The following is a 144,179-nucleotide window of genomic DNA, read 5'->3' on the forward strand; positions in this document are numbered from 1 at the left end:
GAATGACACTGGGACAGCAGGGGAAGCATGTCTGGGGGCATAAAAGTCACTTTATTTCATGGAAATCCCTGTCAGTTTGCGATTTTCGCAAGCTAACTTTTCCCCATAGAAATGCATTGGCCAGTGCTGATTGGCCAGAGTACGGAACTCGACCAATCAGCGCTGGCTCTGCTGGAGGAGGCGGAGTCTAAGATAGCTCCACACCAGTCTCCATTCAGGTCCGACCTTAGACTCCGCCTCCTCCGGCAGAGCCAGCGCTGATTGGCCGAAGGCTGGCCAATGCATTCCTATGCGAATGCAGACTTAGCAGTGCTGAGTCAGTTTTGCTCAACTACACATCTGATGCACACTCGGCACTGCTACATCAGATGTAGCAATCTGATGTAGCAGAGCCGAGGGTGCACTAGAACCCCTGTGCAAACTCAGTTCACGCTAATAGAATGCATTGGCCAGCGCTGATTGGCCAATGCATTCTATTAGCCCGATGAAGTAGAGCTGAATGTGTGTGCTAAGCAATGTAATGTGTGTGCAATGTAGGAGAGCCGAGGGTGCACTTGAACCCTTGTGCAGCCTCGGCTCTGCTACATCAGAGCCGAGGGTGCGCTTGAACCCTTGTGCACACTCTGCTTCATCAAGCTAATAGAATGCATTGGCCAGCGCTGATTGGCCAATGTATTCTATTAGCCTGATGAAGTAGAGCTGAATGTGTGTGCTAAGCACACACATTCAGCTCTACTTCATCGGGCTAATAGAATGCATTGGCCAGCGCTGATTGGCCAGAGTACGGAACTCGACCAATCAGCGCTGGCTCTGCTGGAGGAGGCGGAGTCTAAGATCGCTCCACACCAGTCTCCATTCAGGTCCGACCTTAGACTCCGCCTCCTCCAGCAGAGCCAGCGCTGATTGGCCGAATTCCGTACTCTGGCCAATCAGCACTGGCTAATGCATTGTATTGGCGTGATGAAGCAGTGCTGAATGTGTGTGCTTAGCACACACATTCAGCTCTACTTCATCGGGCTAATAGAATGCATTGGCCAATCAGCGCTGGCCAATGCATTCTATTAGCGTGAACTGAGTTTGCACAGGGGTTCTAGTGCACCCTCGGCTCTGCTACATCAGATTGCTACATCTGATGTAGCAGTGCCGAGTGTGCATCAGATGTGTAGTTGAGCAAAACTGACTCAGCACTGCTAAGTCTCTGCATTCGCATAGGAATGCATTGGCCAGCCTTCGGCCAATCAGCGCTGGCTCTGCCGGAGGAGGCGGAGTCTAAGGTCGGACCTGAATGGAGACTGGTGTGGAGCGATCTTAGACTCTGCCTCCTCCAGCAGAGCCAGCGCTGATTGGTCGAGTTCCGTACTCTGGCCAATCAGCGCTGGCCAATGCATTCTATTAGCCCGATGAAGTAGAGCTGAATGTGTGTGCTTAGCACACACATTCAGCTCTACTTCATCAGGCTAATAGAATACATTGGCCAATCAGCGCTGGCCAATGCATTCTATTAGCTTGATGAAGCAGAGTGTGCACAAGGGTTCAAGCGCACCCTCGGCTCTGATGTAGCAGAGCTGAGGGTGCACAAGGGTTCAAGTGCACCCTCGGCTCTCCTACATCAGAGCCGAGGGTGCGCTTGAACCCTTGTGCAGCCTCGGCTCTGCTACATCAGAGCCGAGGGTGCGCTTGAACCCTTGTGCACACTCTGCTTCATCAAGCTAATAGAATGCATTGGCCAGCACTGATTGGCCAGAGTACGGAATTCGGCCAATCAGCGCTGGCCAATGCATCCCTATGGGAAAAAGTTTATCTCACAAAAATCACAATTACACACCCGATAGAGCCCCAAAAAGTTATTTTTAATAACATTCCCCCCTAAATAAAGGTTATCCCTAGCTATCCCTGCCTGTACAGCTATCCCTGTCTCATAGTCACAAAGTTCACATTCTCATATGACCCGGATTTGAAATCCACTATTCGTCTAAAATGGAGGTCACCTGATTTCGGCAGCCAATGACTTTTTCCAATTTTTTTCAATGCCCCCAGTGTCGTAGTTCCTGTCCCACCTCCCCTGCGCTGTTATTGGTGCAAAAAAGGCGCCAGGGAAGGTGGGAGGGGAATCGAATTTTGGCGCACTTTACCACGTGGTGTTCGATTCGATTCGAACATGGCGAACACCCTGATATCCGATCGAACATGTGTTCGATAGAACACTGTTCGCTCATCTCTAGTCACCACCGTAATGTGCATGCAAATAATACTGACAGCAAACTGAGAGGTATTTTGGAAAGCAGAACATTAAAATACATTGTCTGGCAACTACTATGGCATGTAAAAAATGGATGCAGGATTGTATTGTAGACAAGGGAGAGAGGTGAAAGAGGTGAAAGCTCAGTTATTTTTATAGACTCCACCATTATGATGCTCGTGGGACAGTAATGTACTGTTCTGTGTACAGACCGAACAAAAACATTTACTAAGAGTTACATCCAGAGTATTGTAGTGGGGAAACAGAGCTGCAAATGCTTCTTTCCAGCATTGTAAAATAAGAGACTATCCTGAGAACGGCATCCATCAGATGGATATATTGTGCAGACAAGTAGAATAGCAGCCTCATGCATTATCCTGCAATGACAAAGGACTAGTGATTATCCTTCTATTATCCATATACCTGTAAATTCTGGGATTTCATATTACATCTCTGCTCCCCCGCTAATACACTGATATAGATATAAGAAGTCCATCACAGTCATCTTCTGTTGAGTTAATAATGGATTCCACAATGCTATCAGGGAGTCGAGAAATATACATAGCCAGATGTATTCTTATGAACATGACTATATTTATATGTGTAGACAATAATATGTAAAAATGTTTGCAAATATAAGTCATTAAATTTGTATTTGAAAAAAATGTTTAACTTATAGTTGTCTACAAATGTAGATATGGTTATGTTCCTGGGGCAACCATTAATGTTTTTTTCCATACCCTTGAGCAAATTTTTATACTGATGACCTATCTAAAGTATCGGCCATCAAAGGGTATCTAACGCAAGCTCTGCTCCTTCTGAAGTGAGTAGTAATATATTTGTAGGAGTATAGTTGACATGGGCACTGTACAATGGACAATAGCTTCTGCTTTTGTGCAGTCTCCTGTATAGCTTCTGATGCTGGGGGGGCAACTGGAACACTTGACGTTGGATCTCCATCAAACAAAAAATGGAGGACAGGTCATTATTATGAAAATTGCTTGAAATGCCCCACATGGGAAAAATGTGGTGTTTTACAGTCAATGTAAGGTGGATCCTAGCGATCCCATCTACATCTTGCAGAAAAATACATACAGCGAACAAACTGTGATTTCCAAAACCGTTGCCGTTTTGGAAATCACAGCATGTTAATTATAGATACGGAAACGGTTACGGTTTCCCTATAGGTAAAATGGAAGGAAAAACTTTTTGAAGCGCTCTTTTGCTGTGGCACATTACATGAGGTCTTAGCCTTTGGCTGTTTTCACACAAAAGATCTGTTAGATGGACTCTCCAGCGCCGCCTTCATCTTCTTCTGGAACGGTCTCTCTTCGCGTCTTCTTCTGGCACTGTCTTCAAACTTCTAGGCCTCGGACAGCCAACTGCACATGCCTGCTGGCCACAAGAAAATGGCCGGTTACAATACTGTGTAAGCAGCTATTTTCTTGTGGCCGGCAGGCATGCGCAGTCGGCTTTGACCTAGGCTCAAGGCCTAGAAGTTTGAAGCCAGCGCCAGAAGAAGACGCGAAGAGAGACCGTTCCAGAAGAAAATGGAGCCAGCGCTGGAGAGTTCTCTCGCAGTATTGGGGATGCCCCCAGTGCTGTTTGAGCACCGAGGACCACCCCCAGTGCTGCGAGAGAAATCATTTTCATACCGACCAAAACCAGGATTTATACCAAACGGCGGCCTGGAGTAGACATCTAAAGGTAGGAGACGAATAGCCTCTCTTAAGGCTATTCCGGCGTGGTTCCTAGAAAAAAATTGCATTTTAATGATAGGATCCTTTTTAAAAAAAATGGATATTGTACATACTAGTGTATTTCCCTGCTTAACGTCTTCTCCTTGCCCAATCAGAGTATTATCCTTGTGCCATATGTGTGTCATGGCCGTCTTCTCTTCGGCATTTTCTAACAATGAATTTGTGAGAAATGCATGAAACATGGACACCACATAGGCTTAAATGGCAAGATGAGTACAGAAAAGAGAAAAAAAAAATAGAGAATTTTTTTTATCTCTGTGTCTCTTGTTCCGATTGGCTCTATTCACTAAAATGGGCCGTGTGCTGGCCATGTGCTGTTCTTTCATGGACCATTGTTGGACAGAAAAGGGCCCTAAAGCAGTTGTCTTGCATTTGTACACTCTTGTCCATGGGATTAGTCTGGTTTTGCAGATCATCTCCATTTTACCAAGGCCAAAAACAGGCCACCAATAAACCAGAAGTGAACCGGCGATGTTAGAATATTCAGTATTTCCCTGACTATTCATGCGTACAAATGCTCATTCCCTATCACTGCCCCATGTAAACATGTCACATGATCAGACAACGAAATGTAATTTCCTTGTTTGTCTATAATTGCATCTAAAAATTATTGTTTGTTTTCGGTAATGGGAAGTGTATGGGGGAAAGGAAATGAATGATCATAAAAAGCTATTGTTCATGTAAAAACCTCAGGATCCCCGCACCGCCATACAGTATAAATGACAGTAAACAAGCACCAATCATCTTACGACATGGTCGATCAGCGCTTGTTATGGGCAATTTAACAGCTGGTGTAAAAGTCACCTTCATGGGCTGGCACAGTTATTTATTTGTGAAGCACATACATACATACATACATACATACATACATACATGTAGGATAGGATTGCTGAGAAAATATCTTTGTTGTGTAATGTGATTTTCCTCAACACAAGTTCATAGACACTGATATAGCACCAGATGGAGGTATTATTAGACATATTGGATATGCGATTTTTATATTGTGCCCTTTAAGTTCATGTATGCCGTCCTGAATCTCAGGTAGCCAACATGTTCTAAAAATTAAAAATAATATAAAGAAGTAAATTTATTAAACGGAGTAAAAAAAAAACAAACAGTAAAAACAATAAAAATACCTGACCCTGCCGCCATACACATTTCAATCTCTTCTACTTTATGCCAACACAAATCCAGAAAAAAATCATGTGTTACATGGAAGAGAGACTGACTACAGAATCTGACCAGGGACTGTTTGCAGTCTTACATGTTTCTCTCTCTACTAATTCACAGCCAGTATTTAGCAATGATCGTAATGACTAATAATACATTTACATTACCGTCCTCTTGTTACAATACTACCAAGATGCTGAGAGTTATCTAGAGGATTGCTGTCATTTCTAAAATAGATACAATGTTCTTATGGAAGCCATAAATATATAGAATAAAGCAATGATCGTTTACATAATTAAGGTTATTAGATAGTTAAAGCACAATCATGGGAAACATTATTAGATGTAGTCATGTTTTATTAATGTCATTAGGGCGACTTTATTTTGTATATGATAGTGAAATAATGTCCTCAGAGAACCTGTGGTGAATGTGACCCCAATAGTCATGAGATCCATTGCAACCTGTGCTTAAAGGGAGTCAGTAACCTGGTGATTCTACAAATATGGCTCTTTTATTTAGCTTAGGAGCCCCATTTTCATATCTCCCTGTTATTCTTGGTTGTTGTTATAATAATAATAATAATAATAATAATAATAATAATAATAATAATAATAATTATTATTATTATCATCATTAATTATTTACTGTGTATAGCATAAATTAATTACATGATGCTGTACATTATTATATTAATTCCATGGTGCTTTACGTTATTATATTAATTCCATGGTGCTGTACATTATTATATTATTTCCATGGTGCTGTACATTACTATATTAATCTCATGGTCCTGTACATTATTATATTAATTCCATGGTGCTTTACATTATTATATTAATTCCATGGTGTTGTACATTATTATATTATTTCCATGGTGCTGTACATTACTATATTAATCTCATGGTCCTGTACATTATTATATTAATTTCATGGTGTTATACATTATTATCTTAGTTCCATGCTGCTGTACATTGTTATATTAATTTCATGGTGCTGTACATTATTATATTAACTCCATGGTGCTTTACATTTGAGGGTTTACAAATGGTACACAAAATATACAAACAAATATAATGCGAACAATGACCGACTGGCACAGTGGGATAGAGGACCCTGCCCACGAGAGCTTACAGTCGATGAGGGAAGAGGGGTAGAGACAGTTCAGATGGTGGTGCTGTTTACATACAGATAATTGGTAACCACAGTAGTCAGGTTCTGCATTACTGGCATCATGGCTCCCATCACCGAGCCGCAATGCCATACATGTCATCTATAGGTAACCAAGAGTCCAGGATGACCCTCAGAGAGCCAGTGCCGGATTGGCAGAGAAATGGAGAGGTCAGCACTCATTCTTTTTTATGTTATGCAATTTGCTGATGATTTTAACCCTTTTAAGATGTATTATGGTTTCATAACAGTTAGGCTAGGTTCCCACTTGCACCGTGCTCTCCATTGTTTGTAACCACGTCAGACCCAAACGATGGAGAGCCCACCCCTTAAAACAGCGTTTACCCGTGGACACTCATAAACCCCATAGACTGTAATGGTCCATGCAGGACTTTTATCTCCGCTGGAATCTGCTACAGAGTTTCTTACGGAGACTCCGACTCAGATGCGAAAGCCTTGTATGTTGTTACTAGTCATGAACCTGTTCGTTGTATGACCAGAGTTTTATCAACAATAAAGGTCCCTACTAAATGGTAACAACTAGAAATTATAATCTTTGATTAATAAAATTAATCTGTCAAATGCATATTTTCCCTTTAATTTGTTGATAAAATCTATAGCCGTAGTCTAAAAACTGCAAAGAATCGAAGTCACGGAGATATTTGTAAGAATACTTGCACTGAGTGGAGGATAAACTTATGATGTTATTGTAATTATAGACCAAAGTTCACCATCCTTACATGAAGTACCGATATATCAAAGTGCGATTACCAACTCACTGGGGAACAGCTAATGGATGCCGTTAATAACTTGGAACAATATTTTCTTTACAAAATCTGAAAAAAGATAAACAGATTCAAGAAAAATATGGTATATATTTTATAAATTCTTTCCCCTGGGGAGGAGGGGGATGCAGCTGCAATTTCTCATTCAGGGTTTCAATAAAACAGCCTGAGGGAAAGAGGGGGAAGCAGAAGTGAATATACTACGTGAGATCTTTTGGGAAACTTAGCTCATAGGATTGCCATCACTTGGTCGAGATGATTGGCACATGAAGGATTTCACTCTCACATAGAAGATTTTTTCTTGCTTCTCAAAGGGCTAAAGTATTTCACATCAATATCACTAAGAAATATCTGGCCACTAACTAAATAGCATCCTTTACCGCAAGCTACATAGCCCATACTAGTGTCCGTGGTACTCAAAGGATGACTTCTCCTCTGTCGTTCCTCAGACTGATCCTTGACTGTCTCGTACCTCTACCCAGGATCTTTCCCATCTGCTCCTTGTCATGCTAATCAGATGTACAAATGTATTTATCTATCTTACTTATATGGATATGTTTATCACTTGGTGTCCCATATATGGCCACAATCTAAATTTTCTATCAATATGAGAGGAAACCCATGCAAACATGAAAGCTCCTTCCAGATGTTGTCCTTGGACAGATTCGAACATAGGGCTCCAGCACTGCAAAGCAACAGTATTAAGATTTCTTTGCCACACCCATTACCTGAAATGTTATGTTTTGTAAGAAAAACATTCCACCATGCATCTTATTGGTGCAGTGTATATGGCTCAGCTCTAATATAACACCAGGAGGACATCTCCACCTACTCAACAGCCATAGATTGAAGCTGCATAATACTTGGTCTGATGTGTAAAAAGTCCAAGATATTGATGAGTGTTTATTAGAACTTCATATTTACTTCAGATTTGTATGAATAGGATACAGATGTGTCTAACCTAATTTTCTAAAGCATATTTGGTTCTAGGCTCCAATTCCCATGAAACCCATTTAATGGAACATTGCAACATGTTAGCAGAACCCGTGACAGGCTGCAATTTAGAAATGATCATTTGTTGACCACGCATAGACACAAGCAGAATTTAAAAAATGGTGATAGAACTTTTAATACTTTTAATACTTTTTAAAAACAGAAAAAAAAAAACTTAAGGCCGGGGGCCCCATGGGGCCTTCACCTTTGTGTCCTCCATTGACTAATATTCGTATGGCCCTGCAAAGACACCAGTTTACCTCACCGTACACAATGCTATTCAATGGAGAACACTGATGGATTGCACAAGACATGACCCTCCATCAGCAGCCAGGACCGGACCACAGCTTGGTAGACAAATGTGTATAAAAGGGTTAGTTTATATTCCTTAAAGGGATCCTATCTTTCAAAGACATTTTTTTTTTCTAACTAACACGTCGGAAAAGGCTTAAGAAAGGCTATTCGTCTCCTACCTTTAGATGTCTTCTCTGTGCTGCCGTTCGGTAGACATCCCGGTTTTTGTCTCTATGCAAATAAGTTCTCTTGCAGCACTGGGGGTGGTCCCCAGCGCTCAAACAGCACTGGGGGCAGCCCCAATGCTGCCAGAGAACTCTCCAGCGCCGCCTCCATCTTCTTCTGGAATGAGGTCTTCACGTGTCTTCTTCCGGCAGTGTCTTCTAACTTCTAGGCCTCGGGCCTAGAGCAAGCCGACTGCGCATGCCCGCCAGCCATGAGAAAATGGTTTCTTCCAATACTGTGTAAGTGCCCATTTTTCTTGTGGCCGCGAGCATGCACAGTCGGCTTGCCCTATTCCCGAGGCCTAGAAGTTAGAAGACACTGCTGGAAGAAGACATGTGAAGATCTCATTCCAGAAGAAGATGGAGGCGGTGCTGGAGAGTTCTCTGGCAGCATTGGGGCCGCCCCAAGTGTTGTTTGAGCGCTGGGGGCCGCCTCTAGTGCTGCAAGAAAACTCATTTACATTCCGGGAAAAAAATGGAATTTCAAGTGAACGGTGGCGCGGAGAAGACATCTAAAGGTAGGAGACGAATAGCCTTTCTTAAGCCTATTCCGATGTGTTAGAAAAAAATGTCTTTGAAAGATAGGATCCCTTTAAAAATTTCAAAGTCCATGGCCAATGGAATATAAAGGGTTACATAATTGCGCAGGTAAAGTAAAGGTAAGAAAAGTCATAAAGTATATTATAAGGTCTTTTTTTCTATCAGGAGCTTTCAAGAGAAAATGGAGACCTTTACAAGAAAAACCCAGTACAAGTACAACAAGACTAGTAAATAGGAAATGATTCAATCACAACCAAAGAAAGACATTAACCTGCTCAGCTATACCTGGGGAACATTACCCTCAGCGGGTCCTTAGCTTTACATAATACATTAACTATTATATATGGTGTTATGTTGTTATTGTACAGAAGTTCACCCAGGCTAGAACAGTCGGATTGCGTTGTACTCGACGGCTATTGTATCTCTATACGGTATGCGTGGGCTGAAGTGTCTTTTCTACCAAGAATTCTTCATTTTACAGCCTAAAGTGGTCAACACAGTCTCACGTCATTCAGGTTTAAGGTGGGGGCCCTGGAAATGCAGCTGAAAAAACCCCACAATGTTTTATAGTCACTGCACAATGGAAGGGATTCTAGTGAATTCCATCCACTAGAGAAACGCAGCATGTCAATTAACCTACGGAAACGCAGGTGGTTTTCCTATACGTATATTAGAAGCAGAAAGTCCACAGAGGAAACCTCTGAAGACTTTCTGTGAAAAGCGCTGCAGGAAGAACCGCGATGCGTTACCGCCAAGGATTTGCAGCCTGTTATATAGGGCCTTAGCCTAAGATAGTTTTTAACAAGAACCATTAAACATAAAGTTCTGCTTTGGGGACACATTTTAGGGAACAAAATAAACAGCAAATCAAAAATGAAATGTCCCCAATAATAATTAAAAAGGGTGGGGGGACTTTTTAGGGCCACTGGCAGAACACAGGCACAGTCTACAGATGAACAAATCAGTTTTATAACACGCTGAGTTCATTGCAAATTTACCTGAAATTTCGGTTCAGCTACATGTGACATAACATTGACATATCAGGCCTCAGATATGGTCAGGCCTCAGGTATGGTCAGGCCTCAGATATGGTCAGGCCTCAGGTATGGTCAGGCCTCAGATGTGGTCAGGCCTCAGATGTGGTCAGGCCTCAGGTATGGTCAGGCCTCAGGCATGGTCAGGCCTCAGATATGGTCAGGCCTAAGGTATGGTCAGGCCTCAGGCATGGTCAGGCCTCAGATATGGTCAGGCCTCAGGTATGGTCAGGCCTCAGATGTGGTCAGGCGGTCAGGCCTCAGGTATGGTCAGGCCTCAGATGTGGTCAGGCCTCAGATGTGGTCAGGCCTCAGGTATGGTCAGGCCTCAGGCATGGTCAGGCCTCAGATATGGTCAGGCCTCAGGTATGGTCAGGCCTCAGGTATGGTCAGGCCTCACATATGGTCAGGCTTCAGGTATGGTCAGGCCTCAGATGTGGTCAGGCCTCAGATGTGGTCAGGCCTCAGGTATGGTCAGGCCTCAGGCATGGTCAGGCCTCACGTATGGTCAGGCCTCAGATGTGGTCAGGCCTCAGATGTGGTCAGGCCTCAGATGTGGTCAGGCCTCAGATGTGGTCAGGCCTCAGGTATGGTCAGGCCTCAGGTATGGTCAGGCCTCACGTATGGTCAGGCCTCAGGTATGGTCAGGCCTCAGGTATGGTCAGGCCTCAGGTATGGTCAGGCCTCACATATAGTCAGGCCTCAGATGTCATCAGGCCTCAGATGTGGTCAGGCTTCAGGTATGGTCAGGCCTCAGATATGGTCAGGCCTCAGGTATGGTCAGGCCTCAGGTATGGTCAGGCCTCATGTATGGTCAGGCCTCAGGTATGGTCAGGCCTCAGGTATGGTCAGGCCTCATGTATGGTCAGGCCTCAGGTATGGTCAGACCTCAGGTATGGTCAGGCCTCATGTATGGTCAGGCCTCAGGTATGGTCAGGCCTCAGGTATGGTCAAGTCTCTGGTATGGTCAGGTCTCTGGTATGGTCAGGGTCCAGTGATGTCACAGAGGAGGCCAGAAAAGGCCACAGAGAAGGCCAGGAGACGTCTAGGAATGACTACTGGATGCCACATCAGAGCCCAGTAGAGGTGAGGGAGTCTCCTGCACCTCCTCTAGGCCTCCAGTATTATTCTCTTGCGTTTGAAGACCAATGAGTATAGTAATAGTCTTTTAGATTGAAATTAAACTTGCAAATGTATCTTGCGGATATTCAGAAAAAGAATCTTGCAAGGTTTGCCCTTCTCTAGTACAGTCTATAGCACCGTGCATAAACTCAGTCTACTAGATCCAGGTGTCTGGGATTTGTTGCTGGATCTTACACTAGACAATGAAGCATCAATCACATAAAGTACTCCGGCAGGACAAGGGGGTGAATGAGAAGTCACGCTCAATCCCAAAGGTTATTATTGTCTTCTCCTCATACATAGACACACTTGTGATAAAATACTGAAACAATCTCAATGCTAAATCAGAATCCTGCTAAGCAATCCTAAATTTTGGGTACAGTGTCAACATGAGGGCTGACTATGTGACAGAGGACACTAAATGTGAGTTTTCAAGGCATCAGTTTACTGTAAACCCTATAGGAAATAATTCTATCTAATTCTATCTATCATCTATCTATCTATCTATCTATCTATCTATCTATCTATCTATCTATCTATCTATCTATCTATCATGTATCTATCTATCATGTATCTATCTATCTATCTATCATCTATCTATCTATCTATCTATCTATCTATCTATCCATCTATCTATCAATCATCTATCTATCTATCTATCTATCTATCTATCTATCCATTATCTATCATTTATCTATCTATCTATCTATCTATCTATCTATCTATCTATCTATCTATCTATCTATATCTATAGGTTCATAGGAGAAGTTCTTGGGATTATGTGAACATGTTATGATATTGCCTGGTACTATGGGCACCTCATGTCACATATCCTCTGTTTTATCATCCTTTCCAGGGAATATATGGCACAACTTCAATATACTTCAGTTAATACAACCATCATTTTCCTATGACAATCTAATTTTTCCGACCTCTTCATGTTTCCTCTCCCAGCACTGATCTCCTATCTTGTGAGTATTTTTCTATATTCCTATTTTTCCTATAGAATTGTGTAGATGACAGGTCACACAGCTAACTACGCAACCCCATACAGTCATGCAATAGAGGGAACATGGGATACCAATGATCAGAGAAAATCCCAATGGTGGGACCATAGTCTACTCTCTGGAGAGGTGAGAAATGTTGCTAGTAGGAAAACCCTTTATCTCTACTGTAGCCAAAGAGAAGTCTCAGTGTTTGACCTGAATACAATCCGCAGGAAAACGGTATAATTTCATCATCAATGAAATAAATTAGCGCTACGAAGTTAGATAAAACACGGCATCCTCTCTTTCAAGCTGGAAAAACATAGTGCGTCCTATGTAGAGTGATATCTCCAAGTGTAAGATGAAGCTAGTTGGTTCTGCAGCAATAAATTACTAAACTAATTATCTAGTAGCGGGCGAGCTGAATCATTTAAAGGGGTAATTAGCAATCAGATATAATGAGCACTTCTACTATTTCATGTCATACTGTATTTAGCTTCCACACAGCCTAAAGGAACTAAATTATATCTTCTTCTTCGCGGAGGGCATTCGAGTTATATTGAGTGCATCAGCCCATATTATTATTCTCCAATGTTTAATTCTTCACTGGACTGAACACCAAGATTCTTCTTGTCAAACTTTTCACATGTCTTATGGGCACTTTTAAGCACATAATTATTTAGCAATGCAAATGTAAACTACCCGCTAACAAAATTATGGGCCTATTGTACAAACATTATCGGGATCTTAAACGTTGTGAGAGCAAAATTGCCTGTGTTTAATATACTTCCTAATTGAATATATAAAGGATTAAACACCAACATAAACAAGCCGGATACGGAGTCAGTGGGGGTGGGGTGAACATTATTGAGCGGAAGCAAGCAGTTCAGTGCATACTGTTATGTATGTGTTTGAGTGATAGCTTAAAGGGGTTTTTCCATGAACATCATCATATTCCTATTTGTAGACCATTGAAAGTTAGGGGTATGGGGAACAATGTTAGGGGTGAAAAATGGGGGGGAGTGATTTTTTTAATTTTATTTCCGCATTAGACCATATACACAGGATAGTGCTGCAGACTAAGGCTAGGTTCACATCTGCGTTCGCTTTCCATTCAGGGATAGCCATCCCCATTTCGCTTGAAAAATGGGGATAGGAATCTGGCTACCATAGTAATTAGAGATGAAGTGAAATTCGATATTCGTTTCGAGTAGAGCCTCAATATTCAACTACTCGATCGAATATCGAATCCCATTATAGTCTATGGGAAAAAAATGCTCATTTCAGGGGAAACCACTATTTGACTAAAGAAGAGTCACAAAGTCGACGAGTAGCAGGAAGAGAGTGTTTAGGAGGAGCGCTGTGCAGTTAGAGCGCACAGACCTCATAGACTATAAAGGGTCCATGCACTTTAACTGCACAGTGCTTGCAGTTGCGCAGATATTCAGTTCGGGGGGTCCTCCTGCGGACTCCTTCCGGACGGGAGGCAAGCGCTAATGTGAACTTACTCATCCTGCAGAACCAGCATTGATTGGTCGAATGCTATACAGTGTACAGCATTCGGCAAATCAATGCTGGTTCTGCAGCAGGCTCTTCTTTGCTAGTCGGGAGAGCTGGCAGATTGCGTTATGTGGGAGCTGACTTTTTCTTATAGGAATGCATTGATCAGCGTTGATTGGCCGAATGCTATACAGTGTACAGCATTCGGCCTATCAACGCTGGTTCTGCAGGAGGCTTGTCTGTGAGGAGGTGGAGTCTAAGATCGGACCACAGCAGTCTCCATTGGGTCAAAAAACTGGAACAAAATCTGCAACAAAAAACGTGAGGCCTTGGCCTTAAGGTTGCTTGTAACTGTTTACAGTAGTTAAAGGAACACTCCAGTGATTTTTTTTCCTTTTATTACATACCTAGTTACCCAATTGTCCTAACAAACAGGCTATACAAAACAAAATATTTGTCAGGCTGCTACAGGCTGCAGCAACCACTACCCCTGCCACCTGTATCATTCCCCTTCTCCCATATATATACAGTACAGACCAAAAGTTTGGACACACCTTCTTATTCAAAGAGTTTTCTGTATTTTCATGACTATGAAAATTGTAGATTCACACTGAAGACATCAAAACTATGAAGTAACACATGTGGAATTATATACTTAACTAAAAAGTGTGAAAAAAATGAAAATATGTCTTATATTAGGTTCTTCAAAGTAGCCACCTTTTGCTTTGATTCCTGCTTCTCACACTCTTGGCATTCTCTTGATGAGCTTCAAGAGGTAGTCACCGGAAATGGTTTTCACTTCACAGGTGTGCCTTGTCAGGTTTAATAAGTGGGATTTCTTTCCTTATAAATGGGGTTGGGACTATCAGTTCTGTTGTGCAGAAGTCAGGTGGATACACAGCTGATAGTCCTACTGAATAGACTGTTAGAATTTGTATTATGGCAAGACAAAAGCAGCTAAGTAAAGAAAAACGAGTGGCCATCATTACTTTAAGAAATGAAAGTCAGTCAGTCCAAAAAAATTGGGAAAACTTTGAAAGCGTCCCCAAGTACAGTTGCAAAAACCATCAAGCGCTACAAAGAAACTGGCTGACATGAGGACCGCCCCAGGAAAGGAAGACCAAGAGTCACCTCTGTTGCGGAGGATAAGTTCATCCGAGTCACCAGCCTCAGAAATCGCAGGTTAACAGCAGCTCAGATTAGAGACCAGGTCAATGCCACACAGAGTTCTAGCAGCAGACACATCTCTACAACAACTGTTAAGAGAAGACTTTGTGCAGCAAGAAAACAGAAGAGAGAGCACCGCGCGGCACCTTGTGCATTACCCTTTTAAAGTGATTCCACAAAGTATTATTCAACATATAATCACCTTTAAGCGCTGTGAAGTGATCACAGCACTCAAATATCACTTAATAGACAAAATGGCTAGTAGCTGGCAGATCTTAACCGTGAAAACACGTATGCATGGTACTATAAAGAAAAGGACCTATCCAACCAACTTCTACAGAAGTATCAAATGGATAAAAGGATCCGCGCTTACCAACCGTAGTTCTTGTTGCATTCGTTTATTAAAGCCTCACACACAACGCGTTTCGAAACCGGAAGCTGGTTTCTTCTTCAGGTGCACAAAGGACAAGGACTTTGTGCAGCAGGCCTTCATGGTAATATAACTGCTAGAAAACCACTGCTAAGGACAGGAAACAAGCAGAAGAGACTTGTTTGGGCTAAAGAACACAAGGAATGGACATTAGACCAGTGGAAATCTGTGCTTTGGTCTGATGAGTCCAAATTTGAGATCTTTGGTTTCAACCAATGCCATACAGTGTACAGCATTCGGCCAATCAATGCTGGTTCTGCCAGAGGAGGTGGAGTCTAAGATCGGTCCACAGCAGTCTCTATTGTGATCCGATCTCAGCTGCAGCAGAGTTCAGCGCAGAGATCTGCTACATTTCAGATGTAGCAGAGTTCAGCGCACAGCCAGCTCTGCTACATCTCAGAAGTAGCAGAGTTCAGCGCACAGCTCTGCTACATGTGAGATGTAGCAGAGCTGTGGGCTGAACTCTGCTACATATGAGAGTTACGGCCTACTGGTACTCTCTGGGTTATGGCCTACTGGTGCTCCCTGGGTTAAGACCCACTGGTGCTCCCTGTGTTACGACCTACTAGTGTTCCTTGAGTTAAGTGGGTGGTGTAGTTAATGCATAGCCAGGGGTGTAGCTTTAGGGGGTGCAGTCGCACTGGGGCCCAGGAGTCTTAGGGGGCCCACAAGCCAAGCAGAACCACAGATTACCCTAACCATACTAAGGTTGATTAAACTCCTTAGCACCCATATCCATCACTATGAAGAATTCGCTCTAGGGATAAGGTAGGGGGTCCCTGGACAAAAGATTGCACCGGGGCCCACAAGACTTTATTTACGCCACTGTGCATAGTGTCTCTAATATGTTTGTTAGGGCTGCTATACCGATCTAACATGCATTAGTGTTACTAAGCAGGATATCTGTATTGTAACAAACATATTTTGGGCCACTATACTGTAAATTCAGAACAAATTTATTCCGAACCTTAGAATGAAACAAACTGAACCTGAAATGAAACTTGAGAGGTCCACTCAACATTACTCCCAATCTCCTCATGTATGCTGCCATGGATATATGTGTATATAATGTATAGATCACTACCTGCACTCCTGGTGTTGCTTACCTACCTTGAGAACAAAGGACTGGGCATGCGGAAACTCAACATGATCCTTTGTTACCACTGCCATCTGTCGAATGAGCATCAGCTGAACATTTAATTCACATTAGATGGTCGGCCGCCCCCATTGAAAATGATCAGGTATGCCTAATATTATTCTAATATGTATATCTAGCTGAAACGGAAGTAAAGAAGAAAGCTGACCAATTTATGCGCTCTATTAGAGGCACAAACATTTTAGCACAATATTTTTTGAGATAAAAAGAGAGTCTTATAGTCAGAAAAACACACTATCTCCGGAACATCAGACAAGATGCATTTCATTATACGCAGCCTTGATAACAAAAGGAAAAATCCTCTTTAATATTCTGTTTTTCTTCTCTTTAAACAGCTGCCATCTGAGTCAGATGCCCTAGGAGTATCGCTTTGTGGATAGCAAATTATCATATTACAAAACTCTACATTCTAAATTAAGTCCGTGCTCTTTCAAACCATAGTACTTGCCATGCACGCCGTGTACGCGTCTACGCCGTCAATACAGGATTGGCCAAGTGGAATTTTTGGGCTTCTAATATGTAAACATTAACTGTAGAACAGATGGAAAGATCACTGGTCTAGACCTTTGTGAGTAATAAATTTAGATCCCGGTATAATAATGTAGAGTAATAAACACAACTTCTGGGCACTACATTTAGATAAAACATGCACATTAATTTGCTTTAGTCTTCGGAGCATCATAAAACACAATGCTTAGTGGTTTAATAAAGAAGTTTGAGGTTCTTAAAGCCCATAATGCAGTTGAAAAAGCAATTCCTAAATATATCATAAAATATCTTCAGTAAAACAATGGCAGAATGGGAAAAATACCACATTGAGCTCACCCAACTTTTTCATAGTCCTAAACTGCAAATTTGGCTAGTTAGGTAGTAAGGGTAAGTTCACACGGTGGAATCTTTCTGGTCGAATCCACCAGAAAAAAATCTTCCTCCCATTCTTTTCAAAGGGAAGTAGACCTACCTGAAAAAAATCCCCCATTGGCAGGGGTAAACCTAGCCTTTTTGCTGCCTGAGGCGGACGTCCTCCCAAAACATCACCCGGCGTTTGGGGAGGAGGGGGAGGAGCGGAGGGGGCGGCGTTAGCAGGCAGAGATCAGGCAGGGAGAGGACCTGCTCTCTGTTAAGCTTGAGGGGTAGCTGCTGGAGCAGCGCTGCTAATAGGGAAGTTAAAGCAGTGCTGCGTCCACAGGGCCTACCCAATCCACCGCTCGCTTCCCGTGTCGGGCTGCCGAGACGGTGACGCTAAGCCAGTCCAGGACAGCTTGTCCTGGACTGGCTTAGGTCAGTAAAAATGCTCCCCCCCCCCCGGGGCTCCGGCATAGCGCCACCTGAAGCGGTCGCAGAGGTGTGGCGCTGCCCATTGGAGTGAATTGATAACCTCAAATGTAATTGCATAGGATTAGGAAAACTTTCTGACAATGCAGCAGAATTTGCAGAGCGGATTCAGCTGCAAAATCCGCCAAGTGAACTTAACCTAAGGGTCCAAACAAAGAGCAATGCCACATGTAAGGATCCTAAGGGTGATACTCCACACATGGAAGATTGATGGCAGAATTTTCATGTGACTGAATATCTGTTCCATAGGTCTGAAGCCCACTTCCTGCTACACTGCAGCAAATACTCAGCAGCGAGGGCCATCTACGTCCAAAGACTCTCTGCCCACATCCCAGGCTTCACCTCTGTAGATGAGAAGAGGAAACTCTATATCCTACTGGGAGAAAAGGAGACCACTGTGGAGATTGCTGCCCAATATGTGTCCACCTGCCACCAACTGAGGGGAAGATAAACATTTCCCTGCCATCAACAGGAAGATTTCTTAGGGTCTGTTCACATGGAGGAATTTGCTGTGGATGTCACCCCCAAATCCAGAGCATTGTGTCCATGGCTCAAGACTCCCTCCTGATCAGGCCCATTCATCCAAGCCTAATCAGGAGCAGGATGCTACGACTGCACTGCATCTGCATCCCGTCGCAGATAGCCCTCGCCAAAATGTTGGCGGAGGACAATGAAGAGGAATTTCCCTTGTGTGAATATACCCTTACTCCTATCCAATTACATTGGAGGTTTCCAATTCACTACAATGGGGGATTTTTTCAGGTAGTGGAAAAAGAAGCATCTACTTCCCTTCTAATTAATAGGAGGAAGATTCCACCAGAAACATTCCACTGTGTGAACTTACCCTTGCTGTCTAACTAGGCAAATCTGCAGTTTATGACTGTGAAAAAGTTGGATGGAACTCAATGTGGTGTTTTTACCTGCCGCAACCAAATATATATAACTAAATGGAAATTTTACAATCCTGACATTGCAAAAATTGACTTCAATTCCCAATCATAGCTACACATATAGGATAGCATATCATTTTGTGATACCAGTAAAACCTACTTATCTTATGACATACGTATCTAGTCCAGTCAAAAGGAAAGGTAAGGAAAAATCTCTCACAAAGAGTTTTAAGATTAAATCAAGTCAAGTCAAATCAAAAAAGCTTTATTGGCACATCCAAATATACATTTGGCATGAGGTTGGTGTGGAGGGGGTTTGGGCCGGGGTGTATGGGGATGGATGGGTGATTAGAGGGGGCAGTAATGGGGTATAACAGTCCAGATGAAATCCGCAGCAAATTCCTCCACACCCTAACGCTAGGTTCACACCTAGTTCAGGTCTCCGTTCTGTGGTTTATGTCTTCTGCATGCAAGAAGACGGAAACCACAGACCGGGTTCGGCCGTGAGCGGCGGTGAGCATAAAACGCTCACCGCCGCTCACGGCCGGACAGCTTTCTCACCCATTCAAATGAACGGGTGAGAAAGACTCCTGCAGGTTTCCGTCTCCTGCCTCTGTTTTGTGCAGGAAACGGAAACCTGCAAAATGGAGACCAGGCGCAGATGTGAACGAGCCCCTAGAAATCTTTCTGTTGATGGGAGGAAAAATTTCTGCAGCAATGTTTGTATGGATCCTAAAAGGAGAACCCTTCCCACATGGAGGATTGATGGCAGAATTTTCATGTGACTGAATATCTGTTCCATACATCTGAGAGATGTGTTCTTCCTTACCTTTCCTCTTGACCGGTTTTGTCCATATATGTATATCATGAGATGAACAGAATTTAATGATATGGTATCACAAGATGATATGCTGTCTATTTGTAGCTATCCAGTGATAGTGTTGTGGATTGTAGTCAAGGATTTTTCTAACTTATTTCTATAATGTATTTAATTGGTTTTATGAGAAATTAGAGTTCTTAACCAAATTAGCTGCATTTACTGAAGATTTCTAGAATTTTATTTTTTTTTTTAATTTTTTTTAATCAGTTTTATACAAATAGCCACATATCATTTATACAGATTTGCCACGATATGATTAAGAAAAACTGGGTTATGAAGGAAAAACTGATTTCTAAGTGATTTTTAATCGTAAATGATATTCTACATCCATTTCTGAAATAAACATTGCTTCTAATAGAATAGTTGTCATGGTAGATAGACAACATTATAATTAACAGATTCAGAAATGGAAACTTGACTATTCCAAAAACTCTAATATTTCCATAAAATTGCAAACGTCGTCATGTACCAAATGTCTATTAAAATAAGATAAGTTTATTACGTTCTGTCCATTACATAAATGTTTATTTCTATAAAATACCAAGTTAATTTTAATGGCTAAAATACAATTAAAATAAAACAACTTGCTGAACGCATTACACGTACAGTATATGAAAGGAGCGAATCCGGCTGACTCCGCACTTTATCGTATCAAATATTAAATCCAACCTACTGTACAGACTGATGAGCCATAAAAATAATAATCCCTGACCTACACAAAGTACACATTGAACCGGGCACATTCTCTGCTGAGTCAGACCGGGTGAATGATACATCAGATAAGAAATCTTAGCGATCAATATACCCAACGTCAGCAGCGCAACCGTATATAAAGCAGTCGAAAGACTCAGTAGGATTAAGAACTAATAGTCAGTAGTCAAAACTAATGCAGAACGTACTGGAGCACGGCCAAGGAGCCAAAAATATAAAGAAAATGTTTAGATTTGCCTCGAAACTTAATTCATCAGCTTCTCAGGGGAAGCAAGTCAAGGACTAACTAGAGCAAAACTCCTGTCAGAAGATATTTAAGTCCACCAGAGTTTAGGTCAAGGTTAATAGCTAGTAACATTGTTTTAGATTTCAAGTGACAAACTGCAGAAAGCAGCCATTTGTCACCGTGAAAGAAAGACAAGCACATTACAGACTGACTAAACATCTCTTCAATAACCTTAGGGCCGACAGTCCTTTGCAGACATACAAACGGGGAATATTTATTCCCTATGTGGAGATATATGGAGAACGACTGTGCTTGGGAAAAATAAAGGGAAAGGTTTAATGGGAACCTGCTGGGCAATGCAAAATCTGTACCAGCGTCACCAATCAACATGTGATACATTACTGGTGTCATCACTATATCATATGACTGAAACTACTATAAATGGGTCCTAAATAAAAGATTATAGGTTTTTTTTCAGCATAGCAAGTTATCTCCTTGCTCTAATCTCCACTGGTCAGGAGAACAGCACAGTCAGAAAGAATACATTGCTTTCGCCCCTTGTTCTGAATGGAGCAGTAGTCCGACAGCATGCACCACATTTGTCCCCTGTACTGAAAGGAGCAGTGGTCAGACAGCACGTGCCTGTCCATTCATTTGAATGCCAGTGCTGGGCATAGATGTAGTATAGCAAATGCTATCTCCGGCACACCCACTCTAATGAACAGTGTTACGCTACTGGTGATACAGCTGGAATCCGATAGCCAGGAAGGACTGCAGATGCTGCGGAGTAGGAGACTTGGTCAATGGATAGCCAGAGATCGGTACACAGAGCGGGTAGTCGGAGGTAGCCAGGAGTCGGTACACAGAGCGGGTAGTCGGGGGAAGCCAGGAGTCGGTACACAGAGCGGGTAGTCAGAGGAAGCCAGGAGTCGGTACACGGAGCGGGTAGTCAGATGAAGCCAGGAGTCGGTACACAGAGCGGGTAAGCAGGAGAAGCCAAGGTATACTGAGCAAAAATACCTCAGAGCTAGAGGACTGGGAAGAAACACAATACTCAAGCATTGTTTATAATATGCTCTGGGTATATATAGGGCTAAACAGGAAACAAGATGGCCGCAAACAGGAAACAAGATGGCCATGGTCATGAGACAATACTCGCCATATTAATTGTGGGCAAGAGTCAGGGAACAGCAGCCTCCAGTGGTGGGAGTAGTAATGACATTTGAATAGCGGCCACTAGTGGAGATCCTTGGAACAGTATCTTCACATGATGATGAAACACAGATTCTAACACACAGATTCTGACAAACAGAATGGTGCGCATGCAGCTTGACCATCATTCCAAGAGTACCCTGTTCTCCTTATCAGTGGGGTTCTGAGTGGTCACTGAGGGTATTCTTATTGCCCCAAAGATATAAGCAACAACACCCTCAATGCTCCAAAGGGCTCATTTGCATATGGATTAAAAAAGGCAATATCTCAAAAACGGAGGTACCGCTTCACAAGGGGAAAACACTGATTGAGATGATCTAACCTATCTATGGCCTGGTTCACATCTGCACATTGGTTTCTGTTCAGGGAGTCTGCTTGGGGACCCCCTAAATGAAAATCCAATCATAAAAAAGCGGTTACTTGCCTGTAGGACTTTTCTCTCCACATTTTTCATGCAGAGAAGGGAACGGAATTGCCCGAACGCAGCTGTGAAGTGGGCCTATCTGTAGGGATTGTTGGATTTTGGTGACAGACTCCTTTATATCATAGATTATGTAACATACCTGGATCACGGATTACTGATTTTTACTGTTCTTCTACTGGCGTCTTTAGTAAAGTAATAATAGGTTATTTTTTTATAGTATATTTTTTCTTATTACAGAGGCAGATGGATTTGATAATGGAGCCATAACAGGAGGAAATTTTTAATACCAATTATTAGGATAGAATTCTGTACTCAAATACTATACTACCGACAGAATACAGACACTAAGCTGTGTAACCGTAAGACGTGTTATTTAGGAAAAAATAGCACTGTGACTTTTGTATCAGGCGCTCAAGGATGCAACGAGAAAATAGCTCTGTAATGTTTCCTTTCTTCACCACTTTCATTCACAGCAATTCTACAGAAAGGGTCTAAACAAAAATAACAATAATTACGGCCACACAATTGTGTATTTTGCAAATACACTATAACCTTGTTTCTTTGGCTTTTTCATGTAATCAGCTCAGTCAGAATCTGTTTCAATCCTGCGGATGACCCACAATACATAACACCAACCCCACTGGTTAGGAGGGAAATATCATATTTGCAAACACATTGTAAATCACCACTTAAGACAGCAGCCCGGTCTCCTGGAGTCTAGCGATGGTAGAGACATAGACGGCCTACTCTTCTGTAATACGCAGTGCTCAGATCAAAACCATGACATGTGAGGATTAGTATAAGTATAGATTACACACCATTCATGTGGCAAGACAGAAATATTTTTCATCTCGGTTCGGTTATGCAGCTTCTCGCTGTTTATCGCTGACTAATCCAATTTGTTAACTAAATTTGGATATAGATTTGAGAGTTAAAGAAATATTCATCATTTTGGATGTTAAATTTTATCTTCATCACCCAATGTGTCTGTTGTATTTCGCTATATATTCATCCAATGCTTCCTCTAAGACCTTGTATTTATCGAGCGGGGTAACTTGAGGACATAGGCACTACTGCTTCATCCATGTACAGCACAATAATTACAGATGTAGCAAAATTTATATTGACACTTAACACATTAACAACACCTTGGCACAGAGTGTTCAGGGGCAATATCCTTGGGAGTCTACAGTGGTAAAAGGGTTACTGTTAGAGATGAGCGAGTAGTATTCGATCGAGTAGGTATTCGATCGAATACTACAGTATTCAAAATACTCATACTCGATCGAGTACCACTCGCTATTCGAATGTAAAAGTTTGATGCAGAACCAGCATTGATTGGCTGACTGCTATACAGTCGGCCAATCAACACTGGTTCTTCTCCTACCTTTAGAAGTCTTCTCCGTGCAGCTTCCACGTGGCGTCTTCTGGCTCTGAATTCACTCTGCCACTCATTGGGCCAGGGCAGAGCCGACTGCGCATGCCCGCACTACAAGAAAATGCCCGCTTTGACTGTAAGCGGACATTTTCTTGTAGTGTGGGCATGCGCAGTCGGCTCTGCCCAGGCCTGGCAGAGTGAATTCAGAGCCGGAAGATGCCGCGGGGGCGCTGCACGGAGAAGACTTCTCGGAGGATCCAGCCCGACCCTCACTCATGGACTTGGTAAGTGTAATTTGATTGAATGTTGCCTACCCCTGAAATGAGCATTTTCCCACCATAGACTATAATAGGATTCGATATTCGATTCGAGTAGTCGAATATTGAGGGGCTACTCGAAACGAATATCGAATCTCGAACATTTTACTGTTCGCTCATCTCTAGTTACTGTCAGTCTAAGATTGTGGTGGGGTTATACAGTAGCTAAAATTCTCCAGTCGTCTAAGGCAGTGAAGGAGTTAATGACAGAACCCCTATTAATCTAGAACAGAAAAGAGGTTAACATCAGAATTAAACCCTAATGGCTTGTGACATTGATGAGAGATACTGACATTTATGCCCTGACTGTCCTCAGGGACAATAACCTAGATGCTGTGTGTTAGTGTCATTGGTGGTCTAGGACAGCGAAGGAGTCAATCTCAGTATCTCTGGTGGTCTAGAGAAGTGAAGAGGATAATTCCAGTATTACTGAGGGAGTAGGGTTCGAGAGCAGCTAATATCATCATTCCTAGTTGTCTAAGCCAATAAAAAGTCTTCCTCTGGAGAAGGGTAGTAGAATGGTAAATGCTGCATACTGTATTTGGTGTCCAATGGATACTTCTATCGGCTTCAAATTGCTCTGGTTATAACAGAAAGCTAAACACTCCCTGTTCCACCCTACATTGATGGTAATGATAACTGAAGGAAGTTACTCACTTGGGGAAGTGATAGGACCAACGTGGACGTAAGGCAAGCCAATGAATGTGTTGGGAAGTTCTGGACAACGCTCTGGTGTCAACTTGCTTTCACATTCCCCACATCTCAATCCAATTGCGCATCTATGGCAGCTCAATGAGTGGTCTTCATAGTATCCTGCAGTATCATTGTTCCTCTCCTGGTCTTACAGTGTTCCTTCATTGCTCTGGACTCCTTGGGAACCTCCACAGCCAATAAAATGACAAGGAGCAAAGCCAGTAAGAGTTCAGAGAGAAAGATCTAATGTGGTGCCAGCACATCCACTCCGGGCAGGACAGTTTGTGCTACTGTTGCACAGAGAGAGAAAGCAGTCTGGCTGCAAAGATTTGCTTGTTCCCCCTTAGTAGATGCTGATAAGAGATAGGTCAGAAACCTCATGTGGTTGGTCCAGCCTTTCAGGTCAATGCTATTGCTGATAAATGACTTGTTGTCCACATGACAAATAAAGAAGTCAGTGGAAATAAGGACAGCGTGGAGAATGAAGCAACTATCCCAGATCAACAGCCCGCAGAACCTACTCTAAAACATGTCATGCATTACAAAGTGCTGTTGAATGGTTCCGACTTCTTCATGAGGTTGGATATGCTGGAAAAACAATTCTGATACATGGAGGCCCCATCTTGTTGATAACATTTTCTTGCCAGATCGACACCTTTAGAGATCTTTTGGAGTTTTTGCCTTGATGAGTCAAAGCTGCTCTGACATCTCAAGGAGAACTGAGACAATATTAAGCAGATGGTTGTTATGTTATGTTATAGCTCATTAGTATTGGTGTACATTCATGCACTGTATGGCGCCTTAGGATATTTACTAATCATATGGAAGAAAGCAACCAGTCCCAACAATGCTAACTAGACTCTAGAGCTGGTCAGGCACTAGAACATGGAGACAACTGAAAACAAGGATTTAGATTGAGATTATATTCTTATCACTGCTGGTCTCTTTTTTGTGACTTGAAAGAACATGACAGACACCAACCAAAGACAGAAGGAAAAGATAATCTTGTTTTTCATCTTTTTTGGGTGCAGTTGCTGATGATACATGGAAGGTTATATGTACCAAATGAGAGATATGCAACCCAACAACAGAAGTAGAGATCCATTTATCATCGAGTGCAACCTTTACAGATGAGTTATCTATGGCAACTTAAAGGGATTCTATCATTAGAATTCCCTTTTATAACTAAGTATACATAGGAACCTTAAGAAAGGCTATTCTTCTCTTGCTTTTATTATTCTGATCCGCACCACCGTTTCTGAGAAATATCTTCATTCTTCCTTATGTAAATTAGTTTTTAGACAGCACTGCGGGCATCCCTTGTGCTGTTCAAAACTCTCTAGTGACACCTCCATCTTCTTCTCCGGACCGCCTCCCGCATCACTGTCGTGTCTTCATCCAAAAGCGCCGACTGTGCATGCCATTTTTCTGTCGCTGAATGGCAGAGATCACAGGGAAATGGCCGATGGACATGTGCAGTCGGCGCTTTTGGATGAAGATGTGACAGTGACGTGGGAGAAGATGGGGTCCAGAGAAGAAGACAGATGTCACTAGAGTTTTCGAAAAGAACAGGGGAACGCCCCCAGTGTTGTCTAAAAACTCATTTACATAAGGAAAAAAGAAGATGTTTCTCAGGAACAGCGGCGTGGATCAGAATAATAAAGGTAAGTGAAGAATAGCCTTTCTTAAGGCTATTCCTATGTATACTTAGTTAAATAAGGAATTCTAATGATTGACTCACTTTAACATAAAGGAGTTGGACACAAATATTTTATGCCATGTGCCATAAACGTCTGATTGGTGGGGAGTCGGCAACTCAGTTCGGGGACACTTCCAATGCCTGTGTTATACACAGCATAGAGCCAGACCATTTGGCTCTACTCCCTGTATAGGGCCAGGAAATTGAGAGATAGTGTCCAGCCATAATACAGGGCGCCAATCCAACTGCTTCTGACACGATGTTGTGTATAGTATGGGCGTTAGTAGCATCCCCAATCAGCTGATCCGTGTGTGTGTGATGAGAGGGGGCGACTAGGCTATAAAAAAAACTCCCAGTCAACCCCTTTAAATCTATACTGTATTGCTAATAGGAATAATGGTTGATGAGATCGACAAATTGCTCGCTAAGTGCTTGAAAACCGTCTGCCTCCCCCCCCCCGCCATCAGTGGTACTTTCCGCAAATAGTGCAAATTAACAATTAATGCAAGTGCCTTGAAGTCATAACTCAGTCAACAAGCTATGCCAATCAGCATAATACAATTAGCGATCTATTAAACCGCATATACTCAACTGGGAACACGCTGTTACATTGATGCCAAGGCCCTTCAGACTGGCATTTATATTGGAGAAAGGTTTCAGCCACTACAGTCTATAACAATTTCTTCCAGGAAAAACAACTTTCAAGCACACACTTCACATGAATATTGGATTTGATGGCCTGAGATGCTGCAGCTTTAAAGAATCCAGGTATAATAATAACAGCGGCTGGGAAATCATGCCTAAACAAACAATAGGACAATTTTTAGAAACACTTAACTTCCTCTCTGAGGAAAAACAAATACGCTTTGCTTTGCTAGCAAACACATATTCTATTACTTCCAATGCAAGGTGATTTATTTTTTCAATTACTTTGGAGCATTTTTTTAGTGGAGTTTTTTTTATGCTGTAATTTATTTCGGATCCCATCACAATTTCTGTTTTTATTGATGATTTCAAGGACATCACATTGAAACCTAGCATAAAATCCAGGGATCCTGGAGCTACAGGAACAGGTAACTTTTTGCAAACCCTGATCAACTTGTTGTAGAGAAGATTTGGGTTTGCAATAATGGCAAAATTAAACTCAACATGAAAAGTTATTTTCCCACAGTGGGTTATAGGCTTGATAGATTCTATTTATTCTTCAGGTTAAGGATAAGGATAAGATCTGACAAAGGTGAGAATGAGTCACACCGGTGAAAAATGTAGCAACTCGACTTCAGAAATTTACAAGACCTTTAGAAAATAAAACCAGTACTTATTGGTTGAAATGGGTAATTCATTACTTGTTATAGTCATAGGGCTATCAGAATGGGTGTGCACCTAATCGGTTACAATGGATTTGGTTCAGAGGTTAATCCGAGATCACAATCTAAGACCCCTTGCAGACATCTGTGGCCGAGATCACACTGACCCATTAATTTTAATAGGCCCGTACACATGACCATGACAGTCACATGTGCGGGCCGACCTTCCAGGTGCAAAATATAGAACAGGACCTATTCCTGTCCAATTTTGTGGCCCTTGCTTCTGTGGATCTTATTCATTTAATGAAAGGGGCCATGGAAACAGGGCCAGTGCATATGCCTTTAATTCATGGCAGGCCGGCAGCCTAAGGATGTGTAATGTCTATATTATTCGCAGACTACTTTGGCTTTAATGGGCACGTGCAGACATCTGTTTTTCATGGACCAAAATGGAGAATTAAGATATGCTCTCTTGCTCTGTTTCGCAGATCACAGAACTCCATTACAGTCTATGAGTCCATGATTTGTGTGCTGTCCGTTATTATGAGATAGAGAAAATTATAGAACATGAAAAAAAGAATAGATTATTCCTTTGCACATCCATGAAAAATGAATTAATCATGATCCAGAAATAAGTAGAGTTGTGCACCATCCATTATTTGCACAATTCTAGCACAACTTGAGATTTTGGGGAAATTTGTAACAAAATGGGCTTGTTACAAATCTATCTATCTATCTATCTATCTATCTATCTATCTATCTATCTATCTATCTATCTATCTAGGGAAGTCAGAACAGCTGACAGATGACAGAAAGATATGAGATGTCCTGTGGAAACTCCTCTGAATACATTGGCTGGGAGCTGTTTATGGCGCTGAAAATTTCTCACTACTGTTGTAGATCCACTTTGCAAACAAAAGAGTCATCTTCACTGTTTGCAAATCTATACCATGCAGTATAAGGAAGAAAATGTCTGCATTACCCAGCAACTATATAGTGTAGAGTGTCTGACATCTCATGCAGCCTTTTCTTCAGGGGGATTGGGAGTCTGTGATCTAGGTAGAAGGTCCTAATAATACATAGCTCTCCAAATGATTCATATTGTCTGTATACTTTAGCTTGGCACTAAAATAGCAATTGTATTCTAGGCATCCGCCTTCTATTAAGTATGTGCACACATTGTTATTTTTTCTATATAAGTGTCTTCTGTAAACAGACAATATTACACTGGCATCAAGCATATTATTAAACTGTGGTTTCCTCTTGTTGAAACATTTGCATAACAATATGAGAACCAAATTCTATACACGATCAGTAGGCAATGTTTTATACTCTGTACACAATGCAGTTCTGTTTATTACGTGGTATTATATAGGTTTACAGTACAACTACCAAAGCACCTTTATACTTTAAAGTTGTATATAATGTGACACAAAGACTAAAGTAGTGGAGAGGCCAGGCAGATAAGGGCTATATTGCTCAATTATGCACCAATATTAGTCCTATAAATATATTCCCAATGTAATAAAATAAAGACAGTTGAAAAGGCAAAAATTTTTTACACAAAATCCAGTTCACCTTTTTTAACAGAAAGTTACTGTACTAAAGCACCAGGCACAAATGACAGCTGGGCAATACATGGGTCAAGGCAGGTGGAGTTCAGTCATAAACAACAGACAGGTAGAGATCAGGATGTCTCCAATGCAGTAATATTAAGTCAGATGGTCAGGTTTGCACTTTGTTCAGTTCACATTTTGATTATTATGCAAAGTAATTAAAATATAACCCATTGGGTCAGTTATACATTTTGTATCAATATAAATCTGCTGAAAGTAAGTATTCAGTACACCCATAATACTGTAGCAATGGCCAAGTGGAGATTATTATAGGTACTATACTGTACCCATAATACTGTAGCAATGGCCAAGTGGAGATTAGGATTCACTAGGTCACTAACAGATTTTGCATAAATCTAAACCAGGGAATGGAGTTGAAGGAACTCTAAGTTTCTCATGCTTAACCTTTGCAAGGATGTAGACTTTATAACATGGAATGCCACTATCCCTGGAGTGATCTCCATTAGTAACAGCCAGACCTTAGGAGTACTGAGACTATCTGGTCACTGTACTAAGGCAGTAGGCAGATTGTAGTCAGTGTATGGGTCAAGGCAGGTGGAGTTTGGTCATAAAAAGAAGACAGGAAGAGATCAGGATGGGCAGCAGAATAGAAAACATGATCAGGTAGACAAACCCGGTCAATGGGAAATGTAGAGAAACAAACATGCCTTTGCAGATGTTAGGAACCAAAGGGACCTTTTTGCCCAGCACAGAACACTGCCATTTATTGGGGTCCAGTGTATTTGGAACAAATGGTAGGGAACGAGGTGGCTAGTAAGATTTTATTCATGTGTGTAGATTAGCCAGCAGATGGGTACAATAATTTTTTTTTTCGGATAGGTTGTTGGATTATGGGAGAATAAATACACATTTACATTTTCACATATATTTCGCTTACTTTTTAGATTCTGCTCTTTTCTCTCTTTCATATACTTATGTCCAGTTGAGGAATATGTAGGAACAGACTATCAGTATATCATAGCATATCTCTGGTTCCATCACAGAAATAAGTGCTGTAAACATTGTTGTGGGTCACAATTACGTAACAAGACCATTATACCGCTGGGGTTACATTCAATGTCACTCTTCCATATGGCATGGAGGTCGGCAGCTGTATATGTGCGACAAATGACGGAGCACTGCATACAACTACAGTCAGCAATTCACTTAGAATTCAGAACATTTCCCAATTGTTCCTAACGACAATAAACCCACAAAAACAAATGGTCAAATGTGAATGGTAATAACAATGAATAATTCATAGAGGATCTGCAGACTGAATCAAGATGTAATGTCTACTTCACAATACAAAATAATGGCATGAAAGTGGTTACCAATCCTTTTCAAGCTCATGAAAAGACAGCCGTGTACTGAACAATCACCATTTATTTGCTTTGAACCGACAGAATAGGAAAAAAAAGAAATCTATATAGTATATCGCATATTTATACATAAACAAGCGTGCGGGACAATCCGCCATTAATTATTTATGCCTTCAATATATCCAGCTTGGCAGCTTCTCTTTTATTGGAAAAAATACAATATAGCGGCTTCAGACCTGCTAAAGCTTCTATCATCTGTGGATAAAGAGCCCGTTAAATGGCAAGGAGAGAATAATCTGTTTATTGGCTTAAAGTTATTTGGAATAATAGGCAATTTTAGCTATATGATTGCATTTATCTATGGACGATACTGCTAACACCACATAAGATCAGAGGAGCGCCGGCTGCTCACAGATATGGGAAGTGTGATCTCTATTCCCAATGCAATTGAATTTAAAAACTTGTGGTGATAAAAAGCGTCTAGGGAATCTCAACTGAATACATAGTTACAGATAAGGAAATATCCCAAGAGCCGGGCTTAAACCTGAGCACTTCTCAAGATGTTTAAATATGACTTGTCACCAGCCCATAATGGTCTCAGTCATAGCATTTTCTGATACCAATGGAATATATTCCATGAAGACAGCCAATAAAACTGCTATTGGACCCCTATAAAGGTGAATACTGCCTAGGTTGGCAGGTCAGAACCTGTACAGGTCTTCTAATGTGTATCTATCAATCAAAGCATCAGGTAATGTGGGGCAAGTAAGCACCAACTATTGCAGTCCCAGTGGTTAGTTGTGTAGGATAGAGATGAGTGAGTAGTGTTCGATCGAGTAGGTGTTCGATCGAATACTATGGTATTCGAGATACTCGTACTCGATCGAACACTACTAGCTGTTCGAAGTTTAAGGTTCGATGCAGAACCAGCGTTGATTGGCAGAATGCTATACATTCTGCCAATCAAAGCTGGTTCTTCTCTTATCTTTAGAAGTCTTCTCCGTGCAGCGTCCCCGCGGCGTCTTCCAGATGGAATTCACTCTGCCTAGGCATCCGCAGTGCGCAGTCGGCTCTGCCTAGGCCCCAATGCCTAGGCAGAGTGAATTTCAGCCAGAAGACGCCGCGGGGGCACTGCGCCAGGAGAAGACTTCAAGGGGAATCCAGCCATCACTTACCGTCACTCATGGACTTGGTAAGTATAATTTTATCGAATTTTGCATACCCTGAAACGAGCATTTCCCCCATAGACTATAATGGGGTTCGAAATCCGTTCGAACAGCCGAACAGTGTGCGGCTGTTCGAATTGGATTTCGAACTTCGGACATTTTAGTGTTCGCTCATCTCTAGTGTAGGAGTGTTAGGAGGATAACCTCTATGAACGAGTATAAGGACACCTCATTCACTAGATACATTGACAAGCAAAAGGGTAACAATGTTTAGAACTTGTGACTTTCAGGCTCCATATATCACATCCACTACAGCTTGAATTGTAAGACTACCATCATTTTATAGACAGTCATCTCGGCTATCTCACATAATAAATTTGTCTTACAACTATTTTGCATATAATTAGTTATGCAGATTCTTGTCATGCAACTGCATTGTTACTGTTTTGTACCTGGTGGTGGGAAAATCTTTTTCGTCTTGTATATTACACATTACAACCTGTTCTCACATCCCTTAATAGCTCAGAGTGTTATTAGGTGGATTCCCAATCAAGAGGTCACTGGTCCAAATCAAGAATCAGCCATGAAGAAGATTTCCTAAGCAAAAGAGAAACTGTATCATCCAGATCACTGATGGCAGTCTCTGGGCCAACAATATTACCAAACTGCACCATGTGGGTGCCATGACTGTTGGAAGAATACAAAATGAAGGCCGTTTATCCATTCAAAAGCCAAGAGGTCCAGGCAAAATATCGAAAAATTGTAGCACCTGTTAAGTTTGGTGAAGGAAGCCTGATGATATGGGGGTTTCACAGACAAAGGTGTTGGATACTTCACCAGGATCCATGTTGGTCTCAATGCTGAGCTATATGTGAGTATCCTACAAGATGAGTTACTTCATACACTCAGGTACTATCAAAAGGACGACCTAGCGATCTAGCAGGACAACGAACAGAAGAACATGTTGAAAGTAGTGAAGAAATGGTTCAATGACAAATAGAGGAACTGGATTGACCTCCCAATGGAACACTTGTGAGTGGAGTTGAAGAAAAAATTGTATTTGTACCCAAGTAAGTTGGCCAGTATGTACCAACATTGGGAACATGTAGAAGAGACCAGGGATCAGATTTCAGTCTAGACCTGCTTGAATCTGATTGAGAGCAAGCCCAGAAGGATTCAGGCAGTGTTAAAAGCCAAAGGTGGATTTACAAAACAATCAAAAAATTTAAATTTAGGTTTTTAGGAGCAAAACAGTAACAATGCAGTTAAGTGACAAGAATCTGCATAACTAAACATGTGCAAAATAGTCACAAGTCACATTTATGTATGAGACAGCCAAGATGATTGTCTATAAAATGATGGTAGTCTCATGTTAGAAGATGTAGTACATCCCAAAGAAAGGATGGCTGGAAGAAAACAATGCAGAGGGTGCGGCAGGGAGGCGCGGCTGTAGAAGATATAGGCGGCACTAGAGAGATTTTAAGCAGCACAGGGGATGTCCTTAATGCTGTTTGAGCATGGGGGAATGTCCCCTGTGTTGTCTGAAGACTCATTAGCATACGCAAAGTGGGCAGGAGATTCGTATGAATCCTATCCACTTTGCAGTTACTGTAAAACGCCATGATTTTTCCCGTGGCGTTTTCGCTGGGGGCAAATCTCGGTGTTTCCGGCCCATGGGGCCCCGGCCTTAGGGTGAATTTTATTTAGCAACCCTTTCTGATTTCCAACAGTGTGTGTAGAGAGAAGTCTGTCAATCATTTTGGTAAACAGGACTCCCGCTGACTCTCTCAGGAGTCCTACCAGGATTTACCTTGCGCTTTACTCAGAAATCCAACTCTAAATCATATAAGCCTATGCATCACAGAGCTCAGCTTCACCTTTAGCTTTAACTTCTACACTTCTGACTAAATTATAGTTGGAATCTGAGAATGATATATTACACAGGTGCCGAGCCGTCAATTACCATCCACTGTCATCTACTTAGTAATGCAATCCAATACTTTAATATCAATCCTTAGAACATAATGCTAATTGAAAATCAATGTGTTCCAATGTGAACTACTTTGCATTGTTATAGGATTTCAGCCCAGCACCTGCTTAATAAGCATATTATAGTGTGTGTCAACTCATAATAGCCAACCCAGGAAAAAAAGTTCTGTAGATAGAAAAGCTGAACATACATTTTTTATACAGATATCTTATAATACACAATGAAGTCATTATACAATAGGTTAATGGACTCCAAGCTCCGTCTATGAAGACACTTGACAACAAATCACCACTTACTATGATCAAAAACAATCACTTGCTGCTTACATACTGTCCACTGTCATCTTAGGCCTGGTTCACATCTGCCTTCGGTATGCCATTCAGGGAGTCCGCATGGGGACCCCCCGAACAGAATACCAAACGCATTGGCAACTGGTGTGCAGTGAAAGCAAATGGACCCCATAGACTATAATGGGGTCCATGTGCTTTCCGTGCGGAGTCTGCACGAGTCATGCAGACAGGAAAGTAGTTCATGAAGTACTATTCTGTTCGCATGTTTTGTGCGGACACTGCACGGAAAATACAAGGACCCCATTATAGTCTATGGGGTCCATGTGCTTTCTTGAGATCACCGCTTGTCAATGCACTTGGTAATCTGTTCAGGGGGGTCCCCATGCAGATGTGAGCTAAGCCTTAGTTTTTTCATAAGTTGGTCACATGCTTAGGGTGGTCACTTGTCTATTACATTGATTTTATATCTATTTTCTAATAACTCAGTAGGTAACACTATCACATTTTCAATCACTATATTTGTCGATCACTTACCTTTTAGGAATCCCCACTTGTTACAACTTTTTCACTCGAGAATCCAGTTTAATTCACCAGTGGTTTGACTCTACGTTCCAAATAACCTGCAAAAATGACAATTTGGAATTATTCATGGCTCGGTTCAATACGCTTCTAAATTATATGCAATTCAATGTTATTAAGGTCTTTTCTGGAGATATGATGGACTTCTTATAGCACGCGTCTCACATTTTACCGTGTACAATGAAAGTGAACCAATGAGTATCTCATTGAATGTTTCATCCATTACTATCTCTGTTTGTCATTGAACTTGACCAAATAATCGGGACTGTCCAGCCATTGTGTTGTATTGTTCTTTATATGTTATATATATATATATATATATATATATATATATAAAAAAATCCCCTTCTATACCTTTCTTTTCATGCAGTTATAAACCCAAGTAGGAGAAGAACCAACTATGAATTATGAACCTACATTCCCAGAGGCCTTCTTAGAATACTGACGGTTTGCCTGACGTTGTATGGGCCACTACTTCCCCAAATGGTAATTTGATTGAGGTTCTAGTCATAGAACTTTTTGGTTATTGGTAGAGATGAGCGAGTAGTACTTAATCGAGTAGGTATTTGATCGAATACTACGGTATTTGAAATACTCGTACTCGATCGAGTACTACTAGCTGTTCGAAGTTAAGATTAGATGCAGAACCAGCATTGATTGGCAGAATGTTATACATTGCCAATCAACGCTGGTTCTTCTCTTACCTTTAGAAGTCTTCTCCCTGCGCAGCGTCCCGCGTCCTCTTCCGGCTCTGAATACACTTTGCCAGGCATCGGGCCTAGGCAGAGCCGACTGCGCATGTCTGCTTGTAGTGCGGGCATGCGCAGTCGGCTCTGCCCAGGCCCGATGCCTAGCAGAGGGAATTCAAGGCTGGAAGAGGACGTGGGGACACTGTGCAGGGAGAAGAATCCAGCCCGACCCTCACTCATGGACTTGGTAAGTAGAATTTGACCGAATATTGCATACCCCTGAAAGGAGCATTTCCCCGCATAGACTATAATGGGGTTCAAAACCCGTTCGAACAGCCGAACAGTGTGCGGCTATTCGAATCGGATTCGAACCCCGAACATTTTAGTGTTCACTCATCTCTAGTTATTGGTCTCCCCCAAAGATTCCTCTCTCGTTTGCCAATCCATCAGTAATTTTGAGTCATGGATAGCAAGAATGAACAAGGGGCATATGGACTTACGATTTCCTTGCCCACCAGTTATACTCCTGCTTTTAGCAATATATAGAAAGAACTCGAATCCAGAAGAATTGACCCATAATCAGAATTTTCCAGAATTTACCAAAATCTTAAAAATTGCCCTGGCCCCGTTACATAAAAAGTTCTTATACATCCTCCAGATATTCTTTGTCAGTTTTTCCACCTTTGTGAACTGTATGCAAACTTTTTAGCATATTCTAGTTAACCATATTAAAATATGCAACGAACAGAGTTATTTTGCCCAAATGGAAGAAGCGAGGGATCTATAATACATATTTCTTTGAATGGAAATTTTCTCAAAGCCACTAATTATAGATAAATAAAAATATTGTAGATCCGAACAAGGAATTACCAAGAAATCCAAAAGGGCAGTAAATTTTACATGAAGTTCTACTCAGAATACACAGCAGTACAGTCACAAGATAGCCATACATTACATAATAATCCTTTACATGAGTATGGCCAGTAATAATAGGGAATGGTAAAAAAAAATTTTTTTTACATTGATACCGAATTCCGTTTTTGTCTTTCATACAGCGCCGCATATATATACATAATAAATATCCACTGGGCATTCATTCTAGTTAAATATTTGGTTCTCTACAATGAGAACGCATTTCCTATATTTTCAGTGCAACACGAGGAATGAGAACAATTGTGGTTCCCTGTCGGAACCTGCCGCTGATGAATGCTTCGGAATGGAATGAATTTCCATAATCCTTCTATTTGAAATCTTGCCATAAGAAGGAATATTCGATTTACTGTGCATTATTTTAATTTATTGAATGATGAAATTGTTTTCCTGTGGAGGGGACGGATTGTGTGCAGATTTACACTTCGCTAATTCCTACAAGCTAACTTCCTACAAGAGCTTTCCGTAAGAGACTTAGAGTGGGTCATATTTAGAAAAGATTAATATTGTATTCCTATTGTTGAGGTCATAATACACCTAGGTGACTTGCCGAATAGCTCAAATCGTATCCTAGGTACCTTGAAATTGTAAGCTGGAAAGTGTATGGCTAACATTTCATTTGTTAAAATGTATTTACAAGGCTTAAAACTAAGCTATACTTTTATATATTACGCTAAGCTTCTCTCTGCAACGAGTTTATATCCAAAATGTGCAGTAATAAAAAGATTAACAAGTATACGGTGCCATTTATCTTATTAAAAAAATGTTGTCTGCTTTGTTTTGTTTAGCACAAAAGAGTATTTTCTTTTTGTTAACTAATTGTATTATGTTTGCCGACGGCTAGATCGAACCCCCACACTTAGGTGGCCTTAACCTATCTTTCTGCAGGGCTGGGGTGATATGCTGGTTCTGGTGACACTAACCTATCTATCTGCAGGGCTGGGGTGATATGCTGGTTCTGGTGACACTAACCTATCTATCTGCAGGACTGGGGTGATATGCTGGTTCTGGTAACACTAACCTATCTATCTGCAGGGCTGGGGTGATATGCTGGTTCTGGTGACACTAACCTATCTATCTGCAGGGCTGAGGTGATATGCTGGTTCTGGTAACACTAACCTATCTATCTGTAGGGCTGGGGTGATATGCTGGTTCTGGTGACACTAACCTATCTATCTGCAGGGCTGGGGTGATATCCTGGTTCTGGTGACACTAACCTATCTATCTGCAGGGAGGTGATATGCTGGTTCTGGTGACACTAACCTATCTATCTGCAGGGCTGGAGTGATATGCTGGTTCTGGTGACACTAACCTATCTATCTGCAGGGCTGGGGTGATATGCTGGTTCTGATGACAGTAACCTATCTATCTGCAGGGCTGGGGTGATATGCTGGTTCTGATGACAGTAACCTATCTATCTGCAGGTCTGGGGTGATATGCTGGTATTTGATGACACTAACCTATCTATCTGCAGGGCTGGGGTGATATGCTGGTATTTGATGACACTAACCTATCTATCTGCAAGGCTGGGGTGATATGCTGGTTCTGGTGACACTAACCTATGTATCTGCAGGACTGGGGTGATATGCTGGGTTCTGGTGACCTTAACCTACCTATCTGTGTGGCTGGGTTAGTATGCTGGGTTGATACCCCAATCAGTTAGCTGTTCTTAGAATCTGATACACAGTGAATGGAGCAGAAATCAGACAGTGCCTTTTTCTGTGTAGTGGCTGATCTGAGTCACTGCATCTTAGGTCACAATGAATGGGAGCTATTGGCAATACTCCTGTATGGCCACTATAATGAGAACAGTGCTGTCTGCTTCCTGTCTAATTCTTGTGTAAGTTGATAGCTAACCAGTGTGGGTTCCAGGTCTCAGACCCTCACAAATCTGATATTAGTGACCTCACTTTAGGGCATTTTTGTCCATAAAAACCCTTTATCTGTATATATTTGTATATCCCTATAAAACTTTAGGCTTAAAGAACTTACAAAGCATTTCTTGCATTCTGATACAATATAATATCTGCAGTGCTATCCTAAAAGCTGGTGAAATATGGCAGAAAGTTTTCCTTAAAAAAAAAAAAAAAAAAAAAAAAAAAAAATTACAAGAAAAAAAATGCAAATCTAAACTTATTGTCCCTAATAGATATACAACAAATCCCCGTAACGTAGTTCCTATACAAATATTGAAGCATAATATTTCCGAGGACATATTTGCAATCAGAAGGACTTGACACCGAGGTTGCCAAGCAACAGCATTCCAGCCAGAAAATAAAGGAAGCGATTATCACTGAGGTTTCGGGGGCAAGAAAAAACTACAAGGCTTCATGTATGTGACAGAGCCATGTGCACAGTCTGTATGGAGCCACACAGAGTAATATGGGCCATACCAATGTGTGTCACCGTATGGTGCTTCTGTAAGCCAAAGTATCACATTGAGGTTCTTTCCTAGGAGTACTTTCTTCTTCTAACTGATTTTTTTTTTATGAATCCATCTTCTATGACTCCATATAAATGACTCCTCTGCAGATCCATGATATAGCCATGTGGGTAAGGGCTTCGCTATACAGATGTGTCCTTCCTTACTTTTCCTCTTGGCTGGACATGTCCTGATATCTGCGTCATGAAATGAGAAGCCTTTTTGTGATAAGACATCACAAAGCGATATTCTGTCTATCCTACATGTGTACTTTTGGTCACCCAGGAATTGCAGTCTTTTGAGGGTTTTGGTATTACGTTGCTAAAATTTATGGAATTGGTTTTATAAGAAACTGGAGTCATGAGCCAAATTAGAGGAAAATAAAGTGTGAGCATATCTGTACCTATGTTCCAGATATCCAAAAAGCCCATACAACTGCCTTAGCTTCCAAGACAATTGTAGAACGTGACAACTAATAGTTCTCATATATCTCTAGTACTTGTTCAGCAGATAGAGGCTCCTGACTATCCTCTACACAGAAACACTTGGCTCAGGCTAAGTTCACACTAGTGCTTACTTTCCATTTGGCGTTACTGTCCCTGAACCAGCTTTAAAAATTCTTGCAGCTCTTTTCGCTCCACATTTTTTTGCATTTTTCAAATAGAAACATGGTGAACCCCATAATAGTCTAACGGATAACCGGGTAACCACTTATAAAGGTGTTAGCTTTGCATTTTTTCAGGTCCCTAAGTAGACCCAAAGAATTGAAAGCCAAATGCTAGTGTGAACCTAGCATTAGCTAAGTGCGTATGTGTTTTTAGGGAGAATGGAGTAAGCCACTGTCTGACACCTCTAGTGGAAACTTATCCTAGTCCTTCAATCCCATCATCTGAAATGGGGAGTTTCAATGGCACCATAAACACAGTCTACCAATAAGTATTAGGACACCTGTGGTAGAATAGAAAAACAACATTTCTTCATATTCAATAGTTGGTAGACCCCAGCAGATGCTTCCTTACGGATGGTATCGATCGATACAATACTCCCGGGTGCCTGGTGACACTCCTGGTGTATGTGAGCCATCGGTTGGGTGCGGTTTCTCTGGCCAGCACTCGTTGGTCTTTTTCTCCCAGTTTCGGGGATCTGCCGACTCGGGCACATTCCGACAATCACCAGTCACCTTCCACTTTGTAATCACATAGGCCACTGTCGATTTTGGTTAATTCAGTTTGCTTGCTCTGTCCCTTAAGGATCGGCCATTTCTGGGGTACCCCACAATTACCCCTTTCTCGAAATCAGACAACTGTGCACTTCGTGGCATCTTGCATGCTGTTTCCTATTTAACGGTGGAAGGCGTGACGCACATCATGACCGAAGGTATTTTCATTTGCATGGGTGTCCAAATACTTATTGGTAGACAGTGTATAATAGATAGACAGTCAGTCCTAGTAAAATAAACCAACGTTTTTCTATTGAATACAGTATGGGGACATAATTGTAGTGTTGCCACTATGTATGAACCTCTTTGTCTAGGTAGTAATTTCGGGGAATAGTAACTAGCATAGTGTAACTCTACAGCTTATTGTATTATTTGAATATTTTAGTATAACTTTTAATATTATTTTCTTTGATGTATTTAGTGCAGATTGTTGCTCTTTAATCCATCCGTTTCCCTTCTGAATCCTTTACTGCAGTGCACCTGACAATGATTCAAAAATCCCCGGTGTGACACAGATATCAGCTATTTCATGCATATCTTTGGAATTTTTTATAGCGTTTCCCATCTGTGAGGTTTACTCATAAAGTCACAGCTCGTAACTAAAAAAAAAAAAAAAAATCGCTGTTGTGTCAGGAGCTTGATTTAAAAGTCAGGACAAAACTGTCAGACTGCACCGCTCCTTCCCATAGACAGCTGACATTGTAAGATTAACTGACTCCTGTTGTGCTTGCTTCTGACATGCGCCCGAGGCAGAGAAATTTCACTGTGATATCAGTTAGAACAGGGACTTATGTATCTCAATAGCATCTCAGTGTACGTTGGTGCTATGTTAAAAAGGAGACCATCAAACAAAGGGAAAGAAGTGTTTATAATAGATTCATACTGACATGAAGTTCTTGGTCCCCAGTGCAAAATCGGTAACAAAGCCCCCTCCTACCGTGTGGTTTTTACAATAGTGGTGTGTTCTTATGTGGCAAAGAGGGCCCTTAAAGACTTCATTTAACAGGACTTGAGTATGACTACAACCCCCCTATAGCTACACCCCTGCAGAGTAATGAACATACAAGAGTGAATAAATGTTGTAGGGAGCTGTAGAAAAAATGCGGCAAAGTAAGAATTCTTACATAAGAGGTGTTAATATATTTTTAGCGATTAACAAAATGAAATGAATGAACATAAGAGAAATCTAAATCCCATCAATTTTTAAAATTCATCAATTCCTCTTCATTTGGTCTAGCCACGACGGGATGCTGACGTAGTGTATCAGTGTTCCATTGCGGCATCCCCCTGCTGAATGAATTGGCCTAATCTACAGGGAGTCTGGAGCCGTGGACTCCATGGCTAGATCAGCCACGGTGTCTGCGACAAAATCTAGCAGCACACTTATTTTTTCCGTGTCCTGCTTTGATCTCTGCCTCCCATTGTAAACAGTTTAATCCTCAGTAAATTCCTCCATGTGAACATACTGTGGTGTGGGAAGACAGGTATGTCCCAGCCAGGCAGCTAAAGGGTGTTTGGTAGAGATGAGCGAACAGTGTTCTATCGAACACGTGTTCGATCAGATATCAGGCTGTTCGATGTGTTCGATTCGAATCGAACATCACGTGGCAAACTCCAAAAAAATTTGATTCCCCTCCCACCTTCCCTGGCGCCTTTTTTGCACCAATAACAGCGCAGGGGAGGTGGGACAGGAACTACGACAACGGGGGCATTGAAAAAAATCAGAAAAAGTCATTGGCTGCCGAAATCAGGTGACCTCCATTTTAGACGAATAGTGGATTTCAAATCCGGGTCATATGAGAATGTGAACTTTGTGACTATGAGACAGGGATAGCTGTACAGGCAGGGATAGCTAGGGATAACCTTTATTTAGGTAGGAATGTTATTAAAAATAACTTTTTGGGGCTCTATCGGGTGTGTAATTGTGATTTTTGTGAGATAAACTTTTTCCCATAGGAATGCATTGGACAGTGCTGATTGGCCACAGTACGGAATTTGACCAATCAGCGCTGGCTCTGCTGGAGGAGGCGGAGTCTAAGATCGCTCCACACCAGTCTCCATTCTGGTCCGACCTTAGACTCCGCCTCCTCCAGCAGAGCCAGCGCTGATTGGTCGAATTCCGTACTCTGGCCAATCAGCGCTGGCCAATGCATTCTATTAGCATGATGAAGTAGAGCTAAATGTGTGTGCTTAGCTCAACTACGCCAGTGGAGTAGTTGAGCTAAGCACACACATTCAGCTCTGCTTCATCAGGCTAATAGAATGCATTGGCCAATCAGCGCTGGCCAATGCATTCTATTAGCGCGAGCTGAGTGTGCACAAGGGTTCCAGTGCACCCTCGGCTCTGATGTAGCAGAGCCGAGTGTGCACAAGGGTTCTAGTGCACCCTCGGCTCTGATGTAGCAGAGCCGAGTGTGCACAAGGGTTCTAGTGCACCCTCGGCTCTGATATAGCAGAGCCGAGTGTGCACAAGGGTTCTAGTGCACCCTCGGCTCTGATGTAGCAGAGCCGAGTGTGCACAAGGGTTCTACTACACCCTCGGCTCTGCTACATCTGATGGGCTGACCGGCACACTGTGTAGTTGAGCAGAACTGGCTCAACACTGCTGAGTCTCTGCATACCCATAGGAATTAGAGATGAGCGAACACTAAAATGTTCGAGGTTCGAAATTCGATTCGAACAGCCGCTCACTGTTCGAGTGTTCGAATGGGTTTCGAACCCCATTATAGTCTATGGGGAACATAAACTCGTTAAGGGGGAAACCCAAATTCGTGTCTGGAGGGTCACCAAGTCCACTATGACACCCCAGGAAATGATACCAACACCCTGGAATGACACTGGGACAGCAGGGGAAGCATGTCTGGGGGCATAAAAGTCACTTTATTTCATGGAAATCCCTGTCAGTTTGCGATTTTCGCAAGCTAACTTTTCCCCATAGAAATGCATTGGCCAGTGCTGATTGGCCAGAGTACGGAACTCGACCAATCAGCGCTGGCTCTGCTGGAGGAGGCGGAGTCTAAGATCGCTCCACACCAGTCTCCATTCAGGTCCGACCTTAGACTCCGCCTCCTCCGGCAGAGCCAGCGCTGATTGGCCGAAGGCTGGCCAATGCATTCCTATGCGAATGCAGAGACTTAGCAGTGCTGAGTCAGTTTTGCTGAACTACACATCTGATGCACACTCGGCACTGCTACATCAGATGTACTAATCTGATGTAGCAGAGCCGAGGGTGCACTAGAACCCCTGTGCAAACTCAGTTCACGCTAATAGAATGCATTGGCCAGCGCTGATTGGACAGAGTACGGAACTCGACCAATCAGCGCTGGCTCTGCTGGAGGAGGCAGAGTCTAAGATCGCTCCACACCAGTCTCCATTGGTGTGACCAGGTCCGCCTCCTCCAGCAGAGCCAGCGCTGATTGGCCGAATTCCGTACTCTGGCCAATCAGCACTGGCTAATGCATTGTATTGGCGTGATGAAGCAGTGCTGAATGTGTGTGCTTAGCACACACATTCAGCTCTACTTCATCGGGCTAATAGAATGCTTTGGCCAATCAGCGCTGGCCAATGCATTCTATTAGCTTGATGAAGCAGAGTGTGCACAAGGGTTCAAGCACACCCTCGGCTCTGATGTAGCAGAGCCGAGGGTGCACAAGGTGTAGTTGAGCTAAACACACACATTTAGCTCTACTTCATCATGCTAATAGAATGCATTGGCCAGCGCTGATTGGCCAGAGTACGGAATTCGACCAATCAGCGCTGGCTCTGCTGGAGGAGGCGGAGTCTAAGGTCGGACCAGAATGGAGACTGGTGTGGAGCGATCTTAGACTCCGCCTCCTCCAGCAGAGCCAGCGCTGATTGGTCAAATTCCGTACTGTGGCCAATCAGCACTGTCCAATGCATTCCTATGGGAAAAAGTTTATCTCACAAAAATCACAATTACACACCCGATAGAGCCCCAAAAAGTTATTTTTAATAACATTCCCCCCTAAATAAAGATTATCCCTAGCTATCCCTGCCTGTACAGCTATCCCTGTCTCATAGTCACAAAGTTCACATTCTCATATGACCCGGATTTGAAATCCACTATTCGTCTAAAATGGAGGTCACCTGATTTCGGAAGCCAATGACTTTTTCCAATTTTTTTCAATGCCCCCGGTGTCGTAGTTCCTGTCCCACCTCCCCTGCGCTGTTATTGGTGCAAAAAAGGCACCAGGGAAGGTGGGAGGGGAATCGAATTTTGGCGCACTTTACCACGCGGTGTTCGATTCGATTCGAACATGGCAAACACCCTGATATCCGATCGAACATGTGTTCGATAGAACACTGTTCGCTCATCTCTAATAGAAATGCATTGTCCAGCCTTCGGCCAATCAGCGCTGGCTCTGCCGGAGGAGGCGGAGTCTAAGGTCGGACCTGAATGGAGACTGGTGTGGAGCGATCTTAGACTCCGCCTCATCCAGCAGAGCCAGCGCTGATTGGTCGAATTCCGTACTCTGGCCAATCAGCACTGGCCAATGCATTCCTATGGGAAAAAGTTAGCTTGCGAAAATTGCAAGCTGACAGGGATTTCCATGAAATAAAGTGACTTTTATGCCTCCAGACATGCTTCCCCTGCTGTCCCAGTGTCATTCCAGAGGTGTTGGCATCATTTCCTGTGGTGTCATAGTGGACTTGGTGACCCTCCTGAGACGGATTTGGGTTTCCCCCTTAACGAGTATATGTTCCCCATAGACTATAATGGGGTTCGAAACCCGTTCGAACACTCGAACAGTGAGTGGCTGTTCGAATCGGATTTCAAACCTCGAACATTTTAGTGTTCGCTCATCTCTAGTGTTTGGTAAAGACCCACACCAGGGAGGTCAGCTGGGTAATTAAGACTTGATATAGTCTGTGTGTGAGGACTAGAAGCGGTGGCACCACACTGACAGAGTTGACCTGTCCAGACCGAACCTACAAAGCAGGTACTGTGCCACCCGTTGTTGTTGCCAAGGCGGGAGTCTGGTAGCCAGGTTCTTGTATAGTCAGGGAAAAGTTTCCTTATGTTTAGTTAGTTCTCATCTGAGAAGTTTTTTGTTTTACTTGCATGTGACTCTGCAAAGGCAGTTTATGCACAAAAAGTGAATAAATACTGAACTTAAGTGCAACCCAGTCTCTGTGTCCCTGTTTCCTGCACTGCTACCGAGCATCTACCTGAGCGATTCCCCACAATACCCTTACATCGATGCTAATGAGGAAATTTTATTATTGACAGAATAGGTACCACTTTTAACCAAGAGTCATTTTTTTGCAAATCAGTTCATAGTAACAAAGTCATTGGCAAGTTGAAGGAAATAAGCTCCAGTAGCTCCAAGTATTGTAATTTATGGCACAACAATTACAGCCAAATTAACAGCTCATTAAGACTATTAAATAAACAGTGGAAGACTGCGAGACAATGCGTCAATGTTTTCACCGCGGGGAAGCAATTATAGTTACATTAGCGGATAAGGATGAATAATTAAGAAAACATCGCCTTTAAAAATCAGAAGCGCGGGTGCCTTATATCTTGTAATCGATGTCTACAGTCTGCGCTTATGTGTCCGCTATACATCCCATGCAAGTGCAAAAAATCTAACTACTCTGTATATATAGATGCATATAGAAACGCCACACCATTATTGGTCTCTCTAATACCCCTCATCAGTGCTCCGATAATTGTGAGACATGGGTGGAAATGGGGGTAATCCAATATGTGTAATTTGTTATTTTATAAGATCATAGTGTATTCCCAAACCTACATGGCTCCTGCACAGTTGCATAGCTTATAGAGAACCTGTCATCAGGTCTCTAAAGCCCTATGACATACATCATCTGGTAGGCGCTGCCATACTGAGCATTTTGGCATTTTATTTATCTAACTACGTTCAGCTATTGCAAAGATATAAGCACTTTTAGTGTTGATGCAAATTAGGGTATAGTAGCCATGTGGGTGGTAACACTGCATGACCACCAGTCTATGGACCAGGACATTGGGGCTTTTCGCCAGTATGCAGGGTGGCGGGCTTGCCTCAATCTTAGCTGGATACGTCGCGCTAGGCCATGTTGCTACTGTATGGTAATGTGTAACCGGTTTCACGTGAGTGTAAAAAATGTCCCATATTATTTCTATAGCTGCTGCTCAACTACTCGTTCAATAACTTAAAGGGATCTTCTTGGATTCATATGAAGCCTCTATAAAGATGGGTCCACATAGGACACACTCAAAGTGGATTAGGTGCCTCAAAGTTGTTGGCGGCTAATTCAATAGCAAAGTAAGTGAGATTTTAGCAAGTCCCATTTAAGTATTTCGGCCAATCTGAGAGAATTATCCTGTGAACGCAACCGAAAAACTACTGCATTTCCGAGATCTTTTGTCATATTGCCCACAACTGGAAATCGGTAACAGATGTTTGCACTGAGCCCTAGGCTGTCTTTATATGTAATGTTTTCATTGAGATTTTTATAATTACAATACAACATACAGGTAAAGGGAGTCTGTCACCAGGGCGAAGAATATTAAACCAGCTGTACAGGCTCACTGGCTTTGACACGCTTTTTCCCATGAAAATTTGTGTCTCCATTGTAGAGCAGTAGAACATCGAACTGCTTTGCCCCCACACTTCTTCTCCGCCTCCGTTCCGTAAGTGACAGGGTCAGGTAACTATATTGAAATATCACTTGACCTGGTGTTCTCGTGTCTTTGCAGGTGTGTTAGATCAGTGCGGGGCTTAGCAGTGTGGAGCAATGGATCCCTCAGTGCTCCAGGCTGCTCATTTTCATACTGTGAAATAATTAAATATCTCAGCAACAGATGCAAAAATTTTTCAGGATTTAAGGGGCCACACGGTGGCTCAGTGGTTAGCCTTGCAGCGCTGGAGTCCTGGTGTTCAAATCCCGCCAAGGGCATAAAACCATCTGCAAGGAGTTTGTATGTTCTCCCCGTGTTTGCATGGATTTCCATCCCATATTCCAAAGACATACTGATAGGGGAAAAAAATGTGCATTGTGAGCTCTATGTGGGGCTCACAATCTACATTTAAAAAAAAAATAAAAAAAATTCAGGATTTGTAACCTGTGGGGTGACCGGGGAAGGTATAAAATTAACAAAAAATTCATAGCGAGCTGCCACTGGTACGCCATTGTCTGCTGTTGTTATCCTTTCCATCTCATATTGAGGTCATTTGCAGAAGTCCTGAGGCTCATGTGGCCTGAGCAGTTACAGGTAAGGGCGGGTTCATATCAGCGCCCGGTCTCCGCTTTAGCCAATCCGGCGGGTTTTCGTCTTCTGCCCTGAAATACCAGACGGGACGAAAACCCAGCAGTCTTTTTTCAAACCCATTCTCTTAAATGGGATTACAAAGTGAGCGCCCGTGAGCGTTTTCTGCCTGTCCACGGCAAAACCGTTTTTATTACCCAGACACAAAGTCGGGTAATAAAAATGCGGACAGGCAGAAGACGCTCACGGACGGTCACTTTGCAAACCCATTCCAGTGAAGGAGTTTGAAAACTGACTTCCCAGTTTCTGTCTCCTGTCCAGTTTCTTGAGGCAAAAGTCAGAAACCTGCCGGATTGGCTAAAGTGGCGACCGGGCGCAGATGTGAACCCACCCTAAGGAACACGTAATACAAGTAAGTGACATTTCTGGCTCCTTTCCAGCGACTGCTGAGGCCACTAATTGGTCTTGACAGTCACATGACCCTCTGGAATTCCAGCACCACAACCTTAGAATGGTAAAGATAGGGTAGACAACCAAGATGCAGGGGCGGGTGACTGATTTTTTGTTTATTTTACACCCCTCTCACCACCCCACTGTTTCCTCCAAATCCTGAACAATCCCTTTAAGTCCTACAAAGCAGAATCATGTTTAAACAATCCAGTTTATATCAATAGTTCTACTTTTATCATCTTGCCTTGCCGAGGATGATGAGCTAGCTAGAGGCTTAATAAGATTTAGCAGGTATTAAGTCCTGTACAGTAGCCCTCCTGCTGGTGTACAGTAGTCTGCATTTAGAGATTATTTAGAGATGAGCTTATAAGACTAAAAGATCATTTACAAAGGTAGATATCATGAAAAAGGAATGGATCTGGGGTTTTTTTCCAACTTTTTACTTTTTTTTTTTTTTTTTTTTTTTTTTTTACTTTGATTATTAAAGCAAGAAAAGCAAAGAAAATCCATTCCTTATAAACAGTATATCCAACACTCAAATCCCAGATGGCACGTTCTAAACTAAATTACAGAACAGATCTTTAATATTTAAAGGAGTTGTCCAGTTCCGTTTTATTGATGATCTATCCCCAGGATAGGTCTTCAATAAGAGATCAATAGTGACCTAGGTTGATCAACTGTTGAAAGGGGGTATGGGGGTATGGTGCTCATGCGAGTGCTGTGGTCCCTACACTGCAATAACTCCAAAACGTAATCAGAAAATATCCATAAAACTTAACCTTTAATAGCAATGGAATTGAAACATATGGTATGCCAGAATGTCCATCACTAGTTCTTTTGATCTCTACTGTGACAATTTTATTCGGATCAAAAGACACTTGGAGTAGAATTTATAAAGTGTGAATTTTCAAAAATTGAGCAAAATTTTTGACTTCAATCAGCAGTCTATAAAATTAATGTTACAAGTACCTAGCAGCTTTCCACAAAGGGGAGGAGTTGTTAGGAATAGATTGGACAAAAGTTATTAATCTGCACCTTTTTTGATAACTTTGCATGGCTTAGGCACAGCATATAAAACAGTGCAAGAGCAGAACCTGGCACAGATTCTTTTTATCAAATGATACATTTTCACCATTGTATTTAATATGGGCGGACAGTTACAGTTTGATATTCAACAAAAGAGTAAAGTAACAGAATGGATTATTAATGAGGGACATCTAAATCCAGTTTTGGCATCACACTATGTACAGATGTGTCCACATCTAACTAATCTCCAATTTGATTGAGGATTACAATTTGTCTTCAAACCAATTCAATGCAATTTCCTGACATGAGAAAATAGGATGAAATCCAGCATCTAATTCCTCCAATTCCAAGTAAGATAAGTGGCTTTTTTTAAGACAAGATAATATCCATCAGAGTGAACAAGAGCAAAAACCACTTATACATTTCAGACACGTGTAATGCCCTTAGTCATATAAGAATATTACATTATTCTCGAAAGTTTGCAAATTGCCGCACCCCCCCTCCCTCCCCACCTCGGCTGAGTAATCACACACAGACACAAATACAGTCTTGGCTTAAACTTAAAGAGCTTCTCCCATGAACATAACCTAAGTTAAATTTGCAGACAATTAAAAGTTATACATTTTTGCAAACATAAGTAATTAAAAATTTTGCAAAGTTTTAAAGATTTCCTCTGACAATCTTAGTGGCGACATTCTGTTGTCTTGATCGGTTGCTAAAGGATACAACCATGAATGTAGGATTTCTATGGTCTGGGACTTGTCAGAACCCCAGCCATGATTTCTGGCTGGGTTTCTCATAAGATCCAAACCAGTGTTTTCATTTTCAGTGTTGCTTAATCTTTTAAAGTGAGGTAACCTCTGCTGAAAAAGTGCCAACCCTACACCCCCAATGTAGCAAGCAGATATAAATGGTAACAAAATAAAGCTTAATTGCCCCCTTAGTATCCCCACACACCATATTATATTGTATTCAGTGTTGTGGGCAGCAGGGTTTATTTAAAAAAAAACAAAAAAACTAAACCCTACTGAGCTCTCTGGGCTACTGACTGCTAATAAACCTGGTGTGAACACTGTCTAACAGTTACTGTCACTGCCAGCTAAATAAAAGGACCAGGTGTGCTCTGTTACCGTTCACAGAGCCCTGTGCAGTCAGAGCAGCTGCACAAATAAATTAACTGGCTAGCCAGCACTCCTGGACTAGCCAGAGACCAACAAACCCTGTGTGCTTCCAGTCACCCAACCCCCAATGCAGCTACAGCCTAACAACTGGTCAGTGTGAATACTGACTGACAACTCACACACACCAGGCAGCATGCTGCCCAACTACAAATGGCATTGCTGACTCAGGGGATATTCTAACTAGGGCCACTAAGTGTTGACAGGCTGGAACCTAAGCACCACACACACATCAATTCAGGTTAGGATTTGAATTTGAATTAAATCTTAGAGCGCCGGGCGTCCAGACCAGCCCCCTTATATAGGCAAGGGGCGGTCACCAGCAAAAAAGCCCAGCTGCCCAATCCGAGCGTTCATTGGTCAACAAACATGTTGCTCAACCAGTCGACCATGCCCGGCTGTTGCAAGGCAGATTAACCCCTACAACCCTGGATTGTGCAGAGGAACAGACAGCAACGCCCATATCATGGCCGCAGTTACTGCACAATCCTAACATTCAGTTCCCCCACACACAGAATTATAACATTCTTAGTGCCCCACACTGTATTATGGTCCACTCAGTGTTTCCACACATAGTATAATGGCCCCCTTACTGTCCCCAAACACCATATTAAACCCCCTTCAATGCTCCCACACACAGTATTATCAATATTATAACCTTCTTAGTACCACCATACTGTATTATGGACCCCTCAGCATTCCCACACATAGTATAATGGCCTTCTCAGTGCCCACATACTGTATTATGGGCCCTAAGTGTCCTAATATACCATATAATGTCCCCTTCAGCACTCCCACCCAGAGTAATGGCCTCCTCAGTGCCCCCCCCCCCACACACACACATTGTATAACGGTCCCCTCAGTCGCCCACACACTGTATGGTGACTCTCTCAGTGTCCCCACATGCAACAATGTCCAGGGAGATCTTGATTCATTACTCACATCTCTGCTTCCCCCTTATTCTCTGCTCCTGGGTCTTTTGTGATATCAGCATTCAACACCCAGAGCAGAGAGGGAGAGGAGAGCAAAGTTGTGAGTTAGCAATGGAGATACATCAATCACCAGGGCTCACCGTTTTATTAAAGTGCTGAGATTTCCTGCTGAGAGAGACTGTCCCAAGTTAAAGTATGGCTGGTGCCCGTGATTGTGCTAGGCATTCATCCTTACTGAGCAGGAAAGGGTTCTCAGCCATGACACATACTCCCGGGGATGGAAGGGCGTGCCCACAGGGGCGCATGTACTGTAGGTGAAGAACTACTGCTCCAAACCACAGAAAGTTCCTGCCATAAAAGTTGTGTCCACTGACAACTGGTATAGACAACAATCTGTCACCATTGAGATGTTTATTCATATAATAGTTAGTACATCCCTTTGGAATAACTTGTCCAGAAACCATGTTGTGGTTTTGAAAAGCAGCTTCAGGTGTGAAATACATAATTGTTCATATCTGAGTCTACGTTCTGAGTTTCCAGCGTAGATCCATAAGAAATCATTTAATCTAATTAATTAGTTCTGTAATTTGACTTTTTTGTCTGGAAATTTCAATGATAAAGGACGACCCTCTGATGGACCCCATAATATTCAATGGCACCATTGGTGTCCCTTATAGAAGGGATCTTTTTTTCTGTTCCGATGGACTGGTAGAGCAGGAAACGTGCTGTAGGTATAAACCTACCGTAATATATATGGCAACCTTTATTCTTACAATGAACTACAGCCAAAGTGGAATTACTCCGTTTGTACATTCCCCGTTCCTAAATCTTACAAATTCCCTGTAACTAATAGTGAAGGGGTTAATACAATGTACTATAGTCAAAATGACAAGTGATGTCTCTAGTCCTTAAGTGAAAAGAAAAGGAACTTCATGTGAATTTGATTTCAGTTCTCGTTACGACGGTATCTGGGGATGTAAAGGCATATCTATTATTGATCCAAACTAAAAAAAAAACCCACAAGAAATGGAACAATTACAGTGAGAATAAAAAGTGTTAACAGACACAGGTATCAAAACAAATTAGACCTATGGGAAAACCATTGATTTAAAGGGGAGGGGGCAATATTTCTAAGAATACAAAGAAGTATGACTTAAATAACCATGAAATCCCAACACAGTCGTGCACGTTCAATAAAAGTAGATTTGAACAGAGAAAGAGATGAAGTCAGAACCGCAAGAGAGAGATGAATGGAAGAACAAAAACATACAGATAGATGTCAAGAAGACAATGTAGCGCTGCCATTGTCCACTCAAGAGACGACCCGAGCTTTAAAGCTTCCGTATTATCTACAGTTCTAAGATATATGAAAGGCTCAAGGTTAAGAAGAAGAGCATTGATATCAAATAAAAAAATTAGACACGGCTATCCTTGTCTTTCTAAGTTAACTCAAAGCAGCCTGTATAGAATTCATAAAGATTCCAGGCTTAATTTTATTAGAATTTTTGTAGAGATGGTTTTACTGCAGTATCTTCTCTTTATGGCAGATTTTAAACCTATTTTAGGTTTTCTTCACACCCATACTTATTTTAGACTCAGGACTGCAAGCAATGGAATGGCTTTTAGTGTTGAGCGAGTAGTATTCGATCGAATACCTCGCCGGCATAGGAATGCGTGTAATCGGCTGAACACCAAGGGGTTAAACGCACCGAATATTCGAAGCGTTTAACCCCTTGGTGTTCGGCCGATTACACGCATTTCTATGCCGGCGAGGTACTCGTTCGAATACTACTCGCTCAACACTAATGGCTTTCTTTTTTTAAACTTTTTGGCTTTTTGTATTTTGAAACAAGCACTTTCTCTTGAAATACTGAAAATAACAATATTTTAACCTAAAAAGTTAAATTAAAAAACTTAGCAAGACGAGCCATAAATGCACAGCAACAATTTGTGTGAATTTATACGATAGAGGCATAACTAAAGGGCTTGAGCGCATCTAATGTAATGGATTGTAAATAGGTGCACGGATTCCATAGGTGGCTGACCAAAATCCACCAAATCAATATAGTGTTTGTATAAAAAGATGGACAGCACTCCAGATACTTCAGTTTACTTGTTAAGTTTATTGACACAGTAGGAGACTGTCCATGAAAGGAGACGTGGTGCCATAATAATACAAGATATCATAAACATGTAGATATTCAAGAGCAACGGTTTGGGCTGTGAAGTATGGAGGAGGTAGTACATGTGTCAGCAAGCTCCTGGTGGCAGTGGCTTGGGCCCCCCTGTACAACTTCTCACATCCGTCACATGCAACCCAACCAGATATATTCACCCATGATACATTTGTTGCAAAAATTTTGCAACTTTCGTATTCATCTTAATAATGTATGGAACGAAAAGCACATACTGGATTTCTAGTCTGCCATATGGGAACATACCCTTAACTACTTCAGGACCACGGCATTTTCCTGGTTCATAATCGAACACATCTCTGGCTTTTTGAAGGCTGTAAGATTTATTCTTTTGGGTTTCCAGGGGACATCATGTCAAATTAATCTTACCCAATTCTTTGTTCCTCTGGAAGATATGTCATCATTTTTACTCTCCTCTACCAAGTGAAAAATATGCAAGCTTTACCAACACAGATTTCACCAATAGTTGTTCCTCCCAATTCCAAATCATATGTTTAAGGGGTAGAGAGTAGGGTTGAGCGATCATGTTCTGAAATGATCGGATTCCGATCGGCGATCGAGAAAATTTCACAATCACGATCGGAATTCCGAACACGATCTTTTTATGTGGGATTGAGATCGGTGATCTTTTCCCACAATGCTTTGCTTAGCCTTCACACTGAGTATACGCTGTATACTTAGTGTGAAGGCTCCGCTGCAGTTCCATAGGAATGAATGGAAGCAGCCGGCACACAGCCTTAACCCCCTGCGCGCCGGCTGCCTCCATTCATTGGAATGGGAGGCTAAACTAAACATCTCTAGCAGCTACTTACCTCTAGAGATGGCTGCTCCGGTGCCCTCCTTCTTGTCCTCGCTGCCGCTCCACGCTGCAGTCTTCTTGCCTCGCTACCCCGCCTCCCAGGTTAGTGTTTAAAGTGCTAGGTAGGCGGGGCTTGTGGCTTAGGAGAGTGTGGGCGGGTACAGGGTGGGGAGACGTGACATCTCCCCTCCCAGTACCCGCCCACACTCTCCTAACCCGCCCACACTCTCCTAATCTGGCAGGGAGAGGGCAGCGAAGGGAGAAGAGCGGCGTGGAGGAGCAGCGAGGCAAAGAAGAAGGAAGGCACCGGGCTCCGGACCAGCCATCTCTGGAGGTAAGTGGACACCAGGGGGGACTAAGTAGCCAGAGGATTAAAAAAAAATCCTCTGGCTACTTTAGTGATTCACTACACAGCATGGATTCTAACAATTGTTAGATTCCATGCTGTATAGTGAATAGGATTGCTTTTTAAAATCCGATCTCTGATTAATAAAAAAAATCCCATTGACTTGCATTGGGATCGGAATTGGGATTGAGATCGGGTTCGAATGAAAAATGATCGGAAATCGGATTTTAAAATCGATCCTGAAAAGTCAAGATTGGCTCAACCCTAGTAGAGAGGAGTCAGTTGCTGCCAGGCACCTCTGGTGACACCTTATTTTTTTTCAAATTCAACAAGTCCAATCCTTATTTCCCTTGATGGGTTCCCATGAACATCAGATCATATCAGTCTTCCCCTGAGTTTGCTCTCCATGAAGGGTGTAAGTAAGCCATTATTGTTGACTCATCTTTCAATTTAAAAACTAACACCTGGGGATTGTTACACTTTGGCTTTCTCTGGCATTCCCATTGAAGTGAATGAGATTTGGGTTACATCCATTTCCGTCAGGGTTTGGCTGTAATAGGGATGGCTGAATTCACAACAGGGGTAAAACAGCCCCATTCTCAGGATCAGTAGGGGTCTTAATGGTCAAATCTCCACTGATCAGCAATTCATATTGTATTCTAAGGATAGAGGGTATATATTTTCTTTGACATAACCCCTTTAATCTTTCCCAACTAACTCATGAACTAACCTTCATTTTCTGTCCCATAAACTGTAAAAAAGTAAAACAAGTACAGCAGCAACCGACATAATATATTATAGGAAAACTAAAGTGGTTGTCCAGGATTAGGAAAAAATTCTGATTTTTTCCCAGAAACAGTGCCATGTCTTCCAACAGGCCATGTCTGGTATTGCACTTTATGTCCATTAAATTGAATGGGTCTAAGTTAACACAGTCCATGCAAAAAATTAAATTGACGTTCTTGGGCATAGATCAAAAATTTGCAATGGGACCCTTCTTTACCCTGTACTTAGAGGCATAGCCATAGGGGGCACAGAAGTAGCAATTGTCACCTGGCCCTGGTGTCTGAGGGGGGCCCAGAAGTCCTCTCTACAATATAAGGAAACCAGTTATATTGATAGCACATGGTAATTTGGGAGCCCTCTTATTTACTTTACATTGGGGCCCAAGTTATACCTCTTCCTGTGCAATTTAGAAAAGGGATATATTTATGTGTTGTGGGGCCCCTTAGGATCTGGGGCACAGTAGTGACTACTACCGATGCACACGCTATAAGCCACACCTCATGGACAGGTGTGGCGTGGTTTCTGAATCTTATACAACTACTTTCAATGCCATCTAAGATACCCAAATCCATCCTCTGAAGCTACAAATAAGGCAATGTGCAGGCTAGTCATGAAATGTTTCATCTCCTTTTCATCTCTTTAGATGATTAAGAATAGATTCCATTCCATTACGTTAACTGATGGATATTAATGGATTGGAAAATGGATTTCATCTGTCTCCATTATCAGCTTATTGGCCATGTCATTCACTTTGAGGCTTTGTTCTCATGAAATACTAAACATGGCACCTTCAAACCATACCACGACTTACCATGAACATGCCGTACCTTGGCGTAAGATATTTATTTCACCTTAGTAATTTATTATTTCCATTACCAAGGCCAAGTGTTGGATTCTAGATGACCATGATGAGCATGTGATCACAATGTATGCTCTATGATACTGATAATATACCTTACTAGGTACTTTAATCATGTTTTATGTATATTGGTAGAGTTTACAAAACTACAACTTCATCTAAACTAGCATGAATACAGTAATTCTTTGTTACTTAAAGGAGTTGGACAGAAAATAAAAAACATGGCTACTTCCTTCTTCTCAGGAAGTGACCTCCTGTCTGTTGGTCACATGGCAATGCCACATCTTCGTCCCTTCGTCACATTACAATGATTGCCAATGAGCTGCAGGGTGGCCAAGTGAATGACAGACATGATGTTACTACTTCTTAAGAAGAAAGCAGCCATGTTTTTGAAGTTTTGCACAACCCCTCCCATGAGCATTAAATTTGAGCAGGGGTGTAGATACAGGGGGTGCAGAGGTAGCAGTAACTACACTGCTCTGTACACTTAGAGGGGCCACATAAATATATTACTATTCTAAATACCACAAGTTAGGTAGGGGGGGGGGGTCTCATTAGAAATTTTGCATTTGGGCCAAGGAGATTCAAGTTACTCCTCCGCCTCTTGTTGATCTTGGACCTCCCAAGGTGAGCCAGAATTATTAAGAGGCCAGATTCTCTTAATAATTCTGATGCAACAGGTTTCAGTGGTGGAATGGATTAACATTGCCAGGGGCAATTATTCAGAGCAGAGTGTGAAGCCAAAGCAGAAGAAATGCCCATATAGCTGATTAGAAAAGGCATAACATCCCAATTTTCGTGAAAATGGAGCTGCAATGCAGAGTAAGAAAGGCATCTTTGGAAAGTGTAGAAGCGCCCTACAATATACGGTCATTGGTTTGAAACAGATTCTACTACTGACTCCCTTTAATGAATATAAGAAAAAAGTGAATATAAGAAATCTTATAATATGTTGTTTTACAGAAAAATGCTTCTTTCTCCATTCATCAACCTCCTTATCACTAATAGAACCCGTATCCAGAGAGGTGATACCTGACAAAACCTCACTAAAACAGAAGTCTATGGAAAGGGAAGGGACTTGAAGGGGGCTACTGAAGAGAGAAAGAGAGACAGTGATAGGAGACTGAATGAAGGGAGAAGAAAGCATTTTTCTTTAATAAGGTATGAAAAGTTTTCACATAGACTATTCATTTAACTCTAGTTTTTATTTTGTTAAAAATCTGTATTTTATTACTTTATATTTTTTAGATCTCCTTGCTGAATAATAATATTAAACCTACTGTTTCTTGAAATCTTTAGATGCAATTATTTATCTTGGCATGTTACAATGTGAAGCAGAGATGTAAATATCTTCTTCTTCTAGAATCAATTATCTGAAAGATAGAGCAAAATCTATACTGTCTATGCAGAATAGACACATTCATTGCATTGTCTGGTAAATTAGTGTCATAAGGGCAGGGAAGTGAGCCATTCAATGGAGGGATTAAAAATAGAAATACAATATAGTAGCTCAGATAATAGAGATACAATATACTGTACTCTGGAGACCTGCAATTTCTCTTGACTTTCTCGGTCTTGTAATTTAAGCCACAATTATAAACTATTTCTTTAGCAGCCCCTCGACTACAAAGTGCCGCCATGACTGACATCAGTGAATTATTGTAATCAATAGGTATTATAAACTAGTGCAAGGATCAGCATTTCCTACTGACATTTTAGCACTTAGAGATAGTGTCAGGGGGCACATATCAAAGTTAAGTTTCGTTGTACATTCTAGATGAACATATTATTTATGAAGTGACCTTGTTCCAACACTTAAGAGAAGTGCAGCTATTAAAATCAATACAATATCTGGGTTTATTCCAACCACGCATTCAGAATTTGGGGGTCAATATAGAGATGTGTCCACTAGAGATGAGCGAGTACTGTTCGAAACGACAGTTTCGAATAGCACGCACACATAGGAATGAATGGAGCCGGCTGGCACGCAGACGGGGCGGGCGTCCTGCAGCTTAACCCCCTGCGTGCCGGCTGCGTTCATTCATTCCTATGGGTGTGTGCTATTCAAAACTGCCATTTCGAATAGTACTCGCTCATCTCTAGACTGTCCAACCATATGTTTCTGACAATTATGTTGAAACGTACCTCCAGTTATAAACCCCTTGTCATAAATGGATAGTTCATGTGAATAAAATAAACTTATTAAGATCTTCTTCTTCTCCTTATCTTTACATAAGATTTGTCTCCGTATCCATCCTCACACACAGACTTCTATGGAAAAGGGAGGGGTGGAGTAGTAAGCTATTGCTGCTTTGTTAAATGATTTTTTGCCTAATTCTGTGCAATGACAGCCTCTTATCTACAAACCTAGCAGTGTTAAAGAGGCCCTATCAGCAAAATTTTGCTGTATGAGCCCCACATATGTGTGAATAGCCTTTAAAAAAGCTATTCAGGCATCGCTAAACTTATTTTAAACCCCGTCCCGTTTTAAAATAAAACTATAAAATCATAGGTAAATCATACCTGAATGTGCACCGACGTCATCTTCTGGTACGCCTACCTCTTCTTTCTTCTTCTTTCGGTGACGCCCTCCAGTCCTCGCTCTTCTCCGGCTTCATCTTCTTCCGGCGGATCAAATCTGATTGGTTGAAATCCGGCACATGCACAGTAGTGCCCTCTCTGGAGCTACTGCGCATACTCCGGCAGCACTGCCATTGAGAAAAATGGCGCCGGAGTGTGTGCAGTAGCTCCGGAGGGAGCGCTGCACTACTGCGCACACGTCGGATTTCAACCAATCGTATTTGAACCACTGGAAGAAGATAAAGATGAAGCCGGGAAGAGCCAGGACCAGAGGGCCTCGCCGAAAGAAGAAGAAAGAAGAGGTAGACGTTCCATGCAAAGGTATGATTTACATATATGTTTTTATAGTTTTATTTTAAAATGGGAGGGGGGTTTAAAATAAGATTTGCGGTGCCTGAATAGTCTTTTTAAAGGCTATTCACGCATATGTGGGGCTCATACAGCAAAATTTTGCTGATAGGGCCCCTTTAAAAGAACACAGAGTAGCAAAGTGTTGCAGCAGCAATTATTTGTGTGTCTTTTCTACCAGTCTTATTCTACCCTTCCCCTCTTCATAAACTAATATGTAAAAAGTAACTGTGTATGAAAGTGGGGAGAAGAAGAATTTATTCAATAAGCTATATTACAAAGTTTCTCCTGTACAATTCATTTATGAAATGTTGCTTGTAAATGGAAGTACGCTTCAAGGACTCTAATTTCTCATGATACAAGTTCCACACAATAGAGCAACATACAAGACCCTCAATAGTCTGCAACCCTAAATCATAACCACTGGGTAGTCACACATAGACATACAAGGGAAACTAGTAAAAGGGGTTTCCAGCCTCCAATGCATGTTTCATATTGATTTGTGGGAGTCTTATGCCAGGCTGCACCAGAAGCTGTGGCAGTGGACAAGGAGTGGAAGAAGTCTGCTACTATATTCCCTGTCACTATTGCTATAGAGTGGATGGAACTACAACTCTGCTCTTATTACTCTAATAGTAGCAGCCTGCATCCCCATCCACTACAGTAGCCTTCCACACTCAGAGGTTGATCTGTGCAGGGTAGAGATGTTGGACTCCAATAGATAGGACATTGAGGGCTTATCCTTTGGATAGATCATCAATATGAAACATGCATCTGGATTTATAAAACCACTAAAAAAGACTGTCTTTCACTATAACAGCCTTAATAAATTCCCCAACTGGCTATCTGTGCCTAAGCTATTAAGAGTGTGCAGTCTGTTAAAAATTCTGTCTCACTGCAGTCTGCCAGAATTTTAATCTATATGCATATTCCTATATAACTTGTGGGAAAGGTAGCAGGTAGAAACAGTGGTGCGGACCCAACAGTAGGAGACAGAAACACAAACTATGCGGGAAACAGGTTTATTTAGTAAAAATACTGAAAAATAAATAAATCGACTTCAGGCACAAAATGAGCAAAATAAAATACATCCTTAACTCCAGGCAAGGCAATAAGAAACAAAATCCTGCTCGTCTGAGCAACTAACTAAATAGTAGAAATTAACTATACATGTGGCTTACTAATAGCCACACAAACAAACCAATAAGCACAATACATTTGCACCAGACTCAGAACAACAGGACAGACCCAGACGCCTCCTCTCACTCACTGGTTCTGCACTGAAATGCAGGTTCTATAGGTTTTTATGGCCCAGTAATGAGCCCAGTACCCACACTTGGGGCTGAGGCCTATTCCAGACCTGCCCTAGACCACACAAAGGTCAGAAACCTGGGGCTGATATAGCGGGACTCCAGCACTTTACTTGTCACCTTCTCACAAACTATATACTACATATTCCTATATAACTCACACTCTGTTTTCTGGTATGAAATATAGTTAATTCATCAGACCGAGGCATTGCCGTCCAGATCCTTCAGGCTCCCTTGCCACTTTGCTCACTTTAGTATAAGTTGCAGTCAAGGAGCAGAAAGAGCAGAGAGGCATCATCGGCAGAAAGACCACTCATGTACTAAAGATGTACCACAACTATTCCCATGGATGCCAGTATTCTGGCGTAAAGGGAATCGTAAATTCTCCCAAAGTATATATAACATATAGGGAAACCGTGTCTGTCTACTTGCTACTTGTTTTTTCAGCTGGTCATCTTGTAAAAATCATCTAAGGATATGCTGAACAAAAAGGAAATGTAAGGAAAGAAAAAGGAGAGTTAAGGATCTGTAGACACTGAACTAAGCAAAATATGACAGAATTATACGATAGACATGATAGATATACATGAGATATAGATAGATAGATAGATAGATAGATAGATAGATAGATAGATAGATAGATAGATAGATAGATTATTTTTGTATTCTCTTTAGTTCCCTTTGGCCCCTCTCCTATCCGTAGGGTATACACTGCATGTAGCTGGATCATGATGATGTCCTGACTTTTTTAGTAATATGGAGATGATCTTCTTCCCTCTTCCAGGGTGTTATTGTGCAGGTTTCTTTCTCATCCCCTCTTTGAGAGATAGAGCTCAGTTAAAGGTCAGGAATTCAGATAAAGAATAAATGGAGTGAGACTGCGCTTATGCACACACTGTCAGAGGACTCCGAGTCTCTTTAATCATAATGAAATGAACTATATCACAGGAACTATTTCACTTACATAGGACCAAATGTCTGCTGTGAAAATACAAGATGTGTATTAATGAGGATTCCCATAATACTGTAAGTGTTTTCATGTCTCTGTTTGGCAAAAATAATCCTCTCCATCCGGTACGCCATGCCACACTACTGGTCTGAGGCAGATACATAAATGGTACGATAAGACCATACACCATGTATAGTATATAGACAATATGTCTGGATTCTGAGAGTTGGAGTCAATTCTATTGATATCTACTTTTTTTTTTTTTTTTTTTTTTTTGGCGCCGCCCCCTGAGAGGCTGGCTGCCTTTGATGCAGTGCTCCAAGCTGGGAGCAAACTTTTTCTTTCCTTTTTCACTCTTTTTCTCTATATCTTCAAGAATACGGTAACCAAGCAATCTAGCACTATGAATTTAGCAACTATAAATCGAATGGAAGACCCTGTGGAGTTTTTTGTTCCTTTTGTTTCCATTGTAAAGCATGGACTCAAGACCTGGTTCAGCTGGTTTCCACATGTGCCTGTTACCATCCCCCCCAGCTAGGACAGCATGGCTCAACATGCGGCATGGAAGAGAAACCTACATGGAAATGCGGACTTCTTCGTTCAAGGAGATGATTTCTGGCGTCAATTGCTGATGTGTGAAGATGCTACAGCTGACTGGTATTTCTTTCTATTACTGTGGACACGTGGGACACTGTTACAACCTGGGAACCTACCATCACCCACCTACCCCAGGAGTTATGGAAGCTTGGCAAGAGAGCAGCACCATGTATACCTGGATGGTCTCTGACTTCCTTGGGGCAGTAGAACACTGTGGTAAGGAGGAGGAGGAGGGCTTGTGATGAAGGACATTTGGGGCATTTTTTGTGGTTAAAAGGACAATAGTGCTCATGCAAGATACCGAACTATCAGCTGTGAGCAGGAGATCTCACCACCTACCAAAGGAACTGCCACATGTTATCATGATAGCTGCTTATGTCCCCCACCTCTGCAAAAATTTCTGCTTGTTATATCCACATGCTGTGACCCCCCTCCTCGTGTCCTACAACCAAGTCGGCTGTATTATTATTATTATTATAATTATTATTATTAACATCAATCTGCACAGAGAACTAAATGATCCTGCAGTATGTCTGTGTTTCTTTCTTTTTTAGTTGCTATGATTCCTAGGATTTCTCTATCTGCCATGAGCTTCTATGTGTTTCTCTCTTGTTATATACTACTGTACCATCTATGAAACTGTATCACTGAAATTTCCCCATTGTGGGACTATTAAAGGAATATCTTATCTTATCTTATCTTAACACTCAAATGATCATATCTTATTCTGGAACGTGGACATACACCTTCAATAGCTGATCACCTAGTCTTCTAGTCTGTTCCAGCCCCATGTAGATAAGCATGCTCAGTTCCACTAAACATACCTGTTTTCTGAATGTCGCGTTAACCGCTTTTAGACACTGGAGTATAGAAACGCAACATGACAAGCTTTCTTTCCCCTGGCAATAATAGTCCCATTAATAGTCCCACAATGGGGAAATTTCAGTGATACAGTTTCATAGATGGTACAGTAGTATATAACAAGAGAGAAACACATACAAGCTCATGACAGATAGAGAAATCCTAGGAATCATAGCAACTAAAACGAAAGAAACACAGACACACTGCAGGATCATTTAGTTCTCTGTGTGGAGTGATGTTAATAATACAGCCCGACTGTGGTTGGAGGACACGAGGAGGGGGGTCACAGCATGTAGATATAACAGGCAAAAAAAAACATTTTTGCAGAGGTGGGGGACATATGCAGCCATCATGATAACATGTGGTAGTTCCTTTGGTAGGTAGTGAGATCTCCTGCTCACAGCTGATAGTTCGGTATCTTGCATCAGCACTATTGTCCATTAACCACAAAAAAATGCCCCAAATGTCCTTCATCACAAGCCCTTCTTCTCCTCCTTCCTCCTTACCACTGTGTTCTACTTCCCCAAAGAAGTCTGAAGCCGTCCAGGTATACATGGTGCTGTTCTCTTGCCAAGCTTCCATAACTCCTGGGGTAGGTGGGTGATGGTAGGTTTCCAGGCTGTAGCAGAGTCCCACGTATACACAGTAATAGAAAGAAATACCAGTCAGCTGTAGGCATCCTCACACATCAGCAATAGACACCAAAAATCATCTCCTTGAACGAAGAAGTCCACACTTCCATGTAGGTTTTCCTCCATGCCGCATGGTGTCCTGGGGGGATGGTAATAGGCACATGTGTAGACACAGGAAACCAGCTGAAACCAGGTCTTGAGTCCATGCTTTACAATAGAAACAAAAGGAACAAAAAACTCCACAGGGTCTTCCATTCGATTTATAGTTGCTAATTCATAGTGCTAGTTTTCTTGGTTACAGGATTTTTGAAGATACAGAGAAAAAGAGTGAGAAAGGAAAGATAAGGTTGCTCCCAGCTTGGAGCCCTGTATCGAGGCAGCCACTAAGGGCACCAGGAAGAGGAGGAGCATTGGGGGTGAGCCAGAGGTCCACCACATATCTAAAAGGGTTTTCTGAGACTATGATGTTGAGCTCCACCTCCTCATCACAGGCAGTGACATCACAACCATTGACCACATGGCCATGCTGCAGCTCAGTCCCATTGAATTTAAAGGTAGGAGCTGCAATACCAAACATCACCACTATTGAATGTATGGCACTGTACTTGGCAAGTGGTGAAGAAGACACAGTTATCAATATTATAGACTTGGATAACGCCTTTCAGATGGTTGGTTGGTTCTAGTTTTGCTCTTTTAGGCGCATTTACTCTGTAGCACTCAAGAAATTCCTGATTCTAATATTATGCTGTACTTTACAGAAGTTTCAGGCAAGTCTGGAAAAAATGCTACAAACTGGATTCAAACTTGCGTTGGAGACTTCGCCCTAGAATCCACGTAAAATCTTCAGAGAGAAAAGTCCTGAAAGGAATACTTTTCTCTCCACCAAATTCAGCATAAAACTGGTGGAAAACAGTCTATGAGGTCCAAAGAGATTACACGTGTAACTGCTGTTTACGTTGACAGGGTCTCCGTGTTTCAAGTCGCCATGTTGACCCAAAGGACAGAAACCCAAAGACTAGTGTGAACCTAATGTAAGAATGCATTCTAGAGACAGTAGTACAAGACAGTATTTTCTAGAGATGAGCGAACAGTGTTCTATCGAACACATGTTCGATCGGATATCAGGGTGTTCGCCATGTTCGAATCGAATCGAACACCACGTGGTAAAGTGCGCCAAAATTCGATTCCCCTCCCACCTTCCCTGGCGCCTTTTTTGCACCAATAACAGCGCAGGGGAGGTGGGACAGGAACTACGACACCGGGGGCATTGAAAAAAATTGGAAAAAGTCATTGGCTGCCGAAATCAGGTGACCTCCATTTTAGACGAATAGTGGATTTCAAATCCGGGTCATATGAGAATGTGAACTTTGTGACTATGAGACAGGGATAGCTGTACAGGCAGGGATAGCTAGGGATAACCTTTATTTAGGGGGGAATGTTATTAAAAATAACTTTTTGGGGCTCTATCGGGTGTGTAATTGTGATTTTTGTGAGATAAACTTTTTCCCATAGGGATGCATTGGCCAGCGCTGATTGGCCGAATTCCGTACTCTGGCCAATCAGTGCTGGCCAATGCATTCTATTAGCTTGATGAAGCAGAGTGTGCACAAGGGTTCAAGCGCACCCTCGGCTCTGATGTAGCAGAGCCGAGGCTGCACAAGGGTTCAAGCGCACCCTCGGCTCTGATGTAGGAGAGCCGAGGGTGCACTTGAACTCTTGTGCACCCTCAGCTCTGCTACATCAGAGCCGAGGGTGCGCTTGAACCCTTGTGCACACTCTGCTTCATCAAGCTAATAGAATGCATTGGTCAGCGCTGATTGGCCAATGTATTCTATTAGCCTGATGAAGTAGAGCTGAATGTGTGTGCTAAGCACACACATTCAGCTCTACTTCATCGGGCTAATAGAATGCATTGGCCAGCGCTGATTGGCCAGAGTACGGAACTCGACCAATCAGCGCTGGCTCTGCTGGAGGAGGCGGAGTCTAAGATCGCTCCACACCAGTCTCCATTCAGGTCCGACCTTAGACTCCGCCTCCTCCGGCAGAGCCAGCGCTGATTGGCCGAAGGCTGGCCAATGCATTCCTATGCGAATGCAGACTTAGCAGTGCTGAGTCAGTTTTGCTCAACTACACATCTGATGCACACTCGGCACTGCTACATCAGATGTAGCAATCTGATGTAGCAGAGCCGAGGGTGCACTAGAACCCCTGTGCAAACTCAGTTCACGCTAATAGAATGCATTGGCCAGCGCTGATTGGCCAATGCATTCTATTAGCCCGATGAAGTAGAGCTGAATGTGTGTGCTAAGCACACACATTCAGCACTGCTTCATCACGCCAATACAATGCATTAGCCAGTGCTGATTGGCCAGAGTACGGAATTCGGCCAATCAGCGCTGGCTCTGCTGGAGGAGGCGGAGTCTAAGGTCGGACCTGAATGGAGACTGGTGTGGAGCGATCTTAGACTCCGCCTCCTCCAGCAGAGCCAGCGCTGATTGGTCGAGTTCCGTACTCTGGCCAATCAGCGCTGGCCAATGCATTCTATTAGCCCGATGAAGTAGAGCTGAATGTGTGTGCTTAGCACACACATTCAGCTCTACTTCATCAGGCTAATAGAATACATTGGCCAATCAGCGCTGGCCAATGCATTCTATTAGCTTGATGAAGCAGAGTGTGCACAAGGGTTCAAGCGCACCCTCGGCTCTGATGTAGCAGAGCTGAGGGTGCACAAGGGTTCAAGTGCACCCTCGGCTCTCCTACATCAGAGCCGAGGGTGCGCTTGAACCCTTGTGCAGCCTCAGCTCTGCTACATCAGAGCCGAGGGTGCGCTTGAACCCTTGTGCACACTCTGCTTCATCAAGCTAATAGAATGCATTGGCCAGCGCTGATTGGCCAGAGTACGGAATTCGGCCAATCAGCGCTGGCTCTGCTGGAGGAGGCGGAGTCTAAGATCACTCCACACCAGTCTCCATTCAGGTCCGACCTTAGACTCCGCCTCCTCCAGCAGAGCCAGCGCTGATTGGCCGAATTCCGTACTCTGGCCAATCAGCACTGGCTAATGCATTGTATTGGCGTGATGAAGCAGTGCTGAATGTGTGTGCTTAGCACACACATTCAGCTCTACTTCATCGGGCTAATAGAATGCATTGGCCAATCAGCGCTGGCCAATGCATTCTATTAGCGTGAACTGAGTTTGCACAGGGGTTCTAGTGCACCCTCGGCTCTGCTACATCAGATTGCTACATCTGATGTAGCAGTGCCGAGTGTGCATCAGATGTGTAGTTGAGCAAAACTGACTCAGCACTGCTAAGTCTGCATTCGCATAGGAATGCATTGGCCAGCCTTCGGCCAATCAGCGCTGGCTCTGCCGGAGGAGGCGGAGTCTAAGGTCGGACCTGAATGGAGACTGGTGTGGAGCGATCTTAGACTCTGCCTCCTCCAGCAGAGCCAGCGCTGATTGGCCGAATTCCGTACTCTGGCCAATCAGCACTGGCTAATGCATTGTATTGGCGTGATGAAGCAGTGCTGAATGAGTGTGCTTAGCACACACATTCAGCTCTACTTCATCGGGCTAATAGAATGCATTGGCCAATCAGCGCTGGCCAATGCATTCTATTAGCGTGAACTGAGTTTGCACAGGGGTTCTAGTGCACCCTCGGCTCTGCTACATCAGATTGCTACATCTGATGTAGCAGTGCCGAGTGTGCATCAGATGTGTAGTTGAGCAAAACTGACTCAGCACTGCTAAGTCTGCATTCGCATAGGAATGCATTGGCCAGCCTTCGGCCAATCAGCGCTGGCTCTGCCGGAGGAGGCGGAGTCTAAGGTCGGACCTGAATGGAGACTGGTGTGGAGCTATCTTAGACTCCGCCTCCTCCAGCAGAGCCAGCGCTGATTGGTCGAGTTCCGTACTCTGGCCAATCAGCACTGGCCAATGCATTTCTATGGGGAAAAGTTAGCTTGCGAAAATCGCAAACTGACAGGGATTTCCATGAAATAAAGTGACTTTTATGCCCCCAGACATGCTTCCCCTGCTGTCCCAGTGTCATTCCAGGGTGTTGGTATCATTTCCTGGGGTGTCATAGTGGACTTGGTGACCCTCCAGACACGAATTTGGGTTTCCCCCTTAACGAGTTTATGTTCCCCATAGACTATAATGGGGTTCGAAACCCATTCGAACACTCGAACAGTGAGCGGCTGTTCGAATCGAATTTCGAACCTCGAACATTTTAGTGTTCGCTCATCTCTAGTATTTTCAGATGGTACCCACTATCGTCAATCCCTGAAGTCCAGCATGATATTTGGTGGGTGGGCAGTCAATTATTTTATTGCCTAATGTCCCCCATTTTTCCTCTCCAATGCCTAACATTGAAGCCTACAGACCAATCACGTATGCCATTCTCAAAGTAGAGTCATCAAGCCAGCCAAGGGTTCTTGTAGCATCAGTACTTGCAGAATGTCTTCTATCTACAACCCTTGACTTTCTTATATATAGTAATATGTGCTGATTGCAGTGAGTGGCTTTCGCACAGTGTAAGCCTATATCTATATGACAGGTATCTGTGCACTTACAGGAATCGCTCACTATGTATTTATTTTTAATCCATAAATTGCGCCTCAGTCAATGGCTCCCCACACATCCTCCCACAGAGAATGCGTAAATGGCTTAGACACAAAGCGTGGCGAGAATATCAAGTCAAAAGCAACAGGCTGAACTAGAAAGCTTCTAATGTTTCACTGTATGGAATATCACTAGCGTCTTATCAACGAGGGATATCTTATGTACAGTAGCCCCTCCAGACAGAGGCCAAATACATGTCCTCTCACACACATCAGTAGCCCAAAGTGCTGCAATTTGTTCATTTAATCAATAGTATTAAAAATTGTATATCTGCAAAAAAAAAAACTAAAACCATACAAGCAATATATATTCACTTCTACAATGCCCTATAAAAAAAGAGCATGGGAACTTGTGTAGAGTTTGGGAAACCTTTTGCTAATTCACCAATAATTAAAAAACATGGATGGAAAATAATTAAAGGGGTTGTCCCATCTCAAGGATCCTATCTAAACTGCTAGCTTATGTAAATTCAAGAGTATTCTAAAATACATTGCTTGTAAAAGCTGCTTCATTTACCTGCAAAATTATTTCTTGAATTGTTTAGACAATATTGCTTTGGTCCCAGGCCTGGTATCTGATCGCAGGATGGGTGATGTGACTCACTGCTCTCTGAAGGGGCTCAGTTCTTGGGGTTACATTTAGGTTCCGGCAATCAAGTCAGCTAATTGCATTTTGCTGATAAGGGCTCTGATGGTGGTCTTACTCAGTGATTGTTATGTCACAGAGATATGTGTTGAGATGAATGCAATCCCACTCAGTCCTAGCAGCATGTAAGTTTTTTGTCTCTCCTATCCTGTGTAATGTAATATACATTTACTGTGCATATTATTTGATCTTCATTTCTATTAGATTTCTATTAATCACAATAAATAATCTTTCATGATAAAGGCAATGTCTATATCTACTGAGGTACTTCATAGTCTCCTGTCTATGAAACCCACCCACCAGCTTGTTAAAGAATACAGGAGGTGAGAAGAGATGACAGAGAAATTGGTAAAAGAGAGAGATGAGAAAACCCTTTAAAGGGCCTTAAACATAACAGATGACCAAAGACTGAACTATGGCTGTACGATTATGACCTAAATCAAATTTGTGATTAATCAGAAACTTTGACTCAATTATGATTAATGGCAATTATGTAGGTCATGTCACTTTCAAAACTATGTATGAGTATCTGTTGGGCAAACCAGCAGTTTCAGAGGTCCAGAGGAAGTGATCAAATATAAAAAAACAGTCTTACTCACCTCTTCTCTTCCGTTCTTCTGACATGCCAGGGATCAGTGAGGCCCAGTCACTTGTGACCATGTGTCATAATGCCACGTGATCTCGGAGGCCCAATCACATGACTCAGCTGTTCCTGACATCAGTCAGAAGACTGAAAGAGAAGAGGAAGTTCTATTCCTAATCTGAACCCATAGATTTTGTAGGATCTGGCTGACTATCTGACATGTCACAACTGTTTCCAAAGGATCTGGTAAGATGAATTTCAATGTCCCCTCTATCCATTGAGGACACAAGAACGTTCGTCTCAGGGGGCCAAGATGAATTACTTTGGGCTCATATCTATCCAAAATAAATGACCACTTGTACCCCCTTTCATGTGATAGTAGGACAGACTATAATTTTTTACAGTATCGTTGAACCCTTACCTGCAGAATACCTGTGCAATTGCATAAGGTGCACATATGTTATGCCCAACTTTGGGTGCAAAACCTTCTGGAAGGCCATACAATATGCTCTCATAAGTTCTTCTATAGTTCTAAGAATGATACTTGTCTTACCAGATTCAGACTGATATAGCGTCCAGTTCTAGAACTATATGCTAGTACCAAATACTACATCTAGTATTTAACTGATGGAAATCTCTTGTGTATGCATGCATAGTACGGAGGTATTATTTAGGCACAGTAGTGCGGTATTATGTAAATGCATCTATTGTTTCTAATGTATCAATATGATTTGGAGATTCCTTTATTCCTAGGTGTGATAATCTGAAAAACAACCCAGATCATAATGAAATATTAGATTAGGTAATTCCCTGCATTCCTAAGAGAATAATAGTTTCTACTGCAGACTATACTAAATAAGATAGATGCCTGCTGAGATATGGGAAGCCTGGGACAGGGAGTCTATGCAGTTTGTTGAAGAGCCAGCTTTTACAAAAGGAGAGACATTCTGGCAGGTCTGAATGAGTGCGAGACAATATAGTGCTTGAGAAACATCTTTCCTAATTCTCTTTGATCCAGAAGCCACAGCCATTTTGCCCGAGAGGCTTTATAATTTGCAGGTTTGGTTAAACTGCTTTCATCCTTATTGTCTTCTTGTTTCGACTCTTTGCCTATACCCGGCTGTAATAAGTGAAGTGCCGCCGTCTATCTTAATGACTTCTTTAAGCCAAGTGCTTAATGTCCTGGAAATGCTTTACCGGGTGATAGGTGTCCTTTGAATTGGGCATTATAGGTGAAATATGTTACTTATTATGTTTCCACCACAGAACAGAGACTCAATTAAAGAGTTTACTAGGAGTTGATTACCGCCATTTAGTCAGAAGACTGGCTCGATGTGTGGATTACTTGACCCCCTTTAACCTCCTTTGTTTTGTGATCTTGCTGGAAACAATGAAACAGATATCTTAAGTGTCCACTTATCTTTCTATTATACTTGCATATCTTTTAAGACACAAACGTTCTGCAATTAAGGCTGAAATATTCATCTAATTTATAATAGGATGAAAAAATTAAAGGGACTTTCCATGTTCAGCTAACAAAAAGTATTTTTTTTTTTTTGTCACATAGAGTAATACTACGGGTACAGTATATACTTTATTTAGCAATTTCTCAATTTGTTTTTTTCAAGACCTGGGAGAGTCACAGTTTATTTTCAAGGGATAGAAATCTACCCTGGTCATGTGATAGACATACATGATATATTATGATGAGCCCCAGCGCTGAAAATGCGATGAGGGCGTCCTCACCGCCGCCCGAGAACAGGATCCTGCGCCACCTCTATCTTCTGCTGGATCCTCCCCTTCTTTCTTTGTCTTTCTTCTGACTCCTGCGCAGTTGGCTCTGCCACTGAGACACTAGTAGAGCCGACTGCGCATGCGCGCAGTTGCGGCCTCGGAACTATGGCGCGCATGTGCAGTTGGCTCTACTAGTATCAGAGCCGACAGAGGTGAAGCCGCCGAAGAAAGACGAAGAAAGAAGGGGAGGATCCAGCAGAAGAAAGAGGCGGCGCAGGATCCTGTTCTCGGGCAGCGGTGGGGACGCCCTCATCGCATTTTCAGCGCTGGGGCCCGCCCCCATCGCTGCCAGAGAACTAATTTACATACCGGTAAAAAACAGTATTACTAAGGAACGGCGCGGCGGAGATCCCATCTAAAGGTAAGAGACGAATAGCCTTTCTAAAGACTATTCCGACGTGTTAGCCACAGAAAAAAAGATTTTTAATGGTAGAATCCCTTTAAAGGGAGTCTGTCACCAGAGCCCAGCATATTAAACAAGTGAATTAAGTCGTGGCCATACATGGATAGTACGACTCCATCTGTATAGGAACATTAGTGACTACTGATCATCGAGGGTCCTGTAGTTGGACCCCCCCCCCCCAGTGATAAGACACTCATACTGGTTCTAGTGCTTCAAGGAAAGAGAATATCAACCCAGCCCAGGTAGATAGGTTACAGTCATCTTAATCAAACAGTGTTTTCCCCTTGTGAATCGCTGCCTCTTTTATGAGATATTGCCGTTTTGTCAATATGCCCCATATTTCCCCTAAAACTCTTTACATATTGATACAAAAACGTGATATCTCAGCAATAGATGCATGAGGGGAAAACACCATTTGATTGAGGTGACCTTTATCTATCTGCAGGACCGGTTTGATACGTCAAGTTTTGGTGACAGATTCCCTTTAAGGCTTAGGCCCCACATTGCACGGTGCAACTTATTTTGTTGCGTTTTTTTAAGCCAAAGACAAAAATGGCTACAAAGGGAATTGGAAAAATATAGCAAGTTCTTCTAGTTAACCCTTTATTTAATTCACTCCTGACTTAGACTTGAAAAAGCTCAACAAAATATGCAAAAAAAAAATCTGTGTTTTTTGCAACGTGGAGCCTTAGCCTAAAATGTACTATACCCATGTGATTACTGTAGTAATGGGCTGACCACACCCCAGGCCATGCTACTGGGCCATACACCTAATGAATGACAGATAGAGGTTGTTATACCTTGTCTTTCTAAGAACTTTCTAAGACTTTCGGGACATTGAGTTCGGTTAAGTGGTCAACTATACCCTACAAGGAAGCAAGCAACTATCAGCACAAATGTAAAATGAGTTGTCAGAACTAATAAATAACGAAAAAGCTTTATATTGGAAAACTGTAGCATCCCTTTAAACAGAATCTTCCACCTGAACCCAGCATGCAGATAAATAGTTTAGGATCACCTACAGTGTTTCCCTTTATGAATCTCTATGTCTTATGTCAGTATTCGAGATACTCGTACTCGATCGAACACTACTCGCTGTTTGAAGTTTAAGGTTCGATGCAGAACCAGCGTTGATTGGCAGAATGCTATACATTCTGCCAATAAACGCTGGTTCTTCTCTTACCTTTAGAAGTCTTCTCCGTGCAGCGTCCCCGCGGCGTCTTCCGACTGGAATTCACTCTACTTAGGCATCCGGCCTAGGCAGAGCCGACTGCGCATGTGCGGGCATGCCCTCGCATGCGCAGTCGGCTCTGCTCAGGCGTCGGGCTGGGCATGCGCAGTCGGCTCTGCCTAGGCCCCCGATGCCTAGGCAGAGTGAATTCCAGCCGGAAGACGCCGCGGGGGTGCTGCGCCAGGAGAAGACTTCAAGGAGAATCCAGCCCGACCGTCACTCGTGGACTTGGTAAGTATAATGTTATCAAATTTTGCATACCCCTGAAACGAGCATTTCTCCCCATAGACTATAATGGGGTTCGAAATCCATTCGAACAGTCAAACAGTGAGCGGCTGTTCGAATCGGATTTCGAACCTCGGACATTTTAGTGTTCGTTCATCTCTAGTAGATATCTTATCAGATAAGGACAACGTAATACCAGAGGGTGGTGCAGAGGTTACAGTCGCCCCGGGGCACAGGAGCCTTAGGTGGCCCATAAGCACTGGCATCAGTATTGAGATTGCAGCTTCCATCTGGCCCATAAGCCAAGGAGACCCCCAGATTACAATAACCACACTGTGGTGGATTATACTCCTTAGCACCCGTAACCATCACTATCAAGAATTCACTGTAGGGATGAGATAGGGGGCAAGGACATAAGATTGCACCGGGGCTCACAAGACTTTAGTTATGTCACTGGTTAAGGCAAGCCATTGTCAAATGCTAAGTAGTTAATTGAGAAGAGGAACACCATATAGTAGAAAACTAGTAAGTGAGAACCTTTTTTATTGACGTGATAGCAAAGGAGACTTTTATACAGACTGGTAAAGATTGGCTAGGGAAGGGTTTGGGTTTGTAGGTTAGCATCCACTGCACTAGGGGACGCTAGGGTGAGATTAGAACTTTCTTGACATCTATGTATTAATATCATCTTGGGTTTTGGCCATGATCCTGTTTCAGCACCAAGTCATTTTGATTTTTATGCATTAATATCTTCCTGTCGATGGGTTGACTCATTTGGTTTTTTTCGCTGTCAGACGTCATGGCTCTTCTAAATAAGACTGAATATTTCATACTGTGTCTTACTGTAAGTTACCGAGCTCTTCAAAGTAACTGCAGGAGAAGCCAGTCAATGTCATTGTGACTTTACAACGGATTGGCGTCGGTTAATGACTCTGTCTCTTTTAGATTTCGTGGAAAGAGTAGAATCTTAAATTAAACATGTCGAGTTCTAGAACCAAAACTTTTTAAAAAGTGTTTCAGCCTGTACTCTATGACCTAGTTTCTCTGGCTGGTATGCTGAATAATTCAATGTAAGATCAGAGCATACAGTTAAAAGGTTTATGCAGCAAATCCAAAATAGTTTAATGCATGAAGAATACGCACAGTACATCATTTGTTAAAGGAACACTGTCACGTAATATGTCCAATAAACACTAAAAAACTGATTCCCCAAGCAAATATTTATGATCACATTCTTTGATGCCGGAATATAAAATGCAGTCAACCCTTGAGCATATACTCAGATTGACAAGGGGCAACCACAAGGATTCTCAGCGACAGACAGTGCTGTCAAGTGTTTCCTAAAAGTTTATTGACATACACACCAGAAGTTGTTACCGCAGACGGTTTCCAGGAAGAGACTTTCATATGTCTTAAAGGGAACTTGTCACATTAAACATGCAGTCTGATCTGCCCACAGCATCTTATGCTGTAGGAAGAACTGAACGGATATACAGTATAGTTTTGCCGAAAAATAAGAGTCCATAAAACTAAATTTATCCAATTTTTTGTTCTTATCAGTATGTCTTTGGACAGGGAGAACATACAAATTCCTTGAAGATGTTGTGCTTGGTGGGATTCGAACCCAGGGCTCCATTGCTCCAATGAGCCGCCATACTGACCAATTTACCCAAGTTTCTATGAATTCTGGACTGTTCTATTTTCTGACAGTTATCTGTTATACACACTTATACAGAGAACGCTGTTGATGAATGAGTAGGACCGCCCACTGGACTCCTAACCCAAGAACCTTATAAACTGCACAGCATTGCCATGGTAATGGATTGCCTTTAATTTCATTCTGTTATCAACTGAAAATTAGTTAAAAATTATCCTTATTCAGAATTACCCTTCTGGATTTTTGAGTGGTTGCTTTATGTTCATGTTTAGGACCATTAGTACATCACATCTATACAGAGACCCCAATAAGTTAGACATTTGTTGGTATAGTCAATCAATATCCTTTCCTGAGAAAACCCCGTTTCCCTTTAAGGGTATGTTCACATGGCAGAATCTGCATTCGGCGTGTGAACATTCCGTGCAGCTGGCCGCGACAGGATACCAGTGCAGTGCACCGGCATCTGTCACGGCATTCTGCTCCGTATTAGGCCCAAGTGAATGGGCCTAGTCAGAGGGAGCCTCACGCCGCGGACGCTGTGAGGAATCCGTGGCAAGAAGGGTCATCTCACTACTTTTTTCCGCTACTAGCTAGTGGGAAAAAAAGCGAGCAGCTCCCATTACCCTCACTGAGGGTAAGTTCACACAGAGATTTTTGGTCAGGATTTTGAGGTCATATTCGCCTCAAAATCCTGACCAAAAAGACGGCTCCAATTGAAAGCAATGGGAGCTGTTCAGGTGTTTTTACTAGAACAAGCCGGCTCCCAGAAAAAGAAGCGAGGTGCTCATTCTTCAGGCCGTTTCGCCTCGCGATTTGGCCTAAAGACACTCCCTCCTCCCGACTAGGCCCAACCTAATCCAGAGTGGAGTGCGTGACTAGATACCATTGCAGTGCACCGGCATTCAATCGAGGCTGCCCGTTTTTTGGTCCGGAACCTGAGGTTCCGGTCCAAAAAAAATCCATCTGAACTTACCCGAAGTCCTTTAAGTCTTAATGAAATAATCCAAAGAAATGTTGAATGATACACAATGGCCTTGGCTTCTCCAGAACAAGTTCACACCCTCACAATGACATACTTCATTCCAAGGGAACTAAGAATGGTGTTAAGTTTATGATGTGTAATTCACACTCCATTAGTTAAGAACATACAAGACAAAATCTACATCAAGAGCGACTGCTCCAATCTGTACAATTACCAGCAATTCACTATTCATTTTGGAAGGATAAAAACATGCCACATTTCATTTATCAGACGCGACTTTTTATCACATTTCTCTTTTGTGCCACGTTCTGAGTACCTATAATGCATTCTCCCATTTTAGCGGTAAAGACATGACAATGAGGTGTGCTCTACAGATCAGAGATATCACACAAAGTGCAATCTTACAACCAGAATGAAGAAAACAAATCGAATTTCTATTGAAACATCTAGCAATGAAGCATCGGAACACAAGTGTATTTACCTATTAGATGTATCCAAGTGAATCGCCTGGAAATAAGGAATATGTGATAACTATTATGCACAAAAATATTTTTATGTGGCTATATTAAAGAGCATTTCCCCTCAAATGCTTCAAGATAATTTATTTTAACCCCGTACTGCAAAATCACATGTGGGGTACAAACATGTCCTCTTGGCAGATACATATGTGAATCACAAATTAAGCAGCTTTTCTAAACACAACATAGTTTTTAGACATGACGAAGTGATAGACTAACTAGCCTATATGTGTCTATGTGTGACCATCCAGTCATGAGGATGAATTGTACTGGTTTAAGGCCTCGTACACACAGCCGTAATTTTTGCTCATAAAAGTATGACCCTATAAAATACATCCGTAGATTTTATGGCTGTGTGTCCGGGCCATAGAAAAGAGCTGCAAAATGTGGGAAACAGGGAAGGTGTGTGAGTGAGGTAGAAGGAGGTTTTGTGAGTCAGCATCATTATTTATTTATTATGTATACCTATATTGTGTCATCATATTATATAGCACTTTACAGACATTGTCAGCCCATGTCTCATATAGGGCTCACAATCTACATTCCCTATCCGTATGTCTTTGGAGTGTGGGAGGAAACTGGAATACCTAGAGGAAACCCACACAAACACGGGGAGAATATACAAACCCTTGCAGATGTTGCCTTGGTAGAATTCAAACCCAGGACTCCAAGATTGCAGTGCTACCCCACCTATCTATCCCGAATCCAGAAATCACTCAAAATACTGCTAAAGGTATTTGGTTGCACTTATTAACCCCTTAATAGCACTAACAGACCTTTTTGAAAAAAAAATAATTTTTGTCTGGAAAACCCTTTTAATTACTATGATACAAGAAGTCCATGTCTCCGTACCAATTTCAGTTTGGGAAATGTGGTCAATATATGGTCTAGATATACTGGACCATACTTGGCCCTCTGCAGGAGGCCTTAACCAAACTGAATGGCCAAGATAAATTGGTACCACCTTCCAGTGAGGACACACGTGCATACGATATAGACATACTGTACATACATAGCATAACACTAGAGATGAGCGAACAGTGTTCTATCGAACTCATGTTCGATCGGATATTAGGCTGTTCGGCATGTTCGAATCGAATCGAACACCGCGTGGTAAAGTGCGCCAAAATTCGATTCCCCTCCCACCTTCCCTGGCGCCTTTTTTGCTCCAATAACAGCGCAGGCGAGGTGGGACAGGAACTACGACACCGGTGACGTTGAAAAAAGTAGGCAAAACCCATTGGCTGCCGAAAACATGTGACCTCTAATTTAAAAGAACATCGACGCCCAGCTTCGCGTCATTCTGAGCTTGCAATTCACCGGGGACGGAGGTTTCCGTCCAGTTAGCTAGGGCTTAGATTCTGGGTAGGCAGGGACAGGCTAGATAGGAAGGAGAAGACAACCAACAGTTCTTATAAGAGCTAAATTCCAGGGAGAAGCTTGTCAGTGTAACGTGGCACTGACGGGCTCAATCGCCGCAACCCAGCTTTCCGCGGATCCTGAATGGAATACACTGTCAGTGTATTCCCGTATACCCGATATATACCCCCGATACCCGTTCCAACGGTGTGCCCCCCCACCTTCACCCCAGAAATACCCTGCAAGTCCCCTAGCAATAGAATTGGGGCTATAAACACCCACTATTTTTGCTACTGCCATATAGTGCCATTGTCTCACTGGGAATTCAAAGAATATATTGGGGTTACATATAACTTCAATTCCAGGGAGAAGCTTGTCAGTGTAACGTGGCACTGACGGGCTCAATCGCCGCAACCCAGCTTTCCCAGGATCCTGAATGGAACACACTGACAGTGTATTCCCGTATACCCCATATATACACCCCAAATCCCCGTTCCAACGGTGTGCCCCCCCACCTTCACCTCAGAAATACCCTGCAAGTCCCCTAGCAATAGAATTGGGGCTATATACACCCACAATTTTTGCTACTGGTATATAGTGCCATTGTCTGACTGGGAATTCAAAGAATATATTGGGGTTACGTGCACCCACAATTTTTGCTACTGCTATACAGTGCCATTGTCTCACTGGGAATTCAAAGATTATATTGGGGTGATGTGCACCCACAATTTTTGCTACTGCTATATAGTGCCAGTTTCTGACTGGTAATTCAAAGAATATATTGGGGTTACGTGCACCCACAATTTTTGCTACTGCTATACAGTGCCATTGTCTCACTGGGAATTCAAAGAATATATTGGGGTTATGTGCACCCACAATTTTTACTACTGGTATACAGTGCCATTGTCTGACTGGGAATTCAAAGAATATATGGGGGTTACGTGCACCCACAATTTTTGCTACTGCTATACAGTGCCATTGTCTCACTGGGAATTCAAAGATTATATTGGGGTTATGTGCACCCACAATTTTTGCTACTGCTATATAGTGCCAGTTTCTGACTGGTAATTCAAAGAATATATTGGGGTTACGTGCACCCACAATTTTTGCTACTGGTATATAGTGCCATTGTCTGACTGGGAATTCAAAGAATATATGGGGGTTACGTGCACCCACAATTTTTGCTACTGCTATACAGTGCCATTGTCTCACTGGGAATTCAAAGATTATATTGGGGTTATGTGCACCCACAATTTTTACTACTGGTATATAGTGCCATTGTCTGACTGGGAATTCAAAGAATATATGGGGGTTACGTGCACCCACAATTTTTGCTACTGCTATACAGTGCCATTGTCTCACTGGGAATTCAAAGAATATATTGGGGTTACAAATACCTTCATTTCTTGCTACTGCCATATAGTGCCAGTTTCTGACTGGTAATTCAAAGAATATATTGGGGTTACGTGCACCCACAATTTTTGCTACTGGTAGATAGTGCCATTGTCTCACTGGGAATTCCACAAATAATTTGGGGATTCATTCACCCTACATCTCAGGCTCTTGCCATATTCACCCAGGTTGTCAGTGCTGCACCAGCTCGTTCCCAGACAGCTCGGCCCGAAAAACACGTTACCTATATAGAGGATTTGGACAATGAAGACAACATGTTCTAAATCTAATGTCTGCACCTTCTCCAGAATTAAAATAAAGGCAGCGTTTAACTTTCAAATAGTACTGCACAAAGGAAGAGCTTATCAGCTTGTCTCATGACATGCTACTGAAAAGTGTCATTTGTGTATCTTAATGTAAATATAGTTGTATAAGCTTTTTGGGTTTTAGGCACTGCCAAGTTATTTATTACCACCCGCTCCCTTATAATGATGATGACGCCAAAGTCACTGTGGGTGTTCAGAGCTCACAGCTTTGGTTGACATTTGTCTTGCTCTCTGTCGGTACCAGCTGTCTTTTTGGATACCGTAAAGTTATGTTGACTTTATTAACAGCTATAGAAGCTTTAGCCAGGTTGTGACGGTGTGTAACCCTAACAACACTAAGTGGGATACACATTAATAGTCAGTCTATGTACGCTAAACGTATCGCTGAAGTAATTTTTTTTTCCCTCTCCCCTAATATAAGAAAGGAACAGACATTAGACCTAGACCGGGGTTCGAGGCTTGTAAAAATCCAGTATTTGTTCTTCATGATGTGAAATATGTGTTGAAAAGCAACCCAAGATGAAGTCAGCCATGTGTGCCAGTGTGTTACTTGGCATGCCTTTGCTGGCCCCAACTGTAAGGGTCACTCTCCATTTCCTCCATTTTCCACTCCCCTTCACACCATTTGTGGTGAAGCAATGGGATGCACTGAAGTGCACCCTCTAGCCTCGTGTGGGATAGGGACATCAGATGCCACTCCAACCCCCTCGTCTTCCTCCGCCAGCCAACGGTGCGAAGATGAGAGGAGTGTGCTCTGAATGTTTTCTGCCTAGCAGAGGCTAGTTCTCACTTACGAAAATGGCCCCACTTTGACCTGTATATCAGGCACAATGGTGTAGGTTTCAAAGAAACATGGCACCAACAAGTTGGAAAACGTGGGTCATGCGTGGACCGTGTTTGAGTCTGGCAAGTTCCAGATCTGCTACCAGGTTCCAGCCATTATCACAGGTGCAAAAATGCCAGGCCCCAGGTGTAGCAGGGAAAAAAAATGCCATCTCAGCCAGGATGGCACCCCTGACCTCGGAGGCACTGTGCTGTCTGTCCCCCAAGCTGATGAGCTTCAGCACCGCCTGCTGACGTCTCCCCACGCCAGTGTTTTAGCGTTTGCTGCTAGTAGCTGTGGTGGAGGTTGCAGCGTCGTAGGGTTTCAGTCTACTCCTGCCATGGCCTTAGAGAGGAGATAGGCCACCCCAGTTTGCACCCGGGGAACAGACTCCACCACATTCACCCTGCCTGTCATTAAAGATAAGCACTGCAGCATCCCTGACCACAGGCGCTTGTCCATGTGTCGGTGGTCAAGTGGACCTTGCAGCAAAGCGCAGAGCTCTGGGCCCGACTGATGTTATGGGACACATGCAGGCGCAACGCAGGGACAGCACACCAAGAGAAGTAGTAACGGCTAGGCCCAGCATAGGGAGGTGCCCCAGCTGCCATCTGCTGACGGAAGGCCTGGGTCTCCAGAAGCATAAACAAACACCAACACCTCCAGGGCCAGCAGTTTATCGATGAGGCTGTTAAAGGCTTGGGCATGGGGGTGGGTTGTGTTGTACTTCTGCCTGCAATGAAAAGCTTGGGAAATGTGGAGTGGCTGGGAAGAGGCGCATGATGGTGCAGGCCAAAAGGGCGCATGAGGGTGAACTCCCCAATGTGTCAGAGATAGGTGTGTAGGTGTCCTTGCATCATATACTTGCACCATATTTGGCTTTGGAAGTTAATTTTGTGCCAAAAAGTGGTTAAGACAGCGATCCCTCAGCTACTCCCGTTACACTGTCTATTGAAGTTACCATCTGTGGAAGTGGACCACCATTTCTAAGATCCCAAAGGAAGCAGACAAGAGATGTGCAGTTCAGAAAAAAAGATGAGAAAATAAGTGTAGGCTGTAGAGCACAGAGGGATCGGAGAGGACAGAGCTGGTGTCGGCCAGGTATTCCCACAACATGTGCCTATACTTGTCCCTCCTGGTGACACTAGGCCCCTGAGTGGCAGTAATTTGTCCAGGGGGGCCATTAACGTGTTCCAGACCTAGGAATAAGTCTTCCAACAGGGTAGAGTTTTGCATGCCTTTGCTTCTAATCACTGTTTTTGCTGCTTAGCTTCCCTCCACATCTACACTGCTTTCACCCCTAAACATCACCCCAGATTATGCCTTTGTTTCTACCGTTTTTTTTGTTGAATTAGCTTCCCTCCACATCTACACTGCTTTAGCCCCTAAACATCACCCCAGTTTATGCCTTTGCTTCTACCCTTTTTTTTTTGTTGAATTAGCTTCCCTCCACATCTACACTGCTTTAGCCCCTAAACATCACCCCAGTTTATGCCTTTGTTTCTACCCTGTTTTTTTTGTTGAATTAGCTTCCCTCCACATCTACACTGCTTTAGCCCCTAAACATCACCCCAGTTTATGCCTTTGCTTCTACCCTTTTTTTTCTGTTGAATTAGCTTCCCTCCACATCTACACTGCTTTAGCCCCTAAACATCACCCCAGTTTATGCCTTTGCTTCTACCCAGGTTTTTTTGTTGATTTAGCTTCCCTCTACATCTACACTGCTTTAGCCCCTAGACATCACCCCTGTCCATGTGGGGTCGGTGGCCTCGTCATCCACCAACTCCTCTTCCAATTGCTCACTGCCCCCTTACTGCAAACCGCACATGACCACAGCTTGCCTTGATGGCAACTGTGTCTCATGATCCCCACTTAGGTCCAGACAAGTCGGTGGTGGGTCCAAAACCCCAAAATTGGAAGGAAATGGCAGATGCTGCAGTATTTCTAACACCTGTTCCTGGTGCTCGGGCCTGGTCTGTGTTGTACCCTGCACCCTGCTTAACGCAGCTGCCATATCCGAAGTTGTGCTGAGCGCATGCTAATGTTTCGTGTCTAGTGCAATGGATGGGATGGGATTTCACATAAGTCTGCCACCCATGGCCACTCATGGTTGAGCAACTGAGGGAGTTGACTTTGACGAACCCGAGGGTTTTGGAGTTGGAACTACATCAAAGGTCTGTGCTGCTCACACACTCTGCTCAACACATGATATGTTTAGTGCCAGCAGTGTGGAGACGTCGCACAACAGCCGTTGTTCCAGCAGGTACAGGCGTTGTAGGAGTGCATAGAGGCTAGCAGCGGCAACTATAGACTTTAAAAACTATCCGCACAAGCGCCACACTTTCACCAGTAGCTCAGGAACATTGGGGTACCTTTTTCAAAAGATTAGCAGCAATGAGTTAAAAACGTGGCCCAGGCATGGAATATGTTGCAGGCTGCCAAGCTACAGAGCCAATCCCAGGTTACGGCCATTATCACACATGACAACATGCCTGGGCCCAGGTGCAGTGGCAAAAACCACATTGCCGTCTCATCGAGGATGGCATGACTCACTTTGTAGGCAATGTGCTGTCTGGCCCCCAAGCTGATGAGCTTCAGCACGGCCCGCTGACGTCTCCCCACACCAGTGTTGCAGCGTTTCCAGCTCGTAGCTGGGGTCAATTTAACAGCGGAGGAGGGTGGTGTTTCAGCCCTCCTCCCAGGAATGTTGTGTGGGGAGACAAGTCAGGCCACCACATTTTGCGACCCGGTCCACGCCTCAACTACATTCAACCACTGTGCCCAAATTGAAAGGTAGCGTCCCTGTCCGCATGCACTTGTCCATTCGTAACTGGTCACATGGAACTTTAGGGCTAAGCGCTGAATTTAGGGACCGCCTCATGTTTGGGGGAAAGTGCTGGTGTGGACGGCACAGTGCGGTGGCGCAGTAGACACTCTGCCCAAAAAGGGCAGAGTGTCCCCCAGCCGGGATTCCAACATCTCCTGGGCCAGATTTCTTGAGATGAGGCCGTTGAAGCCTTGGGCATGTGGGTGGGTTGCGCTGTACTCTAGCATGAAATGAAAGGCTTGGGAGATGGGGAGTTGCTGGGAAGAGGCGCATGATGGCGCGGGCAAAAGGAGAAATGGCAGGAAAAGGTGAGGATAAGGGTGAACTCCCCAAAGTGTCAGAGGCAGATGTGGAGGTGTCCTGGCTGCTGGTCTGGACTGCAGCGCCAGCCCTGTCAACAGTGGGAGAGGCAGTGGCCGCCAGGCCAAATGACGATTATCCTGCGCTTGCTCTCACCCACTGAGCCCAGGGCTTGCCTTCCAAATGATGGCACCCGCAAGAGGTGGTGAGATTCCTCTCCGCAGATCTCCAAACCATCTTGGACTTGCAAATTGCACTAAATTTGTCATGTAACTGACATGTATATGATGAGTCTATCCATTGTCTGTTCATTTTGGTGAAATTCAGCCTGTCAGCTGACAGACAGCTGTGCTTGTCAGTGATGATGCCACCGGCTGCTTGTACCCCCAGTTTTTGCTGCTTAGCTTGCCTCCACATCCACACTGCTTTTGCCCCTACACATCACCCCTATCCATGCCTGTGCCTCTAGCCATAAGTCTGCCACCCATGGAAACTCATGGTGCAGAAAGTGAGGGAGCTGACTCTGAGGAACCCTTGGGTTTTGTAGCTGGTACTCCATCAAAGGTCTCTGATGCTCACACACCCTGCTCAACATACGGTATCTAGGGTTAGAGCGTGTGGTGACCTCGCACAACAGTAGGTGCTTCAGGCAGATGTAGGCCTTGCTGGAGTGTATTGCGGCTAGCTCCAGGTACTGTAGACTTGGGAAAGTGGGTGTCCAAGTGCTGCACTTTCACCCTTAGCTCAGCTAATTTGGGGTATGTTTTTAAAAATCATTGCACCACTACATTGAACACGTGGGCCAGGCATGGAACGTGTTGGAGGCTGGCAAGCTCCAGAGCCCTCCAACAAGACAAAAAAGCCTGGCCCCAGGGGCAGCGGGGATAAACAAATTGCCATCTCATCCAGGATGGCATCCCTGACCTCAGAGGCAGTGTGCTGTCCGTCTCCCAAGCTGATGAGCTTCAGCCCAGCCTGCTGACGTCTCCCCACACCAGTGTTGCAGCGTTTTCAGCTCGTAGCTGGGGTCAATCTAACAGCGGAGGAGGAGGAGGGTGGTGTTTCAGCCCTCCTCCCAGGAATGTTTTGTGGGGAGACAAGTCAGGAAAATTCTTGAAACGGGAGAGTTTTGCATCTTTGCCCTTGCTGCCTATGGACATCCCTTTGCCTCTAGCCACCATTTTCCCTGCTTTGCTTGCCTCCACATCCACACTGCTTTTGCCCCTAGACATCACCCCAGTCCATGCCTTAGCTTGTACCCCCAGTTTTTCCTGCTTAGCTTGCCTCCACATCCACACTGCTTTTGCCCCTAGACATCAACCCAGTCCATGCCTTAGCTTGTACCCCCAGTTTTTCCTGCTTAGTTTGCCTCCACATCCACACTGCTTTTGCCCCTAGACATCACCCCATTCCATGCCTTAGCTTGTACCCCCAGTTTTTCCTGCTTAGTTTGCCTCCACATTCACACTGCTTTTGCCCCTAGACATCATCCCTATCCATGCCTCTTCCCCTAGCCATAACTCTGCCACCCCTGGAAACTCATGGTGCAGAAACTTTGGTTGCTGACTTTGAGGAACCCTTGGGTTTTGTAGATGGAACTCCATCAAAGGTCTGTGCAGCTCACACACCCTGCTCAAGATATGGTATTGTAGGGTTTCAGCGTGTGTGAATGACGGACAATAGCCTGTGTTTGGACAGATGTAGGCCTTGCTAGAGTGTTTTTAGGCTAGCAGCGACTCCTGTGCACTTGCAAAAGTGGGCGCACAAGCCCTGCATTTTCAACAGTAGCTTCGGTACATTTGGGTATGTTTTTAAAAAACTTTGCACCACTAGGTTAGACGTGGGCCAAACATGGAACGTGTTGGAGGCTGGCAAGCTCCATAGCCGCTACCAGGTTCCAGCCATTATCACAGGCGTAAAAATGCCAGGCCCCAGGTGTAGCAGGGAAAAAAAAATGCCATCTCAGCCAGGATGGCATCCCTGACCTCGGAGGCACTGTGCTGTCTGTCCCCCAAGCTGATGAGCTTCAGCACCGCCTGCTGACGTCTCCCCACATCAGTGTTTTAGCGTTTGCCGCTAGTAGCTGTGGTGGAATTTGCAGCGTCGTAGGGTTTCAGTCTACTCCTGCCATGAATTTTGGCCTGGGAGAGGAGATAGGCCACCCCAGTTTGCACCCGGGGAACAGACTCCACCACATTCACCCTGCCTGTCATTAAAGATAAGCACTGCAGCATCCCTGACCACAGGCGCTTGTCCAAGTGTCGGTGGTCAAGTGGACCTTGCAGCAAAGCGCGGAACTAAGGGCCCACCTGATGTTGAGTGACACGTGCTGGTGCAAGGTGGGGACGCCACACCGGGAGAAGTTGAGACGGCTAGGGACGGCATAGTGAGGTGCCACAGTTGCCATCAGGTCCGGGAAGGCGGGAGTTTCAACAAGCCGGAACGCCATCCTCTCCTGGGCCAGCAGTTTAGCGATGTTGGCGTTCTAGGCTTGCGTGGGTGGGTGGTTAGCGGTGTATTTCTGCCAGCGCTCCAATGTCTGAGAGATGGTGGGTTGTTGTAAAGAAGCGCCTGATGGTGCCTTTGATGGTGCAGGAGAAGGAGATAAGACAGAAACAGGGGAGGATGAGGGAGAAGTCAACAAAGTGGCGGAGGCAGATGAAGTGATGTCCTGGCTCGTCCTCTGGAGTGCATCGCCAGCACTGTGAGCAGAGGCAGTGGCATGAACGGAGGGCGACGTTTGTCCTGCTGTTGCTGCCTGCCACTGATTCCATTGCTTGGATTCCAAATGACGGTGCATTGAAGTGGTGGACAGGTTGCTCTTCTCAGGGCCCCTACTCGATTTTGAGAGGCAAATTGTGTAGACGACACTATATCTGTCCTCGGCGCATTCCTTGAAAAAACTCTACACCTTCAAGAAACGTGCCCTCGATGGGGGAGTTTTTCTGGGCTGGGTACAAAAGGGAACATCTTCGGACATTCCGGGTCTGGCCTGGCTTCGGCAAAGCAGCTGACCTCTGCCTCTGGACATGTCTCTGCCTCTAGCTACCCTTTTTGGTGCTGCACCTGCCTCAACATCCACACTACTTTCCCAGCTTGACATCCGCCTTGTCCAGGTGGGGTCGGTGTCCTCGTCGTCCACCACCTCCTCTTCCAACTCCTGTCTCGCCTCCTCCTCCTGCACAATGCGCATGTCAACCGGCTGCCCTGACAGCAACTGCGTCTCATCGTCGTCGATGAGGGTGGGTTGCTGGTCATCCGCCACCAAATCGACCGGAGATGGAATGGAGGAGACTCTAGTGTTTGAGCATCTGGACACAGATACTCGTCTGTTAGGTCCGTGGAATCGCGAAATGGAGGGGCAGGTTGCGGTACAGTCAAAGGAAGGGAGAACAGCTCTGTGGAGCAGGGACAGTTGGGGTTATTGTTCTGGGAAGATTGGGAATTTTGGGTGGAAGGAGGACAAGACTGTTGGGTAAGAGGAGGTAGAGGCTGCCTGGCTGGTGGACAATGTGCTTTAAGCGTTATCTGACAGCCATTGCAAGACCTGTTCCTGGTTCTCGGGCCTACTAATCTTTGTACCATTCAGCCTAGTTAATGTGGAACTTTTGTGCAAAGCGCAGAACTTAGGGCCCGCCTGATGTTAAGGGACACACGCTGGTACAAGGCTCAACTCACCCTAAGTGCCAAAAACACTGCTGGTGCAAGGCTCTACTCATGCCAAGGGCCTCAATCTCTGCTGGTAGCTCAGCTTAAGGTCCTGTAACTTTGTTTGGAAGGGCTCATGTTAAGGGCTAGAAAAGTGAATTTTGGAAGGTCTTACCACATCACACACACACACACACACACACACACACACACACACACACTCAAAATGACAGTTAAGGGTGAGGGCTTTTGGAATTCCCATTGCCTATTCCATTTGTGGTTGTCATGGGGAACGTGATTTAAAGGGGTGGTTGTTACTGTTTGTTGAGCTTAAATTGGGGTTTGTGTCCATCCATTTGGGGAGTAAAGAAGGTTTCCAGGTATTTTCCCACTTTGATAGAGGTTTTTTTGAATGTGGAAAGTGTGTAGTTGTTAGGCTGTGATGTTGGGGTAATAGAGGGTCTTTGGTGTGTTAGATGCCCCCAGACATGCTTCCCCTGCTGTCCCAGTGTCATTCCAGAGGTGTTGGCATCATTTCCTGGGGTGTCATAGTGGACTTGGTGACCCTCCAGACACGGATTTGGGTTTCCCCCTTAACGAGTATCTGTTCCCCATAGACTATAATGGGGTTCGAAACCCGTTCGAACACACGAACATTGAGCGGCTGTTCGAATCGAATTTCGAACCTCGAACATTTTAGTGTTCGCTCATCTCTAGATAACACACCTACCCAAACTAATGCATACAGTATACACACACACAACACTGAAACATATAGTGTACAAACCACAGACATAATACACAGGCACAAAACAATACATATACACACACATATTGACTATGCCTATAATAATGCTCTCACGGTATATTTTCCTTCTACTTTATAGAGTAAGTAAGGACTGCGACTACTCTATAAAAGCCAATTACTTTAATACAAAAGTTTTTGGTTACATTTAAATTTCTTTTTGATATCTCGCTTTATATTGAGTTATATTGTTTTGGCTGCAAGCAATTCCAAGCATATGTTTTCATATATTTCTCTAAATATTAAGTCTTGGCCGCGAGGCAACATTTTGAGTTAGGAATGATATTGCTTTGCTTGCTATAATATTTTAACTTTGTAAAGAAAGCGCATTACATAATGCAGAGGTTTTAGCATATATTGGGGGAGTATATTACTTTTAAGGTCAATGTTCATTGCTGAGGATCCTCCGGGATTGCAATGACTCACATGCACTTCACTACGTCTGTCTGTATGTCTGCTCCTAGAATTTGTGCTCAGGTTTCTTATGGTATTTTATTCTTAGTAATGCATCTTAATGTAATACAAGTCCTGTATACTTCCCTAGAGCTTTCCTGTGTGACTCAGTCCCTGCAATGTCACCACCACGTGAATTGGGACGAGTCCTTCTGGTCTGACAGCACTTGCACTGAAATTGGAAATTCTGCTGGTCAATTCCTGCAGACAACTGGTTGAGATTGATGTGTATTGTTGTATTGCTGCAGATCATAGAATTTAGATACATAGATACATTAGATACATAGAACATAAGGATGTCAGGTGTCAGCCCTTCCATGATCTGAAATTCTTGCTCTACTACTTGCAAAGAATTTGCAACTTTTTCTACCAGTTATTTGGCGTACAATACATAATAAATCTGCCCCAGTAAATTTTATTCTGGTGAGTGCCAACATTTCTCTTTTCTGTAGACCATTTGGCATGCAATAAATGTGTCCACGCTTAACCAGTCTATAGTTTGGGAAGGATTCCAATTTGCCTTGAAACCAATTCAACACAATATACTAGGGCATCTCAATAAATTAGAATATCATCAAAAAGTTCTGGACTGTTACTCAGTGGTCAAAGGTGTTTTCAGATGAAAGTAAATTTTGCATTTCATTTGTTTGGTCCCAGAGTCTGGAGGAAGAGCGGAGAGGCCGCTGTACACAATCCAATCTGCTGGAGGTCTAGTGTGAAGTTTCCACTCAGTGATGGTTGGGGAGCCATGTCATCTACTGGTGTAGGTCCACTGTGTTTTATCAAGACCAAACTCAGTGCAGCGTCTACCAGGAAATTCTCTTGCACTTCATGCTTCCCTCTGCCCACAAGCTTTTTGGAGATGGAATTTTCATTTTCCAACACGACTTGACCCCTGTCCACACTGCCAAATGTACCAAGGCCTGGTTTAATAACTTTAGTATCACTGGGCTTGATTGGCCAGCAAACTCACCTGACCTTAGCCCCATAGAGAATCTATAGGGTATCGTCAAGAGGAAGATGAGAGACCCCACAATGCAGATGAGCTGATGGCCGCTATCATACAACCTGGGCTTCATAACACCTCTGCAGTGCCACAGGCTCATCCCTCCATGCTGCATTGGTGCCGTCATTCATGGAGCCACCACATTTACTGGACAGACTTCATTTGGCCAACATTTCTGTGTTAAATAATTTTTTTTACAGTTGGCCTTATATAATATTCTAATTTTCTGAAATAATGACTTTTGGGTTTTCCTTGGCTGTAAGCCATAATTATCAACAGTAACAGATAGAAACACTTGGAAAAGTTCCCTCTGTTTGTAATGACTCAATATAATATATGGGGGAAACTTTTCCAATTGAATTACAAAAAAATAAATAACTTTTTGATGATATTCTCATTTATTGAGATGCAATAGTATATTAACATACTAGCAAAAGCAGTGCAAAGACTTTTGATCCTAGACACACATAGGATGGGTGGATGCATGGATGGATGGATGGATGGATGGATAGATAGATAGATAGATAGATAGATAGATAGATAGATAGATAGATAGATAGATAGATAGATAGATAGATAGGAGATAGATAGATAGATCATAATGCTTTAAGATAAGCTGCTTAATTTGTGACACCCATACTGTATCTGGATATGTCAGCCAAGAGAGCAGGTTAGGAGGACACATCTGTAAATTTTGTCCCGCACGTATGACCATAAAACATTCTTATTTTGTGTTCTTATCCATTGGCAACTGATCAAGACAAAAGACGTCACCACTACAGAAAACCTTTAAACCCTTCATATTTTTTAGATACATCTACCTGAAAAAAACAAAAACAACTTACAATTGTCTCCAAAATTAAACAACAAAATAACAAAATAATCTATATAAAAATCGGGACCTATAGAGTAAATTCTAGTACCATGGCCAGCTCCAGCAGAGAACAGCGGCCCATTGTACTCCATAATAAACCTCCTATACAGCCGCAGACCTCACAATGTACTGGGAATAATACCCACACAAAGCACAGAAAGCGTTACATAGAGAACAGATTTTGCAGGCTGCGTTGTTTCGACTATATAATCTGAAGAAAATCTGAAATCCTTACGTTGCGGCAGAGTAACAAAGTTAATATTGACAAGATCTCACAAGCTGTGCCAGCTTCAGGCCACATCTACCGTGAATTTATTAAATGTTCTGAACTTTCGGCGACACACGCAATATAAAAGTAGAGCATCTCTCTGCTTAGCATTTGCAGCGGTTCATATTGAAAATGAATGTCTGAGTATTCAATAAAACTGGAAGGATCAGCAGCAGAACAGCACAAGTAGTTAGAGAAGGTGCAAAGACATCGGGGGTCTACTAGGGGGGTAAACAGACGGTGCCGGCAGTGGAGCATTTCAATAGGATGTATGAGTCTGTAGAATAACGTCTCTAAGTAATCGTATAACCTATATGTTTAATGCATAGCCGGCACTGATGTATTAATAGCAATGATACCAATGTATATATGGGAAATTCATCAAGTATACTGCGGATAGAACAGTGCTCAGTATTGTCTGATCTTATAGGGATGTCTTATAAGCCAAGCATTGCTTCCTGGGAAAAATAATATGCAGATCAGATCTCCAGCTCTTCCCAAGTATAAAGATGTGTCCATGGCGCCACCTAGTGAGCTAACTAACCTATAGTCAATGGGGGAGGTTTATTATAGGTTTTCTTTTGTGAGTTGCAGCAGGAATTGGCGCTTTTTTATGCCACTTTCTGAAAATGGTGGATGAATGTTGGAGGCAGCATGGTTAGGTAAATTATTTACACCTACTGTCCATGGTGCTGCCCGGGAGAAGGTACAACTCCGAACATATTAGGTGCACCCTCCACCAGTGGCATTTGGAAATGACGGTTTTGATAAATCTTCCCAATGTCTTTTAAGGGTATGTTCAGATGTCGGAAAATAATGAGGAGTTCTTCTTCATTTTCCACCGTTGACATTTTTGCTGCACTTTAGCCACATCGGGATGCCAATGCTCTACATCAGTATTCTGCCGTGGCATCCTGTTCCTTATTAGACATGGTAGAATGGGCCTAATTTGGTGGGAGTCTCAAGCCACGGACCGAGTCAGCCGCGGAATCTGTGGCAAGATTGAGCAGGACGCTTCCATTGAAAACAATGGGAGGCGGATTCCGGGAGGAATCTGCTCCAGATTTGGGGGCGAAATCTGCGGCAAATTCCTCCGTGTCAACACACTCTAAGAGGACTCACAGGTTTCTTTACGCACAGTGAACATTGGTTGGTTAGTTGGGTAGACTTTTTATATAAGTCTAGTAAAAAAAGAATTAAAGGTGGCACCACTGCTGAGCTTGAATGTCTATTCCCCAGCTCTATTATATAAGGTTTTTTTTGGGGGGGAATGAGGGGGCACACTTTTCCTCCTTGCGTAGTAGGAGTCTTATAGGACATGTTACGATCCCTGTAAACATATGCCATCCCCCAGACAGTATAATAGGGTGAGACATTGACTATAAAGCAGGAAGCTCCAGTAAGCGCCATGCCAGCTTTCTCCCTCCTATGATAGAGCTACTCTGCACGAGACGGATTGAACCTACGTGACATGGCTCTGTTCTAAATGGAATCCATTGCACGCGACATCCTAAAACATGACCATGTCTTTTATATCTGACACCTACAGTATAATGTAGCACATCCCACAATGCCATTCATCATCACAATACCAAATGCACCAACATCATATCCTGATACTAAGATTCGGATAAGATTTACATTTGCAAATAAATGCTTTCCATCTCGCTTCCTGCATTTCAAAATATAGTAAATGAAATATTCTACATGCACAGAGATAGATTTTTTTTTTTTTGTAAAAGCAAAAGCAGAGAGATGAATACTATCTATTTTCTAATCATCTACCTATCAATTTTGCGAAACATGAATCAAAACAGACGAGATGTTCATTTTTTTTCGTCGCTATAAATATACATATTATTTGCATTCCATCAAAATATATCCATAACAGCAATGAATGGAGTATTACTGTCTATTACACTGAAGGCTAATTATACAGTAAGCAGATAAGCCCTGGATTTCCATATGTAAATACCATACTATTAAATACAGCTATGTGCATCTGTCTTGTAATTATCTGTCGTCGAACTGATTCTTTGTTTTACACCAGAATGAAGTAAAAATGTGAAACTAGATTTTATGTCAATGTTTCTACTTAATTTAACATCTAAGTTTACCTCCAGCCATGAAAAGAAGACTTGACTATTCTCCAGAACCCTTATCCATCAGATCTAAGTGCAGCCTTCTTAGCTGCTTCTACCTTCCAAGTCTTCAACATCTAGGACAGGAAGTGTCTATCCGCTACTTCCTGTCAGCCATAATGGCTCTTATACAAAAAAAAAATTCCTTGGTGGCCTTTGGTTGGCTACTGTGAAGATTCTCCCATATTTCTTCCTGTTCTCCATGGCAGACAGTAACTCTGTCCTCCTAGTCCTCGGTCGAAACACGTCATATAGAATCTATCTGCGGAGTGTGAGACGTTTAGCGATCAATGACCAAATACTTATTTGTCCATCATAAATATGTCCAACAAACCATAGCTTTCAGCCTAAATATAGCCTACATGTTTCATGGTTTAATATACAGTGTCCACACGTTTTATGTCACCATGCCTAACTGATGTCCAGTTTGGCGAAAAACTGTCATGAAACCAATAAAATACAATATCAGGACATGTGACTACCTTAAAACAGCTCTGCAGGGATTCTGTACCTTTTGGAGGAGTTTTTATGGTTTGACTTTTTTCCCAGTTTATACCACTAGGTATCCAAAAAAATTAAACATTGATCTATAAGGTGCTACCTTACAAAAGGTAGCACTAGAGTACATAATCCTTTTCCACCATGGAGGACTTATTTGCAGATTCCTTTCCCAGGCCATGAGGGTTAAAATCTTTAAAGGCTGTTATTCAAACTCCCCACTGCCTTCCTCTAGGTCAACACTGTAGGGTTATAGGTTGGACGTGATGCCAACCTCATCTACTATGTGACTATGTAACTGGGTGGTCACATATAGAAACATATAGCATATAGCACATATAGCATGTCACTTCGTCATAATGTTGTGTTTAAAAAATCTACTTTTTCATATACGTATCTATACATATCCAGCCAAGAGTACAGGTAAGGAAGAATATAGATATAGCATCCATGAAAGTGGCACTGATATAATGTGTCCACAATGGTCTAGTGATTCCTGATATTCAGTATACTTCTGAGGCGGGGGGTGGAATCACTTCAAAAAGTTATATCTCTACTTTAAATCATCTAACCACCTTGAACATTTTTTCAGCTTTCATATGTCACCAGGATCACCTTTATGGCCTTTACAGAATTACAGATATCAACAGTAGAAAACACAGTGAAGAGTTCACACTACTTATGAAGCTCACATTTCCAACTTTGTTTTCAACTGGTGATATCTCTGGTTTTATCATATCTAGATCTGTGATCTTGGTGACATATGAAAGCTGAGAATCTCTGCTTTCATATGCCTCCAGAACAACTTGAAAATACAGCTATTTAAAGTAAATCTAACTCACCCAGCCTCAGCTTGTCCCTACAATATAAGAAAACCATAAAAATATATATTTCTTAATGAGAAAAATGTTTGTTTGGTGAATATCTGTACATCTGTAGGATTGTATGACATAACTTCAAAAGAACTTTTTTTTAACCAGTTTATGACCAGGACATTTTTGGTTCTTTTCGTATTTTGTAATAGAATATAGTGCTAATAATTTAAAGGGATTTTAGCATTAAAATTGAATTTTTCTCTCCCTAACACGTAAGAATAGCCTTTCTTAAGCCTTTCTTCTCCTACATTTAGATGTCTTCTCTGCGCCACCGTAGAGATCCCAGTTTTCATCGGTATGCAAATGAGTTTTCTCGCCGCACTGGGGGGGGTATCTCCAGTGCTGCAAGAAAACTCTCGAGCGACTCTTCTTCCTCTGTAACTCCCTCTCCACTACATGTTCTTCTGGCTTTAGAAGGCACATATGCGCAGTCATCTCTGCCATCGGGCAAAGCAGACGGTGTATGCCTGCGGCCATTTTCTTGTGGCCGCTTACACGAGCGTACTGTGTAAGTGGCCACAAGAAAATGGCTGCAGGCATGTGCAGTCGGCTGTGCTTGTGTGCCATCTAAAGCCAGAAGACATGGTGGGGAAGCGTTCCAGAGGAAGAAGAGGCAGTTGCTAGAGAGTTTTCTCGCAGCACTGGAGGCGTCGCCAGTCCTGAGAGAGAACTCATTTGCATACCAATGAAAACCGGGATATCTATGGAACGGTAGGAGAAGAATAACCTTTCTTAAGGCTATTCCTATGTGTTAGGGAGAAAAAAATCATTTTCAATGATTAAATCCCTTTAACTAGCTTTCCCTCTCCTTTCCAGTCATTCATATATAGGTGACATTTACTGTTGTGTCCCTGAGGGCAGAGCTAAATCCTATGATGATCCATTGTCTGATATATATATATATATATATATATATATATATATATATATATATTTACAGTCCTATGAAAAAGTTTGGGCACCCCTATTAATCTTAATCATTTTTCGTTCTAAATATTTTGGTGTTTGCAACAGCCATTTCAGTTTGATATATCTAATAACTGATGGACACAGTAATATTTCAGGATTGAAATGAGGTTTATTGTACTAACAGAAAATGCGCAATATGCATTAAACCAAAATTTGACCGGTGCAAAAATATGGGCACCTCAACAGAAAAGTGACATTAATATTTAGTAGATCCTCCTTTTGCAAAGATATCAGCCTCTAGTCGCTTCCTGTAGCTTTTAATCAGTTCCTGGATCCTGGATGAAGGTATTTTGGACCATTTCTTTCTACAAAACAATTCAAGTTCAGTTAAGTTTGATGGTCGCCGAACATGGACAGCCCGCTCTCAAATGATCTGAAAACAAAGATTGTTCAACATAGTTGTTCAGCGGAAGGATACAAAAAGTTGTCTCAGAGATTTAACCTGTCAGTTTCCACTGTGAGGAACATAGTAAGGAAATGGAAGACCACAGGGACAGTTCTTGTTAAGCCCAGAAGTGGCAGGCCAAGAAAAATATCAGAAAGGCAGAGAAGAAGAATGGTGAGAACAGTCAAGGACAATCCACAGACCACCTCCAAAGAGCTGCAGCATCATCTTACTGCAGATGGTGTCACTGTGCATCGGTCAACTATACAGCGCACTTTGCACAAATAGAAGCTGTATGGGAGAGTGATGAGAAAGAAGCCGTTTCTGCACGTACGCCACAAATAGAGTTGCCTGAGGTATGAAAAAGCACATTTGGACAAGGCAGCTTCATTTTGGAAACAAAAATTGAGTTGTTTGGTTATAAAAAAAAGGCGTTATGCATGGCATCCAAAAAGAAACAGCATTCCAAGAAAAACACATGCTACCCACTGTAAAATTTGGTGGAGGTTCCATCATGCTTTGGGGCTGTGTGGCCAATGCCGGCATCGGGAATCTTGTTAAAGTTGAGGGTCGCATGGATTCCACTCAGTATCAGCAGATTCTTGAGAATAATGTTCAAGAATCAGTGACGAAGTTGAAGTTACGCCGGGGATGGATATTTCAGCAAGACAATGATCCAAAACACCGCTCCAAATCCTCAGGCATTCATGCAGAGGAACAATTACAATGTTCTGGAATGGCCATCCCAGTCCCCAGACCTGAATATCATTGAACATCTGTGGGATGATTTGAAGCGGGCTGTCCATGCTCGGCGACCATCTAACTTAACTGAACTTGAATTGTTTGTCCAAAATACCTTTATCCAGGATCCAGGAACTGACTAAAAGCTACAGGAAGCGACTAGAGGCTGTTATCTTTGCAAAAGGAGGATCTACTAAATATTAATGTCACTTTTCTGTTGAGGTGCCCATACTTTTGCACCGGTCAAATTTTGGTTTAATGCATATTGCGCATTTTCTGTTAGTACAATAAACCTCATTTCAATCCTGAAATATTACTGTGTCCATCAGTTATTAGATATATCAAACTGAAATGGCTGTTATAAACACCAAAATATTTAGAACTAAAAATGATTAAGATTAATAGGGGTGCCCAAACTTTTTCATAGGACTGTATAAAGCATACCATAAGCAAAACTAACTAATAACTGTTACATATATATATATATATATATATATATATATATATATATATATATATATGCAAATGAGCTGTGCACTGTGAATAGCATGCCGCCATCTAGTGCTGCCCTAACAAGGTAAGTATATGTTGTCAGATCCTATTATCTTATTGTGTAATGTCTTTTAATTGAGGAATATTTTTACGCGCCTGTATTTTAAATCTGGACAGGTTTTATGGTGTATCGTACAAGCCCAGTATAAGGTATTATATAGGAAGGGATGCAAAGGAAAGAAAAAAGACAGAATTAAAGAAAAAAAATTCCGTCTGACCGTGAAGTAACCGAGTCTGCCAGCAGAACAATCAATATTAAGAGTGACCTAGAGGGGAGAAGGTAGCGGAGGAATACATGTAGGTGGTGAACAGTTAATAGTGTAAGTGCATGTATAGGCCGCAAAGGTTTCTAGCTGTTCAGCAATTAGTGCTCGGGAGTGAATAATAAAAGGAAAATCGCAAGAGCCAAATGTTCCCAATATTATTGAGAGCTTACATTGTATAAAATTGTGCTAGTCCGAATTCTGAGCGAAAATAATTATTGTCACTGAGACTGAGAAAAATGTAAAGAAAGACATAAAATAACTGCAAAAAACTAAAAATCCAGATCCACAGTCTGCACAGCCCTCCAGCTACTGAGAAACTAATGCCAAGATCTCACTGAGGGTCTTCGGACCCCCCTCCAGAGGATATGGCTCTAAAGGGCTCATACTCTATCAATACCGAGCACGCTCATGTCTGATTTTAATTCCATTATAATCTTTCTTTGTAGACACAAACATGGGCGTAACTACCAGGATAGCAGAGATAGCAGATTCTACAACTACGCGAGGCCATCACGAGGCCTAGGGTTCAATAAGTGATAACTATGGATGATGAAAGGGGAAGACTGACGGCACCTCTAATACTTTACTGAGACAGATGTCATAACGCTGACACCATTATAATTATTTTCGATTTATGCAATAATCTCACAGTGTGCACATTGATCTTTTTTATATGTGCAGAATCCCTATACATCACTGTGTACACTATCTCTATAGTGTGACATCACCAAGTTTTTTTTACCCCAGTACTGTCACATCACTGTGTGTATTATCCCTGTACTGTGACATCACTGTGTGTATTATCTCTGTACTGTGACATCACTGTGTGTATTATCCTGTACTGTGACATCACTGTGTGTATTATCTCTGTACTGTGACATCACTGTGTGTATTATCCCTGCACTGTGACATCACTGTGTGTATTATCCCTGTACTCTGACATCACTGTGTGTATTATCCCTGTACTGCAACATCACTGTGTGTATTATCCTGTACTGTGACATCACTGTGTGTATTATCCCTGAACTGTGACATCACTGTGCATATTATCCCTGTACTGTGACATCACTGTCTGTATTATCCCTGTACTGTGACATCACTGTCTGTATTATCCCTGTACTGTGACATCACTGTGTGTATTATCCCTGTACTGTGACATCACTGTGTACATTATCCCTGTACTGTGACATCACTGTCTGAATTATCCCTGTACTGTAACATCACTGTGTGTATTATCCCTGTACTGTGACATCACTGTGTGTATTATCCCTGTACTGTGACATCACTGTGTGTATTATCCCTGTACTTTGACATCACTGTGTGTATTATCTCTGTACTGTGACATCACTGTGCATATTATCCCTGTACTGTAACATCACTGTGTGTATTATCCCTGTACTGTGACATCACTGTGTGTATTATCCCTGTACTGTGACATCACTGTGTATATTATCCCTGTACTGTGACATCACTGTGTGTATTATCCCTGTACTGTGACATCACTGTGTGTATTATTCCTGTACTGTGACATCACTGTCTGAATTATCCCTGTACTGTGACATCACTGTGTGTATTATCCCTGTACTGTGACATCACTGTGTGTATTATCTCTGTACTGTGACATCACTGTGTGTATTATCCCTGTACTGTGACATCACTGTGTGTATTATCCCTGTTCTGTGACATCACTATGTATATTATCCCTGTACTGTGACATCACTGTGTATTATCCCTGTACTGTGACATCACTGTGTGTATTATCCCTGTACTGTGACATCACTGTGTGTATTATCCCTGTACTGTGACATCACTCTGTGCATTATCCTGTACTGTGACATCACTGTGTGTATTATCTCTGTACTGTGACATCACTGTGTGTATTATCCCTGTACTGTGACATCACTGTGTGTATTATCCCTGTACTGTGACATCACTATGTATATTATTCCTGTACTGTGACATCACTGTGTATATTATCCCTGTACTGTGACATCACTGTGTATATTATCCCTGTACTGTGACATCACTGTGTGTATTATCCTGTACTGTGACATCACTGTGTGTATTATCCCTGTACTGTGACATCACTGTGTGTATTATCCCTGTACTGTGACATCACTGTGTGTATTATCCCTGTACTGTGACATCACTGTGTGTATTATTCCTGTACTGTGACATCACTGTGTGTATTATCCCTGTACTGTGACATCACTGTGTGTATTATCCCTGTACTGTGACATCACTGTGTGTATTATCCCTGTACTGTGACATCACTATGTATATTATCCCTGTACTGTGACATCACTGTGTGTATTATCTCTGTACTGTGACATCACTGTGTGTATTATCCCTGTACTGTGACATCACTGTGTGTATTATCCCTGTACTGTGACATCACTGTGTGTATTATCCCTGTACTGTGACATCACTCTGTGCATTATCCTGTACTGTGACATCACTGTGTGTATTATCTCTGTACTGTGACATCACTGTGTGTATTATCCCTGTACTGTGACATCACTGTGTGTATTATCCCTGTACTGTGACATCACTATGTATATTATTCCTGTACTGTGACATCACTGTGTATATTATCCCTGTACTGTGACATCACTGTGTATATTATCCCTGTACTGTGACATCACTGTGTGTATTATCCTGTACTGTGACATCACTGTGTGTATTATCCCTGTACTGTGACATCACTGTGTGTATTATCCCTGTACTGTGACATCACTATGTATATTATTCCTGTACTGTGACATCACTGTGTATATTATCCCTGTACTGTGACATCACTGTGTATATTATCCCTGTACTGTGACATCACTGTGTGTATTATCCTGTACTGTGACATCACTGTGTGTATTATCCCTGTACTGTGACATCACTGTGTGTATTATCCCTGTACTGTGACATCACTGTGTGTATTATCCCTGTACTGTGACATCACTGTGTGTATTATCTCTGTACTGTGACATCACTGTGTGTATTATTCCTGTACTGTGACATCACTGTGTGTATTATCCCTGTACTGTGACATCACTGTGTGTATTATCCCTGTATTGTGACATCACTATGTATATTATCCCTGTACTGTGACATCACTGTGTGTATTATCTCTGTACTGTGACATCACTGTGTGTATTATCCCTGTACTGTGACATCACTGTGTGTATTATCCCTGTACTGTGACATCACTGTGTGTATTATCCCTGTACTGTGACATCACTCTGTGCATTATCCTGTACTGTGACATCACTGTGTGTATTATCTCTGTACTGTGACATCACTGTGTGTATTATCCCTGTACTGTGACATCACTGTGTGTATTATCCCTGTACTGTGACATCACTATGTATATTATTCCTGTACTGTGACATCACTGTGTATATTATCCCTGTACTGTGACATCACTGTGTATATTATCCCTGTACTGTGACATCACTGTGTGTATTATCCTGTACTGTGACATCACTGTGTGTATTATCCCTGTACTGTGACATCACTGTGTGTATTATCCCTGTACTGTGACATCACTGTGTGTATTATCCCTGTACTGTGACATCACTGTGTGTATTATCTCTGTACTGTGACATCACTGTGTGTATTATTCCTGTACTGTGACATCACTGTGTGTATTATCCCTGTACTGTGACATCACTGTGTGTATTATCCCTGTACTGTGACATCACTGTGTATATTATCCCTGTACTGTGACATCACTGTGTGTATTATCCCTGTACTGTGAGATCACTGTGTATATTATCTCTGTACTGTGACATCACTGTGTATATTATCCTTGTACTGTGACATCACTGTGTGTATTATCTCTGTACTGTGACATCACTGTGTACACTATCTCTATAGTGTGACATCACTGTGTGTATTATCCCTGTCATGACATCACTGTGGATGTTATCCAAACATAGTGACATCAGTATATAATTACAATATGTCACTGTGCAGTATACTTTATTATTAGCCACTAGTGCACGGTATAGCACAGTCTGCTGTACTACTTCCATCATGCAGGAAAAAGTATGACTCCCTGGTCGATACAACCCAAAGAAAACTTTTTAGCCATGAATCAGGTGAATGGGCCCTTTGAGCTAAATGTATACATTAGATGCAATGTGAAAGTGACCTTTTATAGTTACTATTAGTTGCATCACCATACGTATGCTTTGCTCTCACTTGTACTGAGTTTTGCAAAGTTTGTTGAAAAAACAAAATAATGAATAAACCTTATTCAGATACCAATTACAACCACGTAAATTAAAAGACAGATCGACAAGCATAAAAGGTACATGCAAGTTCAGGAAAAGCAGGATGACAATTAAATACACATATGTAACAAGAGTGGCAAAGTCTGGCAGATCTACTAGGAAAACCACTGAAAACAGAACCTCAATATAGAAGTACCAAGAAAAAAAACATAAGTAAGGATAAATACAGTGGCGTAAGAACCATGGGTAGCAGTCATAGCGGCTGCCACAGGACCCCTGGTGCTTTCTTTTTTTAATAGGCTATTACCTGCTGGAGTAACCCTAGCAGGTAACAGGCCCTATTTACTTACCGATCCCCGCTCCTGTTCACGGCCGCCTCCGCTTCTGTTTCCGATTCAGAAGGGGAAGCGGAGGGGACCATAAGAAGGAACAGGGATCAGTAATTAAGGCCATGGGCCTGCAGCAAGAGTATTTTTAGGGCGAACACCAACAAATACTGCTTTCATTATACAATGGATCTCTTCAGACCGCAGAGTATAAAGCTCGTAGGCCCAGGAGAGGTGAGCGAAAATAAAAACTACTATTATCCACCTTTCCTCCACTCCAGCATGATATCCTGCAATCTACGGTCCTCTTTGGTGGCATCCCACACATCACGTGGGCTAGGCCAGCATTATTATGTGCTGCGATGCCAACCTAACCCACGTGACATCTGTGCCAACATTGAAGAGGGCCAAAAGCAGCAAGGAGTGTTTTTCACCTCCCCTGGCCCTCCCATTATTATACTCCGAGGTCTTAAAAGACCCCAAAGTATAATAATAGTTTGTATTTGAGTGGTCCCTAAGGAAGACTTATAAATGAGCCTCCACAAATTAATACACAGTAAATAACAAATACCGTATAAATGCAAAAGATGCAGCCAACAATTAACCCAAATAAAACCAATAAAAAGATTGTAGGGCAGAAGGTTGTGACATATGTAGGCCTTTTTTTTTTTTTTTGGGTTGGTGTGCCGTGAGAAATTATAGGCTTATTACAATTCCCAGCACACCCTTGTTGTCTCACAACAAGAGCAGAACCAGCTAAAGATGCCTCCTTCCTTGTCTTTCCTCTACGCTCGGCATATTCTGGGAGGGTACTGAGATGACTGGCAAACAAACATGATTTTATGACGTTGTGATTTTTACAATCTCTGTCCAAGGCTGTTTTATCCATCATCACGTAGAAATGCATGGCACAAATAAATTATAATGCCCCCTTAGTGGCCCTCACACAATATAATGCCTCCCTGGTGACCCCGTACAATATAATGCCCCTTAGTGTCCCATAGCACAGTCAAACTCTCCTGCACCTGTCCCAGTGGCCCCTCAGACATTATATTATATTATAAAGCCCCCAGAAGGATGCCTAGACAGTTTCATATCCCCCTTTGGGTTGACCCACCAGTTTTATGTCCCAACACCAAGTTACGCCCATAGTTTAATTTCTTCTTCCATGTTTACCCATAGTTTCATTCCCCCTCAGTTGCCCCCACATTTTCATGTCCCAGTAGAGGTTTCCCCATTGTTTCAAGTTCCCCTCCTGGTTGCCCACACAGTTTTGTGCCCCTCTTCCCCAGGTTGTCTCCACAGTTTCACGTTAGAACATTCCAGACCCACTGCCCGAACAGTGGGATAGTAAATGCAGGATTGTCTCACTGCCCCAAGGAAGCCTCCATTTAAAGTGGCCCTGCCTCTGTTAGTCTCAAGGAAGTGAATCGAGTTACCACTCTATTTGCATAGGGGTTTAATGATCATTACTTCTCAGGATTGTTCGGGGTCCCAATAGTCGGACCTCCGATAATCAGATACTTATTCCCTTCCCTTGGTTAAACTGCTTTATAGGGAATCAACTCAGTCCTGTAGATAGATAGGCCCTGGCCACCTGAATGAGAGCTGTTTTCTCCTCGTGAATCGCTGCCTCCATTGCCAAGTCATCATCATTTTTTATCAATATGAGAGTGTCGCCATTGATCCAAAAAGCTAATTTGCAAATAGACAAAAACAGTTGCATCTTGTTAATGGAATCACCATTTGCTAAGGTGAAAGCATTGTTTGATTCAGACGACACAAATCTATACGCGCTCCTGGGTTTTAGAAATTCCCGCAAAGGTTAGGGTGGTATCGTAATGCCAATTGGTATATTTGCAATGCTGGTATGGCAAGTATGTAAAACCAGGCCAACCTGTCTATGACTCTCTGAATTAACAGCTACCGGGTTCATATTATGCAGCATGCGCCATGACATTTGCATATTTCCTGTCCGGTACATTATGTCAGGGAGATATTCACAGCTCATAGACATTGCAGCTATAGACTTGCTCATAGAGCTTGGAAAGTTTCTTAGGATAAAATTAAAATGTGCAGTAAAAGGGAAGTGACAGTCGGTGATGGGCAGAATCTGCAGGCCTGTTTTTATCTACGAGCTGCCTTCCGGTGATTACCTTCCAGCCAGTGAATGTTACTTCTCCTGGCAATTCCCAGCTGTAAGGAGCATACATCTGTGGAGTTACATCTGTATCTGAACAGGTTCCTGAGGAAATTACACTCAGCCACTGAAGCACTTCTAAGCCTGTCAAGCGAGCAAATCTAACACTCCTGATAAACAATGTTTTGCCGAGGACTCAAAGTTGGATTTGCACACATGTTTACGTGAATCTCAAGAGCTCTTCCTATTCACTGTCGACTTTGCAAAGACTTATGTGCCAAATGCTTGCCATGCTGTTACAGTCTGGAGTCATTTTCCATTTCTTTTGTATTGAGGAAGCCTCTTGTTATCCATTACTCGGTGATTGGTATTTTTGGGCATATCATGTAAATATGGCATTGTCTATTTCTATAGAAGTTGTAATGAGTAATAATCCCAAATGATCTGTTATCTTTTACAGATCTGTAGCAAATTTTACAGCGATGCCCAATTCCGTAACAACATTTACCTGTTGCCCTATATAAATCCAGATGACACCATAATACACTATAGAAATAGTCATAAGTAAAGGCTCGGAGACCCTGGTGTAAAAGCTTCACAACCCTGGTCCAACTTATCTTCACAACCACTGGCTAAATGTTACATCTGTACAATTCTACAAATAACATGTCATTTTAGGAGGGCAGGGAAGAATATACAAATCTGTTTTCCAAGATGTAAATAGGAAAATCGTGCCTCTGCTTGCTGCCCTCATGTATGACTTTTTCAACAAGCCTATTGCTATGATGAGAGGTTTAACTAAACCAGTAAATCTATTCCAAATGGAACAGATTTCCAGCTGTGGACAGCGCTGTTTCTATCTGGTTGGATCTCATCAGCACACGTAAGGAAAACTAGTTTAGCAGAGATGAGAGACTTCTAGACCAACCAGTTTTCCCTACGCTGTGCTGATGAGATCCAACCAGATAGAAACAGCGCTGTCCACAGCTGGGGATCTGTTCCATTTGGAATAAATTTACTGGTTTGGCTAAATCTCGCATCATAGCAATAGGCTTGTTGAAAAAGTCATGCATGATATTTAAAGAGGGCTTCCCCCTAGAGGGCAGCAAGCAGAGGCACTGTTTTCCTATTTACATATTGGAAAACAGATTTGCATATTTTTCACATAATCCCCCAGTGGAGCGAAAGTGACTTTGTAAGTCTCCATATGCCTGTAAAGGTGCTTTCTCCTTTAGGAGGGCACTGAAACAGATTTTTGCATTGGGGTTGAGGATCTTTACATTACTCTCCTATTTATATCTGCTATACCAGTATGCCCTCTGCTATGCTAGGACTACATGGCAACTTGTAGTCATTCAACAGACATGGCAAATGGCAACGGAGTCTTTCTTCAGAAATCTAGAGTTCAATAATGACCCAGAGTAGGCTCCGACGTGACAATGTGATGTTAACTATTATTATTTGTAATGTAAACAGGATCAGACACAAACCCCTGGGCGTGAACAGTTATTGTTATCCAGTACATCAGTATACAGCATCCCCAACCCTTACATCTCTCTAATATTCTACCAGTAAACCATGAAGTTCACCAGTCTAGACATTCACCTGCAATCTAACAGACAGTCTTAAGTATATGGAAAGGTAATTGGGCGCCTTGCACAGATGCCAGGACCAATGGTATGTCCGCCCTTGAATGACAGTAGTAGCGTGACATTGTAATCCTTTATTACACAATGCCAATTCTCTAAGAAGCCCTAGCCTAATGGTTTTGCAGTTTATTGGTTGTATCACTGTACGGTTACCTTATATAATGGAGTAATTCCAATATTACAAGTAACATACTAGGAAATGGCTATAAATGTAATTTAGTCAAACTTCAGCATAGATTCGATGGGGGAGATTTATGAAGACTGGCGAGCTGCTTGCTTCTGCCAGGCCCTGAGCCTGGAGGGAAATCTACACCAGCATATAGTTGGCGTAGATTTCCTGCAAAAGGTGTTCAAGGCATAATAAATCTCTCCCAATAATTTACTAACAATCCTATAGAATCCTACTCTAAATATTGTGATATAATATTGGCTAGTTCCAAAGGACACGCTCTATTAAAATGCATTTTTAAATAAAAGATCAACTTGTAATTTATATGACAAAGTCTGTAAATTCTTAATTTTTTGAGTAAATAACCGGATTAGTATAATTTCCTAATTTGTCCTTTATAAATATTAAGTTTTATTTCAATTTTTTGTCTTCTGTCTATAAGCAGAGCGGTATTTTATGGCGCACGTTCTAATTAAATGCAATCCATTTTGGTTCAAAAACCTTCAGGGTTTTGTCAACATTTTGGATGGAACGTGGATAATATTTGTAAATTAGCTTTGAAACATATGGTTAAGTGTTTTATTAATGGTACACAGCCATAGAGTGTATGTAACTGTGTGTAAGTAGTATGTGAATTTATGAGTGTGTGTATGTAGTATGTGAATGTATGAGTGTGTGTATGTAATATGTAAATGTATGAGTGTGTGCATGTACTGTAGTGTGTGAATACGTATGTTTACCTATTTAGTGTGTGCATGCAAGAGAAGTGTCCATGAAACAGTCAAAGCCCAACCACCAGCTTGTTGAGAAATATAGGAAGTGAAGAGACAGCAGGCAAACAAATGAGAGGGAGATGGGAAAACCACTTTAAACCAGTAAGTTCAACCTCTGTTATGAGTAAAATGTATATGGATTGGCTTAGAGCAGGCAAAGAGGCATAATTCTGAGCTCTAACACTGTCCATTTTTGCTTAGTCAGAGAGCTCAGAATTATATATCCTTCTCTGTTCTGGCCCAAGACTGCCTACTTGCCAGTAGAGATCCAAATTATCATATCAAGCACCAAAACTAACTGCACTGATTGCTCAGGAATGGTGCTCAGGAATGGTGGGGGTGAGGTGAAGTTTGTGGAGGTGAGAAAGGTCCTACACATGGAATATTGTATACATTATTGGTCACCATTGCAGAAAAAGGACATAACAGAGCTTGAGCAGGTAACCAAAGCAACAAATGGAATGTGTGGACTATAGCACCCAGAGAGATGATCAAAATCAGGGTTAGAAGGCTGAGCGGTTTACCTAAGAATCATGAACAAACATATCAAGGGTCAATACAGAGACATCTGTCATAATCTATTTATACCCAGGACTGTGTCTATAAATAAGGACCTCCAGTACTTGGAGTTTACACCAAGACAGATGGAGAACCTTACTGTAACAGCAGCATTACTGTGGAACTCTGCCTGAACAAGCTGTGAAGTCATTAAAAGAGTTTCTTGAGTATAGTAATATTACAGGTTATGAATACCAGGTCACTGATCTGGATTATTAATCTGTCAGATTTCAAGTCATGAAAGAATTTTTTTCACAAGGTGTGAAAAATTGGATGTTGACGCTTGAGGTTTTGTCCCTTCTTCTGGATGAACACTGCAGGATAATGACTGAACTAGATGGGCTGACGCCACTGTTACTAGAAAATGATAGCACAGGTTGCACATTGACAGACGGTGCTTTCTCACCCCCATACAATACCATCAGTCAGTTGTGACTTCTTAGGACCCTGTTGAATCCCATGCGTTGCAGGTAATCCCAATTGTACGCTAGTACATTTAGTCAATGACCTCTAATCTCTGTCTAGTCTTTTGATAAGAAAAATTACTTTGCTGGTGTGAAAAAAGTAGAGAATATCTGATAACAATTAATTAGAATAATGAGGCTATTATCAGACCCATTAGAAAGATAATTGGTGAGCCATAACTGGAGATAACCGATAAAGCACTATCTTACATATGCACAAATTCTGTTTTCTTAGGATTCCTGTCTATTAATTCCAGTCACAATAGATACTTTATCCTACCATATGGATTAGCTGTGTTACTGAGCTTGTCTCCATATAGCTACATATGTAGAATTCTCACCTAGACACATTGTTTGAGGACACCATTTGGCATCTGATAGACTTTGCCATGTACAGTGTTTGAGAATACCATCTGATAGACCATGCTATATACAGTGGAGCTCCATTTGGGTGCCATTTTCCATTTCCGTACAGCTATTAGCCATTGTACAGCCAATATAGGGTTCTGTGTGACAGTGCTAAGACCAAGACAATACCTAGCTAAGAGTTATGTCAAGTACATCAAGGTATCTGCAAAATAAAAGGGGAAGAAATGATGATGTTGCAGTACCGATGTGTCATGGCTGGACACGTTAAGAAATCTGTTCCGCAAGTCAAGCATCTCTTCTCAATATAACATAGATATGTGACATTCTGTCACACAGTGATAAGCTAACCATCCTCTTTGTGTCTGTTACCATCCATTGTGGGAGAGTGAACTTCAGTCTTTCAAGACTTTTCCTAGCATGTTGTGAGACTGTGTTGAATTGGTTTCAAGACGAACTGGGATCTTTAACCAAACTGGAGATCAGTTGAGTGTGGACAGTGGCGTGCCAGAGTTACAAGACCGGCTGGGACACAGATTTTGCACTTAACCACTTCAGTACCAGGCTAATTTGTGGTCCAGGACCAAACACATTATAGGTATTTTTTTTGTGGTATGTGCGTTTTTGAGGGCTGTAACATTTTTATCATATGTGTTATTCAACTAATTTCTGCATCTTTTTTTGGTGACACATAGGGCTTTATTTTTATGTATTTTTTTTTTATTTTTGCATGTGTTTTAATTTTTTTTTATATCCGGGAAAATATAGACAAAATAGGAGGGAAATTGTGTGTGTTGTTCATTTTTTTTTTTTAATATTTAATAACACAAGGTGTTGCTAAAAATCTTTATAAAATAGTTTTTCCTCTCCATAACAGTAATTTTTATTTTGCATGGTGTCATCCAGGGTGGGGCTATAACCTTTAATAATGTCGTTTTATTGGCGTATTACTTTATTTATTTTTTAATTATTTTTTTAACTTTTCTATTAATTTTTATTAAAAAATTTTTTTACATTATGTCCCCATAAGGTCATAATAGACCTTTGGGGACATCTGATCACTGTTTCTTTTGTTAGGGAGGCTGATTTCCCCTGCAAATGTGGCTGGTACATTTAGTCCCAGTTGCAGGAGGAACACAGCCTCATGGACGCTACTACACAGTTTATAGAGCTGATCTGGGTCCTGTAGGACACAGCAGCTCTTGTAAGATGCTGAGCCTGGTGGATCACATGACCGCTGGGTCAGAGAGTGGCCACATCATGGCAGTGCCCATAGCTGTGTATACAGCGCTCATTGTAATAAACCTTCCCTGCCTTCTCTCTGGAAGCTCCGGTTGAAGTTTCATCCGGTTCCCAGTTTCAGCAGCTGCACGGTCTCATGCAGCTGCCGAGTTCTGCTTGGACATACCAGTACTGCACATCCTTGTAGATCAAGGCAGCCACCTTTCGGACGTATATACTCAATAGGTGGTCCGGAAGTGGTTAAAGCTCAGTACTGAAATGGTCAGATGTACTGGGATGAGGGGGTTATAGAATAAGAGTTGTACTCACCATTGAGGCAATAAGTATGGCAGTTACAGACTCTATACAGAGGCAAAATATTAGGGGTCCAATACTCAGCATTTACAAAACAGTAACAGTTTGTGGTGTGTAGTGCAACTCTGTCCAATGGTTCGCAACAAAGCAACAAGTCTATAGTGAATACAGTCCCGGTATTTCATACACAAAGTCTCTTATAATCTGATTGCAATCCATTTGGCAGGATTAATCTTGTCTTCCACATAGTTTGGAACACAGAAAGAGGAACAAAAGAGGAATGCGAGACCCTTTTTAGTCTCCTTCCCCCACGAAGGGCAGTGCAGTGGCCCTCAACATCTAAGAGTCTAGTCTAGAAGAAAGTATTCCTTTTGCCCCATTGGATCTTAGGGTCAGCACAGGGTTTATGGGATACAGTTCTGACTATAGGATTGCACCTACTGCAGATAGTGGCGGAATGAACAATATGGTGCATATTTGGTACAAGCAAGGAGCGTGTTCTAAAGATGAGACACCGTTACACCCATCTGGTCCATTAAACTGCATAGACAGGTTAGTAAATTCCCTTCAGCAAGTTATTGAAGCAATTTCCTATGTTCAGTAATACTTCCTAATAATGGCCCTCCAGAATACACTTGGGGTATATTAAGAAAAGACAATGATGATATAATAGTAATAATAATAATAATAATAATAATAATAATAATAATAATAATAATAATAGGAGTAATAATGATTAGTATTCATGAGCTTATATAAATAGTGCAATGCTTTGCTGCAACACCACCCACCAGTGACCTCGGAGTAATGACAATTACAAGGATTGCTGTAAATATCATTTGCTTGGAGGCTTTTGCTTTCTACAAGCAGCTGTCTGATGACTGAAGACATTTTACTATCTTTACAGTTTTCTGCTCTCCGCATGTATTTAATTATTTAGCATTTCACAGAATGTTATAAGATGATGTATTATGTAGAAGCCTCCTTTACTATGTAACCGTTCAATACATTTAATTATGATCTAGTTATTATCAATACCGGCAGCCTGCAGCAATTCTGCAACGTAACAATCATCCTGTCATGTAACACAGAACTACATACTAAGTAATCACCAGCTATATATTAGGGACTATTGCATTTCTATAACCCCAGGGGAAGGGGGGGGGGGGTACTACTATTTCACACTGAAGATGCTCAAAAGGGGCATGGAGACTTATTTACAGGGGAAAAAATATGTACGTCAACTCATGAAAGCCAAACCTGAGACTCCTCTGAAAGAATGGGAGACCAATTTGCAGCAGAAGTTTCAGGGTGCATGCCCTTTCTCTGTGGGATACTGGTTGGCTGGATGAAACCACATAGACACAGCTCAGAGAGTTCCAGATCCAATTGTATACACTGGTGGTCGCGATAATCACAGCCGCAACCAGGCCCTGAATCCAGGGGGGCCCACAGATCCCACTCACACCTCTATGGCTGTTTAATGTAGAAAGTACACACACTCAGCCTAGAGTCTTTGTGATCTGTGTTGGTAGAGGGTTATAATCTAATGTATATGGCCACCCTAACCAACAGTGTGATCTTCACTTGCCATGTAGATAAATAGAACCTATTCCTAATATCAAAAAGTAAGACTCTAGTGTTCATTAAAGAGGTTTAGACTCAGAGGTGGATGGGGTGGGTGTAAAACACAAAAAAAAGTTTGTGTGCTAATGCACAGTCCTGGTCCCCTTGCCTTCCCGTACTGGGACTAAAAGGGAAGAGGCTTATATAACCTGACCGATCACGGGAACCTCTGGCCCAGCAAGTCTCAACATAGGAAGGAAATGGGAACAGCCTATACAATGGAACCCAAAGGATAGGTGAGAATAACATTTTTTGTTTTACACCAATCCCACTCAGGTTCACCTTACACTTGGTCCCCATTGGGGGTTTGCATCACCGATTCCACCTGAAAAAACTGGAGAGAAAATTCCTGCATTTTTAGGCGGAAACCCAGCAGACCCCATTATAGTCTATGGAAATTAAGCAGATAGGGTTTCCGTTTTTTAGTTCCCGAAGAACAGAAACCTGAACATTAGTGTGAACCTAGCATCACCCGAGTTTCCTTGGATAGCCCCTTTAATGAACGCTAGAGTCATTTTTTTTTACATTGAGTCTAGGTTCTATTCATCCACATGGAAAGTGAACTTATAAGAACACTGGAAACAAAATTTGCCATCAAGACTATAACTTTATTTCCTATCTCTTCAGTCCTTAGAAGTTCTATAAAATTACAGAATTTATGAATGATATTAGCCGCTTGGCGGTGGGCGCTGCTTCTTACACAATAATGAGGCCCAGACATGACAGATCCACGATTTCCCGCACAGACAGTCTCATCTGGATTGAAGCAGGTCATTCGTTGCGAGTATCAATTTTTGTGTGAGTTCTATGGAGACATGCTGCAGCTCTGTACCTCTGTGGGATAAGGGCCATAAGAATTTTAGTTATAAGCTATTATTTTAAAGCTCCGAATTTTAGATTTTAGTATTCCTTCGAAATTTTACTTCTAAATCTTCTTGAAATTGGATGTGACGTTCCTCTAAACCAAAAATACAGTTGAAATTAATTCTAAATCATTATATTATGAGCAATTTACATTCCATCAGATTTTGCCTCCGGGCTTCCCTCAGGCCCCATAGAAGAGATGTCACAGCCTCACACTTCTCCAGCACTGCAGGCATAATACAGAACATCGTCTCAAAGATTATAAGTGCCATATTATATGGAACCTATAACAATACGAGTCGAGAACATCCAGCTCTCATACTGTAACTATGAAGCAAATAAGATGTTCTGAATGAAGATGTCAAGTAACGCATAAAAAATATTCTCGCTAAACCGCAGGAGAAATAATAATACAAACAATAAATAGGATAATGAATGTAGAAAGTAAATCATAAATCTGTAATGAACTTCCTGTTTGCAGTGTGAAAAATATACAATAATTGGCAAAAAAAAACAATAATGCACCAAGAAAGAGTTGATGGAATGGAATGAAACTTTCTACGTATGAAGGCAATGATGATAAATGGAAGTGACTGCGATATTAGAGCAAAAGTGTTGCAATCTGGTGGAAACTTTCCTGGCAAACCTTTGTTGTGTGGGGGTGAGCATTATCCTTTTGAAAAATGTCACTTGGAACCCTGACGTGCAAGGAAACACATGTGGCCACAGCATGTTCTGCACCTATCAATGAGCTGTTCGTGCCCCTTGTATAACTACTAGGTGGGACCAATTGTTGTATGCAATGGCTCCCCAGATTATCACACCAACAGTTGAGAGAGCGCTCACATGAGGCCTCCACACTCCAACCTGACATAAACAAAACTTGGATTTGTTGTTAAAGATAATACGATTCCAGTCCATAACATCTCATGTTTCCATTCACAACACCAATGCAATGGCACAATTATCACTATACCATATTTGATCTGCACAGGAAGCTTTGTATAATATCTTATAACAATGCTAGAGAAACTGGATTAAGAAAACCAATGGCGTAACTAGGAATGACTGGGCCCCAAGGCGAACATTTGACATAGAGGGCCCCCATCCACATACTTTTGAGACCCCAGAGTATAATGATCAGACACCATGGGGAGGATACAAACATAAAACCAATGTTACTTACCTCTTCCACACTCCCTGCCACTTTTGGCCATCTTCAATGTTGGACCAAATGTCATGTGAGCCAGGCCTGTATTGCAACACATAATGATGCCGGCCTGGCCTGCATGATGTCTGGGACATCATCAAACAGGACTGCCGGAGTTCAGGAGTGGTAAGTAACTGTTTTTTTATGTTCCCTCACCTCTCCTGGCACTCCGATCATTATACTTTGGGGTCTAAAAAGACCCCTCGAGTATAATGATAGCAGTGTCTATTGGGGTTTGCAGGCCCATGGTAAATTCATTGCTCCTGATCTCCGTCTCCACAGAAGGGAAAGTGGAAGCAGCCGTGAGCAGGATCGAAGCTCAGTAAGTAAATAAGGCCTATTACCTACTGGGGTTACTCCAGAAGGTAACAGCCGATTACAAAAATAAATAACACCGGGCCCCCTAATGTTCCAGGACTGTACCACTGCTATCCCAGTATTTACACCACTGAGCAAAATCTTGTAATAGTTATGGCTGGCAAATATGGTCAGATTCACAGTTATGGGGACCCTTGAAGGAGTCAGAAAATGGGCTCCACTTTGCCTTCAAAGGGTCTTCCTGGCACAGAATACTGACCATTAACAGGGGCCACACGGTGGCTCAGTGGTTAGCCTTGCAGCGCTGGAGTCCTGGTGTTCAAATCCCACCAAGGGCAAAAAACCATCTGCAAGGAGTTTGTATGTTCTCCCCGTGTTTGCATGGATTTCCATCCGATATTCCAAAAAGACATATTGATAGGGAAAAATGTACATTGTGAGCTCTATGTGGGGCTCACAATCTACATAAAAAAAAAAAGAATACTGCCCATTAATATCATATCCATACTGGGTACAACTCTCACCAACCCCACAGATCAGCTTTTTGTAAGGGTTAAGCTGAGCTCTTCATGGTGTACACTTGATGCCATCTACATAGTATACGGAGTATTGCAGCTTTGTCCCACTCAAGCCAATTACCACGATAGGAACTTGAGTGGAATAGATCACTCACCCATTCATTATTCTCTATCCAGGACAACAAGTCTTCATGCCTGACTGCAGTGGAAATGACTCCCAAACAGAGAAATCTAAAATTGGAGTATTGCTCTCTTGTAAGCAGACAGCAGATTCCAACTGGAAGAAAGCAGCTGCCTATGATCTAACATTATTGAGATAGGCACTTGACTGAAATGGGTCAAGTTGCTCGGTCAAGCACCTATTTGTTACTCTCGATCCCAGACAGATGCTTTGCGCGTATGACTCTGCGCTGGAAGTACGGTACCTGCCTACCCTGGAGAGTGCAATATTTTCAAGACATATGGCCGTCTCCAAGGACGCCGGGTTTGCCTTGTATATAGAATGTAAAGCGAACTATATCAAAGGATCTGCTGACAGTCCCTGTAATTCCATTTTATGTATCGATATAATTTACAATAAGAGATTGCATGTTCTGTATTTTCAGATGTCCTTCCAGATATAGATCGGATACTTTGTTCTTTTTATATTATATCAGAACCGTCGCAGTATGTATCTGCGATTCTCCACCTCCTACACCTATCCCAGACACGCCATTTGTATTGCACATGTGTAGGTGCGTCTCCGGGGCAGGCAATACTTTCTCCTTTTATTACAGTATATTTTTCCCATTACTGATATTCTCCTGTATGTCTTATTTTGCCTGCTCGCTCGGTTTTTATCTTCAGACGCTACACTATTTCTCCCAGTAGTCTGCCATCTCATCTTTGTTTTTTTTTACCTTGTAAAGGATAAATTCTATCAGGTCTTTTGAGTCCACTGGAAACTCGGCAAACTCGGATAAACTTTTAAGATCAAAGCGCTTGTCGAAAGAAAGTTTTCTTGTCAACTTGGAGGTAACGCAATCTTGGACAGGAAATGCAATAAAAACATGTAAAACACTGATAGCAAAGCTACGGGCTTGGAAAATATTGATTGACATATAAAACCTTCAATACAAACTTATAAGGCATTTTTTATTTCACTACTGTAATAATGATGGAGGCCGCGGTGTCCAGGCCGAGCATGGGGAAGATCAGAGCACTGCTTATACCGCTCAGATCAGAATAATCCTGGTTTACTTCAAAGGCCTACAAGAAGGTTCTCTCTTATGTTAGCCCTAAACTGGAAGTGTTTTCCTCTAAGCATAATTGTTATCACAGCTGATCTGACATCAATGCATATCTAGGAAGATCACAGTAAAGCTTTCCATTGTAGAAACACTATGACGCCGTTTTTGGATTGCAATAATGTAGACACATTTGTGCATCCATACTAACTAGATCCCCTTCTGGAACTAGTAGGGAAGCTTGGCAATAACTGGTTAATTTACCTGCAGAGCCTCCATATTGGAAAATACTGTATAAGGCGTCTACTACCTCCCCATATTGGAAAATACAAGGAGTCTACCACCTCCGCCAGAGATTGTCATCTGTCACCACCATGTTACAGGGCACATAATACTCATAACCACCAACCACCATGTATGTCACTTTTGTAGGACTGGAGAAAAATAACTTGGTTGTCTTATATAAATTAGGCAGTTGGTGCACTAGGGGTGGGCCTTCATCTCCCTTTTATGTGTACTAGGCTCACACACATACCACCACCTCCAGGTCCAATGATCGACTTTGGGATCCCATATATATGACCCACTTCAAGCTCTATTCATTAATGAATTTTGCCTGATGAAGGCCAATAGTGTTGCCCGAAACGTTGCACCGATTCAACTATGGATTTTTCTACCGTTTGCTGATATATTCTATACGGCTTTGATATACTGTATCACTTTTGTAATAATTAAATAAGCAAGCTCCATCTCTCGCATATGCCTACTAAATTTGGAGGAGTCCGGCCAATCCTCCTTGGAATTATGCACCCAACAAGTAGTGTATCACGAGAGTGTTGCCTACTGTCCGCTTTGGTTGGCAAATCCTGAACATTTGGTCTTACTGAAATGTCTGAATCCACCTCAGCTCGGGTCCGCTTCTATTAGTCAGAAGGAAGAGCTGCTGCAGATAACAGCTTCCACAGCCTTATGACTGTTCTTAGAGATTCGTCTAGATGGGACAAACTTCTTCCCACTTATTAGAAAGAGTTTGAAGTTATTGAGTACGTAAAAACTACAATAATAATAATTCTACTCAAGAATACCTGGTGATATGAAAAGGAAGAAAAGAGGGAATGATCATGGATATTACTTTTTGGGCAACGTATAATGGTTACTCTTTTGAAGATAAGGTTATGAACTTTAGATATTTTACAATTATGTATCAGATTGTAAAACAATGGGTCAAACACTCCTTGAAAAAGACTTGGACATGTTGGTGGACAGTAAATTTAAGTAAATTTTAGTTACCAGTGCCAGACAGCTGCTGCCAAGGCAAAGGGAATTATTGAATACGTAAAAAGAGGCATAGAGTACATACTCATAGCAGAGATATGGTGGTGTTGGTGAGTTATCAAGCCCTGTACTCCAGAACTGTGGCATAAAAAAAGTCAAACAATACAGTTCATAATGTATGAGTGAACAGGTTTGGAACAAGCTGGATTCCTTACAAATTTTCCAAAAATTTATAGTGTTTGCCACCCATGAATCTCTCTTATACTCTGGAGTCTCTTCAGACCCCAGAATATAATAAGCAGAGGCCCATGGTAGGTGCGAACAAAATAAAAAATACTCATCCTTGCCTTTCCTCATTATTCCTGAATGTCCAGTCTTCTTTCCTTTCTTCACCCATGGGCTCCTCTTCCAACTTCGTCTCTGATGATGTGTCCTGGACTCACCACTGAGTTATGTGATTGGGCCTCAGCAGTCATGTGGGGCACTTTGTCATCATGATGATAGATTCAATCATCTTGATATCAGAGTGCCCCACATGACCACTGTGGCCCAATCCCAGGTCTCAGCATTGACTCAAAGTCATGTGACATCAGAGAAGATGCTGAAAAAGACCGCAAGAGCCTATGGGTAAAAACAAGATCCTGGGAAATAAGACAGGACAATGAGGAGAGGTAAGGAACGGTGTTATTATTTTGTCTTTCCTTCCTTGGTCCTCTACTTATAATATTATGGGGTCAGAAGACAACACAGAGTATAATAACAAGTTTGGACTGATTTGGACAAACCTTGTTAATATTTGGGAAACAAATCTCAGAAGGTTCGCCAATCACTACTTATACTGTACAAGTTGGGAGATGCCTACCTAATGGTCTTGAAAGTAATAGTGTCAAGAGCTATAAGTACTAGATCTCTAGATGTGACAATGAGGAATTTATTGTATACTGGGAGCAGGAAGGAATTTTCACCCTAAAGGTAAGTGAAATTTTTGTGATGGAATTGCCCTTCTTATTCCATAGGAGTTTGATGCTTAAAGAGATCATATCATTAAAAGTCATTTTTTTTGTCCCTAACACGTAGGAATAGCCTTAAGAAAGGCTATTCTTCTCCTACCTTTAGATGTATATAATCTGGTTTTTGTTGGTATGCTAATGAGTTCTCTCGCAGCACTGGGGGCGGGCCCCAGCACTGAAACAGCAAGAAGACCCGTTCATGAAGAAGATGGAGGCGGCACTGTAGAGTTCTATTGCAGCATTGAAGACGCCCCCAGTGCTGTTTGAGTGCTGGTGCCCACCCCCAGTGCTGCGAGAGAACTCATTTGCATACCAACGAAAACTGGGTTATATACCGAACAGCGGCCGGAGAAGACATCTAAAGGTAGGAGAAGAATAGCCTTTCTTAAGGCTATTCCGACGTGTTAGGGACAAAAAAATGACTGTTAATGATAGGATGCCTTTAATTTATCGCTGGATGAAAAAATCTGCTATCGGAAAAAAGAAGTGCCCTGCCCGAATTTTCCCATTGAAGTGAATGGGAGTAGGAAACCTTGCTGCCGGCAGCAGGAAGATTTCCACAATGGATTTTGTCTGCGGCAAAATTGGCTGTGTGAACTTACCCTAATATGGGGTAACTGGCCTTCACCTAATGCGGTGTTCCCGATGGTAAGATCATAAGTTGGACTTAATGGATCTATGTCTTTTTCCAACCTTTTCATCTGTGTAAAGTAACTATGAGCTGTAATAGGCTTGATGGAATACACTAGAAAATATTTTTAAGCTAAATATGAAATATTTGATCTCTGTCAATTTTATCAATTACTTTCAAGTCATTTTAAAATAATTCTCAACTATATGTGTGTCTCCGAAATATTAATAAAAACTTGTTACTAAGTACTTTTCACAGTGTTATTGAACCATTGCTAATCAGTCTGTACTATTAATTAAAACTTAATGACCTGTATCTTTCTGTCATTAACAATGTGTGACTTCTAACGACAAAGGAATGTAAATTAGCATAGCTGTATCACTGCAAGTCTGTTTACACAAAAAGAAAAGATTAAAAATACAACATAATGGAAAAATTATCAGCCTCGCCATTCATTTCATCATTTCTGACACAACACACAGTCTTTGAACGAACAACAAACTTGCATTTAATGGAAATGTTTGTTCTTTCTCAAAAATCAAGGACAATGTTTTATAGGTTCGCTTACCCATTATAACTGCATTGATGCATTCATGTTTCTAACCTATTTACAATAAAGACTATGTGATTACTAGCTTTTCTTTCTGAAATTGGAAAAAATTGGAGAAATTGTCAAGAGGTCGCTGTAGAGAGTAGAGTTGCCCCCAAGCTCCGGTCCTTGAGAAGTTCCAAAGGCCCTTATTATACACTGTCTACCAATAAGTATTTGGACACCTGGGGTAGAATAGAAAAACATTTATTCCTATCCAATAGTTGGTAGAGCCCAGCAGATGCTTCCTTACAGATGGGATTGAGTGACACAATACTCCCGGATGCCTGGTGACACTCCTGGTGTATGTGAGCCATCGGTTGGGTGCGGTTTCTTTGGCCAGCACTCGTCGGTCTCTATCTCCCAGTTTCAGGGATCTGCCGACTCAGGGCACATTCTGACAATCACCGTTCACCTTCCACTTGGTAATCACATAGGCCACTGTTGATTTTGGGTAATTCAGTTCGCTTGCTATGTCTCTTAAGGATCGACCATTTCTGTGGTACCTCACAATTACCCCTTTCTCGAAATCGGACAACTCTGCACTTTGTGGCATCTTGCATGCGACTAATTCCAATGCTGTTTCCTATTTAATGGCAGAAGGCGTGACGTACATCACGACCGCAGATATCTTCATTGTGCATGGGTGTCCAAATACTTATTGGTAGAAAGTAGAGATGAGCGAACACTGTTCGGATCAGCCGATCCGAACAGCACGCTGCCATAGAAATGAATGGAAGCACCTGGCAGGCATACATTCATTTCTATGGGAGCGTGCTGTGAGCGTGCTGTTCGGAACGGCTGTTCCAAACAGTGTTTGCTCATCTCTATTAGACAGTGTACTCCCTGATAGTTTACATTTTTAAATAAATATTTTTTCATTAGTTTTGAATACTGGAGAAAAATAGCATTTTTTTTTTTTTTTTTTAACCAACATGGTATGCTATAACTTTGCCACTGGTTTGTTATGTGTCACAACTGCAGATGAGTGAATCAGTTCTGATCTTATTGAATTTGACTCCAATGTTCTTTGAGAACTCTTCAGTTTCCAGAGTATAGTAAGTGGAGGCCGTGGAGAGGTGCAGCGACATAATAAACACTGCTATTCACCTTTTCTCACCTCTCCTGGTCTCCCTTGTGGTGCTCTTTGGCAGTCTTCTGAACTCTTCTGGCTGCTTAGTGACATAGTCGGGGTTCACTGACGTCTGTGGTTGGGCCCCAGTGATCAAGAAGAGTGCTACAATACTGTGATGCTTATATTATAGCAGCACAATGTCAGTGCACCCTAGTTGGTTGCTGAAGCACAATCACAGGCCTTATCAGTTCTCCAAACTTGTGACGACAGGCAGGAGGCCAGAAGAAGCTGTGAGAGGACCTTAAAGCAGTGTCGAATGCAAGAGGGAGCCCAGAAGAGGTGAGGGAAGTGTTAACTAGTAGAGATGAGCGAACAGTGTTCTATCGAACACATGTTCGATCGGATATCAGGGTGTTCGCCATGTTCGAATCGAATCGAACACCGCGTGGTAAAGTGCGCCAAAATTCGATTCCCCTCCCACCTTCCCTGGCGCCTTTTTTGCACCAATAACAGCGCAGGGGAGGTGGGACAGGAACTACGACACTGGGGGCATTGAAAAAAATTGGAAAAAGTCATTGGCTGCCGAAATCAGGTGACCTCCATTTTAGACGAATAGTGGATTTCAAATCCGGGTCATATGAGAATGTGAACTTTGTGACTATGAGACAGGGATAGCTGTACAGGCAGGGATAGCTAGGGATAACCTTTATTTAGGGGGGAATGTTATTAAAAATAACTTTTTGGGGCTCTATCGGGTGTGTAATTGTGATTTTTGTGAGATAAACTTTTTCCCATAGGGATGCATTGGCCAGCGCTGATTGGCCGAATTCCGTACTCTGGCCAATCAGTGCTGGCCAATGCATTCTATTAGCTTGATGAAGCAGAGTGTGCACAAGGGTTCAAGCGCACCCTCGGCTCTGATGTAGGAGAGCCGAGGGTGCACTTGAACCCTTGTGCACCCTCGGCTCTGCTACATCAGAGCCGAGGGTGCGCTTGAACCCTTGTGCACACTCTGCTTCATCAAGCTAATAGAATGCATTGGCCAGCGCTGATTGGCCAATGCATTCTATTAGCCCGATGAAGTAGAGCTGAATGTGTGTGCTAAGCACACACATTCAGCTCTACTTCATCGGGCTAATAGAATGCATTGGCCAGCGCTGATTGGCCAGAGTACGGAATTCGGCCAATCAGCGCTGGCTCTGCTGGAGGAGGCGGAGTCTAAGATCGCTCCACACCAGTCTCCATTCAGGTCCGACCTTAGACTCCGCCTCCTCCAGCAGAGCCAGCGCTGATTGGCCGAATTCCGTACTCTGGCCAATCAGCACTGGCTAATGCATTGTATTGGCGTGATGAAGCAGTGCTGAATGTGTGTGCTTAGCACACACATTCAGCTCTACTTCATCGGGCTAATAGAATGCATTGGCCAATCAGCGCTGGCCAATGCATTCTATTAGCGTGAACTGAGTTTGCACAGGGGTTCTAGTGCACCCTCGGCTCTGCTACATCAGATTGCTACATCTGATGTAGCAGTGCCGAGTGTGCATCAGATGTGTAGTTGAGCAAAACTGACTCAGCACTGCTAAGTCTCTGCATTCGCATAGGAATGCATTGGCCAGCCTTCGGCCAATCAGCGCTGGCTCTGCCGGAGGAGGCGGAGTCTAAGGTCGGACCTGAATGGAGACTGGTGTGGAGCGATCTTAGACTCCGCCTCCTCCAGCAGAGCCAGCGCTGATTGGTCGAGTTCCGTACTCTGGCCAATCAGCACTGGCCAATGCATTTCTATGGGGAAAAGTTAGCTTGCGAAAATCGCAAACTGACAGGGATTTCCATGAAATAAAGTGACTTTTATGCCCCCAGACATGCTTCCCCTGCTGTCCCAGTGTCATTCCAGGGTGTTGGTATCATTTCCTGGGGTGTCATAGTGGACTTGGTGACCCTCCAGACACGAATTTGGGTTTCCCCCTTAACGAGTTTATGTTCCCCATAGACTATAATGGGGTTCGAAACCCATTCGAACACTCGAACAGTGAGCGGCTGTTCGAATCGAATTTCGAACCTCGAACATTTTAGTGTTCGCTCATCTCTATTAACTAGTTTTCCTCAGCACCCCCTGGACCTCCACTTACTATACCCCAGACCAGGGGTCGGGAACCTTCGGCTCTCCAGCTGCTGTGAAACTACAACTCCCAACATGCTCCATTCACTTCCATGGGAGTTCCAAGAACAGCAGAGAAAGTATGCATGCTGGGAATTGTAGTATTGCTACAGCTGGAGAGCCGTACGTTCCCTATCCCTGCCCTAGAGTATAACAGCACTTCTGGTTTGGGCCAGACAAGTTCTGCCCAAATTTAAACCCATCTATTATGGCTAGGACCAACTCACGAATATTTGTTAAAATTAATCTCATGAGCTTCGCCCATCTCTAGTCAAGAGAAATAGAACAGTATTATAGAAAGTACGTCAGAAGATAAATGTGGTGCAAAAACAAAACAGATGAAGGTGGTGTGACCTATCCAAAAATTCTGATCTACGGTCAATGTACAAGAGCCGATCCCTGTCATCGAGTCAAGTATTCCTAGCTAAATAATGGCCTGGCCATGGGAATAAGGAAATGTAGAAAATAGAAGACAGCAAGCCTTGGTGCGATAGAACATTCCGGGAGGCGTAGTTCCGCCACAAAAAGCTACCTATTATTCAGCCTCGCCTTTATGTCGCAGTAGAATGGAACGCTTCCATAAATATATCATAGAAAGCCATAAAATATAAACCTGACCATTTTACACAGGCAAATGAACAAATGTTAGATTCGAGATCTAAAACGTTGGCTGCTTACTGCAGATTCCCATATGTCAAAATAAATGTACATTAGGCAAGTCGTAAAACAACATTTCGCTCTCCACATTTGCTAATTACTATGTACATTAGTCAGAGTTTATTTCTGACCTTACCCGGATTTCAGATCTTCCTAAATAGAACCCCTTGGTATTTGCTCATGCTATCAATGTTTTGCAGCTTTCGACAAACACAGCATTCCTTCTGTTGCCTTTCTCTGTATAAATTGCTCTACTTGACAGTTGTATGAATCAAGCATTAACAACCTAGATTGCACTGAAGTAGGAAAAGCATCAGAATGAAAAACTCTCATTTATCACTCTACTTTATCCCAGTGATGGGATTTTATGAGCACAATTTATCAATCCCAGCAAGGCATTAAAGGCAGACTTAGGTTCCCATTCGCTAAAGGACCAAGATTTTGTATCATGTGCTTAGATTGGCAAATTCTTTGCTGACTTACAATGACTAAGTGTTTTAATAACCTCAGCTTGTAAGGCTAGATATAATATATTTCCCAAAATTTAAGGAGAACTTTACCTAGAAGATGTTTTCCTGTCTGAGGGTATAGGTTGGCGATCGTGGTGGCGGATGTATTAATAGATATATTTATTTATTAGAATATATATTTATATATATATATATATATATATATATATATATATATATATATATACACACATTATTATATATAAATTTATAATATATTCATTATATATAATTATAGCATTATTATATTCTTATAGCATCCAGACTTCCTAAAAGACCCTACCAGCACCACTCCAAATCTGTATATACCAGTATCTCACTAGGGTCTTTATTTATTAGACAAATATTGCGACAAACCAAGAAGCTACAAAAACATGGCACTCATGGTAGAATAAGGGTTAAATAGACTGAAATACACATATAATCTCAGTATGATTCTTCATAGTAAGCCACCAGGTTTTCCATTACTATCTTCGGTAGGGTTGAGCTGATCTTGAGATTTCAGGATCGATTTTAAAATCCGATTTCCGATCATTTTCCAGCTGATCCCGATCCCAATCGCGATTGTGAAATTTGCTCGATCGCTGATAAGAATCCGATCTTTTCCAATCCCGATCGCTCAACCCTAATCTTCGGTACAAAAGTAGGAAAGCTGTCTCCTTGTGGTTTCAGTGGGAGTAATTTATTAACCCATCCATTCCAGTATTCTGGTGTACAGTGGCGTAGCTAGGAATGGCGGGGCCCCGTGGTGAACATTTGACATTTTTTACCCCCCCCCCAACCGACACCGAAGACCTCGACCGATCCCCTCCTCCGCACTCTATTATGTCCCTTAGTAAGCCCTGCACACAGTATTATGTCCATTAGTGGCCCCTGCACACAGTATTATGTCCCATTGTGGCCCCTGCACACAGTATTATGCCCCATAATGGCCCCTACAGTAAGTAAATAGGGCCCGTAACGGCCTATTAAAAAAAAAAACGCAGCGGTAGCGGCTGTCACCAGGCCCCCTAATGGCCCGGGCCCTGTGGCAGCCACCTCCGCTGCACCTACGGTAGTTACGCCCCTGCTGGTGTAGATAAATGTAAATGTGACCTATATTTGACATACTGCACATTTGTGTCAAAGATGCACCACATTATTCATTTGGGGTCCCATATCCCCCTATTTTATGAGAGTGGGTGTCACAAGGAGGAGACCAAGGGTAGGGACACGATTGTACCTGTATTATTCAGAGATTGGGCCAGCCGAGGAGTTGAGTATATTGTGCCGGTTTTAATATATTCACAGGGGTAGGGAACCTTCGGCTCTCCAGTTGCTGTAAAACTACAACTCCCATCATGCTCCATTCACTTCCATAGGAGTTCCAAGAAGAGCAGAGCAAGTACGCAAGCTGGGAGTTGTAGGTTTGCAACAGCTGGAGTGCCGAAGGTTCCCTGCGTCTAATGTGTCTGTTGCAAACTTCTTCTGATAAAAGCCTCAATGTCAACTTATATGAGAGCTTTGACCAGCACACAGCTAGCATGGCTCACATATCCTGACAGCTAATATGTAATCTAGTGCAGAGCAAGGCAGAAAGGAACAGCAACATAATAATGTATGAAAAAAGCAAAGGTGTGGGGCAAGTGGAAGTGTGGAAGATATCAGGGGAGAACGGCTAAGAAAGTGTCATGGGAGAAATATCCAATGTATTTCCCATCTACATCTACATTACCTGTCCATTGTCCCTTACTAAAGTCCTATAAAAAGCAGATGCAATACTGAACATATGGAACAAATATGTAGTAATGTAATGTTACGTTGTAATTAGAGATGAGCGAACACCGTACGATCGAATAGGTATTCGATCGAATATCAGGCCGTTCGAGGTATTTGTTCCCAATCGAATACCACGCGGCATACGCAGTAAAAAATCGTATCCCCTCCCACCTTCCCTGGTGCGTTTTTTGCACCAATAACTGTGCAGGGGAGGTGGGACAGGAACTATCACAACGGAGGCATTGAAAAAAAAATTAAAAAACCAATGGCTGCCAAAAACATGTGACCTCCCATTTATAATAACAGCGGCCGACATATTCGTCAGATTTGCGGTGAGAGATAGGGACAGAAACATATCTGCTGAGGTCTAGATAGGCATTAGCTTCTAGTAGGCAGGGAAAAACTGAAGAACAACAACAGCTCTTCTCAGAGCTATACACTAGAGGGACAGGAGTCCAGCTTTCCACGGGCTTTCCCCCCAAACACCTAACGGGGATGCCGAGCAATTCAGTGCAGCTACATACGTTCAACACAGCTTTGCAGCCTCTGTCCCCCCAAAACAGTGAGACGGAACAATTCATTGCAGCTATATACGTTCAACCCAGCTTTGCAGGCGGTGTGTAACCCCAAAACAGGGAAACAGAGCAATTAGGTCCGGCTATGTACACTCAATCCAGATATTCAGGGTTTGCACCCCCAAAACCTCGGTGGCAGACACAGAAATTCAGTCATGCTATGATTGCTCAACCCAAATATCCACGGTTTTTACCCCCAAAACCTAGGTGGGAGACACATCAATCAAATGACTCTACATCAGCTCAATCCAAGTTTTAGGGGTCTACCCCCCAAAAGCTAAGTGTGACACACAGCAATTCAGTCACACTATATAAGCTCAATCCAATTTTTTAATGATGTACCCCCCAAAACCTACCAGGGATACACAGCAATTCAGTCAAGCTATATCAGCATGCTAATGTTTCTTGTCCAGTGGAAAGGATGGGATACGATTTCACATAAGTCTGCCACCCATGTAAACTCATGGTGCAGAAACTGATGGAGTTGACTTTGATGAACCCATGGGTTTTGGAGATGGAACTCCATCAAAGGTCTCTGCTGCTCACACACTCTGCTCAACATATGGTATCTAGGGTTTCAGTGTGTGATGACCTCCCACAACAGCCGATGCTTTGGGTAAATGTAGGCATTGCTGGAGTGTATTGAGGCTAGCAGCAGCTACTGTAGACTTGCCAAAGTGGGCGCACAAGTGCCGCACTTTAACCAGTAGCTTGTGTACATTGGGGCACGTTGTTAGAAACCAATGCACCAATAAGTTGAAAACGTGGGCAAGGCATGGACCGTGTTGGAGGCTGGCAAGCTCCAGAGCCGCTTCCAGGTTACGGCCATTATCACATATTACAAAAATGCCTGGCCCCAGGTGCAGCGGGGAAAGAATATTGCCATATCATCCAGGATGGCATCCCTGAACTCGGAGGCAGTGTGCTGTCTGTCCTCCAAGCTGATGAGCTTCAGCACAGCCTGCTGACGTCTCCTCATACCAGTGTTGCAGCGTTTCCAGCTTGTAGCTGGGGCCGATTTAATGGCTGCAGAGGAGAAGGAGGAGGAGGGTGGTGTTTCAGCACTCCTGCCAGGAATATTGGGCGGGGAGATAAGGCAGGTCGCCACAGTTTCTGAACCGGTCCCAGCCTCAACTACATTCAGCCAGTGTGCCGTGATTGAGATGTAGCATCCCTGGCCACATGCACTTGTCCACGTGTCGGTGGTCAAGTGGAACTTTGTACAGATCACAGAACTTAGGGCCCACCTGATGTTACGGGACACGTGCTGGTGCAAGGCTCAACTCACCCAAAGGGCAAAAAACTCTGCTGGTAAAAGGCTGAATTCACATCAAAGGCCTCAATCTCTGCTGGTAGCTTAGCCTATGGGCCTCTAACTTAATTTGGAAGGGCTCACGCAGTGGCGTAACTAGGAATAGCGGGGCCCTGTGGCAAACTTTTGACATGCCCCCCCCCCAACTGACACCGACGCCGAAGACCTCGACTGACCCCCTCCTCCGCACTCTATTATGTCCCTTAGTAAGCCTGAATACAGAACTATGTCCCTTAGTGGCCCCTGCACGCAGTATTATGTCCCTTAGTGGCCCCTGCACACAGTATTATCCCCAATAGTGGCCCCTGCACACAGTATTATCCCCTATAGTGGCCCCTGCACACAGTATTATCCCCCATAATGGCCCCTGCACACAGTATTATGTCCCTCAGTGGCCCCTGCACACAGTATTATGTCCCTTAGTTGCCCCTGCACACAATATTATCTCCCATAGTGGCCCCTGCACACAGTATTGTACCCCATGGTGACTCCTGCACATAGTATTATATCCCATAGTGGAAACCCATAAACAATTATTATACTCTGGGGTCTTTTTCAGAGTATAATAATCGGAGACCCGGGGAAATAAAAACATAAAAAATTACTGTTTCTTAACTGTCACCCGGCTCCTACGCTGTCTTCTCCGCTGCCGTCCTTCTTCTATGACGTCAGACATCACATGACCCGGGAAGCAGGCCGGGCTCATGTGACGTCAGACAACTAGGATGGAGGCCTGGCAGGATCGTGGAGAGGTAAGTAACAGTGTTTTTACATTCCCTTACCTCTCCTGGTCTGCCAATCATTATACTCGGGGGTCTGCAAAGACCTCCGAGTATAATAATAGTATTTGTGGGGCCCGCGGTGTCACTTACCGATCCCGGTCCAGCCAGGATCAGCAAGTAAATAGGGCCCGTAACGGCCTATTAAAAAAAAAATTGCAGCGGCTGTCACCAGGCCCCCTAATGGCTTGGGCCCAGTGGCAGCTGCCTCCGCTGCCTCTGAGGTAGTTACGCCACTGGGCTCACGTTAAGGGCCAGAAAAGGGAATTTTGGAAGGTCTTACCACGTCACACACACATCCACAATGACAGTTCAGGGTGGGTACTGTTAGATTTCCCATTGCCTATTCCATCTGTGGTTGTCATGGGTAACGTGATTTAAAGGGGTGTTTATTAATGTTTCTTTAGCTTAAATTTGGGTTTTTATCCATCCAAGAAAGAAGGTTTCCAGGTATTTTCCCACTTTGATAGAATTTTTTTTTGAGTGTAGAAAGTGTGTAGTTGATAGGCTGTGATGGTGGGGTAAAACTGTGACTTGGGCTTGTTAGATGTCCCCAGACATGCTTCCCCTGCTGTCCCATTTGCATTGCAGAGGTGTTGTCATCATTTCCTGGGGTGTCATAGTGGACTTGGTGACCCTCCTGAGTCGAATGGTGGTTTCCCCTGAAACAAAGCATTTTCCCCCCATAGACTATAATGGGGTTCGATATTCGTTCGAATAGTCGAATATTGAGCGGCTATTTGAAACGAATAACGAATATAGAATATTTTACTATAGCAAAAGAAGAAAAATAGGGGTGGGCACTCACCACTTAAACTTTGTAATCCCATAGGCCACTGTCAATTTTGAGTAATTCAGTTCGTTTGCTATGTCCCTTAAGGATCGACCATTTCTGTGGTACCCCATAATCACCCCTTTCTCGAAACAACTCTGCACTTTATGGCATTTTGCATGCGACTAATGCCAATGCTGTTTCCTATTCATCAGCGGAAGGGGCGGCGTACATCACGACCACAGATATCTTCATTTGTATGGGAGTCCAAATACTTATTGGTAGACAGAGTAGAAGTGATTACATGGAGAAAATCTCACACTATTGGGATCATTAAAGATTGTATAAGAAAAGAGATGAGATCTCCTTTGTTCCCACCATAACATAGTACATAGTTACATAGTAGATGAGGTTGGATGAAGACATCAGTCCATCAAGTCCAACCTAGAACCCCCCAATCCCCTACAGTGTTGATCCAGAGGAAAGCAAAAAAACAACATTAGGCTTATGCATTTGTGCATTCTCTCCCCTTCCCTTGTCCAATTTTTTTCAATTAGACTCCTGACTTTAGACAAGGGCTGAACCTCAAAAGATCTAAGTACTAGCCTTCATGTTGCGGCAATCATGTAAAGCACTGTAATACAGATGTCCTTGGCTGCAAAAGGGTTAACATTCACTTAAACAAGCGACAGTTGTATACGTGATAAATAGCTCTAAACATTTCCACATTTCCATGTAGTGTCATTTGTAACAGGCAGGTATTAGCCAAAATTAAAAATTAATGGTTCTAAGGAAAATTATATTCTTAGAGCAGCAATCCACATTCCTCTGCTTGCAGTAACAAGAAAGCTATTGATTGCTCTCCTATCCCCAGAGAGCCCTTCTACAGATAGATCAATTATGAGTCAGAGTTCCTAATAAATAAATTTAGTCTACTGTTTGACAAGCCAGCCGCTTCATAATTGCAGTGATTTCTATCTAAACTGACAAAATACCATGAATAATTCTATTTCCATATGATATATATATATATATATATATATATATATATACACACCCTGATAAAATTGTGTTTTATGAGAGCCACTCATTGTACTCTAAGAGAGTGCATATATATATATATATATATATATATATATATATATATATATATACATACACTATTTATTTCAGAATTTAGAGCACTGACATGCCCATTGTAATTGAATACGTCTCAATATGTTTATTTTTTTAAATAAAAATCAGATTTTTATATTCGCATGATAGAAATCCAACACTCTCGAGATATAATAATAGCAATTATTAGATGTAACTGAATCGTGTCTGCGCCATAGGCCTGAAATTATCGCAGAAACTGGGTTACCATATGTTCAGGAAACAATGAATGGAATTGTATTTGACAGCCTGCTCTCTCCGTCATACGGTCACAAATACAAATAAATGTTATGTAAGTAGCCAGACTTTAGTGTTATGTGGCCTACAGACTTCACAAGCAGATCTTCCTACTACTGTTTAACTCTTTAATACTTCAGGCAGTGGCGTAACTACTGCCGTAGCAACCATAGCGACTGCTACAGGGCCCGAGATGTTAGGGGGCCTCGTGGGACCCTGCTGCTTGTTTTTTTTTTTTTCTAATAGGCCATTACTTGCTGGAATAATCCCTGCACGGGCCTTATTTACTTACCAATCTTCATACCTGCCCGTATGGGACATTATACTGTGTATAGGGGCCACTATATGATATTATACTGTGTGGTGGGGCCACTATGTGACATTATACCATGTGAAGGGGCCAATATATGACACTACACTGTGTGGAGGGGAAACTATGGGACATTATACTATATGGAGGGACCGCTATGTGACATTTTACTGTGTTCAGGGTCCACTATGTGACATTATACTGTGTGGAGGGGACACTATGGGACATTATACTGTGTGGAGGGGACACTATGGGACATTATACTGTGTGGAGGGGCCACTATGGGACATTATACTGTGTGGAGGGGCCACTATGGGACATTATACTGTGTGGAGGGGCTGCTATGTGACATTATACTGTGTGGAGAGGACATTATGGGACATTATAGTGTGTGTAGGGGCCACTATGGGACATTATACTGTGTGTAGGGGCCACTATGGGACATTATACTGTGTGTAGGGGCCACTATGGGACATTATACTATGTGGAGGGGCCACTATGGGACATTATACTGTGTGGAGGGGGCAATTTGGGACATTATACAGTGTGGAGGGGCCACAATGTGACATTATACTATGTGGAGGGGCTACTTTGGAACATTTTACTGAGTTCAGAGTCCAGTATGTGACATAATACTATGTGGAGGGGCCACTATGGAACATTATACTGTGTAGAGGGGCCACTATGGGACATTATACTGTGTGGAGGGGCCACTATGGGACATTATACTGTGTGGAGGGGCCACTATGGAACATTATACTGTGTAGAGGGGCCACTATGGGACATTATACTGTGTGGAGGGGCCACTATGGGACATTATACTGTGTGGAGGGCCCGCTATGTCACATTATATACTGTCTGGATGCCACTTTGGGACATTATAGTGTGTGTACATGGGGCTTCATACATGTAGGATGCTATGCCACGTGTGTGGGGGCACCTCAAGTCAAAAGTTTGCTATGGGGCCCAGTCTTTACTATTTATGACCTGACTTTGGGAACCTTTGGCATGTAGAAAGTTTAACATTGGACTTACAGTACCAAAGGTAATCTTCTAAGGTCCATCCTTGTATCCTCCATCTTCACTCCTTTCTTTTTTAACCATTCTACTGATTTGATTTTAACTGATGGAATTTGGTGGTCAATCTCTTGAAAAGTGACCCATTGTTCTCTGTTGGGTACATGTGCCCAAAAGCACGATAGTATTTTAACAGCTTTTCCAAAATAACATGTGAATACACCCATACCCTCCTATTGTATTTGAGGCTAAGGCCCCCCTTAGCGGCTGCAGAAAAAAAGCGCTGTGGAAAGAAACGCAGCGGCGACACCACGGTTTTTCTCACAGCACTTTTCACGGCTTCTATTATACCTATAGGGAAACTGCCGCCATTTCCATAGGTATATTTGACATGCTGCGATTACCAAAACCACAACGGACTTGGAAATCGCAGATTGTCCCCTGAACGTATTTTTCTGCAAGGCGTGAATGAGACTGTAAACCGCCGTGTTTTTTTTACATGGCATTTCCACCGAGGCCAAATTGTGACATTTACACCGCATTGGTCCCCGGCCTAGAACGCTTTTCTATTGTTATGTGAATAAGGCCTTAAAATAAGGACTATACAATCCTGACCCTGCCGTAGTCACTATAATGATGGTGTCTGGCTAATGTACTTCATAGAACATGTGCAATGCTGAAAAGAAATCTTTTCACCGGAGAATGTTTGCCGTTATGTTTACGCTGATGCTCAGGATGTCCTTCAAAATGAAAGGTCCATCCATGTTATCTGGATTTATGCATGCCTACGGCACAATGCAAATTATAAAAGCAAGCATATATTAAATTTACATTTTGCTGGAAGCATTTGCATAGCTTCACTTCTCCTCCGACGTGTTGTTCTTTGTGTTTTTCTGGCTATTCCATTATTATAAACACCTAAATGAACTTTTTTTCTTCATAAAATGATAAGACGGTTTTCTTTAGATGGCTGCAAAATTGGCAAGGGCGCTAGAAAATATACCGTGACATATAAAAGACGCTCAGCAAAACATAAAATATGTCACAGATTCCGGAGTTTTTGGCAACATCACAATGAGATGTGTCTTATGTAAGTGCATGTTAAACATCCTGCTAAACCTGAATAATTTCATCATAATTTAATGAATATTAAATATTTTATTGTGGAAGCGCCAGAAAAATTGCAGGGTAAACCTCTGATACTTGCTGCTTATTAAGCGGAACAAAAAATTTACAGGTCACAAGCCCTGGACAAATGAGTCTCTTGAGATTCAAGACGGATTTTAATGCAACAACATGAAGGTTGTGCAGACAGTTTAGATAAAAATAAAATGAAATTTTTTTTTTTAAAAAAAAAGCCCCAAAACACTAAAATTGCATATTGTACATCAACTGAAAATCATGAAACGATTATTTGGGTGTAAAAAACTATAAATAGGAGGGTAGGGCTAAAGAATAAATACGCATTTATACTGACCAGCATCTTCCCATCCATTACTACACTTGGCCAGCCATCAGCTCTGTTCTATTGTTTATATACAGAGTGGTTGCAGCAGTGACGTTGCATTTAGAGATGAGTGAACACTGTTCGGATCAGCCGTTCCGAACAGCACGCTCCCATAGAAATGAATGGAAGCACCTGGCACATACACTTTGCAGGTGGCCGGTCACCGTAACAGGTGCTTCCATTCATTTCTATGGGAGCGTGCTGTTCGGAACAGCTGATCCGAACAGTGTTCGCTCATCTCTAGTTGCGTTCATAGGACTGCAGCAGCCAAAGACTGCTGTAGGCAGTATACAGTGTTTGGCTATAGTGGTCCCTGCACATCTCTGTATACAAGCAAATCAATGGAGCCGACAGACGGCCCAGCGCTGGAACAGAGGACGCAGAAAAGTATAAATGCATTTTTATTTTATAGACCACCGCCCTTCCGACTGCATGTAATTCTGTAATTCCGGGTAACCCCTTCAATTGAGCTGTTGGCCCAATATGCTATGACAATAACAGACTAACAATATAATACGACTCTGGCTAATAATACCCTTCTATATTACCTTAATACGCAATACGAGGTGTCATTTAGAAAAATACTATTGATGGAGGAATAAAAATGTGTCCTTATGTTATCTCAAATTTAGTTTAGGACTCCAGTTTCTAACGAAACTAATTCAATACAATATCATGGTATGCTAACAAGCCCATGACAGGCTGCAAAACACAATACAACTGGGTAGTCACACATATAGACACATACAATAGATATCTTGTGATAGAACATTTGAAAAATGATGTTATTTTGAAAAGCTGATCATCTTGTGACAAACATATCTGGAAATTCCAGCAATGAAAAAGGTAAAGAAGGACACAACTGTATTGAACACTACAACAGTAAAGTGCAAATATATGTTCACTTCCTTCAAACACAATCATTAGGCAAAAATAGGTATGGTGTACATATTTGGTGTAGAATAACAGCATTTAGTAGAACAATAAAAAAAAAAAAAAAAAAAAAAAAAAAAAATCTGTGGGGCTTTTTGGAGTAAAAATACTTGAGCCCTCACTCAGGATAATAGCTATAAGGGGTTGCAGAGGTAGCAGTTGGCCCCAGCCATTCCACCTCCTCCTCCTTGTTCACCATTAGTTAGGCCTGGTTCCCATCTGCGTTCATTTAGGGAGTCGGCTTGGGGACCCCCCGAATGGAATACTGATCACAAGATTGACAAGTGGTGAGCAATGAAAGCACATGGACCCCATAGACTATAATGGGGTCTGTGTGTTTTCCGCTCGGTCTCAGCACGAGTCATGCATAGAGTACAGTAGTTCATCAAGTACTTTTCTCTCCGCATATTCTGTGCAGACACTGTGTGGAAAACACACTAATCCCATTATAGTCTATGGGGTCTATGTGCTTTCATTGCTCACAGCTTGTCAATGCGTTTTGTATTCCAGTCCCCAAATGGTCTCCCAGAATGGAATACCAAACACAGATGTGAACCAGTCCTTACCTGTATGATAGGGTGAACACAGAAAGAGGCAGAGTGACTAGGGGCTGTGTGCTGGTTCCCATCAAGTGATCAAGCAGAGATCTAGAAGATGATGAGGAATTGATACAGAAAGTATATGGGAAAATTGTACAACTTTTCATTATACAAACAATATTATTGTTCTGAAAGCGGACAACCCCTTTAAGAAAACATATGATCTGTTTACTACTCCAAGAAGATCAAGATACATTTAACTATTATTACCATTTAGCTTTTAAATTATATTATTATTATTATTATTTTGATCTCTACTGCCTCTTGTGACATCCCACAATTTTATAACCCCTCCCACGAGGAGCATGACCCCTCCCACAAATGTTAACTTGACTCATCCACTTTAATTGAGTTAATTCAGTGTCAAGTTAATGTTTGTTGAATCAAGTTAATATTTGCTACATCTGTACATTGGTGGTAAATGAATAAAATAAATTAGTGTTTTCCTGTCTACAAGAACATCATTCCATCTGCTACATGATCATTTATAAGGTTAATTAAAAAAGATATTATATCATGATTGGACTGTGGAGACATTTTTATTGATCCATTCTCCCCCATATTGTGAGTACGGCTCGTACAGCTAAGCCCATACTGCCTCATTATGCCAACATTTTAGCTTTTATTTCTCGGAATATAATGGTTGGTTGTATTTTAGGCTTTCTTGCTTCATTTATAATTTATTGTGATGCTGCCTTGGGTTTTTAGAAAACAAAGGTGTTGTAATTAGTTCCTATAGAGAAGATCACTAATGAGCAGCCGACTTATACCAGACCTGGAGAGCAGACCCGAGTAAGCACATTAATATTGAGCGTTTTATGCTACAGTTCTATTACTTGTACACAACAAAGAAAAAACAATCAGCTAAAAACACAGACTAAAAACTGAAGGCACAAAATCACAAAATTGATCTCTTAAGACTGTATACGGCTTTATTTTCTGATGTTTCATTAATATATTTCATTTTTAGTATTTAAAATACAGTTTTTCAAATAATAATAATGTAGTGTCCACCAGGGACACTCCTTATGGACGAATGTTGGATTGTAATTGTTATGACGATGTTTTCCATGGTTTATAATGTTTCATTGTACTTTCCCAGCCTTCGATTGGTTCCTTAAGGGGGAATCAGCCATGTTTCAGAAAGCACCTTCAGAAATCTAGTTAAAGGTAGTTAGGCCATGACATTGGCCTAACTCACAGAAGGAATGCAGGATTGCTGAGAGAACTCCAGCGGTACTTAAGGGCTCATGAACCTGACTGGCTGTAATTGAATGGCATGGGTGGCACATGGATGTTATCCATCTCCACCACTTTCCGTGATTGGCATGTAGATCTATATCCTGGAATTTGCCTGATTTTTTGAAGCAGTATTCCCATCTCAAGGATCCTATCTATACTGGTATCTTATATAAATTGAAGACTTTTCCTAAATATATTGCTTTAGAAATGCTGCTTTGTTTGCCTGCTATGTGACCTTATTCCTCCCATTGTTTACACAGCGTTGCTATAACCACGGACCTGTAAATTAGGACAAGTGACGTCACTCACTGCTCTGCCAGTAGGACAATCAGTTCAGCTAATTGCAGTTTGCTGATAAAGCAGAGTCTGTTATCTCTCTACTATAAACACATAGATAACACTGAGCCCATTCTGTACAAGCATCTGCATATTATCTGATCTGCATAAGTATTGTGATACTTCATAGTGTAATGTTGAGCAATCTGTGGGGGAAGGGGGAAAACAGGAAGTGAAAAGAAGAGACAGCGGGCAAACTGCTGAAACAGTGAGATAGAAAAAACCCCTTTAAGAGGCTGGAGCCACACCTTGCGACTGTCAGACCTTTATAAAAACTGTCACACAAAAATGCCTGTCTTAATAAATCAACCCCCAAATTATTTTTAATCAAGACTATTGCATTATTGTTGTTGTTTTGTGGTGTTATGGTCCTACATTTGAGATGTTAGAGTTAATTCCTCCATCTTTGTATTTTGGCAGCCATCTTGTGCTCTTTCACATATAAACTGATTTTTCTGCTTAAGTCAAGGAGGCCCTTTGTTAGACTTTAAGGAATGTGATAATGAACGTTAATGCAGAGGTTGCTAATCATTATCTCTCAAGGGTCTCATTTTGAGAAGATACAGCTGACTTTGTATATCTCTTACCTCCTTTACATGATGTATGGACACATAACCAACAAAAGTATTAATCTTATGGTATCTGGGCACTCTGTCATATTTTATGGTATATGAAGGTCACTTAGAGTGTATAGACACAGGGTCTATGGAACATGTCATCTTATCTCTTTTGCCATGATATATACATATAGATAGTCTGGGATGTTAGCTCACACATAAGTATTTGAATCCTTCTTTGTTTCATGGGAAAGTCCATCCCAGTTCTGAAAATTATAATAAGATGCAGATTATACCAGGCCTCAGCCAATAGCCATGTGCCAGGCTTGTCTTATATCTCTATAACCAATTGTGTTGTACCTGATTAGAATAGCCAAGCCAGCTCTTTGTCTGTAATGTATTTAAACTACCTTTTTCTTATAATAAATCAGAACTCTTTTGATACACTACCATCTTGTGTTTAATCAGTTCTCCAGGCTTAAAGAAAATGGCTGCAGGCCATCTAGGCCTGTTAATTAATTATCTAATTTGGAACTCTGCAACATACTCTTATGAGGACACTTTAACGTCCCTATCAGAGAACTGCCCAAAAATTTTATTGTAAAAGAGGAGAAGTAAGACAAGAAGCAAAGACTGTGTTACATCCCATATATTATGGGTAAATGACAGATTATCAATGTAAGTCTATCATCAATATAGATATCTATGATGTCAAACCCAACCCCATTTAAAACAAATTTCATAAATCAAACTTACTTGATGTTTTTGAAATTTCTATTAGTCTAAAAATGATTTTGGCAAAATTTTTCCAAATTGTTAACTACTAGAGATGAGAAAACACTATTTGAAACAGCCATTTTGAATAGCACGGTCCCATAGAAATGAATGGACATAGCTGGCACGCGGGAGGTTAAGCGGCCAACCGCCGGCAAAGGCTGCGTCCCGGCTGCTTCATTTCTATGGGAGCGTGCGATTCGTAACGGCTGTTTCGAATAGTGTTCGCTCATGTCTATTAACTACATAAAACAGTAATTAACCCTTTACTCATATTACAGAAATTGAGGTTTTTAATTACCCTCAAGTGGACTATAGAAAACCTGCTGAATCGGGATTTCTATGATATTTTATGAGAACTGTCTGGGAGGCCGCAGATTCTTTCTTGCATTCACAGCATAGAGAAAACACTTTAAGGCTATAAATCTATGTCTTGCACTGTGCTGTTATGATGGTAGTTTATTTTCCATAGCTAGCCTCAAGAAGAGACAAGAAAAAATTTGTACCTTTAGCTGGGCAGAGATTATTCAGTGCATATAGCATCATCCTTCTCATGGAGGCCTACATGCATAAATGCATGCTGCTACAATAAATGGATATTGGTAAATGGTTCGGCTACAATACATAATGTTACTGTTTACTTAAAGGATAAAATATTGGCAATCTGTCATTTTACACTGGATTTATTTTACATGGGAATGTTTTAAATGTTGTTATATTTTTGGAATAGAATCTAATGGATATCTAACGGAATGCTGGGAAATCTAATGCCAGAGCTTGGACAGCGGTGGGTGCACTAGGTTACCCTCTGTATGTATAAAGTGTGAGAAGGTGACAGGCAGAGTGCTGGAATCACGGTATATCTCCCCAAGGTTTTTGACTTATGTGTGGTCCAGTGCGAGTCTTGAGTAGGCCTCCGCCCCAGGTGTGGGTCCTAGGCTTGTTTCTGGGCCATAAAAGGCTGCAGAGCCTGCACTTCAGGGTGAGAGGAGGCGCCTGGGTCTGTCCTGAAATACTAAGAGTCTGGTGAGACTTTACTGTACTACTTTGTTTGTTCCTGTAGTTGGTAGTAAGCCACAGCTATAGTTAGTTTTTTTACTGTTTAATTAGTGCTCGGACGAGCAGGGTTTTGTTTCATGTTTTTTACCTGAAGTTAAGGCTGCATTTTATTTTGCTTATTCTGTGCCTGACATGAAGGTTTATTTATTTTGCTGTTTTTCCAAACAAACCTGTTTGCACCAGACGTCATGTCTCTGTCTCTGAATGGTTGGGTCTACCGAACTACCTTCCCCACAATTGATATAGTCGGCAGTAGAGCTACAGACGCTGGTGGACCCAATTAAAGTGGCCAAGCATGTATTGAAAACAGCACAAATACCTTGAAAAATGAGGATAATTGTATATAAAGCTTTAATCCTGAACTAGGTTCAATTCACACAGCAGAATTTTTGCCACCACTATTGTATTTATTTCAATGGAAAGGAGACACTTCATTTTTCTCAAGCTGAAAAAATCAGCAAGCAGAAAAACAAGTGTCCTGCCCAATCTTCAGAAGGATTCTGCCTAACCTTTTATTCAAGTGAATGGGAGTGGAAAATGTTTCTGCCTAGGTCCCTTGAAAAATTTCTGAGGCAGATTTTGCACGATGGGTCTTGCTTCCAAATTCTCAGTTTGAACTTAAAGGGGTTGTCCAGGAAAACTGTTGTCCAGGTAGATAAAGATAGTCAAAGTTTGGAGCAGAAGGAACAGCAAAGGAGTTGGGGCTACAGTGTTATTGGCACTATTACGCAAGGTTCACACTAGAGTTTGGCTTTCCATTCTTTGCGTCGTGGGGACGTGGAAAAAGATCTGTGAGAGTCTGACACCTGGCATCCTCACGTATCTGATAGATTTGATTTTTATTACTTGCTAGTTGGGAGAGCTGGCAGCTTGCTGTTATGAGGGAGCTTACTTTTTCTCATAGGAATGAATTGACCAGCGTTGATTGGCCATTGTACAGCATTCGGCCAATCAACTCTGGTTCTGCCAGAGGCTCGTCTGTGAGGAGGTGGACTCTAAAATCAGACCACAATGGAGACTGCTGTGGTACGATCTTAGACTCTGCCTCCTCACAGACAAGCCTCCGGCAGAACCAGCGTTGATTGGCCGAATGCTGTACACTGGCCAATCAATGCTGGTCAATGCATTCCTATGAGAAAAAGTAAGCTCCCTCATAACAGCATGCTGCCAGCTCTCCCGACTAGCAAGGATGAACCTGCTGCAGAACCAGCGTTGATTTTCTGAATGCTATACACTGTATAACATTCGGCCAATCAATGCTGGTTTTGAATCGAATATTTACTGCGAATAGCTAGTAGTATTCGATCGAGTAACAATATTTCGAATACTGTAGTATTTGATCGAATACCTACGCGATCAAATACTACTCGCTCATCTCTAATAAGCATCCACCAAAAAACGTTTCGGTTCCATGGACCTTCATCAGTACATTGGATGTAAGGAGATAAAAAGGAGTAGAGTGGAAGCCATGTGGAATGTTGTGACGATGAACACTTGAACCGAGTGATGGTACATTACTACATAGCTCTCCTTGGGATGGGTCATCAATAATTTTAGCCCAGAAAACCCCTTCATGAAAGTATATTATGTATACCAATGAGACAGCCCAGGTTATTTTTTACTTTATATAAAACTAGTTCCTTATTTTACACATTTTTAAACTAAAGTTTGTTCCTACAGTATAATATAAATGTTACAAATAATATAAATGATGTTTTCACAGGGTTCACCATAAGACAAAAAAACAAGAATTGATCACATTGCCTGAGGGCGCAAATGGTTATTGGATTCAGGAGTTGAGCAAAAGGTTATTAGACTGTCAGATAAACTTAATCACAAACCAAGTGTCAACAAGTAAAATGCTTCATATTATCGTGTAAGTAGGGGCTCAATGCTTCAGCGTTAATGCAGATCTGTCAGCTTATTGTGCTGGGAGAACATATTGCAGCTACAAGTCTGTTCTCCTAGTAGCAAAATGCAGTGAGAAAATACACAAGGCTCCATATTAGGCAGATACATACAAATAATACCGCCAGACACTATCAAACCTAAATATAATTGAATGATATCAATCTCATCCAGTTTAATATGGTATTTGTAAGAACAATTACATGCATAAAATATCACAAAAACCTTCAAATCCAAGAAAGCAAATGAAAATAAATTTATTACTTGCAAATCATATATGAAAGGTATAATCTAATGGGATGGTGCAATGGGGTCCTCATGGGACTAGTCATATATACAATAAGGAGAGACTCCAAGATATGAAAGCCAAGAAAATAGAAAGGGGTGTCAGAGGAGACTTAAGAGAGCTCAGATAAACCAATTTAACACAATATCTCAACGTGCTATCAAAATTCTTGAAAATTTGCTAGTGTAAGCCGATGGCTGGTCAGGTAATGGAGGGGGTGTACATCTCACCCAGACTACTAAGGTGGGCAAGATGAGAAAACTCCAGAAAGAATGTTTCTCAGCAGATAACTATTGTCTGCTGAGTGTTATTTCAGAGTTCCGATTACTGGGCTGGATTTTTAGGAATGGCAGGTAGGTTGGTAGTGGGACCTGTCATTCCACCCCCCTCCAGTCCACACTTTGGGGATATTCCGGCAGCGACTCAGCTGCAGAGAGTCTCCTAGTCAAGGAGGCTTAAGAAGCCAGCTCCAGCAGCAACACTTTAGCAGAGCTTGGCTGGAGAGCTGACAGAGAGGCCATATTTTTGGAGCTGTGTCCTGAATGATTCTACTGACTTTTGGATTTCTGTTATTCTAGGTGAGGTAACCTATTCTATACTTAGTTAGAGCCTAGCCGGGTAGGGATTTATTTTTGTATTGTTTCCTTTTGTTGCTGCACTACCTTTTTGAATGAAAATAAAACTCTACCTTTACTTTGGACTAAAGAATCTGGACTTTTGTGTCTATGCCACCCCACCTAACAAGCCCAAACCCTGACACTAGTTATGGAAAATCTGTATATTCTGCAAATTTTTAAATTATTTTTATTTGCAAAAAATATTTCCCTTTTAACACTCTACAAGTTTAAACTGACTGTCCATGGCGTCATAGATGTGCTATAATATATACCACTACAAAACCAACAGTTTGTTCAATTCAATGCACTGTTGGCTTTCCTGGTGGCCATCAATTTTGGCACCAATATCTCCCCCCTGTCAGAAGGGCAGGCTGGGTTGTGAAGAATGCCCGACAGTATTCTCACATAGTCTTGTACTGTCGGGGGGGGGTTCCTCACAGCCTAACAATGACGCTATGCTCTAAAGTCCTCCTTTATGACAGTGGGGAGATATAGGTGCCGAAATTAAAGGCACCGATACCTCTGGCACTGGGGAGCATACTGTACTCTGAATTCAGCGCACTGTTGGCTTACTAGCAGTATATAATACCGCACAATTATGAGGACGTGAAAGGTCCTCTTTAAAGATGGTTATATTCACAGGAGAACCCCTTTAAGTTACTATAATTCACGTCTATTGCACTTTCTTTTGTATAAAGTAACAATGTTTAGCTATACAATATATGGCCAAGGGTGAAAAGCGACTGGATTACATATGTAGAGAAGATGGAATAAATGGTGGCCTAAGATAAATAATTACGGGGCATGAATTGGACATGTCATACAGATCTGGGATATACAATATAGGTTATGACTTGGGTAAAACATATTCGCCCAGAGACTGGAATTGGAATTAGACACATCCAGAGAAATCTACTAGGTAACTCCGTATTAGATTGCATATCATTTTATTGTATATATGATTATTTCCTCAAGGGCCACATGGGACAGATTATACATTTTCTAGATGGCTTGGGAGCAATTTAGTTTATATTTACTTCCTTACTAGAAATTCAGGATTTTTTTATTGATATTTTATGCATTTATGTTGTGTGTTGATACAAGTGCTTTACCATTGCCATCTAAGAGTTGATAAAATTGATGTAATTCAATCATACTGAGCTGTGATGGCGCCTGGAGAGGTGACACTTGTATGTTTCTGCTGTATATATATATATTATGATTGTTTCTTGGGATATAAGAAGCAGTGTAAGATGCACAACATTGCCTTTTGTTACTGGCTGTTAATGGCTTGTAGCATGTTTTTGCAGTATGGATTTACAACATGTGTCTTCTCTGCTAAGGGCTTGTGTCTAGAGTAGAGATGAGCGAACACTAAAATGTTCGAGGTTCGAAATTCGATTCGAACAGCCGCTCACTGTTCGAGTGTTCGAATGGGTTTCGAACCCCATTATAGTCTATGGGGAACATAAACTCGTTAAGGGGGAAACCCAAATTCGTGTCTGGAGGGTCACCAAGTCCACTATGACACCCCAGGAAATGATACCAACACCCTGGAATGACACTGGGACAGCAGGGGAAGCATGTCTGGGGGCATAAAAGTCACTTTATTTCATGGAAATCCCTGTCAGTTTGCGATTTTCGCAAGCTAACTTTTCCCCATAGAAATGCATTGGCCAGTGCTGATTGGCCAGAGTACGGAACTCGACCAATCAGCGCTGGCTCTGCTGGAGGAGGCGGAGTCTAAGATAGCTCCACACCAGTCTCCATTCAGGTCCGACCTTAGACTCCGCCTCCTCCGGCAGAGCCAGCGCTGATTGGCCGAAGGCTGGCCAATGCATTCCTATGCGAATGCAGACTTAGCAGTGCTGAGTCAGTTTTGCTCAACTACACATCTGATGCACACTCGGCACTGCTACATCAGATGTAGCAATCTGATGTAGCAGAGCCGAGGGTGCACTAGAACCCCTGTGCAAACTCAGTTCACGCTAATAGAATGCATTGGCCAGCGCTGATTGGCCAATGCATTCTATTAGCCCGATGAAGTAGAGCTGAATGTGTGTGCTAAGCACACACATTCAGCACTGCTTCATCAAGCCAATACAATGCATTAGCCAGTGCTGATTGGCCAGAGTACGGAATTCGGCCAATCAGCGCTGGCTCTGCTGGAGGAGGCGGAGTCTAAGATCGCTCCACACCAGTCTCCATTCAGGTCCGACCTTAGACTCCGCCTCCTCCGGCAGAGCCAGCGCTGATTGGCCGAAGGCTGGCCAATGCATTCCTATGCGAATGCAGACTTAGCAGTGCTGAGTCAGTTTTGCTCAACTACACATCTGATGCACACTCGGCACTGCTACATCAGATGTAGCAATCTGATGTAGCAGAGCCGAGGGTGCACTAGAACCCCTGTGCAAACTCAGTTCACGCTAATAGAATGCATTGGCCAGCGCTGATTGGCCAATGCATTCTATTAGCCCGATGAAGTAGAGCTGAATGTGTGTGCTAAGCACACACATTCAGCACTGCTTCATCAAGCCAATACAATGCATTAGCCAGTGCTGATTGGCCAGAGTACGGAATTCGGCCAATCAGCGCTGGCTCTGCTGGAGGAGGCGGAGTCTAAGGTCGGACCTGAATGGAGACTGGTGTGGAGCGATCTTAGACTCCGCCTCCTCCAGCAGAGCCAGCGCTGATTGGCCGAATTCCGTACTCTGGCCAATCAGCACTGGCTAATGCATTGTATTGGCTTGATGAAGCAGTGCTGAATGTGTGTGCTTAGCACACACATTCAGCTCTACTTCATCGGGCTAATAGAATGCATTGGCCAGCGCTGATTGGCCGAATTCCGTACTCTGGCCAATCAGCACTGGCTAATGCATTGTATTGGCGTGATGAAGCAGTGCTGAATGTGTGTGCTTAGCACACACATTCAGCTCTACTTCATCGGGCTAATAGAATGCATTGGCCAATCAGCGCTGGCCAATGCATTCTATTAGCGTGAACTGAGTTTGCACAGGGGTTCTAGTGCACCCTCGGCTCTGCTACATCAGATTGCTACATCTGATGTAGCAGTGCCGAGTGTGCATCAGATGTGTAGTTGAGCAAAACTGACTCAGCACTGCTAAGTCTCTGCATTCGCATAGGAATGCATTGGCCAGCCTTCGGCCAATCAGCGCTGGCTCTGCCGGAGGAGGCGGAGTCTAAGGTCGGACCTGAATGGAGACTGGTGTGGAGCGATCTTAGACTCTGCCTCCTCCAGCAGAGCCAGCGCTGATTGGTCGAGTTCCGTACTCTGGCCAATCAGCGCTGGCCAATGCATTCTATTAGCCCGATGAAGTAGAGCTGAATGTGTGTGCTTAGCACACACATTCAGCTCTACTTCATCAGGCTAATAGAATACATTGGCCAATCAGCGCTGGCCAATGCATTCTATTAGCTTGATGAAGCAGAGTGTGCACAAGGGTTCAAGCGCACCCTCGGCTCTGATGTAGCAGAGCTGAGGGTGCACAAGGGTTCAAGTGCACCCTCGGCTCTCCTACATCAGAGCCGAGGGTGCGCTTGAACCCTTGTGCAGCCTCGGCTCTGCTACATCAGAGCCGAGGGTGCGCTTGAACCCTTGTGCACACTCTGCTTCATCAAGCTAATAGAATGCATTGGCCAGCACTGATTGGCCAGAGTACGGAATTCGGCCAATCAGCGCTGGCCAATGCATCCCTATGGGAAAAAGTTTTTCTCACAAAAATCACAATTACACACCCGATAGAGCCCCAAAAAGTTATTTTTAATAACATTCCCCCCTAAATAAAGGTTATCCCTAGCTATCCCTGCCTGTACAGCTATCCCTGTCTCATAGTCACAAAGTTCACATTCTCATATGACCCGGATTTGAAATCCACTATTCGTCTAAAATGGAGGTCACCTGATTTCGGCAGCCAATGACTTTTTCCAATTTTTTTCAATGCCCCCAGTGTCGTAGTTCCTGTCCCACCTCCCCTGCGCTGTTATTGGTGCAAAAAAGGCGCCAGGGAAGGTGGGAGGGGAATCGAATTTTGGCGCACTTTACCACGTGGTGTTCGATTCGATTCGAACATGGCGAACACCCTGATATCCGATCGAACATGTGTTCGATAGAACACTGTTCGCTCATCTCTAGTCTAGAGATTAGTGCATGCTAACTATAGAATACACCAATACTTAGCTATACAGTATATGGCCAAGGGTGAAAGGTGAATGGATGAAAGGCTTGGGTATAGATTGAGAGAATAATTTCTCTTAGGCTAAAACCCCATGTAGTGGGCCGCAGTGGAAAAGTGTTGCTGGAAAAACCAAGGTGGAAACGCATGGTGGTAATTCCCGCAGCGCTTTTCACAAAAAGTCTACAGAGGTTTCTTTTGCGGAGTTTCTGCTTTAAATATTCCTATAGGGAAACTGTCGGTGTTTCTGTAGGTATGATTGACATGCTG

The sequence above is a fragment of the Leptodactylus fuscus genome, chromosome 4 (genome assembly GCF_031893055.1).
Source record: "Leptodactylus fuscus isolate aLepFus1 chromosome 4, aLepFus1.hap2, whole genome shotgun sequence".
NCBI lineage: Eukaryota > Metazoa > Chordata > Amphibia > Anura > Leptodactylidae > Leptodactylus > Leptodactylus fuscus.